The sequence below is a fragment of the Azolla caroliniana genome, unplaced genomic scaffold (assembly GCF_043228905.1).
Source record: "Azolla caroliniana isolate FFs.n. ecotype wild unplaced genomic scaffold, voAzoCaro1.0.p SCAF_8, whole genome shotgun sequence".
NCBI classification, from domain to species: domain Eukaryota; kingdom Viridiplantae; phylum Streptophyta; class Polypodiopsida; order Salviniales; family Salviniaceae; genus Azolla; species Azolla caroliniana.
In genome coordinates, this window is record NW_028230443.1 from 21,416,908 (window position 1) to 21,560,056 (window position 143,149).

General features: G+C 39.8%; 13 protein-coding genes, 1 non-coding gene and 1 pseudogene across 15 annotated transcripts; 10 read left to right on the top strand and 5 right to left on the bottom strand.

The window, feature by feature from the left end:
- Positions 1-24,690: 24,690 nt before the first annotated feature.
- Positions 24,691-29,311, top strand: LOC147861323 (cellulose synthase-like protein D3). Its single transcript, XM_087323303.1, has 3 exons — positions 24,691-25,631; positions 25,950-26,754; positions 26,964-29,311. The coding sequence occupies exons 1-3, from the start codon at positions 24,712-24,714 to the stop codon at positions 28,734-28,736; spliced, it is 3,498 nt and encodes a 1,165-aa protein (XP_087179429.1). The 5' UTR covers positions 24,691-24,711; the 3' UTR covers positions 28,737-29,311.
- A 935-nt stretch (positions 29,312-30,246) lies between these two features.
- LOC147861324 (pentatricopeptide repeat-containing protein DOT4, chloroplastic-like) lies at positions 30,247-32,896 on the bottom strand (annotated as a pseudogene).
- Positions 30,257-30,328, bottom strand: TRNAH-GUG (transfer RNA histidin (anticodon GUG)). Its single transcript has one exon. It is a non-coding gene; the product is annotated as a tRNA-His (tRNA).
- Positions 32,897-34,113: 1,217 nt separating the features above from the next.
- Positions 34,114-36,413, bottom strand: LOC147861326 (uncharacterized). The gene has a single exon (XM_087323304.1). The coding sequence runs from the start codon at positions 36,360-36,362 to the stop codon at positions 34,620-34,622; it is 1,743 nt and encodes a 580-aa protein (XP_087179430.1). The 5' UTR covers positions 36,363-36,413; the 3' UTR covers positions 34,114-34,619.
- A 3,912-nt stretch (positions 36,414-40,325) lies between these two features.
- On the top strand, positions 40,326-44,770 carry LOC147861327 (flagellar radial spoke protein 3-like). Its single transcript, XM_087323168.1, has 8 exons — positions 40,326-40,744; positions 41,784-41,909; positions 42,031-42,165; positions 42,414-42,548; positions 42,959-43,102; positions 43,287-43,391; positions 43,616-43,705; positions 44,490-44,770. The coding sequence occupies exons 1-8, from the start codon at positions 40,535-40,537 to the stop codon at positions 44,526-44,528; spliced, it is 984 nt and encodes a 327-aa protein (XP_087179294.1). The 5' UTR covers positions 40,326-40,534; the 3' UTR covers positions 44,529-44,770.
- A 2,139-nt stretch (positions 44,771-46,909) lies between these two features.
- Positions 46,910-55,024, top strand: LOC147861328 (endoglucanase 18-like). The gene is made up of 9 exons (XM_087323372.1): positions 46,910-46,945; positions 48,344-48,616; positions 50,142-50,357; positions 51,567-51,767; positions 51,863-51,940; positions 52,660-52,812; positions 53,511-53,619; positions 53,999-54,165; positions 54,336-55,024. Exons 1-9 carry the CDS (start codon positions 46,910-46,912, stop codon positions 54,672-54,674), a joined length of 1,572 nt encoding a protein of 523 aa, XP_087179498.1. The 3' UTR covers positions 54,675-55,024.
- A 3,316-nt stretch (positions 55,025-58,340) lies between these two features.
- Positions 58,341-60,581, top strand: LOC147861329 (uncharacterized). The gene is made up of 5 exons (XM_087324026.1): positions 58,341-58,423; positions 58,767-58,814; positions 59,158-59,250; positions 59,408-60,186; positions 60,297-60,581. Exons 4-5 carry the CDS (start codon positions 59,584-59,586, stop codon positions 60,348-60,350), a joined length of 657 nt encoding a protein of 218 aa, XP_087180152.1. The 5' UTR covers positions 58,341-58,423; positions 58,767-58,814; positions 59,158-59,250; positions 59,408-59,583; the 3' UTR covers positions 60,351-60,581.
- A 923-nt stretch (positions 60,582-61,504) lies between these two features.
- SR (serine racemase) lies at positions 61,505-65,085 on the top strand. 2 transcript variants are annotated; one of them, XM_087323941.1, is made up of 6 exons: positions 61,505-61,887; positions 62,648-62,734; positions 62,904-63,134; positions 63,309-63,382; positions 63,837-64,023; positions 64,275-65,085. In XM_087323941.1, exons 1-6 carry the CDS (start codon positions 61,727-61,729, stop codon positions 64,522-64,524), a joined length of 990 nt encoding a protein of 329 aa, XP_087180067.1. In that variant the 5' UTR covers positions 61,505-61,726; the 3' UTR covers positions 64,525-65,085. The 2 variants fall into 2 exon arrangements, with proteins under 2 accessions (XP_087180067.1, XP_087180068.1); XM_087323942.1 differs by having other exon boundaries at positions 61,728-61,887; positions 62,637-62,734.
- Positions 65,086-66,592: 1,507 nt separating this feature from the next.
- Positions 66,593-68,309, top strand: MTACP2 (mitochondrial acyl carrier protein 2). Its single transcript, XM_087324022.1, has 2 exons — positions 66,593-66,870; positions 67,876-68,309. Exons 1-2 carry the CDS (start codon positions 66,655-66,657, stop codon positions 68,050-68,052), a joined length of 393 nt encoding a protein of 130 aa, XP_087180148.1. The 5' UTR covers positions 66,593-66,654; the 3' UTR covers positions 68,053-68,309.
- A 1,551-nt stretch (positions 68,310-69,860) lies between these two features.
- On the top strand, positions 69,861-73,550 carry LOC147861332 (uncharacterized). The gene is made up of 7 exons (XM_087323974.1): positions 69,861-70,582; positions 71,115-71,195; positions 71,436-71,510; positions 71,953-71,997; positions 72,191-72,280; positions 72,508-72,609; positions 73,089-73,550. The coding sequence occupies exons 1-7, from the start codon at positions 70,016-70,018 to the stop codon at positions 73,332-73,334; spliced, it is 1,206 nt and encodes a 401-aa protein (XP_087180100.1). The 5' UTR covers positions 69,861-70,015; the 3' UTR covers positions 73,335-73,550.
- Positions 73,551-77,495: 3,945 nt separating this feature from the next.
- LOC147861333 (uncharacterized) lies at positions 77,496-82,130 on the bottom strand. Its single transcript, XM_087323454.1, has 9 exons — positions 81,856-82,130; positions 80,855-81,198; positions 79,997-80,368; positions 79,722-79,777; positions 79,473-79,556; positions 79,288-79,378; positions 79,129-79,200; positions 78,932-79,042; positions 77,496-78,795 (listed from the first exon to the last, which is right to left on the bottom strand). The coding sequence occupies exons 2-9, from the start codon at positions 81,173-81,175 to the stop codon at positions 78,004-78,006; spliced, it is 1,899 nt and encodes a 632-aa protein (XP_087179580.1). The 5' UTR covers positions 81,176-81,198; positions 81,856-82,130; the 3' UTR covers positions 77,496-78,003.
- A 9,254-nt stretch (positions 82,131-91,384) lies between these two features.
- LOC147861334 (CBS domain-containing protein CBSCBSPB2-like) lies at positions 91,385-91,865 on the bottom strand (the record flags this gene model as incomplete). The annotated part of the gene is made up of 3 exons (XM_087323373.1): positions 91,705-91,865; positions 91,519-91,624; positions 91,385-91,416 (listed from the first exon to the last, which is right to left on the bottom strand). Coding segments are annotated over exons 1-3 (189 nt in total), but the record flags the coding sequence as incomplete, so codon positions are not given.
- A 13,117-nt stretch (positions 91,866-104,982) lies between these two features.
- Positions 104,983-107,951, top strand: LOC147861335 (succinate dehydrogenase subunit 7B, mitochondrial-like). Its single transcript, XM_087324003.1, has 4 exons — positions 104,983-105,127; positions 106,501-106,646; positions 107,464-107,566; positions 107,665-107,951. Exons 2-4 carry the CDS (start codon positions 106,536-106,538, stop codon positions 107,733-107,735), a joined length of 285 nt encoding a protein of 94 aa, XP_087180129.1. The 5' UTR covers positions 104,983-105,127; positions 106,501-106,535; the 3' UTR covers positions 107,736-107,951.
- Positions 107,952-111,902: 3,951 nt separating this feature from the next.
- On the top strand, positions 111,903-114,954 carry LOC147861336 (pentatricopeptide repeat-containing protein At4g13650-like). The gene is made up of 2 exons (XM_087324021.1): positions 111,903-114,540; positions 114,635-114,954. Exon 1 carries the CDS (start codon positions 112,091-112,093, stop codon positions 114,302-114,304), a length of 2,214 nt encoding a protein of 737 aa, XP_087180147.1. The 5' UTR covers positions 111,903-112,090; the 3' UTR covers positions 114,305-114,540; positions 114,635-114,954.
- A 19,445-nt stretch (positions 114,955-134,399) lies between these two features.
- Positions 134,400-139,062, top strand: LOC147861337 (importin subunit alpha-like). The gene is made up of 10 exons (XM_087323471.1): positions 134,400-134,682; positions 136,323-136,419; positions 136,522-136,613; positions 136,741-136,872; positions 137,054-137,239; positions 137,359-137,522; positions 137,645-137,723; positions 137,920-138,048; positions 138,135-138,262; positions 138,381-139,062. Exons 1-10 carry the CDS (start codon positions 134,479-134,481, stop codon positions 138,751-138,753), a joined length of 1,584 nt encoding a protein of 527 aa, XP_087179597.1. The 5' UTR covers positions 134,400-134,478; the 3' UTR covers positions 138,754-139,062.
- The last annotated feature ends 4,087 nt before the right edge of the window (positions 139,063-143,149 follow it).

Consider the following 143,149-nt stretch of genomic DNA (forward strand, 5'->3'; position numbering starts at 1 on the left):
GGAGGAAAATCCTCCAAGGGTGAATGCGAACACCGTTTTAATGAACGACACCGAAGTGGAGGACGAAATTCCGAACTCCCACTATACAAGGCCACATTGGGCACGTGCGACTACGGAGACTCCGGTCCGAATCGGCAACATCAAAGAACCCATGCTAGCATTGATTGATCACGGATCGGAGGTCAACTTGATGTCCAAGGAGTTCTACCGGAAGGGGAAGTGGCCTATTAACACCAACCATGGATGGAAGATTCGGGCGGCCACCAAAGCAACGGAAGATCTATTTGCGGCTTGTCCGGATGTGACAGTGAAGATCGGGGATGTCGAGATCGAGCAAAATTTCTTCGTGCAAGATGAGGTTTCACATTCCGTCATCCTCGGCCAACCCTTTATCACGGCATCACAGATGGAGACGAAGGTGCTCGATAGCGGTGTGGCTTTTGCGCGAATTCGGAGCCAAAACGGTGGGAAATCCGTCCAATTCCTAACGGTGCCGGCAAATCACGAAAGGAACAAGAGGGAACTCTTGTCCCAAGTCAGAATGGATTTTTAAAGCGGACTGTTGCGGAGTGGGGAAGTGATAGTTCGAGAAGCCCTGATACCCCACATAGGAAGAAAACTCTCGGAGCAAAACATGTACGAATCGGTCCGGATGGGGCATCTACGTACATGACCGTAACCGGAGGATTGAAGAAAGGATACCGACAAGTCGAGGATAAGTTGCGGTCGGCATCAATAATAAAAGAAGATGAAGAAATCATGGGGATAGTCGAAGAAGTGTTCTATGGGAGCACGCTACAACGACTTGAAGAGCTTGCGGAAGATAAAAGCCAAGAGAACCGGGTAGTCCCGGTGGAATCGGTCGAGATGTATGAGATCATTGCGAAAATGGAGCCGGATACGCTCCGCAAAGAAGAAGCAATGGTAAGTACGAAATACAAGACCATGGAGAAGAAGGTGAAACCGGCCACGGGACCACTACCCGCCGATAGCGAACAAAAGAGGAAAGAAGTCTCAGGAGATCCAACACTTCGGAAGTCCGTGGATATCAGACATGCCTTCACGGATAAGACCCGGAAGAAACTTCGGATCGGTGGAGGTGGGTTCCTATTACAAAAAGAAGAAGAACGGTTTCGCGAGATGTTGGAGCAACACGGCAAAGCGTTTGCATTTACATCAAGGGAGATAGGGTGCGTTGATCCGAGAATAGTGGAGCCGATGGTGATCTTCACGATTGACCATGTACCGTGGAACCTGAAGCCGATTCCGGTGCCACGAGCGCATATTCCAAAAGTCATTGACTTGCTCAAGGAGAAGGTGGCGATGGGGATTCTAGAGCCATCAACTGCTCCGTACTCAAATCGATGGTTTACAGTTCCGAAGAAGAATGGGTCACTCTGATTTATCCAAGACTTGCAACCGGTGAATAAGGTCACGATCCGGAACTCGGGAGTCAGTCTGATAGTGGACGACTTTGCGGAAGCTTTTGCCGGTCGTGCGATATACTCCATCAGAGACCTATACTCGGGGTATGACCAATTCCAACTAGCCGTGGAGAGCCGAGACATCACAACCATGCGAACGCCGATAGGATTAGTCCGAATGTGCACACTACCACAAGGAGCGACAAACTCGGTTGCTCATATGATGAACGCGATGAATAAGGTGCTTCGAGACTGCATTCCGGAGATAACGATGCCGTTCCTCGATGACATTCCGATGAAAGGATGCGCGGTAGAAGAAAAAGATGAGACTATGGATGATCGGGGATGCCGAAAGTTCTTGGTCGACCATATTCATGATTGCGAGAAAGTGTTGTGAAAGCTAGAAGATGTGCACCTAACACTTTCCGGGGAGAAATCGGCATTCGGGCAAGAAGAAATATTGGTGGTCGGACATCTATGTGGGCCCTACGGCCGAAGACCGTCACCAACAAAGATCGATGCGATTCAAGCTATGGAGGAAATATGCGAGTCAACATCCGAAGTCCGAAGGTTTCTCGGTGCATGTGCATTCTATCACATATGGATTCCGCACTATGCACATATAGCGGACCCGCTCTACCACTTGTTGCGGAAAGGTAAGAAATTCGAATGGAAACCGGAACACACCAAAGCCATGAAGAAATTGAAGAAGACACTTCGGAGGGCGGAAGCACTTAAGAAGCCGAGCTATGACCGACCGATCATAGTAACGGTTGATACAAGTCCAACCGGTATCGGGTGGGTCATCAATCAAGCCGACTCGGATGGTTCGCGGTATCCGATCCGATTCGGAGCAAAGGTTCTCAACGAAAGGCAACGTGGATATGCACAAGTCAAAAGAGAACTGTGGGGAGTCGTGTCGGCGATAAAATCAGATCGGGATTATTTGATCGGAGCCGAAGTGGTGATCGAGACGGATTGTCTTCCGATACTCGGGATGATGCGGTGTTGTACGATACCAGATGTAGCTATGCTAAGGTGGGTTGCATATGTCAAGTCGCTTAATCCGGAGGTTCAACACATCTCGGGGAAGGACAACGCGGTAGCGGATATGTTATCAAGGGCTCGGTTTGGAGACGACATAACCGAATCGGATAATGAAGAAGTTTTCGAAGACTACTTCGCGTCAGAGCACATATGCCGAGTGAACGTAATCTGAGAATTCCGGGAAGAAGAATACGAGGGAGAAAGCTTGATGATCGGAAAGATGTTACAAGAGGCCGAGGATTCAACAAACGATAAAGGAAGAAGAGCCGAGATCCGAAGGAAGAAGAGGCAAGTCCAAAAGTTCTTCTTGGAAAACGGATTAATATGGAGGGCGCCAAAAAGACCGGATGGTATACCACTTCGAGTAGTCGGGACAAAAGAGCAACGAAACCGGATAATGTCCGAGTTTCACGAATCCGATTGGGCTGGACACCGAGGAACATGGGCAACATTTGTGAAGATCAAGCAAAAATATTGGTGGAAGAAAATGTACAAAGATGTCGCGAAGTTCACGGAAAGCTGCGAGAAATGTCAAGTCTACTCCGGGGTTCGACATCGAGATGAGTTACATCCGACATTCTGACCGACAATCAACTTCAAGTGGATGGTCGACATAGTGGCCATGCCGACCGGGATCGGACAAAAGAAATACTTGGTATTAGCTCGGGAAGATCTCACGAATCAAGTAGAAGGTCGAGCGCTTCAGAGGAAAACGTGTTCCACGGTATGCCAATTTCTTTTGGAGGAAGTATTTTGCAGGTACGGGTGCGTAGGACAAGTGATTACGGACCGGGGAGAACTCAACTCGGACAAAGCTAGGGGATTCTTCGCCAAACACGGAGTTTAGTTATCGCTGACAACGGCATACAATCCGGAGGTCAACGGGAAAATCGAACGAGGACATAGTCCGATCGTGAAAGCACTTGCGAAGGCATGCGATGGAAAGGTGAAGGACTGGCCGCAGATGCTTCCGTATGCACTATGGGCGGATCGGACGACACATAGCTCCGTAACCGGTTACATGCCGGCAGAACTCATGACCGGACAAGCACCGGTAATGCCGACGGAAACCGCAATCGCAACATGGACAGTGCTACCGTGGAAGGAAGAGATGAGCCGGGAAGAACTACTAGCGGTCCGGATACGACAACTAGAGGGAAGACCGGCAGACATAGCGGAAGCAATACGCCGACAACAAGAAGCACGATTCCGGAACAAAAGCCGGTTCGACACAAAGCACCGACTACGACCGAGGAGGATTGAAGAAGGAGATTGGGTGATCGTCTATGACAGTAGTTTGGACCATCAACATACAACGATGCGGAAATTCACGAAAAGGTGGTTCGGGCCATACGAGGTTCGGAAAGTCTTCGACAACGGAACATACCGACTGTCCGAGTTGGATGGAACAATACTACGAGTGCCTATAGCCGGGAAGCGGGTGAAGATTTTCAAGAAGCGGACCGACGACAAACCCTATGTGATCCAAGCCAAGGCTAACAACGAGGAGCAATCGGACGAAGACCACGGTGATGCGGGAAGCGAAGAAAGTGAATTACAACTCATAGTCGACATAAGGGGAGAATCGGTGGAAGCTTTGGGTGAAGACGGATATGAGGAATCGAGAACTTCGGCACATACCGGAGGATGTGCGGGTTCGGAGGGGGCGAGTGTCGTAGTGTATTCCACACACTACGTGTAAACCATAAAATAATATATCCGATTTTAGATACATATAAATAAATAAATAATATATCAAAATATTTATCACATGCATAGGTTAGGATTCAAACCCTACACCTCCACGTAGATAAACCTCAACTTTACCATTGTAATAACTTATCTTTAGTGTTATACATATAGATTTAATGTGTATAAGACCTTTATTTACACATACCTTTATTAAAAGGTAAAAATCATGTATTCTTTAGGATGTGAATATTTTATTTACACGTGACATTAAAAGTGACTCATGCACATCTAGCGTGCATGAGCCCTATACTTAGGAAATGACAAAGCATCACATGCACATTTAGTGTGCATGGACACTTTTGGTGAAAAAGCATGAAGCCATGCTTAGCCTCTTCCATCTTTATATAAGGAGGAGAGAAATATGTATAAGGTTGTTGATTAATATACAAGGATTGATCAATCTAATATATTCGTGGAATTCACGAATTTTGCCATCTAAATTACTCTTATAATCTAAATATTGTTTTAAATACACTAAACTCGTGGGATTCACGAGATTGCTATCTTACTTCTCTTTCTACTATTCATAACTAGCCTTAAGTTGTATTCCTCTTCCTCCTAGTCCAAAACCTCAGCGGTTCCCACCCGACTCACGCAACGATCCGGAGCCGAAACGCACGACAGCGTTAGAAAAACAGAGAAATTAGGGGAAAAACAGAGTACGCGGGAGAGACAGAGAGAGCAAAACATAAAAGCTATATTCAAAAACGATATATGCCTCTGTCCTTTACAATTGTGCTCAGTAGCACTATTTATACAAGTCCTCATGGGACTGACAGAAGTACCATGTACTTCAATGCTCACACGAGCTTCTGACACTTACTACGAGACTATAATTGCCTAGTAGTCTAAACTAATATTAGGCTTCCGGTTACCGATTGGACCCGGCTAACCGGCTCCCCAGCTCACCGGCTCTGTTGCTTGCCGGCTTACTGATCCGTCTCACTTGCTGGCTCAGGCTTATTCAGCCGATCCGGCTCGAGTTGAGCGTGCCACTTCAACAAGAGACAAGCTCAACATTTGTGCGTAATATGATGCGTAACTAGTGCGTAGACTGGGTGCGTAAACTCGGTACGCATAACATGGTCATAGTGGTGCATAAACCGTGAGGCCGTTAGAAAGATATTCCTCGTAAGGAATAGTTTTGGGAGTAAGTGTCGAGGCTCATTTATGAGCAGTCAAGTACTGTCAGTACTTGTGTCAGCTCGATTGTCAGGGCTTGTATAAAAGTGCTCACTGAGCACATCCTATGTACAGATTGAGTATTAGTTTTGAATTAAGTTCTTGTGCTTACTCTCTCTCTCTCTATCTCTCTCGTGCGTACTATGCAAACCTAAGCTTTCCATTAAACCTACGTCTTCTGTTGTTCTATCTCCTATATTGCTTCTGCATGACATTCTTTTCACATTATGTATTATATAAACCCCTTATGGGGCATGTAATGGAATATAGATTTTTCCCTCTCATTTCTATGTCATTTTTCTCTCTCCTCTCTCTCCCTCCCTCACTCGTAACCCCCTTGGGAGGGGGTTGGAGTTGTTTCATGGCTTCACCCCCCACCCATTAACACTTTCCATATGTGAACCTATACAAGATTCAAGAATATGCATGTACAAGACTCTCAAATGTACAAAGCAAAGAAACATGAACAACAAGAATGGACAAACAAGAACAAAAACATTTAACTTCATCAACAAGAATAGAAAATCATATCATCATAGCACCCTCTTTCCATATGTGAACATGTACAATATTCAAGCAAATGCAAAACATGCAACAAAGCCTAAAGTAGGAGGAGACCCAGATGTCGTACAGGTTGTCGATGTCATTGTAGAGGTCGTTCCAGAGGGGACACAACGACCACAAGTCGCAAGCAAGGGAACATACCGAGTAGAGGGAACACAGTGAGCACAAGTCATTGACAGAGGGAACACAACAAGCAGAGGTGGTTGTAGAGGGAACACAACAAGCAGACGGAACACAACCAACAAAGATCGATGCAGGGAGGACACGATGAGCAGAAAACGCCTTGAGGTTGCAGAGGGGTCACAACGAGGAGAGTGAGCAGAGAACGTGGGGAAACAACAAGTGAAAGGTCGTTGCAGAGAGGACATGACAAGCAGAGAACACTTGGAGGTTGTAGAGGGATCACAACGAGCAGAGTGAGCAGAGAACGTGGGGAAACAACAAGAGAAAGGTCATAGGAGAGAGAGAGAGAGATTGTGTGCGTGAGAGATTGACTGACTAACTGAATAAATGACTTACAACTCGAGATCTTATACAGTTAAGTACTCCGTACAACTTTATGGAGGACACCGCCAGGCCCAACATTCAACGAGCGACTCATTGAGTTTTTTGTCGACGCTCGACAATTGAACCATTGAGGATTCATCAATGTTAGACATGCCAAATGCTCCATGAGCGACTCCTCGAGCATTCGTCTACGTTCAACTTGTCGAACATTCGATGAGCAACTTGTCGAACATTCGTCAACGTTCGACGAGCTGAGAACTCAACGAGCAACTCGTCGAGTATTCGTCGACACTCATCGAGCGACTCATTGAGGATTCATTAACGTTTGATGAACCAAACGGTCAACAAGCAACGTTTTGAGCATTCATCAATGTTCAACGAGCCACTCGTCCAGGATTCGTCAACATTCAATCAACCAAACATTGGATGACATGAACGCTCGAGCATTCGTCAATATTTGACGAGATGAACGTTGAACACGCCGAACGCTTGACGAGCCAGGAACCGTCGGCCAAGAGCTAATATGTTGACGCCACTAAACCCGAAGCTGATAGGTCGAAGCTATAACCAAAAGCCAACCCGTATAGAGGTCGATGAACCAATCGTTGATGCGAAGCAAAACTCAACCCAGTGAGAGGCCAAAGGCCAACGAGGTCAGAAAACCGGAGTTCGGGACAACCGAAAGGTACAATCTCCCTCGCCTCCAACTCCCTAGTTCCAAAACCCCATCATTCCACCTAGTCGACTCGCATGCGCAAAAATAGCGTGACATCATTGGTGAACCCGACCTGAATGGGTAGGAAGGGAAATCATCATAAGGGGAGGAGAGCTTGCCGAAGCAATGTCGATAGCCATGGACTGCTTGGAAAATGCCCGAGAGAGTTTGATTGGCCTAGATCATGTCATAGGGACGGTGGTCGGCAGATCAGGCCAATTCAGTGGAAGAGATATCACGAACTACTTGGAGGCCTACAAGGCCGAGATGCTAATCCGCGACATCTCAAAAAAAAGGCAACTAACTAGGTTCACCAAAGTGGTGATGTTGAGCATCCACGTTGAGATGCTCAAGATACAAGGAGACTGTTACAATTTGGAGGAGTTCAAAGAGAAACTCCTCGAGAAGTACGACCTCGACAACTCTCTTCTATTTCAAAGAAAGACCTTATGGAGTGGGTTGAGCTTCCTGGCAAAGGAAGGAATACCACGATGCTTCTTCAAGAATTTGAGAAGCAATTCGCTTGACTCTTGGCATTGGACAAGAAGATCCTCGACACAAGCAAGGTTTTGTTGTTTATAAAGGTGGTTGATGCATGAGACCGGCAGAGGATGGGACTCCTCCTCGAGACAAACAACCAACTAACAACGGATTGTGCCATAATGAAGAGGGTTTGTAGTTGCTTCGACAAGAGGCGCAAATGGAACGACAAAGGGTCGTCGATCCGCCAAACCTTCACAAGGAAAGCAATGGTGGGGCTCACCAGGGCCAAAACAACGAGAGGGCCTGCCAACATGGGCCCCGCACCTGCAACAAACATAGTAGAAGGGTCGTCTAGAGGATCGACAATCGCGGAGCTTACAAAGATGGTAAGATCACTGAAGCAGGAGGAGACGAAGGGGGCCCTCCTCAAGACCGATGTTTCACACTTGCACAAAGGTGCATGTGGTGTGATAGCCCTGACCACCTAAAAAGAGATTGTTGGGACTTTCAAGATTCCTTGAGAAGGAACGTTGTCATAGTGTATTTCGTACACTACGTGAAAAACGTATAAAGTACCCGATTCAATAAATATGAAGAAAACGAAGAAAATATGAGAATACATGTTACATGCATAGGGCAAGATTAGAACCTTGTACCTCCATGTTAATAATGTAAATCTTTACCAATACACTAACATATCATTAGTGTTAAAAAAGTAGATGTCCCACATACAAAGGTATGTTCATGCTAAGATAAACTTTATTTAGAAGAAAAACGCATGATAAAAGAAAAAAACTACACATGCATGAACATTATATTCGATAAAAAAAATGTATGAGGTTAGAAAAAACATGTTAGAGAAAGCATATAGTCTATAGTTAGAGAAAAGCATGGATTGCTAAGACTCTCTCATCACTATATAAGGATGGGGAGCACAATGTAATAAGGGGGGGAAAACTTTGGAAATTGGATATATTTCTAAAAACACCAATTAATAAATTATATTCGTGGGATTCACGAAATAAACTATACTCGTGGGATTCACAAGGTTTCTATATTTTTCTCTTTAAATCTAAACTCATATTCTTATCTTAATATTGATTAATCTAATAAAATACATTATACTCGTGGGATTCACAAGGTTTTTATATCTCTTTCTTATAATCTATTCATATTCATACCTAGATTAGCCTCAAATTCTTCCACCTCCTAGTCCAAAACCCCGGCGGTTCCCACCCAACTCACGCAACGATCCGGCACCGAAAGGCACGACACAATTGGTGTACCTTTGAAACGACATGTCGTGAAGATTTTCGGCAACAGTGTGAAAATCGCGTGGAATGGAGAAAACCGAGAAGGTGCAATGTGCACATGTATCGTATGTTAACACTTGAGATGGGTTTTGAACCTTAACCTCCAAGATAAGAGACAATTGACATACCATTAGGCTAAGTTGTTTTCGTTATTGTGTCGTAGGCTTCTTAAGCACCCTCGTTATATGCTTCAACATCAGCTTCCACCACCAATCTAATTTTCTCCCTTCACACTATGAGCTCTATTGCTCCTTTAATTTTTTTGAGCTCCTCCCCCAAATAAAAATAGTGGTTCCTCTTTTAACATTGTCATAAAGATCGTGATCGTGTGTCACAACCACCAAGGTTTTGTGACTTGAGGATGATCGATATCACAAGCTATATTTGCGGATGGTGCGATGGCAAGAAGATGAGACAAATGTGAAGTTGTTGAAAAAAGAAAAGTAATTGATTCAAAAACACTAACAAGATTCATTTGCCAAGGGGGGATGCAACTTCAAGTTTTGCCACAGTAGTTTACCACAAAAGGCCCAAAGCGGGGATGCAACTTCAAGTTTTGCCAAAGTGTTGTTTTGGCAAAACTTGAAGTTGCATCCTCGCTTTGGGCCTTTTGTGGTAAACTACTTCAACATTTCATTTCTTTTTTTGTTTTCCTTCCCTTCCCTTTTCTATTTATTTCTTTGACCTCACAAAATTCATTTGCCAAAAAGATGTGCTTTAGGTGCTTTGGCAAAAGCCAAACTCGCAACTTCTCATTAAGGAGTGTGTGTTTGAGGTAAACCGCTTCAACAATCTTCTTAGCTTTTGATTTTTTCTGTGTGTTTGAGGTAAACTGTTTCAACAATCTTCTTAGCTTTTGATTTTTCTTTTACTATTTGTATTATTTTATGCAGGTTATATGTCTCTTACACAAACCATCTTCACTATGTTCCTTCTCTGAGAGCCTCCTTGAAGTCGATTTTCCTTCACGATTTTCTTCACGCTTGCAAGCTCCTCCTTTCCTTGCTTTTCATTCACTCATTTTCCATGCCTTCTCCCACCTTGGTAGAGGGCTTTTATGGGAGATGCAAACTTAGGCAAATTGCTCATCGTCGGTTGCATTTTTTTTTATTTTTTTTTTGTATAAACATAATTTGACCTTTAAAATAGTCAATCCCCACTTTTCAAAAATTACAAATTTGACCTTATTTTATCTCAACCCCCTTTTAATATAATTACAAATTTTTCCCTTACAATCTTGAACTTAACATTATCTTTTCGGAGGTTGTAGCATGGGCTTCCATAGGTCGATTCATGGCCCGTATCCTGAATGCTCTTTGCCACAAGTACTAGCTGGTGGGATTCGTTTTTTATCTTCTTGACATTGTTTCAAATTTCAATATCATGAAGCCTTAGCTTTATGATAACGTGCACCACTACTTCTTTTTCTTTTGCATGCCTCTATTCTTAGAATAGCAAGGACTCCTTATGCTAGAAGGATCAAACCCTTGACCTTACCATTCCAATCATTAGCTCATGCTAGTTGATTTTTGTTGCCATAACTGATAACAAAATTCAACTCACCCTTGTTTTTTATTTATCATAAATGCAATTCGAGACACTTTCCTTCATTGTACACACCACTCCACAACGGTTATGCTTGTAACATACTCCCCCTGTCTCTAAAAAAGTTCACTCTTGCAATGAAAAGTTAGGAAGTTGATATTGTTAAGAGAATCTTCTTGATCTTTATGTAGTACCTTCGATAGAACCATTCATCTATTTTATTTTAAACTCTGGAATAACTTACATTGTAAGTGTTTAGTTTTAGAATCGAGAATTCATTCTTGCCTATGAGGTCTATGTTGAGAAATCGTTGCGGAATAAATCACAATAATCGAACTACGAGCTAAAATACGAATCACACTACAATGCAAGAAAGACAAGATAAGCGACTATACACAGAGATTTACGTGGAAACCCTAAAACGGGGAAAACCACGGGAACAAATTCTTCATTATACAAATAGTGGATATACAATAGCGAGAGGAATACAACACTCTGTCGAGTGCATCAACCGCATAGGGCTCTTCGCGTCTGTTGTTACACACACAACTATGGCGCGGCTCTTGCTTCTTCTCTCACACTCTCTCTGCACACAGTTCTGTACATACAAACTTTTGTTCTGTTCTACACAGTTAAAGTTTGCCCTAGTTACATATATACTTATGCAACTTTTTTGGCTATTTACATACATAGCCCTCATGGAGCGCACACATTGACTATTTACAAATATAGTCTCCCGAGTTGGCTATTTCCACAATTCCAATTTTGGCCGAGGCCTATCAACTCAGCTCCTCAACTGTCAACTTTCCGAACGATTAGATCTTCCTCCCATATATTTTAACTTTACCCCTCCCCTTAACTTTTCTTTCTTTTAGTAGCTTTTTAATGCAACCTCGCTTTCCTTTTATTTGTAGTTTCTACCTTTACCCATGTTTTACCATTTTATTTTATTTTTTTTCCTACCCCTCCCTTTTTTCTCTCCATAACACTCTTCTCCTTTTTTATTCCCCTCTCTCTTTTTTTTTTTTTTCAAAGTAAAGCTACTTTCCCATTAGTTAGGAAGGATTATTACATAGAGTCTATAAGGAGATTTATACACACATCGGGGAGACTTCCTCCGATCAAGCCAAAGAAGATGAGCCACTTACATTGCCTTGCGGCCTAACTTAATGTAAGAAGCTACCTATATCCAAGGCAATGCCCTTCAATGTGGCCTCGTACGAGTCGGCTCTTGGGGCCTACACCGAAAAGAGGGTGGCAGGTGAATAGGAAACAACCAACGTGGGGGCTGGTAGTTCCACCTCGGGCCACTCCCGCCTTGCATCACCATAGGTGTGTTCCGCCATTTCTGCCAAAAGCGCAAACGGGCAGTGGTCACGTCGTTGGAGTGGCTGCAGATCTCTTCTAGTTGCCCTCGTAGGCAGCTGATAAGCGCGAACCATATGTCCATGATCACTTCCTCCGGGGGGCGTACCGTACCTTGGAAGACCTTGAGGCAACGCGCTTTCCATATATACCACAAGGTGAAACCTGCGATCAACATCCAGATTTCCGGAAACCTAGGGGATGCGGGCTGCAAGCCTCTTTCAAAACGGATCTTGACGATTTTGCCTCTCGTGCATACATAGCACCAACTATCCGCATTGACGGCGTCCGTCCACCCTTCGACCGAGTGATCAATCCATGCCGCAGCGCTCCACGAGGCTGTTCCTTCAACGTCACATGCCACAAGGAGGCGAGTCACTCTATCCCATATCTTTTGAGCTTGAGGGCAATCCCACAAACAATGTCTCAGAGACTCATTAGGTAGAGAGCACAGTGGGCAGCCTAACGGGCCGCCCCGTTTATCTAACCATTCGCCAACGGGCACCACATTATGACCGATCTGCCACCAAAAGAGCTTGATCTTTTCAGGCATGTGGAGACGCCAAAGACCCTTCCAAAAGGCAATGAGCGCCTCATCGGGGATGCCCAATGTTCGCCAGCCGTTGCGAAGGGGGCCGCCTCGCTGCAGTTGCAAAGTCCGACCCAATTTAGTGGTGTAATCGAAGAAGTGGTGGAGTCTATCGTCATGTTTCCATCTGAAATCCCCGGGGTCCCAATCCAGATCGACAAGGGGCCGGCAACCGTATACCCTTAACCTCCAATGGGGTTCCACCTTAGCAACATCCGGGTCTGTCTTCCAGATGTTATCAATCTGTGCCACCACTCGGATTGGGTGCCAAGAGCCGCTGCTCTGGCTGTCCCCAAAAACTGTATCACTCCCCGATCCGCTCATGCCCTTTAGCGCCTTGACCATTCCAGCCTCGTCAAAGAGACCGAACCATGCATGTTCTCTCGCCACCCCCATCGGAACCCTGTCAACTGCCTCAGCTATCAGTCTCCGCATTTTCGTAGCTCCCTTGAGGGGAGGGAAAAGGACCTCTTGGGCTCTTCCTGAATCAGCCATGCGTCTCCAATCGTCTATAGATAGGAGGCCTGTTTGTGCCAACTTTCCCCATGCTAGGCCCTTAAGTTGCCCTAGCATCGCGTTGTCATTCGTTCGCACATGAGGATTCCAGAATAGTGGCTGTCTAGTCCATTCGGTCAATGTTTCCGGGGTGTGCTTGACCAAATGTTGTCGTATATGGCACCATGCCCGCAAGATGGAGTTCGTGACCCTATCCTCCGGATGGCAAGCCAGCCTGGGTGGGACTCCACTCGTGCAGCACCGATTCAAGGAGTCGGGCCAAGGCCTACCATACTTGGGAGTCCCTACTTGCAGCCTGTTGCGAAGAAGTACCTTCCAGCACCCCTTACCTGGCAGGAGGCAGCGAACCACCATTTTAGCCAGCAATGCACGACTCTGCATTAAGGGGTCTATGAGGCCAAGCCCCCCTTTGGCCCGCGGTTGCGTTAACCAACACCATGAGACTCTGGCGGCAGCCCGTGGGTTGTCCTTACCTGACCATATAAACCCCCGAATGGCAGCCTTAATCGCGTGCAAACCTGCAGGGTCCATAATCCAGCATGAGACTGAGTGCCACATGGTAGCGAGCAGCACTTGGTTCGCCACAAGGACCCTACCAGCGAAGGACAATTTTGATCTACTCCACTGGTTCAGCTTCTTACTTATTTTGGCTTGTACGTGGGCCAATTGAGCTCCCTTGGGGATTGACCTCCCCATCGTAAATCCAAGGTACTTGAAAGTCGTCCCACTAGGGACCCACGTAAAATCGGCATGGGGTTGCCATCTTGGTGTCTCCTGTTCGCTGAACCATAGACCTTGGGTTTTATTCCAATTGATCTTGGCACCAGCCGCCTGACAAAAGTCCTCGACAAGATGTTCAGCCCGCTGTAAATTCTCCTCATCACCTTGCAAGAAAAGAACCGTATCGTCGGCATATTCAGATAACAGCAAATCTTCAGTCGCATTGGGGATGGGCAATCCCCGCAACCCGCTAGTTGGTGCTTGTAAGTAGGCGGAGAAAGCCTCGGTTATAAAGAGATAGAGATATGGGGCTAGGGGACAGCCTTGCCTCACTGAGCGTTGTAGTTGGAAGGCGGGTCCCCTAGATCCAGCCATCAGCACGCTACTCGTAGCTGTCCGATAGAGTGCAGAAGTGCAATTCCTCCATTTTTGAGGTAGGCCCAAAGCTCTCATCACATTTTCCAAGAAGGGCCATAACACCCTATCGTAGGCCTTCTCAAAGTCTAGCATCAGAATAGCCGAGCTCGATACGGAGCGACCGGCCAATGCCATAGCTTCCCAAAGAAGCAACACATTATCAAAGATACACCTGTTCTTGACAAACCCAGTTTGATTGTCATGTATGATGTCCGGTAAGAAGCTTGCTAATCGCTGAGCAAGGACTTTAGCGAGTATCTTGTATGTCGTGTTAAGGATCGTGATTGGACGCCATTGGCGCAACTCTAGGCTTCGCTCTTGGGATTTGGGGATGAGATATATCATCCCCTCAGCCAGACCAATCGGCATCTTTCCTGAGGACCAAATCTCTTGGAACCCGGCTTCCAAGGACGGGATAACACATTCCCAATGAATCTCGAAGAAATCTCGTGAGAGACCATCGGGACCGGGGCATGCACCCCTTCGCAATCCCCTAAGTGCCTCCGAGAGCTCTAAACGAGAGATGGGACTATCGAGCACAACTTCCATCTCTTGGGTTACCTTGAGGTGAATGCAAGACATCACTCGATCAGCCAGCTCCGAGTTTTGCCGCACATGCGTAGGTGCGAGGAGGTCACGATAGTATTGTGTTGCCATTTCCAGAACCTCAGTCTTGTCCTCCGTTATTGAGCCGTCTGGTTTTCGCAGCCCGTGTATACGTCCACCACCACCCTTGGGTGCCTTGTAGTGAAAGAAATGTCGGTTGACCTTGTCGTCTTTTCTAGCCCACCATGCTGCGTTTCTTCGAAACAGCATTCGGTTCTTCTCCAAAGTCCTTTCATGTACCTTCATCTTTGCTTCCTCTAGTTTAGCTCTAGACCATTTGCAACCAGGGTCTACCTGTAACAGCCGTTGCGCTGCCGCAACGGCCTTCCTTAATTTTGTTTCAATGGCTCTAACCTGTTGGAGGGCGCGCTTGGTCTCTTGTTGTAAAAAGGAGGACGAGCGGGCCAATTTTTTCTGCAGATCTTCGCTGGCTGATTTACTGCCCATGGTGTCCTGCCATATACTCTGTAAACCGGCCTTCACCTCTTCACTCTTCATGATCTTTATGGGGATCTTTACATTGAGACTGCCCTTGCTATCGTTGGGTGGGTTAAGGTCTAGTCTCACCGGCTGATGATCTGAAAAGGTAAGGCCTGCCAAGATAGCAAAGGAGCCCCCGAGCTCTTCGAGGGATGAGCTGATGTATATGCGGTCTAGCCGTGCAAGACTACCGCCCCTAGCATTCCCGTCGGCTCTAGAAAAGTGCAGCGAATGTGAGCTTCGCCTAAGGGAAGAGCCCCATGTATCCTTCACCCCGATTTTGCCAATTAGGAAAGCCCATGAATCTAGCTCCGCACCATAAATAGGCCTCTGGGTCCCTCCTTTCCTATCTCCCATGTGTTCAGTCATGTTGAAATCACCTACCATTACCCAAGCCTCGACATTAGGTAATGTTGTCGCGAGCATCCTCCAAAAGATTGCTCTCTCGGGGGCTGAGTTAGGGGCATAAATGTTTAGCACCCCAATCTGTAGGCGATTCCATTTCAGAAGCACGTATAAGGCCCGACCCTCCACCAGCGTGCCAGATGATGTTACTTCGTATCGGGCCTTATCGCTGATCGAGATGCAGACCCCTCCTCTTCGGTGGAGGTCACCCTGCGCAGCCGACCACCATGTGGTCCACCCACCCGACAAGGGGTTTACTAAGCTCTGAGTTCGCTCTTGCGAGAGGTGGTGTTCCTGCAAAAGCAATATGTCAATATGGCCCCCTATATTAAGGGGATTCAACTCCTCCTGAAGTCTTCTACACTCTTGGTGTTGTCGGCCTCCACCAAGGCCCTGTACATTCCACGTTAGGATCCTCATCCGAAAACGGTGACGTTGGCGCCCATGTTCGGGCCGATCTCCATGTCATGGGGCAAACTAACACCTGTTTCGGGGGGTATGGTCTCCACTGCAGGCTGCAAATCCCCTACAAGATTCTCAGCCGGTCGTTCTCGACCCGCTTCAAATAGATCCCGCGATACATTTGTGCTCCGAAGCGGTGGCACAACTTGCACCCCTCTATCTAACAGAGTCGTCGCCAAACTAGGTGTTGGTCTTCCTATCTTACCCTTTTCTTTGTCCTTGAGCTTGCCCGTCCGGATCCACGATTTCACTAATCTGAGGCCACTACCACATTCCCGCTCCACCGGGAGGGGGGGCTGTGCCAGCTTCTCTTCCGGGGTGGGCGGTACAAGTTGGGGTTGCATCTCCATCGGGGTGGAGAACACGAGTTCGGGCTCCCGCGGGGGAAGGCGTGAGGAGTCGCACGGGGATAGCATTGCTGCCAGCGCTGCTGGGTCGCCATCCCCTAACCCTTGAAGAAGTGTAAATCTGTTGGTAGCTCTCACCTGTAGGTCGGGTGCCTTGGCACTCCCGGAGAGGATCTTTACTCGTTTCAAGGGTTGCTCGTCCACGCTTGCTGGTGACAAGGTGGCAGGACTTCTTTCAAGGGGGTGGTCATGAAAGAGGGCGGGAGAGGAGGCACCTAGGCCTCCAAGTTTCCCCTTCTTCTTAACGGGTAGCCAAGGAGCTTCTTCACCCTTGGATGTCCCGACTTTGCCCGAGGGTCGTGGTCCCGAGCTTCCCTTTCCAATCTTACGAGGACACTCCTTAGCTAGGTGTCCTGTCTGTTTGCAAATGAAACACTGCCCCGGGAGTCCCTCAAAAACCACTTTTACCACTGTGAGGCCTAACTCCTCAGAGTAGAGTCTAATCCTTGATGGAAGTCCATGGAGGGAAGGCACCAAGATACGCAACTTGGGCACCTCTGCGACTGTGTCTGCCATTGACGCTTTTTGAGGGCATATCATTCCTACTTGTTCGCCAAAAAGAGGGAGCAGATGGTACAAATGTGGAGGGAGGCCAGGAAATGTTGCGGTGATCACCCTAGGGTTGTTGAGTTTCCGTAACTCTTCGATCGGATTGAACCCTGGTGACCATGGTTGGAGCAACACCTTGCCGTACTTCAGTTCGAGTACCTTGAGCTCGACCAATGGCTGCGCCAGCGAGTCATTACCTAATTCAATGTGGAAGAAGTTTTTCCCTAAACCCCTGACACTCTTGATTACCGGCATGTTCTCCAACACAGCCACCTGAAACATGTCCCGAACCATGCCCCGACTTGGTCTACCTGCCAGAAACCTACATACGAAGGAGGTACGCCGTAGGCGTTCGATTTCTTCCGCTAAGACACGGTTAGCCTCGGGGGACAGGGTAATGGCGAGATCTGATCCACCTTCTTCATCGAGCAAATTGGACGCTGGTGGAAGCTCGATTCCTCCCATCATAGCGAGTTATGTGTCTTGCGAGCCTAGGTTGTATGTGTTGTTCTTCCCTTCCCCCTTTGTTTTGTGTTTTTTTTAGTGTGTTACTTTGCGTTTTCTGGTTGGGGGAGGGAGGGAGGATTGTGTGTGAGAGTACCTGGACAGCAATTGGCGTTGTGCTCCTCCTCTTACTCTGTTGGACAGCGCGCGTGTTCCTCAGTGTGCACCTACTCCTGCTCCTGCACGCCTTTTCCTGCTGCTCCCACTCCGCGCTCTGCTGCGTTTGCTCCCGCCAACGCTCTGCTGCTTATTACCTGCAGTTCTCCAGTGTGACGGCTTGGACAGCAGTTGGCGCCTCTGGCTCTGTTGGGTAGCGCGCGCGTTCCTCAGCGTGCACCCGCTCCTGCTCCTTCTTTCATAGCTATGGTTCCCCTCTCTCTTTAAATTCTTGGTTGCCCCATATATTTCTTCTCTCTCTCTCTCTCTCTCTCTCTCTCTCTCTCTCTCTCTCTCTTACTTTCATATCCTCTTTTGTCACTCTCCATCTCTCTCTCTTCCTCTATCTTTCTTACTTTTATATCCTATTTTCTCTCTCTCTCTCTCTCTCTCCCCCCCCCCCTACCTCTACCCCTCCCTTTACTTTTGTATTTCCACCCTACCCCTAACCTTAACCCTCCCTAGCTCACACCAAGTGTATCAAACGGTTTAGGTGCGCTCAAATTGTTCTTGGTGAACCTTTCACTTCACCCCCACTTTGTCAATTTACCCCCCTACCCCTCCCTTACCTTCTTAAATTACCCTCCTACCCTTCCTCCTCACTTTTTCAAAATTACCTTTCTACCCCTCCCACTTTTTCTTATTACCACCCTACCCCTCCCCTAAACCCCCAACTCATTTCTTAAAAACTAAACACCCTACACCCACCCCTCCTCTCTCTATATCTTTTTCCTTTTTTTTCTCTCTCTCACACTTAAGCTATCACTTCTCCCTCTCTTAGTTTTTTCCTTTCCTCTCTCAAAATCTTTTCCTATCCTATTTTATCCACCTTTCTATTTTTGTTTTTCTACCCTCACCCATGTTTTACTTTTTCTTACCCTACCCCTCCCCATCCTCTTCCTAAATCTATAGCCTTCCCCCTTTTTCTTTTCTTCTTTCCCCACACTTGTCTCTCTCCTTTACCTCTCTCCTATTTCCTTTCTCTCTCTTACTTTGTCTAGTTTACACATGCATCTCTCTCCTCTCTCTACCCTCTTTCTCTCTCTTACTTTTATCTCGTTTTCCCACCCTTGATCCTCATAGCTTACTCACTCCCCTTATGTCTACTCATTCCTCTCTCTCTCTCTCTCTCTCTCTCTCTCTCTCTCTCTCCTCTTTCCTTCCTTTCTCATTATCTCACATACTTTCCTTATTTCCCCCTCAATCTTAACTTCCCTTTTAATATTTCCCCTCATTTTACATTTCATATCCTAACTCCCTCTTTTCTTCTTATCACTCCTTAACATTATAACCTCTTTTCCCTTATACCAAAACCTCCCCCTTGTCACATTAAAGCTCATAATATCCTTTTCTTTCTTCTCCAAATCTTCCCCTTTTTCAAATCATATCCATAAGCACACACCCCCACTCCCTATTGTCATTTCTCTAAACACTCTCCTAAAACTCCTTATATAAACCTATGCACCCCTAATGATCATTTTAGCACTGATGAGCCCCGCGGTGGGCGAAACTAGTTTGCTCTTGACCATATCCCAATGTAATTTCTTTTTCAATCTTAATGATAATTAGTAATAGCTTTGCTCTCTATCACTCTCTCTCTCTCTCTCTCTCTCTCTCAACATGTTAGTAACATTTGTTTTAGTCTTTTTAATTAATACTTAATGACTAGCCCTCTCTCCCTTTCTCATTATATGTTTAGATATTTTAGTTATATTTAAGTTTTAATCCCCATAATAATTTAAGTTATCAAGGTTTAATCTCTCTCTCTCTCTCTCTCTCTCTCAGACATGCACCGATGATACACCATTTGCACTCCTTGTCGACGATCGTATGATCAACAAAACTCATGAGTCCCTCATCAACTCGGCTCCTCGATTGTTGGCTTTCCCGACAGTCGGATCTTCCTCCCACTGGAGGGACATATTCCCAACAATCTAGATGCCAAATCCAAGTAACCAAATTTTTTTATAGAAACTAAATCATTGTTACAACCAAAATAGCTCTTCAAACGACTAACATGAATGCGAGTTGGAACATCGAGGCAATAGGCAAATGAACCAATACACTTGAGGATAGTGAAAGGTCCACAAAAGTGTGAGGCTATTAGCACAATCTTGCTTGTAGACAACTTTGTAGAGTCACAAGGCACATGTAAAAACACTTTCTATCCCAAGATAAAATGGGGTTATTGATGTTGTTGGTCAGCATAAAATCAGGCTTTTTTCGAAACTGTTGTTTTTATTGTCCCAAGCGGTATGCAACATGTCTTCCATATCCCTTAGAAAGTATTGTATAATTTGTAGCTCATCACAATAAATTTTGACATTGGTTAGGGCATGTGGATGGATACCATACATCAACATAAAAGGACTATGTTGAGTTGATGTATGTTTGGATCTATTATAAGCAAACTCCAAAATAGGAAGAAGATATTAATTGTAAGGAGTGAAGGGTAAGGATTAGGAACTACGATTATGATTATGTTTGTAACAACATAGAATTTGCATGCACAATCTAACCATGAATGAACATCTAGTAAGTTTGAGGTGTTACATGTAAAACTAACCCTACATGAAAGTAAATATTGTTCTAGGAACATTATGTAACATATCTTTCACTCATAAATGAATTGTGCCTATTTTGTCAATGTACATGTTAGCCAAAAAAACTTGATGAGAGTAACTTGTATTGTAAGGTAGAAGACAATATTAGATGTTTCATATGTTCCAAAAAGAGATAGCCTATCCTCGCCCTTAAAGACACTCAAAAGGTTCCAATGTTTGTAAGTTTCTTGCAAATAAGAGGGTTTCTAGTACCTACATATTGACTAGTATTTGTATGCTATAAATTTCTTTAACCAATTACACCTTTTTGAACATGTGGTCATTGGTAGAGTATCTCGTGCTTGATTTATGAATTCAAACTTGGCAAGGTTTGACATTAAAATGGCTAATCAATGTTCATGTGACATCTTTGGTTGGCATTTGCCCTCTAGTAATAAAATAGCATATATTGATTTTTTCCAAGTATGTGTACATTATGTTTATTTTGTTACACACACATAAATATATGCTACATATTGATTTTATTGCACACAAGACACACACGTGTGTTGGTGTTTCTTGAATCTATGTATATGATTTTATGTTTTCTTAATGGAATAGTTATATTATAGGAAGTATATGCTCAAAACAATACCGTTTTGATTGATGACAAAGAATACTTGCTCTTTAGATAATAAGAAAACATCATCGGTTTCCGGCGCTAAATGCTTGAAGGTTAAGAAAACAGATACCAAAGTGGAGCTCTCAGCAAAATTATGCCTAAGATCTTTTATGTTAAAGGACAAACCCATCACTCAAAACATGACCCTACAAACTAAATTTTGCGAAACACAAGCTTTCCCATTAAGTCCTCGCGTATAAATGATTAGATTGAGAATCATGATAAGAAATAATGCAATGCTTCCATATTTGTTTCAACATGTAATGTCATAGCATTAGTGCACTAATAGATGTGGAGAAAATGGCAATAATCAATTATGTGAAACGAGTGTATTCGGGTCAAACTAATAGTATGCCTAATGTCAAACTAAACTATGAAGAGTTTTATCAATGGAAGGGGCATTGCTCAAATTAATATTCCAAACCATGATCTTTAGTAGAATTTTAATAAAGTAACCTCACGAATGTCTAGCAATTATTTGGTGCATGCCTAAAGTTACCTATATATAAACACAATGGTCTAGCATTCTCTTTTTTTAGCCCTTGGGTTATGAAAAACATGACTCTTCCAAGCCATTTTAGAATCAAATGAATTGTGTGTATGACCTCAAGCATAAAATTATAAAGAGTTTTTGTAATGATTGCAATATCAAAGGGCCATTACTTAAGACTTCAACCCACAAGCTTTAAGTTGCCAAACACAAACCTTACTGCTTACCAACATGGTGATACATGTTGAAATTGTAGAAAAATAATTAAGGAGCCTCGAGAATCTAGAACTATAGTTTCAGTAGACATCTGGAATCTCATAGATATGAAGGCAATGGTTTCAGGCCATGATTAATTCTCATGTAGAGTCTTGTTTTTGTTGCTTCTAGTTTGCATGAAAGAGCTAGTAAATGATTCTACATAGTGGTCCTTTAACACCCAATGGTTTTCATTTGTTGCTTTTATTATTCATGCACATGGATGGGATAGATCCAAGTGTTGAGAAAATATTGCCATTGGATATAATAACGCTTATTTTGTAGTCGAAGCTTGGCGGTGGAAATGTTCACCAAGTCATGGATCGCCACTTCATACTAGGTTTATTGATAATGGTATGTCTTCGATAGTTTATTGCTTTTGTGGATTAGGTTGGATGTTTTGTGACATTCTTTTGTCACAAGCAAGTGCCCCAAATTGCGGATCTAACCTGAGTGGTGGAGATATTGGGCTTTAAATATCTTGATTGAATGCAAAATGCTCTAGATCGATTGCTTCTTTTTATTTAACAAGCAACCTTGGGAGCTTTATTTGTTCTTTTGTTTGAGATCATGGGTGAAAAGCAATGTATATATAGCATGCATGTGCCTTTTCAAAGTGCCTAAATCATGGACCTAAAGCGATAGTGGAGACATTGATCTTGAAATGCCTTCATTGGATGTTGTGACTCGTGAGCATCATCATAACTCATTATTTTTCGTGTGCAATTGTTATGAGTAACCCAATTATTTTTCCTTTGCAATCATTACCTTGATGCCACAACATAACTATTTACATTCAAGGACACAAAAGAAGTAGTTTGTGTCTAGTTACTTGATGTGCTACGGATGTAAAGCCTTGATAGATATACATATTACATAAGTAAGAGGTGGTAGGGTAGACCTAAAGATTAAATTGTCCATGATCCATCAATGTCTACCTTTCTTCACGGCGACCCTTGCTCAACAACTCTAAACTTTAGAAAAAGTAATGTTTCTTCTACTAAGCGTACACACTACAGCAAATCCGTGAATATTCCATATGCATGCATATGTGTGTGTACATATGTAAACTGTATATATATATATATATATATACAGAAGGATTCCAACACATTGTTTGGAAAAACATCATTCAAATGGCTTTGGATTGTTGTACAATTGTCTTCCTTCGCAAGGGAATCTTTCGATCACATGGTTCTTTGAGGCCAAATACATTTGCCCCACAAAAAAAGCTCAATAAGCCTACGAGGTAGCGAACATGCAAGTGTCGGTGCTCTCAATCTGGCTACAATTGCAGGATTATATAAAGCATCATACAACCATATACATACCATAGCACTTCTTAGACATAAAAGGTGCTCTATACATGGAGCATTTACTTTTTTCCTCGTGTACTTTCTAGGCATGAAAACGCGATCCCTCCATCCATGGGGTCAATTCCCTCTTCGGTAGTGTGTGTTCAAATCTCCTCGACGTAGAAACACCACATCGGTCCAAAGTGGGTGGCAAGGGGGGGGGATCGTCACACAATGGAACAGACACACAGGACTTGGGTTGTGAAAATGGATGGAAAAGTGGGATCAATAAGTCCTTGCTTGTTTTGGTTCATATGTGTGTTCATATGTGTGTGTGTGTGTGTGTCTCTCTCTCTCTCTCTATGTCAAAATGTGTGTGTGTGTCTCTCTCTATGTCAAAATGTGTGTGTGTCTCTCTATGTGTGTATAGATCGTCACACGATGGAACAAACTCAGGTTGTGAAAATGGATAGAAAAGTAGGGTCAATAAGTTCTTGCTTGTTTTAGTTGATGTGCGTGTCCATATGTGTGTGTGTCTCTATGTCTGTATGTGTGTGTCTCTCTCTATGTGTGTAGATCGTCACACAATGGAACAGACACACGGGACTCGGGTTGTGAAAATGGATGGAAAAGTGGGATCAATCAGTCCTTGCTTGTTTTGGTTGATGTGTGTGTGTGTGTCTCTCTCTATGTCTATATGTGTGTGTCTCTCTCTACGTCTGTATGTATGTATGTGTGTGTGTGTCTCTCTCTCTCTATGTGTGTATATGTGAGTGTGTGTCTCTCTGTCTATGTGTGTGTATGTGTGTGTTGTCTCTCCCTATGTTTATATGTGTGTGTGTGTGTGTCTCTATGTGTGTATGTGTGTGTGTATGTGTGTGTCTCTCTCTATGTGTGTATGTGTGTGTGTCTCTCTCTCTATGTGTGTGTGTTTGAGAGGATTCGAACCTTGAACCATTTATTCCTCCAATGGAAAAGGTCAAACACCCAAAATACATACATAGACCAAACCAAAAAGGAAGAAAGGACCAAATACATACATAAGAGAGAGAAACACAGAGAGACAGAGAGAGAGAGCGTTGAACAATCAGAAACAGGGGAGGCAAGAGTAGTAGAAAACAGAAGGAGAAACAGAGCAGAGAGAAAAGCACAACAAAACGCGCTTCTTCCTTAAATCATCTCTCTCTCTCTCTCTCTCTCTCTGTGTAAGTAACCCATTATGTACTTCTGTTGATCTGAAAAAGAGAAAACACAGGCAAAAAAACACCATAAACCCTAAAAACAGACAAAACAAAACAGACAGAGAAATAGATAGATAGTTAGATAGAGAGAGATAGAGAGAGAAAGCCATTAGAAGGAAGAAGAAGAAAAAGTCCCCATACATACCCTTTCTTCCTTCCCCTGTATTCTTGCTTCTCTCAGGCTATACTACTACTAGTATATTACCACGTCCTCTCCACTTCTAAAATTGTCTCATCTCTCTGTGTCTCTCTGTCTCTTCCATAACTTCTTTCCTTTTCCCCTTCACTCCCCTGTTTCTCCTAGTCTGCTACCTTACTCTGTTTCCTTCCTCCCCTGTTTCTCCTCCTTGTTGATTATTCCCTTCCCCCCCTCACCTTCATTTTTGGGTTGATTCCTCCCTAATTGTGGTCCATTTCTGTGCCCCCCCCCCCCCCCCTCCCCTGTCCAAAGATTTGTGTCTCCTTTTTGGGCCCCCGCCTCTTCCAATTTCCCACCTATGGCTTCTTCGATTCCTCCTCCCCGAGGAGGGGGAGGGGGAGGGGGAGCCGGGAGCCGATCGTTTCGAAGCCAATCCTCGGACAACAGCCCCATCCCCGAGGGCAGTTCCGCGAACGCGTTCTACCGCCGGATGGCTCGGGCCGATTCCTCCGACATGGACGCCAGCAGTGAGATCGGATCTGTCAACGGAGGCTACACTGTCGTCATCCCTCCCACCCCCGACAACAACCCCACCACCACCACCACCACCACCACCACCGAAAACCATGAGCCCGACCAGAAATTGGTGTCCAATAGCATCTTCACCGGTGGTTATAACAGCGTAATTCGAAGCCATCAGCTCGACAAAATGACCGATGGGGTAGCCCTGGACGACAATTCACACTTGGGCTTGGGCGGTGGCATCGGCCACACTTGTATGATGGATGGTTGCGACGCCCGAGCCATGCGGAATGAGCGAGGCGAAGAAATAAACCCATGCCAATGTAACTTCAAGATATGCAGAGATTGCTATATCGATGCAGTCAAGGCAGGAGGGAAATGCCCCGGTTGTAAAGAGCTTTATAAGGACGATGATCAAGACCCGTATTCGCCTACTCCTCTCTCATTGCCAGCGCCACCGCCTATTCAGCCTTATCTTGACCGACGGCTCTCAGTGGTCAAGTCAAAGAAGCAAACACATCAGCTATCTACGACAACAATGAATAAGAGGTCGAATCAAGGTTATGATTTCGACCACACGAATTGGCTCTACGAGACCAAAGGTACCTATGGATTTGGAAATGCAGTGTGGCCCAAGGAAACCGACCCTTACACGGGTATCATGGCCGGAGGGCCTATCCCTGACTTCAAAGATCGAGCCCGCCGCCCACTCTCTCGGAAAATCAAGGTCCCAGGCGGCATCCTCAGCCCTTACAGGTATGCGTGCTTGTTATATATACACTTTGTCTTATTCTTGATCCATAGGCTATTGAATCTCAAATGGAGTTGAGCCTTTTGTTTATCTAATGATTGTGAATCACTACTCTAGACACACTTGATTTTGTTGTTGTCAGTGCTTAGGTTGTAGATCATCATCTATAGGCTTGACCTTTATTCCTACACTTGATCATAGTGCCAATACACATAATCTTTGTTTCACTACCCATTGATCTTGTAGTACTTCATTTGTGTTCCCATTGATTTTTTTTATCATGGAAGATTCATTTGTGTTTCTTGTTACCACCCCTTTTGCAGGCTTCTTGTGGTGGTTAGATTTGTTGTTTTGATCCTCTTTTTGATATGGAGAGTGTCACATCCAAACACGGGTGCTATGTGGCTATGGGGAATGTCGATTGTTTGTGAGATTTGGTTTGCATTCTCATGGATATTAGATCAGTTGCCAAAGCTTTGCCCCGTGAACAGAGCGACAGACTTAGCTGTGCTCAAGGATAAATTCGAGCAACCTAGTCCAGGGAATACAAACGGAAGATCAGATCTTCCAGGGCTCGATATCTTTGTATCAACAGCAGATCCTGAGAAAGAGCCCCCGCTGGTGACGGCCAATACTATCCTCTCGATTCTGGCCGCCGATTACCCCGTGGAAAAGCTGTCATGTTACCTTTCTGATGATGGTGGTGCATTGCTAACTTTCGAGGCTATGGCTGAAGCAGCAAGCTTTTCTAGGGTTTGGATACCTTTTTGTCGAAAACATAACATTGAGCCACGTAACCCCGAGTCTTACTTCAATCTCAAAGGTGATCCTACCAAGAATAAGGTGCGACCGGATTTTGTTAAGGATCGCAGGAGGGTAAAGAGAGAATATGATGAATTCAAGGTGAGGATTAATGGGCTTCCGGAATCAATCCGAAGGAGGTCTGATGCTTATAATGTTCACGAGGAAGTGAAAGCGAAGAGAAATCAACATGAGAACGGGCTTGACTTAACCGAGCCTCTTAATGTCACCAAAGCTACATGGATGGCAGATGGTACTCATTGGCCAGGGTCATGGACAACACAAAGCACCGAGCACAAGAAGGGAGACCATGCCGGCATCATCCAGGTAAAAAGATTGGATTGGGCTCTTATGTTATAATAATAAAAGGCACTTATGTATTTTGGAACATTAATCAGTGAAAAATGAGGGGTAAATATTCCATTGAAAAACTAAACATGGCCAATAACATGTGCTTACTTTACTCTTCTATGAGTAAAAGAGCCATTCAGTTATATCCGTGCTTCTAATTTTGTCGGCATTTGCTGGTGTGTCAGGTCATGTTGTCTCCACCGAGGCCCGACCCTGTGTATGGTAATACGAATGAGGAGAATCTTATCGACACGACCGACGTTGATGTCCGCCTTCCGATGCTCGTCTATGTCTCCCGCGAGAAACGTCCGGGTTACGACCACAACAAGAAGGCAGGAGCCATGAACTCGTTAGTGCGTAGCTCGGCCATAATGTCGAACGGACCGTTCATCCTTAACCTCGATTGTGACCATTATGTGTATAACTCTCAGGCGTTCCGCGAGGGCATATGTTTCATGATGGACCGCGGAGGCGAGAACATTTGTTATGTGCAATTCCCTCAGAGATTCGAAGGTATAGACCCAAGTGATCGCTACGCGAATCACAACACCGTTTTCTTCGATGGAAACATGAGAGCGTTGGATGGTTTGCAAGGTCCGATGTATGTTGGGACTGGATGTATGTTTAGGAGAATTTCCCTTTATGCGGTCGACCCACCTAGATACAAGGATCGGGGTAGCTTTTGCTCTCGCGTTTTCTGTTGTGGAGGGAGCAAGCGGAAGAAGCAAAGGCAAGTGCATTCGAACATGCAGCAGAAGAAGAAGCTCGATATCGACTCGGTGTCTGTGATGGAGGACGACGATGAGGATCAAGAGATGCAGCTCGTGCCGAAGAAGTTTGGGGCATCGGGCACCTTCCTGATGTCGATACCGAAGGCCGAGTTTCAAGGCCGCCCGTTGGCGGACCACCCGGGCATCAAATTTGGCAGGCCACCAGGTGCTCTTACCGAGCCTCGTGAGCCGTTGGACCCCGCCACCGTGGCTGAGGCCATAAGTGTAATCTCATGCTGGTATGAGGATAAGACGGAGTGGGGCCGTAGTGTCGGGTGGATCTACGGTTCCGTGACTGAGGATGTCGTGACTGGGTACCGCATGCATAACCGCGGTTGGCGCTCGGTGTATTGTGTGACCAAAAGGGATGCCTTCCGAGGCACGGCACCAATCAACTTGACGGACCGGCTCCAACAGGTGCTGCGATGGGCGACCGGATCGGTCGAAATCTTCTTCTCTCGCAACAATGGCCTCCTTGCCGGGACCCGCATGAAGCTGTTGCAACGTATCGCATACCTCAACGTAGGTATTTATCCCTTCACCTCCATTTTCCTCATGGTCTATTGCTTCTTGCCCGCGCTCTCCCTCTTTACCGACCAATTCATCGTCGCCACGCTCGACGTGTTCTTCCTCATCTATCTCCTCGTCATCACGCTCACCCTATGCATGCTTGCGCTCCTGGAGGTGAAATGGGCGGGCATCACGCTCGAAGAATGGTGGCGGAATGAGCAGTTTTGGGTTATCGGGGGCACGAGTGCTCATATTGTGGCCGTGCTTCAAGGCTTGCTCAAAGTCATAGCGGGGGTGGACATTTCCTTCACGTTGACCTCGAAATCGTCTGGCGAAGATGAGAACGATGAGTTTGCGGAGCTTTATGAGGTCAGGTGGACATTTCTTATGATACCCCCACTCACCATCATGATGGTTAACATGATTGCGATTGCCGTAGCTGTGGCGAGGACCATATATAGTAGTGATCCATCGTGGAGCAAGTTGCTAGGGGGTGTCTTCTTCAGTCTCTGGGTGCTAGCACATCTGTACCCCTTTGCAAAGGGTCTTATGGGACGAAGAGGAAGAGTGCCGACCATTATCTGGGTCTGGTCAGGCCTTATTTCCATCACCATCTCTCTCCTATGGGTTGCCATTAGCAATCCGCAAAGTCAATTCTCGTCAAGCTTCTCGCTATGAGGAGTGGGGGGGAAGAACACGAACTAAAGACCTTTTTTCAACAAAATTGTGGTCACAGAAGTTTTGAAAAATGAGGTGGAAGGTATAGGGAACAACGGTCACGACAGAAAAGAGAGAAGACTCAAAAAAAAGGGGTGGGGTGAGGGGTGGGCAAGAAATAAAACAAAATGAGGATTTTCATTAACAGGAGATCCTCATTTGTGGAATGTATATAAAACTTGCAATAAATTCTTTGATTTTTTTTGTGTATTTTTTTTTTCGGGTTTTTCTTTCTTTTCGTTGAAGGTTTTGCCAAGCCAAAAGAAAAAACTAGTAAGGCTTTAAACCCTTTTATCATGATCCTTCTGTTCGAGCAATGGGCTGAGTAAACAAGAAGTTGGACCGGAAGAGACAAACAAGTTAACAAACATTGGCACGAGGAAGCCAGCCCTCTGTAAATAAATATATATGTATACTCTCTTTCTCTCTTCGGAATGGGCCTACATTTAGAATCTTCTTGTATCAATGTAGGGACAATATATGCCCCTTGATGTTTTATGACATGTTAATCAACAGTTCTTAAACATAAATTCTTTCATCTCTGGGTTTATGTTTATGCTTGGTACTCAATTTATTTAATTTACAAAAGATGCATTCTTTTTTTTCTTAACTTAAAAGTGGCACGTTAATATTAGCTGACAAGTGACAAGAATAACACGCTTTCTTTTCTTGTTCCAACATAAAGTTGTGCATGATTTTGTTGATTTGTAGATGTCATTGTCTTTTGTATTGGCATAGTTGTCGATCGAGAATCCTCATTGAATGGGTCGAACAAAATAATGAAGGATGCTTTTGCAAGGTCTTGGAGCAATCTTTTTCTACATAACTTGATACTTCTCACCAATTTATTAAATAATTCAGATTGTGTAGCTCAAGTTGAAGTTTTCAAAGCCATTGATCATGAATAAAAGATTACTTGGATCTTCCAAAATACATGAATGGTTTCTTGCCTAGCAAGTGTTGTTATGTTACTTTTTGTAGCTTTTGTTTGAGGCAGGAGGGGAGGTGTGCGACAATAAACAAATGCCTATAGTGCAACAGTTGCGCCACAATTGTCTCGTCTACACAACATTCAAAGTGTCGTTAAATTCTATAGAAGTCTTGAAAGGAGAAAATTAAAATTCACACAATGGCTTGAGCTTGAAGTCTCATAGTTTTCGTGTGCACAACATTCAAACTGTTGTAAGATTGCATGAGATCATTCAAAAGGAAAAATTACAAAATAAACACGATCTATGTGCGCCAATCCGAATCGCCAATGGATTGTTTAATAGTTTATGTATTGTGTTTTCCTAGAGGCCCTACATAAGGTTTTGTGCATAAAAGGCGAGGAAAAATAGGACATGTAAAAGCCCCCAAAAGCTCTTTTATGCTCTTCAATCTCTTTCTCTCTCTCTTTAATAAAACATTATAATATAAAAAGTGTAGACATAATAATAATATTATATAAAAAAAGAAGACTTTTTAACTGAATGGACAAATGTGGCTGCTGGGATTCGAGCCCAGGTCTCCACGGCCACAACGTGGAATTCTAACCACTAAACTACAGCCACTTTGATGACATGCAATTTAAATTTTAACATCTAACACGGTTTGATCCCATGTTTCTTTCTTACTCTATGCCTGCAATGTATATCCCTTCCACCTGAATTGTTCTCAATTTCCACATCATACTACCTGTTCTTGCCTCGGACACATGCCCACTGTCAATAATCTACAATAACAGAAATTCCTTCTGTTAATGGGTGCTCCCCATTGCTATTTTCAGATCATCACCGTGGATGAAATTGTCATAGAAAAGTTTCTTTACCCTTAATGTGGGGTACAGAAGTCATCATGGCTCACATTGTTTTGCGGCATCAATACCATGGCTCCATTGCCATTTTTCCGAGACCACAAATAATGCCAAGCTTTGATATCTTAACAAGCGATTTGCACATCCCCAATAGTCATATTTGCACACAGAAAATGAAGTAATGACTCCATTCATTCAAAATTGGGCTCACAAGTCATAACCTTAATCCATTCGACTCTATCATTGGCATGACATGTTTGTTTTCTTTGGCACCCATTTTCTTCCTCAACATATCCATCTCACTCACTGCCTCAAGCATGCCCACATTTACATAAATATTGTCCAATGTCACATATGGGGGTTAGCCTCTGAATTCATGTGAATAAATTGATCAAAGCATCTATATCCTACTTCAACTTCCCCATACATCTTACAAGCAGTAAGCATAGATGCCCACATTCCTTCGTCATATAATGGTCTTGGCACATTTTGTAATAAAAGCTTCTCGGCCTCTTTCACACCTCCAGACCGTGCCATGAGATCAATAATAGATGTGTAATGTCCAATGTTCGGCCTAATGTTGTACTTTTCTCTCATTGTTTCGAAATACTCCCAAGACTCAGTGACCATCCGAGCATGGCTGCATGCGGCAAGAAGACATGTAAAGGTTACTTTATCAGGCTTAACCTCTTGTTTTTGCATTTCATTGAAGCATTGTATCGCTAGTTTACCCTCATGGTTCATGGCATATGCATTTATGATCGAGTTCCATGCATATATATCTCGAATAGACAACATCCTGAACACTTCATGTGCCTCTAAAAGTAAGCCACTTTTTGCATACATCTTTATCAAAGAATTTACTATGAAGAGATCAGTATCATATCCCTTACATATGATCTCAACATATAATTCTTGCCCCTTTTCAATGGCCCCAACCTCACTACATGCCTTTAAAACACTTGCAAAAGTGACAACATCAGGGAAGAGTCTGTGCAATAGCATATCTTCAAATAATTTAAGTGCTTCATGATAAGGTCCATGTTCAGCAAAGCCGGCAATCAAAGAAGTCCATGATGTGGCATCCGCACAGATACCCTCCAGATGCATTTGTCCAAAACACTTAAATGCTGCCCAAACAAAACCATGCTCTGCATACCCTTGAATCAACACATTCCAAGACACAACATTTCGAACGATGAGATTATCAAAAACTTCTTGTGCCTCTAGAAGCGCACCACATTTAGCATACATGTCAACCAATGTGTTTCCAAGCACTATATTTCCCCTCAATTTCTCTACGGGAATCTCCTTGCTTATTTCTCGGCCTTTGTCAATGGCTCTTATACTACCACATGCTTTCAGCACACAAACTAGTGTGAGATCATTCGGAGACACTCCCTCTTCTTGCATTTGTTTGAAGCATCGCAGTGCCTCTTCACCGGGCCCATATTCGGCATATCCCGAAATTAATGCCGTCCATGAAACCACATCCCGAACCACAAGATGCTCAAAAACCTCTCTTGCCTTCAAAACTGAACCACACTTCACATACATATCGATTAAGGTATTGTCCATGTAAAGATCTCTTATTTTAAACTTCATTATCTCAGCGTGCAACTTTCCCCCTAATTCGACACTTCTGGACCTTGAACAACCGCGCAAAAGTGCCATAAAAGTGTACATACTGGGATCGACTCCGTGCAATTTCATAGTTCTGTAGAGATCGAATGCCAGCATTACCTGTCCAGTATCGACATATGCACATATGAGTGCTGTCCATGAGTGCTCGTTTCGGTACGAAAGTTTCATCATAGCTTGCTCAGCCGAATGCATACATTCACATTCCACAAACATTTGCACTACATGGTTCCCTACTGATGAATGTGAATCCATTCCATAGCTACAAGCCATGACATATATGGCCTTAGAGGAACTGACATTCTTCAACTTCTTACATTTTTGTAAGTTAAGGATCAAAGTTTCAACAGAAGGCACATCGTTTCCTTGTTTGAGAGTCTTGTACCCAAGAAAACCCATGTCCGAGGAGAAATATCTTCTAGGATTACAACTTCTTATGCATACCTTTCATCAGATTTCCTCAACTTTTAGAGCAAAAGGAGCAATGGTGTGATCATTGATCTATCTCTCCAGGGTTGTTTTATAAAGAAACCAGACGATCATCCATCCATACCTGCGTTGAAGAAAGAGATCAAGTGATAGGGCTTGCCCATGAGTTGGATGTGATTCGGGGGAGCATCAGATTACGGTGCATATCTTGCATATTCCTGAGATCATCATCCATGGCCAGAGCTTAGCGAAAAGAGCAGAGTGGCAAAGGTCTGGGGAAATTACAAAAATAGCCCCCTACTAATTTTTGGTATATTTGCAAGGATGACCCTCTAGTTCCTCAAAACTACAAATGAAGAACACATTTTCACACTTAAAAAAAAAGAGTCCTTCAAATAAAGTTCTTCACATTCGGAAAAGGTCGGGGGGTCAATGCGGGTCTCTAAACTAAGAGTCACGCTTGTATTATTGACCTCGTCAAAAAAACTAATGCACCAAAGCCATGGAATCTCAAAGAATATGGAATCTCGAAGAATATTAACATGCTTGCTTGTTAGCCACAACTCAATGAATGAATGGTGCAGAGTTCGAGTCCCCAACCATGAGAATCGCCCCCCAATGTTGATTGGGCTGGGGTCCATTAGATCACAAGATAAAGTAGATAAGGTCCACTTGCCAGCAACCATGACCTTATACAACATACCAAGCTTGTAGTACCTCCACTTGTTTCACACCTCGATCCATAGACACGCACAAATGGCATTCTTTGTTGCAACTTGGGCAGCAAATGGTCCCGCTCCTACTTTGTTGTGTCTTGATGTGTTTATCCTATTGTGTGTTCACATTTTAAATCCCCCAAACCCTAGGCTTGATAAACCTTCACGACCGGTATCTTTCCAACATTTTAAGGGTTTGAAACTCATATCACTTTGGTGAAGCTCCATTGAAAGCAAATTGTATTGTAATGTTCCAGCTATGACCTTACACAACATACCGTGCACATAGTCTTGCCCCTACTTTTGTCTATGTCGTGACGTGTTTATCCTATTGTGTGTACACATCTAAAGTTCCCTGAACCCTAGGGTTGATGGAATTTCACAACATGTATCGCTCCAACCATGTCACTTTGGGGTAAAGTTCCATTGAAAGCAAATGATTTGTAACGTTCCTCGTTTTTCATATAACTCACAACGTTTCATACTTGGCATTAAGTTGCTACATGGAAATGAAATAAATGATCCTCAATATAAAAGGAGTGTTAAAGTGTCATAATTCTTCCATCAAGTTTGTATGCTTGTTTGAAATATATAATAATACCTGAAAATTCAATATAAATATTCTAATAGTACACCTAAGTGAAGTATATATATGTCTCTCACTTATGTGTGCAAGGCATGGGAGATATTCGCATGGGAGATATTCTTTGTGACACGCACCATACATAGTCAATTTAGTGATTGAAAGACATGATAAAAGAATTCATGGGAAGTAACATTTAGGGTATGATGATCGCTTACCAACATTACAAACTTTCATGATGCTTGTTAACCATGTTGAGGTATATAATAGTTGAAAAGGTAATTTACATAGTCTACTCTACTTACTACACTTGGTCAAAGAGCCAATTGGGAAGTAATATGTCACATGTGTGTCCAACAATGGATATGGTATCTTACTCAAAGCCTTGTGTACAATATGCTGAACTAATTGGTGATTTACAGAAGAAAATTTGCCATGTTACATATAAATGAAGTTGATGTAAGAGGTTTGAAATATGAGTGCTAAGACTACAAAGAATGTGTTGGACTTGTTTGAAAAGTTCTTGTGATGCCTATATTTTAGGATGAAAAAAATAGCTGTCCCAATCATTCTTTTGTCTAAATAATTGTGCGTGTTTTGTAAGAGTGGTTGAGCTTTTTCAAGAACAGACCACTAGGCCATAGGGCCACAAGTATATCACTTTGAGCCATTCAAGCGATTCATGCACCAGCGAGAACATTGTGATTGCAATGTGAAAGTGACCAGACTTTGATGGTTTCATCAATGCTCCTAGTGTAGATGATACAACTTGAGTCCATGTCTAAGATTTGAGGGTGAGTATGTTGGTTGGAAGAGACAAAGATGGACTTCACGGGACCATCATGTCCCTCAAGCATGCCAATGCGGCGTAAATGCGCCCGGGTGTGAACAAACAATCCTCTCTTGCCGTTGTGATGGAAATCCAAACTCGAAACTCCATTTCCACAACTTGAGCTTCTTTCTTGCAACTTTCTTTGTAGATACAGGGTGCGAGGAGGTGTGGCATTAACACAACTTTTCATCATGCAAGCATCATGAGAATAGCCAAGACAATGACTTTTTGGCATGGAATCAAGAGGAGTGGCATCATCATTACTCTTTGATGTGGTATCGAGATTGGTAACAAGTGCATCGTTGTCATGATAGTGACATGTGGAAGCATCGTCATTATTGGCACCAAGGATATTGAGCTTCCATATGCTACTCTTTGACACTTTAGTGACATCTCCATCAATACCATCAACATGGGTATCGACTTTCCATACGCGCACCGTCTTGTCTGCGGAGCCGCTTAAGAGGACTTCTCCGTAGATCGTAGAGGCAACAATGCACAAGCACAGGATGGGCAACCGATGTGCACGTCGGGACTCACGAAGCTCTCCGATGTAATCCCGGCCCTCGCCTTTCCCCCATATGCATATAACTCCATCGGAGCCCCCGGAGAAGAGAAGCTCACCATCGTTACTAAGGGCTAGGGAATTCACCGATGTCGACGTGGCATGGCCCCGGCCCCCGCAAAGTGTGGTGATACAAACATGTTTCTTCTTCTTCTCCTTCTTCTTTGACAACCACACGGACAAGTGGCTACTGTCCGATTCATCGTCTCCTTCTCTTCTCCACACTTTGATGGTCCCATCCGAGGAGCTCGTGTATAGAAACCCATCGGGACTCGCGACCATGGCTTGTACCGCATCGTGATGGGCTGGGAAACCTTCTAGACACTTGAGGTCCTTGAGTCTCCAAACTTTGATGGTTTTGTCCCAAGACCCAGAGTAAAGGACTGGTGATGAATCAAGAGAGCCTAGGGCAAGGCATGAGATGGTATCAGAATGCTCAATCCATAGCCTCTTCTCATGTCTCCTAACTTGCACATAATTCCTTTGTGAGAGGCCCTTTATGAAGCAATCCTTTCTCCTAGGCATTGAACCAATTTGCTTGTGCTTTGGAATGAATGGCTCTGAGCCCTTCCTCCTCCTTCCTTCATCTTCTCTACTCCTCTTGTTGGTCTTCATCCAAACCCTAATTCTGGGCTCTCCGCCGTGTGCCGAGAAGATGCGGCCGCCCGCCGACACCATAGCTTTGATGCTTGGGCCTCCTAGCATAATCCCCTCATGTTGTTGTTGTTGTTGTGAGAGAGCAGAGATGCTTGTGGGAGCAGCAGTGGATATGGTCTCTAACAAGCAATGAGAAAGCTGTGGCTCATCTGTCTTGGTGAGTGAGGAGGATCCATGGAAGCTTCCATGATGAGTAGGGGAGGAAGTAAGAGAGGAAAACAAAGAAGAATCGGATTGATCACAAGAAGAAGAGGATTGATCAGAAGAAGAAAGGAGGAGGTGTAGGCAAGGGTCAGACTTGGATTGATCGATGGAGATCTTCATCTCCATAGCTTCTTCTTCTTCTTTGTGGATTGGGTCAAATTCCATGGATTATACTCTGTTTTTTTTCCTTTTGGGCAAAATGCTCTGTTTCTATGGTGAGTGAGAGGAACAGAGTCACTTCCTGTTTTTATATAACACACATCACACCTAAAAGTTTATTCTTTTCTTTCCCTTCAATTCCAACGTTTCTTCTTACTTTCTTTGGTTGTCTATCCCTTTTGATTCTTCACCAAACGGTCATATACATAGTATACATACATACATACATACATACATACATACATACATACATACATACATACATACATACATACCATACATACTATACATACTATACATACATACATACATACATACATACATACATACATGCATGCATACTATACATACATACATACATGTGTGTGTTTGTATGGGCTTTGCTTGAATGTTGACATTGTCTGGACCTAGAGCCTCGACCAACCACAATGTTCGTCGATCATTGCTAGTCTTTTTCCATGTTGAGTTTCACAATGCTCCATCGCAAAACAAATGTTACCAAACCTTAGTAGAAATCTGATGGTTGTATGTGGTATCGGCTTCTCCGACCAAAACCCTCCCATTTACGAGCATGTCATGCATTTATGGAGTCCATATGCTCATAGATCAAACCATTACCTCGAATTTTCTGAACTTCTTTGAACGTATTGAGGCCTCTGGTTTTGCGATAGTACGAAGGTTCTAATTTGGATATGGATGCAAAGGATTAAATGGCATAAAATAGTCATACAACACATTATGTACCTCTTCCTTCATGTTTCATATGAAGAGCTCCTTATAGCAATAATAGTGACCTTTTACAATTGCAATACCGCTTTTCCAAGGTATCAATACCTCTTCCTTCATGTTTTGTATGAAGAGCTCTTTATAGCAATAATAGTGACCTTTTACAATGTGCAACACCGCTTTTCCAAGGTATCAGTGTGTTGCTTCTCTCTTTCTTGACATGGATCATGTAGCATAAAGATCAAGGACATTCCACAACATTTGATTGTGTAGATCCGTAGAATACTAATAAAGTGATTTGTAGTTGAATTATGGATACATTGAGTTAATTTGTGGATTGAGTTCTAGAGGTTAATCCCCACACGTTATGTCCGGGTTTCCAGTAACTTGCATGTGCTCAATTAAGTTCATGGATTTTATTGCCCATGTGCACTTGTGCACCACAGAGTTGTTATGGTGTTCTCCATTTCATGAAGGTAGTAAATCATTTAACTTTATGGAAAAATGATTTGCTTGGACCATGGTGGATGTAGAAAATATTCTCAAAGATAACATCTAGACTTGCATACCACGCAATTTGGGTGGGTCTTGAGAGACCCATATGGTTGTTTTTGCTTGATGTTTTGCCCCTTTACCAACTCCTTCGGATGATGTTTCGTTGAAGCAACTTGCTCAATACATATTAGGTTGCACTCGAATGTCTCTAGATGTTGATGATTGAACCACTTATAATAATGAAGCTTTTGTAGCTGGGTTTTTCAATGTCTCTTCAAATGTGGTCAAATTTATGTCAAACTAAAAAGTCTATCTTGAAGACTATTTGTACATATACAACTAGCACTTTTTGAAAACTATATCCTATTGTGTTAATGTGCAAAAGACCTTCACTTCCCAAACATGGTTCACACGAATCTTGAATACCACGAATAGAGTTGTATTGTTGCCTTATAAGCTACAATGCATCGCACAACCCAAATAATAAAAGAACATCTATGCACAATAAAATACAAATGGTGAAACACCAATATATGTACATCAACTCATTGTTAAGCACTCAACACCATATATTGTAGATCATGAGAAAGTTTCCATGGTTCCATAGTAGTAGATTGAACTTGTGGATGAGATGTATGGTTTATATGAGCGTCTAACACGTATATGGGAGTTCTAACTTTCATTTGTGTTGCGTATACACATTCCTTCTCTTGTTATGCATTAGGTTGCTAAATTAAGAACTTAAGTATGAAGTAAAGCCTCTGTCCACAGTGTAAAAATGTCCATAAATGCATAAAAGACAACTCAATGGTCATGAGGAAGTCCTTGTATTCTAGGATCCGTTCTTGGAAGGTAACCAAAAGTTGTAAAGAGGAAAAGGCACACCAACTTTCCAAAAGTTCCAACGTTTTAAAATTGAAAGGTAATATTCACTCAATCTTAATGTTTACTTTCTCTTCTTCCTTCATGGCGGAGTGGAATGTTGGATTTTCATCATTATTGAGTCGCTTATGAGTTGTCCTAATATCCGTGTGATTTGTGACACCCATTATCTTATCCTTTCAAATTATTTTGTAAATGTTTGGAGCAGTAGCATTCAGATGGGCCATTGCACTTTACTATGTTGTAGATCTAATCACAAAGGCCGCCCTTAACCATGGAATGGGTATTTGAATCTTGTAAACAACTCAAACAAATACTTAAAAAAGTTTATCTCAAAGACAACATCTAGATTGCAAACCTTGCTTCATGATGCACTTGTCACTTCGAGTTAGGTGTTATCTGATATCGTTATCGCCTCCTTACGAATCCACGACTTGATCTTGTATTCAATAAAGAAACAACAGTAATAAAATCATTGCATGCCCACTTGTAAAACCTATTTGCAACACATTAACAGTTAGTGAAGCGTCGTGACATAATAATGATGGTTGTTAAAACTCCATATTGTTTCCTTCTTCTGGAATACAATATAATAACTTATTAGAGTTTCTTTTTTGTTGTTAGGGAATCCATTTTCTCTAGAAGGTTGTATTCACCAAATAGTGTCTTCATAAATAAACTAAAATTTGCCGGAGCACATAGTTGCATTGGCTTTTACAAGACCATCTTATTGTTTTTAACCCTTCTGTATCTATAAGGCCATTCTTTTTAAGGGCTAACTATTAGGAATTTGTAAAGTCATTCTTTTTGGTTCATAAAAAGGAACTCATTGTTGTGGAAAGGCAAATTGTAAGGCCATTTTTATAAGAGTAGACTATCAAGAATCCATAAAGCCATTCTTTGGCTACGAGAAAAGAAAATAGCGAAGGCCATTTCTTTATACCTTCGTAAAGTTGTTTTTTGGATCAACAAAAGATATATTCGTTTGGACGGATATGTGTTTCCATTAGGATATGTCTTCTAAAGGCAAATTTCAAGAGCAATGTCCTAAACACCTTATCTCAATCTAGAAACAAGGAAATATGTGTATAATAAAAGCTTGGCATTAAGGTGCCCATTCATCAAGAAAGGTGGCAAATCATAACCTTTACTAGCCAATATGTCATCAGAGCATGGTAGTGATTGATAAAGAGACACTCGACCAAGTAAAATTAGGAAATCAAGTCCAACAAACACCAACACCACCACTATTTCTCCATATCCCTTGATGCTTTCGCTCACGAGCAAAAACAAACCAGAAATTTGATAGAAGAATTACAACTTTTGTCGCGTGTTAGCTCTCCTACATGGCACCCTAGCAAACATATATGGTAAAAGTACGTCTGTATGAGAGACCAAAAAACTCCCCCTTGTTGCTAACAACGTTAATGTGCAGAACTGTGAGATCGAAAGGTGCGAATCGACCAAAACTACTCCTATATAACATTGGCCAGGAAAAACGTTGGGAAAAATGATCGAATTACCCTTCATCACCCACTAGCAGGAACCTCAGAACCCCGAAGCAAACCGATGTTTTAGTGATCGAGTGCAACCACTTGTTTTCTTCCGCAAAACATCGACCAGTTTAGCCGGAGAAAGAAAGAAAGACAAATTAACGTCTTCTAAGACCAAAATTGGTCCATGAGACAATTGGTTTACAACAAATAGAGAGAGAGAGAGAGAGAGAGAGAGAGAGAGAGAGAGAGAGAGAGAGAGAGAGAGAGAGAGAGAATGGGGTCTTGTGTGGAAAGGTAGATAAAGACATGGTGTGAAAGCAGTTGTTTTTTTTTCAGTTTCTTTGATTGTTTTGGGTATGATTTTGCTTTCTTATTTGCATTTTTGTGGAACAGGGGATCTGTGATCCGACTCGCCATATCCAACCTTTTGTTTCTTTGCTTCCTTCTTCCTTGTCAGAGAGACAGAGACAGAGACAGAGATAGACAGAAGGACATATAGATATACATACATACATACATACATATATAGAGAGAGATAAGTTTGGAGAGAGTGTGCTCTGTTTCTTGTCATCAAGGGACATGGTTTCTTCTAAAGGAGGAGGAGGAGGTGAAATCCATACCAGCCATCCTCCACACATTCCTCCTCCTCATATTCCTGCTCCTCCTCATGAACATGGTGATCACATTGCAAGAAATAGCAAGAAGTATCGGGGCCGCATGCTCAACCTCATGTTCGACCCCCGCGTTGTCCGAGGCTCCACTCAATCGGCCCACCATCGAAGCCTTACGGTTAGTCCCTTCTGACTTTTCTCTGTTGTTTTCGGCTACATTTGTCTCTAATTTTTTTCGCTATGTGTTTTCCTATTTATTGTAGAGATGGGTAGATAGATACATATCATTCATGTCCACAGGAGATTACTTTATGACCAATGAGATGGGGTCCGAATCCATCGCAAGGGTTGAACCCTAAAGGATTGCACCAGAAATGATTGAACCCCACCCTAAAAGATTGAACCCAAAAGGATTGAACCCTAAAGGATTGTATCCTAAAGAATTGAACCCTAAATGATTGAACTCTAAATGATTGTACCCTAAAGGATTGAACTTGGGTTCGCTCAAATTTATGGCTTTGATGTTACGGTATAAACCAGCAAACCAGCACCCACAGATAGAGAGAGAGGGAGACCGAACAAGGGATTTTACATCGGCAATCGCTTTCTCATCATAGAATGTCTTTATGTTATTGTCCTCGGAGGTCAAATATATGATGTATGGAACCAATTCATATAACGTGGGCAGCGAGCATTCTGCATTGTGCAGTTGACACTGTACATTGGCGTTTTAAGGATACATCAGGGTTGACAATGTGGGGGAATGTGATCAACGATGGAGCATTGCAGTAAAAGATAATTGCCTGATTGATTGATAAACCCTGTTAGTTTGGGTATTGGAGAGAAGGCATTAAATAAAAAGAGGTTTAACATCTACCAGATGAGTATGTTGGTCTATGAGACAAATCGCCAATTACAATCGCAAATGAATTGAGCATTTAATATATAGAGAGATTCTTATCTGGATTTGTGTTTTGGGTTATTGAGTAACTAAGTTTGAAATCAAGTTTCTGGCGACAGCAATCCTCTAAGTATCAACGAAAAGGATAAAAATTGTTAATGTATGTATGCATATCATTCTCTCTGTCCCATGTGACCTATGGAGAAAGGGATGTCTTCTTTTACCACCAAAGGAATCCTTGTTTTCTTTATCCATCCAAGAACCTTTCTCGGATATAATTGAGATTTAACTTTATAATTTTTTTTCCTCGTTTTAGCCGGAAAAAACGCTTAATGAAGTATCTACAGTAAAAAAGCCAAATAAATCAATCCCAAAGCCTAGAAAAAATCCACGAGTGGCGGCTAGTGAACCAACCACAACAAGAAAGCATTTGGATATACAGGTACTCTTTCTTGGTCATCTGAAAGGTTTTATTCGTATCAATCGAATGATTAGTCAAGGTTAATGAATTTTTTGAAGCAAAATTCTATTCTTAAGATTCGTTATATATACAAATATTTCAGACAGATGCATACCTAGAGGAATTTGTTGAGAAACTAGTCGAATATGAAGCAAATACGCAAACAGATGCATTTCTCGATAGGCCACCCACACCGCTTTTTATTCCTCAGAAATCTGGTCCTGATGCTGGAACTCAGGTATAATGACTAAATCAAATCTAGAATCGATACTGACAGGGAGGTTGTTCTTTTATACATATAATATACAAACACATGTTGAATGTTATAAACTCACTAATGTGACAACTATGTCATTATATCCATAACTGTTAGGTAAGGATAAATCCCCAACACTTATAAGGCATAATGTGAAAAGTTGCATTGAGGAGTCATGATTGAGGCATTTGGTCAATGTGATTATTCCTCTGCCTATTGTTCATCTTTAGATAGAAGAAGGAGATCTTTTCAATTTTGACGAGGAAGTGGAACCAGTGATAGAAGTGTTGGTAGGAAGGACATTGGAACAATCGATCATGGAAGTGATGGAGGAAAAACAAATAGCTAATCTTCACGCGTATCAGGTATTGTTCTTTTCCATTCAAATTTATGTCTTCCTCCAATTAAGAAAACCTTCTAAATCACTATGTGAAATATTGATTAGTGTATAAAGAAACATAAATGTTACTCTAGGTTAATGTGTAGACCAGATGATTGTATAACTCAAAAGATTTTCTGGTGGAGACGGGAAGATCATGTGTTCCATCCCCCCTACATTCCGCATAAATTTGCACATAGTGCACATAGTGCACATAGTGAGATTTGATCCTGGGTGCTTTTAAAAAAAACCTCTCGATTTGCCGTTATGTTACATCCCTAATGAACAGTAAAAAGGCATATGGAACAGAAGTAATGTAAAAGCATAAAACAATGTTCATGTTCTCACTTTCGAATTACGTATAAAGAAAGAACATTTGGTTTGTGTGTGTTTTAGGAACATTTTGAACAAATCAGAGCTGCAGAGCTTGTTGCTACTCAAAGAATGGAAGCCGCAGAGAGGAGGATAATCGAAGAGAAAAAGAAGCGCGTGGAAGAAGAAACGAAGAGGCTAGCAGAAGAGCAAAAAACCAAAGAAAAGGTTAATATTCATCCAAATTCTCTTACATGCATATAGTTTTTCAGTATCTTTACGTAATATCACACACAATCTTACGTAGAATGGTGTCAATCTTTGATGCCGAATTTATGATATGTCAGCTTATGCGAATTATGCTTTTTTTGGATGAATTATACATGTTTTGATGCTGAGACTGTGATTGTAGGTTGAGGTGCAAATGTATGTAAGGAGATATCTCAAAAACATGACTGATTCAATATTCCATACACTTCAAAACCTCGATTATTTCTATGATCCTGTCGAACGTGAGGTAAACAGTGCAAAAAAGCAACAAAAAAAATTGTCTATGCACAAAGTTAATTATTTCTTCTAGCAAAGTTGCAATCTATTTCAATGAGAAATTAGTTGTGCACATAATTAACTATGTGCTCATAAAAGAGAAATTCGTTGTGCACATAGTTAATTACTTTTCTTGCAAATTCATTGTCGATTTAATCAATGAGTTTCGATTTCTATTTTCAATCGAAATACCAGGTCGACGAATTATTCCTTCCGGCTTTTATGAACGATGTACATAGAGAATTGAACGCTATTGAAGTTGCACGATGCGCCTTGAAGCACATGGTATGATGTTTTTTCTTTGAAAGCATAAAATTTTGATAATCATGTAACTTCAAATATTTGTAAATATGTTTGTAAAAAAGATGTGAAAGTGTCAATTTGATGATGATTTCTTGGAAAATGCATTCGCAAAACATTCGGTTGATGAAAAGCATGTCATATCATACATGTTGATGTATGCTTTTTTAGTTAAGGAATATATGTTATATCATACGTGTCTTATTTGTCTCCTTCTCCACCCATGCAAATCCCAAAAACACTCAATTCATCTCATGTTCAGCTGTCCTATAATCATCGAAGCTCCATGACACCAAATATCAAAACAAAAAGTTACAACTTTATGAACAAATGATATATGTTTGTGAGGCACATTTTGGTTGATTCGTATGCCTTCATCTCACGTGGCAATGGATGTCTCTAAACATCAATCTCTGAATTGATTGTGCCTTTAGGATGCCGTACTTTGTTGTGCTTGAATTTGCATGTAAGAGTGGTATAAATTAATCCATAGTATGAACCATATGTACCTTACGCGCATTTGCATTCGTGCAAGAAAAACACCCTCAAAGAATGATAAATACCATACATTTGGATTAACTATTTATTATGAGGTAAATAAGTCTAAAAATGAAAAAAAAACCATTAAAAAATGGGAAAAAACAAAAAAAAACAAGAATGTTTGAATAACATTTGCATTTGTTTTCCAACGTAGGAAAACGAATGTTATATGCTAGACAAACACGAATTTTACGCACTATGAATTAATCAATCAAGCATTTGTATATAGGTTGAACAAGCAAACGTTGTCACATATATTGAGGAGTGAATACAAGTGCATCTTGTGAAGACTTGTAATTGGCGTTTGCTTGAAGTTGATGGAAGACTAAATACAGAAAGTGCGTCAAATGTTATGAGGAGTTGTTGCCAGCATGATTAGAAAACATCTCCTCTTTTTGAGTATCTTGGCAAATAAGCTTTAAAGAAAATAGAATAATATGTGGTTGATAAGAAGGTACAATAGTCTTTCAACTTCACTATGCTTCAATGAATCAATAAAACATTTTTGCTAACTAGTTTCTTTCATGTGTTATGTTACATGTGTTTCATAACAAACAAATTGCATTTCATAAAACATCCTAATCTTAAAATGTATTGGAAATTGTTCTCTCTTGCAACATGATGTATATGGAATGTTGGTATTTGTATCCATGACAAAGATTATAACCAATTATTTGGGCATTTGCATGATAGAATGAACCATTTGGACATTGTTCATACATATTCCTTGGGGCTTTGTGGGATGAATCCAATACATTTAGTATAAAGAGTCGAAATTCAATCAATATACCTACCCTTGATATTCATCATTAGTGAGTTGCTCTACAGAGGTGGATATGTCACCTACATTTGTGGTAGATTTATTAATGTGATAACTCACCATCTATCAATGATGTGAAATTGTGAAACATTTCAAAAATAAGGATTCTCGTACCTAAATACTTGTAGGTTTCTTTCAAATACTTTTGGACTTGTGAATGCAACATTCATATAGTCCATTATGATCATCAAAGTGTTGCGATCCCTCTATGTTTTGTTCGAGGCTTTAGGTTGCAATTGTTTGAATTCTTGTGCCCAACTTCGATAGATGTTCTTTCAAAGGTAGAGCATCTATATGCTTTAAAGGGTTGTTCAAATAGAAATAGGAACATAAATTGCATCTTCATTTTCATAGGAACTACATACAAGCAAGGATTCGTGAATGGGTTCCATATAAAAGCCTTGCACTTGATTTATCACTTCGTGTCCATTTCGTTAAAATAATCTTAATTACTTCTAGGACAAATTCCTACTCATGAAGTATGAAGTGAAATGCCCACAAGATCAAATATTTTAGGTTTGATTAGCCATGACCTATCCTTACACATAATTGTGAGACAAAAGTTATTGTGTTTGTGTATTAGACTAAAGCCCTAGTTTGAACAATCTCATGCACTATTGAGGCCAGATGTATTTTATGCAATACAACATATCTTTGAACAATTTAGCATTGTGATATGCGAAAACCAATTGGACAAGATTTCTATTGTTGCTTATGAACAAGGTATGAATTTATAGAAGTTATAAATTAGTAACCATGAAAATAGATGTCAATTGTTAGTCGCTATAAATCTCAATGACATAGAAACTTCGCATAACAAGCCAAAGCTCTTTAATGCTAACATTGACACTACATTGTAATATTACATATTGTGCAATGAACTCCTCTAGTTGATATGAAATCCATGTTTTCTTTGTTGATATGTAGGATGTTATAACTTATAAGTGATGAAGATATTATGAATACTTTGATCCTCTTAACTTGACCCATTCAACTAATTTCTAAACATGTGTAAGAGTAGCATGGCCTCATACATGCACAACGAGTTTGAAATTTACATTCACAAGTTCGTAAAACAAGTTTCTCTAAAATGTCTTTTAGCAAAATTTGGGTTTCGTTGTAAGTCTAGTATTTAGCTATGATACTCTATTACCTCCGGCATCAAGGCATGGAGAGAACCATATGTAGTACTCAACACACCCATACATGTTTACTACAAAATACAAAGCTAGATTAACTTGCTAAACCTTAATGCCCACACGGTTAATTTTTTGTGTTGATCGATGAGCATTTCATACTACAACAACACAATAGAACTACGAAGTTAGGAATTTCAGGAATTTCTAAACGTCAAAACATTTCATTAGTTTAATGATCATTCACATTAGTGATATCTCCTAACCAAATGCAAACAAATATGAAAATGGAGGACATTTGGAGAGCTTTGGAAATATAGAGGGCAATTAGGAATTGGTTAAAAGTTAGGGTTATTTTGATCAATTTCCCTAAATTTGTGTGCGGTACATAAACATGAAAGGGGTATGTCCAATGTGAAGAAATGCAAATGAAAGAGTGTGCGTATATAAGTGTTTCAATCCAAAGTATCTTTCCCATGCAAAACGAGGGTTCGCTAAGCGCTTGCAAAATGTAGACCTCTCCATGGAGGTTAATTACACAACACGTGCTAAGATGGTTCCTCGTTAAGGATTATTAATGCATTCTCTTCGGGTTCCAATTTACATAATGCTCTGAGCCCTAATAACATGTATGTGCTTGTTAGGTTCACACATGTAGCAATGTGAGTAAGGCATATTACATGGATTGATACTATGAAGCAATCACAAAAGGATCTTTTCGCCTACATGGTATGTATGTGGATAAGATTTTCATGATTATGAAGGATATGAATGTGCATCCCTCTTCTTGTTCTTGGTTATATATTTGTCCCACTTGTTTTTAGTCCTACTTCCACTTTGTAATATATCTTTTCTAGAGGTCACGTTAATGTATTGTGTTTGAGCACAAATCACAATACATTGTGTGATATGCCTTGCACAAACTTGTGACGATAGGGTCTCAGATTCTCCTCGATCTCCCCGCATTCATAGGTAACAACACACCATAGTCCATGTGATAGATAGCCCCCTTTCAGATCAACTTTATGATGATATCGTGACTTTATGAAGAGATTGCATCAAAAGCTCAGATGACACGCATGGGATCGACGGAGTGATTACAAATGGGTTGGGGGGGGCTAATGGTTAAACCTCGATCTGTTCGAGGTTGGTATAGCGTACTAAAAACAAACAGATTCTTGGTAGTATCACGTATTTATCATCGCTCAATGATACGAATCGATCGGCCATCATGGTATACATCATTGGAACTTGATACTAATCCCTAGATGGTCAATGCATGCATGACATGCATGGACAAAACTGGAGATTGATGTAACGTGTTTGGGGTCAGGGTTCAATGATACTTCAGAGGCACGCGGACGACAGGGTTGACATGCTAAGAAGACGAGTCTTGGCTTGTATTTTTGCTTAAATTCTCTACTTTAATGAATTTGTCTGTACCAAGTAGCACTCCATGAGTACACACACACATTATACATCTTGGCCTTTTCATCTTCTTCCATTATTTGCAATATTTGCATATTTGGCCTCTTATTTCAATTTCTATTTTTTTAATATCTTTATCTTAATTTTAATTTTTATCTCATTTTTTATTTTTTGTCTTATCTTTTTTTATTTTTTGTTTACTGTTTATTTTTTATCTTTATCTTTATTATTTTATCTTCATCTTTATGTTTTTCTTTTTATCTTTATGGTCTTTTTTTATCTTTATGTTTTTTTTTTAATCTTTATGTTAAATTATTTTTTATCTTTATGTTTTTTTTTTAATCTTTATTTTAAACTTTGTTATTTATTTATTTTTATTTGATCTATATATTTTTATTTAAACATAATTCTCACTCTGTTTTTTTAGCTTCCCCCTGCTCCTTCTAAATCTTACTCTATTAGCTATTCATCAACATTTACTACCTAAATTAATAGCTAAAATATAGCTATTAGTCTCTGCAGATTAGTATTATTAGCTCTGGTTTATTAGATTAACGACAGTAATGATTGTCATAATTAGCAGTTACCATTAACCAATCAATTTATATTCAGATTTTGCGAGTTAACAAAAAAAATATATGAATCATCGATAGTAATTATAAATGATTTTAAATAAATAAAATTTGCTACCCTTTACAGAATCGAAATAATTCGATGGGATTGATACTGTTATTTATTATTACGAATCTATTCTTATTACTTCCCTGCGATAGCGCAGACAATAACATTAATTCTAGTTTCTCCGATAATAATAGCAGTAATGCTAATAATTGGAGTGGTGATTTTGACTATGGCGATGCTCTGTCCAAATCCATCCTGTTTCTGGAGGTCCAGAGATCCGGGAGGCTTCCGCCCAACCAGAGGATCAGATGGAGGGGAGATTCAGGCCTCAGCGATGGCGCAGATCAGAATGTAAGCCTGATTTATGCTTTTGATTCGTGCATGTATGGATGCCTAATCTCTACCTGATTTTGATTATGGTCTTCCCATTCCTGTAATTAACGCATTGTTTAATTATGTAATCAACATTAGCTCATTGTAATCCGAACATTAATTAAAATGCCTCTCTTCTTCTGTTTTTTATTTCCTTTTAATTGTAAAACAAAAAACAAATTCGGGAATTTCCTTTTAGTTTTGATTGATTTTGTTTGTTCTCATTTAAATTTAGGGTTTCGTTAATTATAGTCAATTGACATCCTGATAATAAAAAATGAGTTTAGCATTTCATTAATCATTTGAAAATCAATTAAAATCATTTGTTAATTAAAACCAGAGTTAGAGTTTCATTGGGATTTTATTGAACATGAAAAACAAAATCAACCGAAATCATAGTGATTTGCCTAATTAATTATAAACAAATTTAGGGTTTCATAGATTCTAAAATAAAAAAGATTGAGATCCTTACAACCATTTGCATAGCTAAAAACAAAGTTAGGGTTTCATAAATTCTAACAGAAAAATAATATGATTGAACTCCTTGCAACGATTTGGCATCTAATTGAGAACAAAAGTTAGGGTTTGCTTAGGGTTGCATTAATTTTAAGATAAAATCATTTGGATTGAGATCCTTGCAATCATTTGTCTGATTGAGAACACAAAGATAGGGTTTTATAAGGGATTCATTAATTCTAAGAAAAGGTAATTTTGGATTGAGACTCTTGCAACCATTTGCCTAATCGAGAACAAAAGTTAGGGTTTGCTTAGGGTTGCATTAATTCTAAGAAAAACAATTTAAATTCGGATTGAGATCCTTACAACCGATTTGCCTAATTGAGAACAAAATTTAGGGTTTCATAAGGGATTCATTAATTCTAAGATAAAATAATTTTGGATTGAGATCCTTGCATCCCATTGCCTAAATTGAGAACCCTAAAAGTTAGGGTTGGATTAGGGTTGCATTAACTCTTAAGAAAAAATTAATCGGATTGAGATCCTAACAACCCATGGCCTAAATTGAGAACAAAAGTTAGGGTTTGATTAGGGTTGCATTAATGACAAGATGGAAGTTGGGATTGTGTGGGTACCTCGTGCAAAAATTAATGAACAAGAATCTGAAGAAGAAAAGGTGGCATAAACAACACAAAGAAACATAAAGTGAAGTTATGTTCTTTTTCACGTGACTCACAAGAGAATATGGTGTGAAACCAATGGCATCACAACATATATATATTATTAGGTGAACAAATATCCACCCTCACGTGACCATTCACTACAAACTCACTGTGTATGTGAATGTGTATGTGTATGTGTATGTGTATGTGTATGTGTAGGTGTATGTGTATGTGTATGTGTCTATGTTTGTGTCTCTATCTATGTCTATGTCTATGTCTATGTCTATGTCTATGTCTATGTCTATGTCTATGTCTTTGTTTGTGTTTGTGCACGTGTGCACACACACATTTGTGTCTATGTGTGTATGATGATGCTAGTACTATAGGTGGACCTCGTCGGAGGGTACTATGATGCTGGCGACAACATAAAGTTCGGCTTCCCCATGGCCTTCACCATCACCATCCTCTCGTGGGGGGCCCTCGAGAATGCCGACTCGCTCGCTGCCCTGGGAGAGCTCAACAATGTCCGGGGTGCCATCCGTTGGGGCACTGACTACCTCCTCAAGGCCACCATCGATGTCCCGCTTCGAATGTGGGTGCAGGTGCAACCACTTAGTACTCGTGAAACATTATACTTGATGATCTCAACATGCCTGTTCATCAACATCCTTGCTGGTTGTTTAAGTCTCTACGTGAATAATTCAAGATTCTTTATTAAGCACACAGTGAGTTTCACAGACATCTCCTTTTTAATGCATTGAAACAAACATGTAATGTTTTTATGAACACTTGATTCGGGTTAGAAGGGTGAATTCTAGGATGCTCACATTTTGCAGCTTGAACCAATTTCCCATGCATGGTAGGGGCCAATAGCAATATAGACAACTAAAACATAGTCATGCCCAAAATTATCACAACAAACTTCACAAGCATCATGTCCACTCCCTTCATGCTTGCTTCTTGTACGTGGCAAGAGTACAAGAGGACCATGCCAATGTGAGAAATTTAGCATTGTGTACTAAGGCAAATGGACTTCAAATCTTATCATTTATGGTGGTAGGCAAGCCTTAATAGGGTTGGGTGCAATATTGTAACACCTTTTGCATCAACAATTGTAATTTAAGCTCAAACTTGTCACCGCAACTATAGTGTGTCATGTGTGTCACTAGAATTTGTGATCTAGTTGTGACATCATCACTAACAAGTTAGTGTACACTTGAGTGGAGAGAAGCCCTCATGATTTTCCTTTTCACGAGAAACTACTACGACTATATTATATGACATTCATTTATATACTCTAGAATTGTAGTTGACTTTCTGCCATGTTCTACATTGTTCAACCTTACGACCTAACTTGACGCATGTGAGATGTCTCCACAAACCATGGTGTACGGTAATCCTCTAAAAAACTTAAATCACTTTCGTTGATGTTTAAATGCAACAACGTTTGACATTATGAGGTTCGACTTAGGCTATGTGCATTACTATTGGGGAAGACTCCAAGGTGACCCCACTTATTTCCCATCTAAATGTCAACAATATAAGTGATGAGCTTATGTATGCAGACATTGTATACAATGGACTTTCCATTGATAAACTCGTAAAAGCTAGGTTTTAATATGCTTTATTGAGACTCTCCTAGATATTTGTGGTCTAAAACTTTTTGTCATGGTTTATAATGGTAGATACTAGATACCACTTTAGACATGTAAATCTACCATTATGTACTAACTACTATGCACACACTGTTGTGTATGCGTGTGTATAGCATGTGTCATATTTAATGTTAAAATATTATTTGTTCATTGTAGGTTGGTGATGCTTTAGCCGATCACAACTGTTGGGAGAGACCAGAGATCATGGACACCCCTAGGACCTCATCCCAAGTGAATGCCTCCTATCCAGGAACAGAAGTGGCCGCTGAGACTGCGGCAGCACTCGCCTCTGCTGCCCTTGTCTTCAAAGACATTGACACAGAATACCATGCTCTCTTGCTAGATAGAGCTATCAAGGTGTATATTACATCATTAATCTAGTTAGGGTTCAAATTTTCACATTTGATCCACCTAATCTAATCACGTTTGTATGAATTTAATATGTATGATAGGTCTTTGATTTCGCCAACGAATTTCGCAACTCCTTCACACATGAATGTCCTTTCTATTGCACATTCTCGGGCTATGATGTAAGTCAATCCGTATAACAAGTTATTCCAACATATAGTAAAGTAATACTTTTAATTTTGCTAAATTAATCCATATGGTTAGATCCGTTCTCTTTGTCTAAATGACAAATTATATTCAACAAGGATACGATCACATATCATTTTTACTAATGATAATGTCGTTACTAATTGTAAAGTGATCATGCAATATACTATATATGTATGTAACTTTATTATCATTACCATTCAAAGGGAAATGTTATTGCGTTCACCCTAATTTGAATTCTAGGAAAAGCGATCACAATATTTTGAAGCTGTTCTTTTTTGTAGGAGCAAACTATATTAGTATGCATTGTCTCAAGCTAAATTTTATCGGCTTTTTAGAATTTCAATAAGTTATTAGCCCAATGAATCTATTGGTGATCTTTTATGGGAGGGGTCTCAAGTTTCATAAAAAATCATTCTATGTAATATTGTGTTGTCGCACATAATATATGGTTATATTATCATGTAATTTAAGAAGCTTATTGTGTAAAATGACTATGTGTTCATGTCAAGGGGCCAACTATAGTTGATGTTAATGAGATTCATCCCAAAGAGTTGTTAAGAAACTTTCTTCCTTTTTTCAAAAAAGTTGTTAAGAAACTTTCACTTTTAATCAAGTTATACTAGCAATTTGACTATGAGCCAAAAGTTTTTTCATAGTTATCCATTAATCAAGTTGTTTATTATTGATGTAGGATGAGCTCTTATGGGCTATGTCTTGGCTTTATAAGGCTACAGGTAATCCCACTTACCTAAACTACATTAGAGATAGTTTGGAGACGGGTTTCCAAGTGATGGAGTTCAGTTGGGATAACAAATTTGCAGGTTTTGCTGTCCTTATGTCCAAGGTAAGGAATTAAAAAGTTGGTTCAAATGCCTAAGTATAGATGCCCAATACTTATCACAATGGTTTAATTTGGAGTTGGTGTAGGTGTCATATACGAGGAAATAAAAACAAATATCAATGCAAACATTATTTCCTTCAATTAGGTTCACAACGTATAGGTAGGGTAATTGTGTGTCCCCAAACATATGGATGGGTGCAACGTAATGTCCAATGAAATGTGTCAGCATCGTTTCGGTAAAAAGGATTGATGGTGAAAACGTTATTCGTGTGAAAAGTGTTGCCCGAGCTTTTAGATGTACGAAATTGCACGACGACATTCCTTTCCTGCAAAAGAAACATTTATGACTAGATGCATCCCTAGATGTTTGGTGAAACTAAAGAGAAACATACATAAGCTACATGTTAGAAATGCTTTGCATTTCACGAGTGAACGAAGGTGTTATTTAACCAATGCCCTTATGAAGATGAACATGAGAACCATTCTGAACAAAAAAAAACACAAACATCTGAAAAGAAAATTGAGGACGCTATTGATTCAGAGAATTGTCCAATACTATCCAAACAACAACCATTATTTCGAAAACCAGTTGTTAATTATAAGTTTTGTATTTTTAAATGAATAAAAGATATCTATCGACATTCTTAATGAACGACTTGAGTTGTATATATTTTTATGTAGTTTGCTCTTGTTGATTATAGCTCTACTTTGAAGGAGATCAAACCCTTGAAGTTCTAAAATCTAGGGCCGATTTCTTCATGTGCTCAAATTTTCCTAACAATTCCATGACCCGGGTGCTTAGGACTCAAGGTATATTCTAATACCCAATAGTGTTATAAGATCGTTCCATTTTCTTTTGAAAGTATGTAGGGTGTTGTTGTAGGTTTAATATAAAACATTTTATTGAAAAATGCATAGGTCATGTCACAATGCACAAAAAAAATGAGTCAATTTGTTTGCCTAATGTATACATCAAAAGTGTTATTGGCCTTTCTTGTGCTTTATCCAATAATCTAGAAACACAATAGTTATGTCTTTTTTTAGTACAAACAAATGAAGACTTTAAAAATAAACCATGCTCAACACAAGCTTTCGTTGATGAGATGAAATAGGATTGCGAAAGACATATGTTTTAGAAAGATGTTTATATTACCTTTTAAATAATTATGATCCCTTACCTTGGAAGCAGGAGGGTTAGTCTACAGAAGGCAAGGTGCGAACACGCAATATGCTGCAGGAGCATCATTCTTGGCAACAATGTATTCCAAGTACTTATTCGAAAGTTATGACGCCAAGGTGATATGTGCAGAAAAGACATACTCCTTTAGAGATGTATTGAGATTTGCCCAAGATCAGGTAATTAATCAAACTAGCTCTAGTTGTTAACAAGATTAAGAATCATTGGAGACCATACAATGGAATTCAATGATGTGTATGAGATGCAATGAATCATAATGCTTATGATATATATACATTTTATTTATTGATGGTGTTACTTCTTACCTAAAACATCATACATTTTGTAGGTGGATTATATTCTAGGGAGAAATCCATTGGGTATCTCATACATGGTGGGGTTTGGAGGAAAATACCCACAACAAGCACACCATAGAGGAGCATCAATATTGGCATCTGCAACTTCATCGGATGTGGATCAAAAGTGGCAGTGTGTGGACGGCTTTCGACTTTGGTTCAGTCGAGGGGCACCCAACCCAAACTTAGCCTTGGGTGCCATTGTAGGTGGCCCAGACATCAATGATTATTTTGATGATGTTCGCTCTAACTCTGCTCAACTGGAGCCCACCACATACACAAATGCTCTCTTTACAGGTGCACTTGCAAGGCTTCTTGCAACAACTCGTTAGCGATATTTATCAGATTCAATAGTATGTAGATTACGCGTAAGGATAGTTTCATATGTAAATCACCGACCCACGAACCATTTGTCAGGAAGACTCTCCAAGTGGCCCTTACATTTCAACCCCATCTTACTTAAGGGACACATATATGTATGAAAAGGGGAATCCTTCCCTTGTATTATGCACATATGCTACTATAACCGCATTGAAAACTACTCACGTATAAAGTTATGTAAAAAAATGTGAATTATCAATTCGATAATCCATAAGGACGTCTTGTGAAGTATGCAAAAACATGCAAATGTGGTGGATTGTTTCACCCAAGCATATGTAAAAAGATAATGATCTCCTCAAGGTTCTCAAATTTAGAATCAATGCAATCACAACTTATGTAGATGAAATATTTTATAATAAGCATGGATTTATGCAAAGTGCCCTATTTGGTGTTGATTGATTATTCAAGAAAAAGTAGTTGTCCTTGAAATGCTTCGCTTTCAATAGTCCAAGGCATAACTTAGTATTTTTGTTTCCAAATGTGCTTATGAGTATTGTTTTAACTTATAAGTATATACATTTGTGTGCTAGATGATTACATATGTATTTACATACAATATGAAGTCTTTATGTTTGACAATCACATTAGAGACATTGGATCCACGAGACCATGACCACATTCTACACATGACCTTTTGAGGGAATGTTTTTGAAATGCAAATATAAAAGTTAATGGATTTTATGAAGCCCAAATCTTAACAAAAAGAGGTACTTGGTGATTTTAACATTATATTTGACAACACCATGTCATAAAAGAATAAAAGCATGGCATCCATGCACTGCCCATGTAAAGCCCATCTTGAGAATTAAATATCATGGAAATTACATTGCTTTTTATATTATTATACAATTATGTACTATGTACGTTGCATAATTATAACATGACATCTTTAACAATTGCAACAACAAATCAATTTGAAGTAACTTGTGGAGCTCTAGTATTATGGTTATATATTCAAGCAATCATGATCCAATGTAATGATTTAGACGTTTTTGTTGAACTTAAAACAATCAATGTGTTGAAAAAAGGATTGCCAAAGTGGTCTACCATTTCTATTGTGAGCTTAACCATTAGATTTTGTGAATAAAGCATGCAATCCAAAGCCCAAAGCTTGTTATTAATATCCAATCATGTAATAGTCTTTGTAATTCTAACAATCTGTTAGTTTAAGAAATTGTGAATGATGAAATGGAAGAGTTGAGGGATAAACAATATCATAAGGCGATGCTCTTCTATGAAGATGACATGTTCGTGTTTGTGTGCATGACAAAATCAAGAACTACATAGTTTGCGGAAGATGGCACAAGCTGTCAACACCAAACACAAGACATTTACATACTAATTGTAACGATATCAAACAAGGTTTTAGATGGAAGGAATGATTGCATTGATGCTTGGCCGAGAGAGGCATTACCACTCCTTTATTCACTTGAGTAAAGTCCCCGTGCAATACCATTTAGGACTCAAATGCCTAATTGTCGGAATGGAACATGCCATGATCATGCTCATGCTCATGTACATCACCCCGAAGTTCTTTGTATGCTTTCATCCACACATAATTTCCTAAAATTTGAGGACTAGATGATCACCAAAGTATATCCAAGTCAAAATTCTATGATTCTACCTGTGTGTCTGGAAAGTAACATTTCGCAATAGTTACCCAACCAAACTTGACCATACGATTTAATTTAGATGTGGCATTTCCTTTTCCATGCCAATGCAAAAGTCATAAGTTTGTGAGAATCTCAATTTGTAGAGACAAACTAGTCCTTTGCAATTTTACCTCGATGAATGCAAAATGTTTCACCTACCTCAACCTTTATTAGCATGAGACTAGTAAGTGTTGAAGCATAACAAACTACGGATTTGATTGATAAAGTACATTTATACGACGCCATCAAGGGGTTTCAATCCTAATTTTACCAAGCTAGATACCAAACATTTTTTGCAAATATCATCATTTCTATGGACCAAAACATCAGATTAAAACCAAGATTGATTCTGCATGTTCTCACAACTGAGTGCCGCTATGCAAGATTCTTGCCCCTAGAGGAGTTAACTTTATGTGAACTGTTCTTGAAACCTTTTATCTTGTCATAAAGATACCCGTTATATTAGTAGGGTCCACAATGGATTTTGGTTTAATATAACGATACATGCATTGTGAAAGAAAGTAAAGAAAAAAGAAAATCCGATTGATTCTCTATTCTCCATTTCATGAGGAAATCAAGGAATCGCTTTTTCGACTACAGATGTAGAGGTGTGCTGATTTGGAAGAGATCATCAAGCATACACTTTCTAATCTTCGAGTAGTCAAATAAAATCAGAAACGTGTAATTGCAAATTTCTTGAAAAGACATACTAGCATTCGTCTCCCAATCGATCAAAAACATGTTACATACGTACGTACATACATACATACATACATACATACATACATACATACATACATACATACATACATACATACATACATACATACATACATACATACATACATACATACATACATACATACATACATACATACACACACACACACACACACACACACACATACATACATACACACACACACACACACACACACACACATACATACATACACACATGCACACACACACACACACACACACACATACATACATACATACATACATACATACATACATACATACATACATACATACATACATACATACATACATTATTACATACATACACACACACACACACACACATACATAAGTCTATTATGAAATGCCCCCAAACATGCATGCTATCATTGATCATCGAGAAGACAATCATTGAGAAACATGTCAATGGAAAGCGTCCGAAATTAAATGCAGGCCAGTCGGAGTTGGTAGGGAAGAAGGAGAAGCCGGTGGATATTTCTCTGCCAATTTGTGGATTATATCATCTTTGGCAAAGATAGCTAGGGATGACCATCCATTCCTCTAAAGAGCAAGGGGCTACTTTTGTAAATTACTCTAAAAATAGAGTGGAAAGAGCAAACCAAACACACAAGCAAAAACAGAGCATCTCTAAAACACATACATGTACAAGGAAATGAATGACAAAGAAAAAACAGAGCATCTCTAAAATACATACATATACAAGAAATGAATAACAAAGAAAAAACAGAGAAGAAAAAAAAAAACAGAGTATCTCCTCCTCTTAAAAGGACAGAAAGGGGGAAAAAAAAAAGCAAACAACCAAAACAAACATGTGTATCTAAATTTCTTCTACCTTTTTGTTCTCCTTGGATCTGTTGATTTCTTCTCTTTTTCTTCTTTTTCTTCAATATATTCATGTGTTGAACCTATGTTTCAATCTGCTCTGTGTTTTCCTATTATGTATATGAATGCCTTTTGTTTTGTTTAACTCACAATCCATCCCCTGTTTTTGTTTTGGCTCTCAATAGTATGGAACCTGGAGATACAACCCCCATACAAGGTACTCATATTTTCTTTTCCAATCTATTTCTCACCCTTCTTATCTTCTTCTGATCTTTCAACTCAAATGATCATTTACCCTTATGTTGCAACCTCATTTATAGATTTTGTGCTGTGTTTGATGCCATATTATGCTGAGATCTGATTGAATTTTTCATTTCCCGAATTTCAACAAGATGGCCGTCGTAGGCGATCAAGTATCGGCTTGGAGCGCGGCCTTGGATGCCTTTCATTGCTCCATGGAGGTTATAAATTTCTCTTTTTTCTTTTAATCTTTGATTGTCTTATTCTTTTCAAATTTTAGCATCCCAGAGCTTAACCTCTAATTGCAATATGTTTTCTTAATCTCTTGGATTGAATCCAAAAACATATGAGTTACTCTGGTAACTATCATTTCAAGAACTGTCATTTGTGGATTTTGTTCTAAATTATGAATGAAATACACATTTGTTTGATTTGATATGTTTACCCTCCCCTTCCTTTAAACAGTAGATCTTTTTATCCATAAAACATAAATGAGTGAAAAGAAAACCCCATTGCCATGGTTTCATATCTATGATACTAATAGTGCTCAATCTTATGATGCAGATGAACAACATCTAGAAATCAGGTCTCGTGGATCACGGAGATTGGCAGGTTTTGATTGAAATCTCTATTCTAAATCTTCTTTTGCTTCTAACTATTTGCACATGTGATTGCTTGTAAAGTCACCCAGGAACTTGCATTTCCTGACATTATAGCAATTTTGCATGGAAATAATATGTGTGTGCTGTCTAGGGCTTATTTTCAAAGTCTCGAAAAGATACAAATTTCTGGTCTTGAAAGATTCTCCCTGTATATGCATGGGTAATATGAGATCATAAATTTGGGTTTTCACGTGCAGGATTGACCAGTGAACCCTCAACAACATTTTTTCATCTATAATGAACTCAATACATGGGTTTAATATGAGACCATAAATTTGGGTTTTCACATGCAGGATTGACCAGTGAAGCCTCAACAACATTTCCTAGTGTGCAACCAAAGCCTGTGATTCAACCACATAGGCCACGCGCTATTCTATCAAGTCCTGGTATGTATGTAGTCATCATAGACCATGTCAGTGGAAAGTATAGCAGTTTGTTTTAGCTATTTCTTCATCTTTTGTTGTAAAAGATTGCATATGTATCTCATGGTCTCTTTGAATGCTTGTCATATGAATTTATATTTTCGGTCTCTTTACACTTCAGAGAATGACGAATTAAGTCCCGAGAGAGAAGACGAGAGAGTGAAATTTCCATCGAAGAGTATTGTACAAAAGGCTTTGTCATCTAAAGCCTGGAGCTTTTCTTCTCTTAGAGAGGATCTTTCAAAGTCCCCGCAACCCCCCCGAGAGAAGAATGTTACACCCCGATCGGCACTCTCAATGGAAGTCGAGAAGACGCCTTATTTCCCGCTAGAAGAGGTCTGGAAAGGTCCATCATTCCGTATGGAACTTGAAAAGATCACGCTTTTGTCTTTGGAGAAAGCTCCAAAAGCTCCGAAAGCTCCGCCTTCACCTTTTGAAAGTCCAGATGCTTCCATCTCGGAAGAATTTGAGCGTCCATTTGCATCCATTTCAGATGAATGCAAGCGTCCATTCGCATCCATTTCGGATGAAGAATGTGAGCATCCATTTGTTTCGGTCTTGGATGAAGAGGCAAGAAGTATGATCAATGCTTCTTCTTGTTCCCGGAATAATGAGGCAACATCCGACAATTCATTTTACGATTGCCGTAATAGAGAAATAATACTCCAAGAAGGATATGCACCTTCAATCGAGGTAACAAAGGATATTGAAGAGAGCAAAAAAACACTCACTATAAATGTAAAGAAACAAGAACCCCTGGATCAGAACACATCTGTGATCAACAGTCGCAGGAGAAGCGAAGCTGATGAGAACCGAACAAATATGAAAGCGGCGAATGGAATCATCGGGAAAAAGCTAAATAGCTTACCTTCAAGTCCTTTCAATAGAGGTGCAAAACAGGTGAGATCTAAGTGTTCATAGTAGTCCATAAAAAAAAATAAAAAAATTTCAACAGATTGATTGGATTTCTATCCTTCTTACATCATGTTTTTTCGTCTGTCTTTCTGTAGCATACACCAACAACCAAGACGACGTCTGGCAAGGTTGTTAGGCCCTGGTACTAACATTCATATAATCTTATATCGATTTATTGTAACCTATATTTATCTGTATGTATGTATGTATTCAAATAGTGTGATCCTTGTGATTTTTGTATCATAAGTCACCCACTGAGAGAAGGTACATAATTGTAAGTGGTAAAGCTTCCTAGATTCACACGATGTAATCGACAGAAAAATAATCTGCCGTTAACCTTTTTTTTTGTAACTTATTTTGCTACTAGTTATTCGATGAAAGACTGCGGTGTGCAATAATATGTTTATGGAAAGAATTTTTATTATGATTCTGGATTCATTTTTGGTTCTTCATTTGAGTTCAAGCTTTTTCTTATGTGTGTGTGATCACTACATTCATTTGGTGGTGCATTGAGCAAATTCCGAAAGCAATTGAATTGGGATTAATTTACAAGCTCTAATCTAAATCCTTGTCACTTTTGAAGCAAATGAATAGAATTTCAGTTCCCCACTTGATCAATATTTCAAAGTTAACAAAATTAGATATAACAGTGTGTATAATAAGGCTTTTTTATTTGAGGGTAGACACGTAATCTTAATCTTAAAACTCATTGCACTACTCGTGAACTGGCTGTGAATTAGTAGTGATCATTGCCAAAGATTCGATGAAGACGACAAATTGATTGTATATTGATTGGTATAAGTTAAAACGGAGAATTTGCAATGCTACCTCAAGAACTTCCAAAAACTATTGGATTGCTAACAGTTATGAAGGAGATTCTATTGTGCTATTCTTGGTGAATAACCAATCCGTAAAAAAGCATAAGTACAAGATTGCCTTATCGTTCACCAAATGGAAATATTTGAAGGAAAATGTCAATTATAATACCCCATTGTTATCAAAAGTATCCACTAAATATACGCTTCATCAATAAGTGTTGCCTTGTTGTAGACTAATTTCAAAGTATACCCCTAGGCCCTTGTTACAAGGGGGCAATATCAGAAGTGTTGCCCCTCGATAGTTTTGAAAGCGTCCTTGAATGCGCTCGCATCGACGAAAAGAAGGAAAATAGATCACATGATTGGCATATACTTAATACGATTATTACACAATCAACACATGCTTAGTGAAGTCCTTACACGATTGATAATGTACGTGATAAAAGTGATGACATGATCGAAGAATACCGGCTAAAGTTGCGATGCTAGTCTGAATCAGGAAAGCCACTCAAATTTTCATTCCACTGAAGATCATTAGACTCAAAACCTAGGAGGAAGGGTAGTTTTTTGGTGGGTTTTCAGGAGAAGTATGAGAAGGGTATGATTGGAATTTTGAGAAACAGAGTAATGATGGTAGGTAGGTAGATCCAAGGATTAGAATGTAGTCTGCTTCAAAGTTCTGAGGGAAGGAAAGACAGAGGAGAGGTATGGAGAAAACAGAGGAGTATGCAGCATCCTTGCAATCTATAGAAGAAGCCCAAGAAAGGATTCGCCCTTTTGCCCACATCACGCCATTGCTCACTTCCTCCTCCCTCGATGGCCTCTCAGGAAGAAACCTCTACTTCAAATGCGAAACCTTCCAGAAAGGGTATGTATATGTGACATCTATTTAATGTCTCCTTGTTGAGTTTCAATTCAACTGTTACGTATGTGTGTATGTGTTTATGTATGTATGAATGTTTGAATGTATGAATGTATGAATGCATGCATGCATGTATGAATTTTACGTTATGTTATGTATGAATGTGTGAATGTGTGAATGTATGAATGTATGAGTGCATGAGTGCATGCATGTATGTATGTATCTTATATTTTGTTATATTATGTTATGTTATGTATGAATGTGTGAATGTATGAATGTATGAATGTATGAATGTATGAATGTATGAGTGCATGCATGTATGTATGTATGTTATATTTTGTTATATTATGTTATGTATGTATGTTATGTTATGTGATGTTATGTGATGTTATGTTATGTTATGTATGTTATGTTATGTTATGTTATGTTATGTTATGTATGTTATGTTATGTTATGTATGTTATGTATGTATGTATGTGATGTGATGTGATGTTATGTTATGTTATGTTATGTATGTATGTATGTATTTTATGTTATGTTATGTTATGTTATGTATGTATGTATGTATGTATGTATGTATGTATGTATGTATGTATGTATGTATGTATGTTATGTTATGTTATGTTATGTTATGTTATGTTATGTATGTATGTATGTAGGTAGGTAGGTAGGTATATACGTATGTTAGTATATATTCACGTGTAAATGGTGCTCCTCCTTTTCTTCATGATTGTCTTCTTCTGTCAAACCTTCAGTGTTTTTGCAGTGGAGCTTTCAAGTTCAGGGGAGCATCTAATGCAATCTTTTCTCTGTCGGAAGGAGAAGCAAGAAATGGTGTCCTCACTCACAGCAGGTTAGAAATTTTTTAATTCTTTCTTTAAGTCTGCATACATTATTACAATGGTTTAACATGTGATCAACCTTTTACTCTTTGCGTAAATTCTATATTTGTGCTCTAAATCTAAGAGATATCAACTTTCTTTTCTATTTCGAGTAATCAATCGACATCAATGCTTTTGTAGTGGGAACCATGCTGCCGCAGTGGCTTTGGCCGCAAAGATGAGAAATATTCCTGCATATATTGTGATGCCTAATAATGCGCCTAAATGCAAGATCGAAAATGTGAAACGGTACGGAGGAAAGATCTTCTTTTGTGAACCAACTCTCGAATCGAGAGAACATGAGGCGCGTAATGTGCAAGAACAAACTGGTGCTACTATGGTCCATCCTTACAATGATGGTCATATCATAAGGCAAGGGACTTAATGTTTTTATCTAATCTTTCCCAGAATGACATTTTTATGTAACCTATTTTTGTAAATTTGAATGGCACTTTTGGGAACTATGGAAAACTAGAGCAGCATTTTGAATATTTTCCGCTTCTTTTCTTCTTTTTCTCACTTTGTTGTGTGTATTGTCATTTGAAGTGGTCAGGGTACTATTGCTTTGGAATTACTTCAGCAGGTACCGCAACTTGATGCCATCATTGTTCCAATAAGTGGTAAAAAAATCACTGAATAATCAAAATATGCATGAATTTGATGTGAATATTCATTGTTCCAAGTTAATGGTAAAAGACCACGCATAATCAAAACATACATGAGTCTGAATCGAATTTTCATCCTCTTGAGTTTAATATGCCTAGAACATGTACTTTGTTAGTGTAAAGTCCTTCTTTTCTTCTCTTAGTGGGGGCTCGATGGCCATACGTAGAGCATAGTAGCCAGGATTTCTGCATCGTAAAAAATGTATAAAATACTTTAGCTTTATGATGCAATTCGACTTGGCTGCATCGTTGTAGTTAAAAAAACAAGCATGAGTGTAAAGAAATATTTCATTGAAGTATAAGAAAAGTGATGATGGAATGTCATTACACATTCGCTTCATTTCATTTCAGGTTTTAACGTTTGGATGTTCTCTCGCTGAATTCGTTTCACATTTGAATATGTGAGCAGGCGGTGGCCTGATATCAGGCATTACTGTTGCGGCAAAAGCACTGAAGCCCAGTATCCAGGTGTTTGCCGCTGAACCTAAAGGTGCCGATGATGCCGCGCAGTCCAAAGCCGCTGGGAAATTCATAACCTTGGCTCATACCAATACAATTGCAGATGGTTTAAGGTCATGGATGGGCTCTCTTACATGGTATGTAATGTAAGGATCTCAGGGTGGTTTAAAGATTTACAATTAGATTTTAGTTTCGACAATCCCTGATAATATAATGGTATAGCTAGTTTAGGTTGGTTTATAGCCATTTTTTGTATAATGGTATAACTAGTTTATTCCAAACCATCCGTGGTATGTAATGTAACGTGAGGGTTTAGGGTTTTATAGCTTCTTTGTATATTTAGGCAATGCATAATAACATGTATAGGGTTTCTTTGCTTTTTTATCAGGCCAATCTTCCGTGATATGGTAGATGCTGTGATAACTGTTGAAGAGGAAGAGATCGTGAATGCCATGCGGATGTGTTATGAAAGGCTAAAAGTGGTAGTAGAGCCAAGTGGGGCCGTGGGATTAGCTGCAGTTCTGTCGGAACAGTTTGAAATGGAAGCATCCAAAGGAACCCTTCAACATGTTGGAATCGTGCTTTCAGGGGGTAATGTAGATCTCTCCGCGCTTGGCATCTTCTTCCAAGACATTTGAAGTGAAAGTAATCTCAAGATCGAATGTGAACTTCCCATCGATTGAATGGATTAACATCTCAATTAACTTCCCATCAATCGACTATTGTTTTTCATATCTCAAGAGGTAAACTGGTGCGACAAGTTAATGGATTATATCATTTTTTTCACGGAAGTATCTTGCTTCTAAGCTCTACATTCTTTATCATTGGCAATCCATTGGATTGTGAGCATCTATACGAACTACAATACTTTAACACAATCTTCTCCCTAGAACTCTTGCAATCTGAGGTACAAACAACACAATGATGAGCTAAGAAACTCTGATGATGATGACATCTTATGATTCAAGTGATGCTATGGCCATTCGAGTGAAGGATGCATGCCTACAATTACTGTGAACTTTTGAATGACTACCAATTAGCGAGGACTTATGTTAATCATGAATTTCTTCCTAGTGTCCATTCTCCTAGGCATATGACATGGTTATGAATGGTCGATGAAATTTAAGTTTAGATTGCATTTGATATAAGGTTATGCATGGTCTAATGGCTTTCAAAGATATATGAATGTAATTTCATTATGAACTTGGTTTGCAACTTGATCAAATGTCGGCTTTATGTAAGTGTACAAAAGGTCCTAAATGTTTCTTGGTTTGGCTTACTTCTAAGGATAATATCGAAACAAAGAAATGGCATTTACAAACACTCGGTGCTATTAAGTGGTTGTTGGAGCATTGTGAATAACCATTCATATAAAAGAAACCATCAAGACAATGTTCCATATAAGGTCGTTGAGATTGATTTACATCAAAGTAAAGGCGAGAATGAGCCCCCAGTGATGTGGAATGAATCTTTCATTTCTTCATTTGTAGATGAAAGAAAGCGTCCCATTTGACTCCCAAGGGTGTGGTTCACCTTACTTCGTACAATAGATAAGGCATGTCTCACGCCCAAATAATGAGACCATAGATTCTTTTTGACATTCCACAATGTGATTCTAAGGTAGATAGATTCTTCTTAACATTCCACAATTGCCATGTGGAGGTAACAATGATGGATCACTAGCCTCGAGCTCTCTAAAAGGCATTGAGTGTGCATTAGAATACCTATGAGAATGGTTTATGATAACTCCCCATCATATGGTTAAATGAACATGCATCACATGTATCAATCGAAGTGTTCTTTACCAAGAAAAGAAGCATCTGTGGCAGGTTCGAGCACGAAACCAACGCATGCATAGTAAGTTCGATGTTGGCACACAGTTGATCGATCACATGCAGTACAATGTGGGGATCGAATCAAGGGGTAGTGAAACCTTCAGAGAGACAAAAAAAACTATATGTCTGAAGGTTTAACTAATGAACCACTAGGATGAACAACTTGGGAGATCGAGAGGGGAGTTTTTGCATGCATGGCACATGCCTCTTACTCTTCTTCTTCTTCTTCTTCTTCTTCTGGTAGGAGGGCAATTTGTGTAATTATCAGACACTTGAGTTAATTTTCTTCTTCTAGTAAGAGGGCAGTTTGTGTAATTACCAAACACTTTGAGTTAATTTTCTTCTTCTTCTTTTGGCAAGAGGAGGGCAGTATGTGTAATTAACAAAAACTTTAGTTAATTTTCTTCTTCTTCTTCTAGCAAGAGGAGGGCAGTTTGCATAATAATCAGACACTTGAGTTAATTTTCTTCTTCTTCTTCTTCTGGCAAGAGGAGGGCAGTTTGTGTAATTAACAGAAACATGAGTTCATTTTCATCTTCTTCTTCTGGCAAGAGGAGGGCAGTATGTGTAATTAACAAAAACGTTAGTTAATTTTCTTCTTCTTCTTCTTCTTCTTCTTCTTCTTTTGGTAAGAGTAGGGCAGTTTGTGTAATTAACAGAAACTTGAGTTCATTTTCTTCTTCTTCTTCTTCTTCTTCTTTTGGTAAGAGGAGGGCAGTTTGTGTAATTATCAGAAACTTGAGCTCATTTTCCCTGTGTCAAAAAATAAACCCCTGTTTTTTGGCCTCTGTATTTTTTAGGGTTTCTGTGGGCCTGCTCAGAGAAGAAGAACAGAGGAACCCCGCAGAGAGAGAGAGAGAGAGAAGAAGAAGAGCAGAGAACAATCAGACAAGAAGAGCAGAGGACGATCCTCCCCCTTCGAGAACCGAGACAATGCAGTCTGTTCGATCCCTCCTCCTTCGCCGCCTGAGGGTCCCTGTTTCTCACCCCCTCCGCCATGGCCATGGCAATGGCAATGGCAATGCTGGAAGCTCCATTCTCCTCCTCCTCCGCCCTTTCGCCGCCGAGGCTTCTTTCTTGGACAAGAAAGACGTGACCGATCGTGTCCTCGGCGTCTTGAAGAAGTTTCAGAAAGTCGATCCTTCCAAGGTATGATGATTTTTCTCATTTCTCTCTGTCGCTAGGTCCGGAGCTTATCTAGGGTTTTGTATTTGCTCAGATTTCTTTCTGCCTTGATACCCTGTCATTTCTTTTCTTGGCTTTTGAGACTTTCAGAGTCATAGCCATAGCCAAAGCCAATGAGAGATTTTTGTTTGTTTTTAACATGTGATTGTATTCGGAGATTATCTAGGGTTTTGTATTTGTTCGGATTTCTTTTTGCCTTGATACCCTGTCATTTCTTTTCTTGGCTTTTGAGACTTTCATAGTCATAGCCATATCCATAACCATTGCCAAAGTCAATGAGAGATTTTTGTTTGTTTTTAACATGTAATTGTATCTGGAAACACATCTAAAATGGGTTGTTAGAGCTTTTCTCTATAGATGTAAACATTTCCTTCAAACGACAATTTGCAACTTACTTCAATAAGACATGTAAATCTACTCTACAGCCATAGCCGTGGGCTCAAAAGATTCTTTACACATGCATGAAATCATGTCTTCTAACCTAAGATATAGCCAATTGCCATGGCCTTTGGAGATTCTTTCAACAAGTACATTTACGTGGAGACGCCTTATGGAATAGGGAGTTCTTTGAACATGTATTCTAAAGTAAGCCATATCTGTTCTACTCCTGAGGCTTCGTGATCACAAGACGATCTAATGTTGAAGTTAATATTTCAGTATGCATGTTGCATGTATTGCATTTGAATGCCCCATTATCACTTCTCAAGGGTGGTTGACCAAGGTTATATGAGGAAATTACAAACATTTAGGGGCATTTAGGGTAATAAAGAGTTTTCCCAGATATCTACATGTGTGTGTGTTGACATAGTGTTGTACATTTTGCAATGGAATTCCGTTTATCCCAAGGAAACTAGTATGTCCACAAATTTTCTATCTTCTTATGGTACTTAACTTTTAATGATCTGGTTTATCTGAAATCTTACCGATGAATCTTAATGAATCTAAATGTTCTCTTTTTAAAATCTACAGATTTCACCAGTTGCTCATTTTCAGAAGGATCTTGGTCTCGATAGTCTAGATTCAGTCGAATTAGTTATGGCATTTGAAGAGGAGTTTTCTGTAGAGATTCCTGACAGCGAGGCAGATAAGATCGACTCATGCAAAGCGGCCATCGACTATATAGCTGCCCTCCCCAAAGCGAAGTAAAAAAAAGTACATATGGTTTATCCGAACAACAATCGATATATGTATTGTTGGTTAAAAAAGACCAAATTTTTCCTGAGAATTGAGAATGAAGCTGTCTGCTAGATATGGGCATAGGATCGAAATACTTTAGGAAAGAATAAGTGTCTAAAAATGAATCGTTCTTTTTATTTTGTATTTTCATTCATGGCACATTCTATTTTATGTCCCAAAGCTGATCTTTATAACCTTTCTGCAAGGCTTTTTGTCTTTTTATACAAGCTGCAGTAGCAAATGAATGCAATGCTTACTAAGAATTTCGTTGAACAAACAAATCGAATGTGAACTAATTTTGCTACGTACATGTATGGTCGAATGCATCATGACATGTATGTGATAGATGATGCTGCCTCATATTGTAAGGTGTATTTTAAGACTTTGGCGCAACCACATACTGGTAAGGTGTTGTATGTCTAGTTCTTAATACTATGTTGTTGCGAGCTTCAAGAAAGCCTATATTGGTCTTTATATCATGGATATCTTGTTATGGACAACTTTTTTTCGCAAAGACTAGAATATGTGACCTTGAATTGATGTTAAGCTGTGAAATAAGATTTATATGCTTATGAATTAGGTATTTATATAATTCCTTTTAGGCTTTCTTGTCAATATCATTATTGTTATTAAAGAGTTTCTATTATCTTTTTAGCTAGCATTAACTTGTTTCTGTTATAACGTCAGTGTATTTAGATACTATAACTAGGCAGTCATTTGGTGTAAAGAATTTCCACAAATTCATTTCGAAAGAGAGAATTTCAACATCTCCACTGGTGTTTCGAGTTTGGTTGGGAATCCTTTTTGTTGCCTTTGGGTCTGTGCTTCAGGTCTAGGGATTATGAGTACATGAAGAAGGTCTTGCATTTTTATGTGCTTCTGTTACATGCTTACTATTATGTTACCACCATCACATGCTTAATTACACTATCAGAAGTAAATCAAGTCTATGCTCTGTCAATTTATATGTTATAGTGCAGCTGTGCATATTTCTGAAGTAGTTTCATGCTAGAGAAAAGATTAATTCGGTATACGTGAAATGAGCTTGCAACAATAAAGACTTAATCTCAAGCTTGATGACAAGCTGCAATATACTTAAAAGTGTTGGGCTATGAACACTATATGATTGAACCTCGTTCTTGAAACCAGAAGAGTTAGTTGAGTACAATGCAAAACATAATTGCTATCATGAATGACAAACAACTAGCTATCAAGAGTTAGTCGAGTACTTGAATTGCACCCTCAAGCGAGTGAATTAGGGGTGATGCACCTTCATTGTAAGGTAGTACATATGGTATGCAACAAAATAATGTGTATAGGCAATCAAAACAAAAGCTCAATGGGATGATGCTTCATAATTCTTTTCACGAAACAACAAAGTTGTGCTTATGAAGATCAAAGTACAATGGTGTTTGCAAGTGATTAGCTTGTAGTAGACTTAGTCTTATTGACACCCGATCATCCAGACTATGCATAGGAATGTAGTGCATGTCCACAAGAACCTAAAGTGAAGCAAAATAAGGCGATCCGCACAACAAACGATGAACCGATTTACAAACACATTGTCTAGGGCTAAGAATCGGCAACGGTTCGGTTTCGCCTTAACCAGTTTGGTCCATAACGGTTTGGTTCAGCTTGAGCCATCCTAAACCCAGCTCAAACCTGAACCGAACTGAACCTCCAACGGTTTAACAGCTCGGATCAGGCTTGAGCCTAGCCATTGCCTACTCCTATAGACCAGAGCCTGAACTGAATTATGTAGTCCCCAATACAATAGTCTGTCTGTTGAATGTGTTGCTCTAAACCAGAGTAATATACATACTCTATCTGTTGTGCAGAATACAATTTAGGCCAATGAATGAATCCACTCATTTAATTCAGAAATACATACATATATGTGAAGAGTTTTCCATGTAAGATTGAAGCGCAAACAATGGAGCATCTTCTAGGGTGTGTTTCTTCTTCATCATCTCTGTCAGTGCACGCAAATGCATCAGGAATCACCACCCATCTTTGTATCCATGGAAACAGGGGATGTTGGTCTCAACACAAGAACGCTTTCATTAAGCAAAGCTTCATATTGGAGAAGAAGAAGAAGAAGAAGGGAAACTTCATCACTGCTAGGAGTCGTCATGGTCAGGAAGAAGATAGAGATGAAGAAAGATCCGATTCGCCTGTGTCTAGAAGTGGTATAAATCATGATGCTCTGCCCCCCCTAGAAACAGAGAAGATTTCAGAAACCCTAAAACGTGAAGAAAGGATAGAATCAAAATTCGGTAATTCTGGTGGGAAAGATGGTTCTCAGAAGAGTATTGAAGACACACTTGGGTTGTTGAAGGAGCAAATGGTAGAAGACAGGAAGAAAAGTATAGAAAGGAACAAGGAAGAGGATGATCGAAAGCTATTGAAGAGGTCTAAAGTACTTGCAAAGCAACTCATCAGTCGATCTTCGGCCAATGCAATTGGTTTCATCTCGCAATTGTGGGTCAGTGCTGGACTCGTAAGTGTGTGATTTCTGAATCCCAACCTGTAATGTTAATGGACAATTTGAGATCAACAGATTGAGGAATTTTTTAAACTATATTGAGAATGTAGAAAAGATAACTATAGGATTTTTCATGCTGTGATGGTAATGACCATAACTGAAGTCATAGTCATGTGTGACATGATGTGGTAAGGAATGTTACCAGAAAAGTGAGAATAGTAAAGTATATGTAGATTTTGCCCAAACCAGAGGGCGCTTGTAGTATGGTAAAGGATGTGTAGATTCATGACATGCCACCAAACCACTCACCCATATAGCAGAAAAGTAGATGTAGATTATCATGGTATATGCATATTCACCAAAGGTCTATATGGCAGAAAAATTAGGTGTCGATTAATTATAGGCTTGTATAGCCCAAGCGTAAATGTACATTTACCATAGGCATATATAGCAGAAACGTCTGCATAGATTCACCATGGCCCTTTATTTCATCTATCATGGAAGAGATGATTGTACTAACTTATACATCTCTTTGTTCATGTGTTAGTTTAAAGTGGTGGCATTGGAAGTAAGACCGAGTCTACTTTCTGGAGAGGCGGATGGAGTTCTACTTGATGATGTGTGCCAGGTTTGTGGAAATAAAATATCCCCTGATAGAATATGATGCATCATTTTAACTCAGATTTCTTAGCCACAGCTTCATTCGATAAAGTCTTTTATGAAGCATTGGCTGAAGTGATGTTGGTGATGTTTTATATGCCTGATTTGGGCAAAATGGTTCTTTTTTCTATTGATTTTTTGGGCATCGGACTCTATTTTAGTGTTAATTTAATTCTCGAATGTGTTTATTGATTTATGTTTTTGACAGGTTGGAGATGTTGTACTAGTAGGTGATGAAAGTGTTCTAGAGAGTGAGATGACTTTCCGAGAATCAGAAACTCTAGTAAGTAGAAAAATCTTCTTTTGGTGATGATCCAACAAAACTTCATATGAATGAAGATTAAAAACATCATGAGCTAAGCTTTTCTCACTGAAAAGCAAATAAAATAATGGTACAAGCAAATAATCTGCCAGGAGGGAATTCTACAGAAAAGAAATAATAAATCAGAAATGTCTAAAATAACCTTATGTTAGAATATGTCACTTTAGCTTTTTATTTTTGTTAAAACTCTAGCATTAAATTTTTACGTTTACGATCCTTTAATGAGTGTGTGTGTGTTGTTCATAGATATATACACACATATATAGATAGATAGATAGATAGATAGATATACTCTAGAGTATTAATATTGATAGCATTTTTTGTTCTGATTGCTTTCCAATTGCTATGGTTTTTAGCTTTATATCGATAATGTGGTAAATCAACGGCATATTGTTGTTTATAGGTTGGTTATGATCTCGTTGATGAAGATGGAAACTACCTAGGGAAGGTAAACATTACGATGCTTTGTGGTTTGCTAAAAGATAGGTTTAACATTTGCATTTAGTGGGAGAATAATTCTATAGTTGGTTTTTGTTCCCTTGAGTAAATGCTTTTGATGAATATTTTCATATTAATAGTTTTCAGTTTAAATGAAAAGCGTACATTGTATTGAATTCTAAACAAAGTTTGATGTGTGCAAGGTTCGTGATTTCAGCTTCAATCTTCATGATGGGAAAGTCACTTCGTTGGAGTTTGATTCCCTAGGATCCTCCTTGATTCCATCAAGCCTTGTAAGAACTACCTCCAAAAATTAGAAGTTCTTCATATGATGTATATTACGAGATGAAGTTGTTTAATCTAGAAAAGCAATTGAATTCGTTGTTTTATTGTAAATTTGGGTTAATCTTTTAAAATACTGTTATATAAACATCTTGAGTGTGATTTTGTTTTTTGTGTGTAGCAACAACAGTTTATATGTATGCCCTTACTCAACTGTGAATTGGATGAATCTGTGCAGATTAGTACGTATTGGTTGGATGCTGAAGAAGTAATAGAAATATTTTCAGATTGCATTATGATCAGACAAGGAGCCGAGGCACGAATCAGGAGGCTTAGCAAGGTTTGTTCTATCATGATTTATGAGTAAACATATTTTGAACTTTTAGGAAAGTATCAACTGTTAGGGGTCCATCATAGTTTACCACCTGTTAAGGATCCATCATGATTTACTCATACGTCACAGGGTTAGAATGAGGATCAACATGCCCAAGGTGCCAATTAGATTAGGTAATTTTAGCTGAGTTAGAATAGTTAATCAAGTTTAGAGTCTATACTTTATGTAAACACATGATTATAATGTGAAAATCATATCGAACTCATGCATGGTTACTCCAAAGGAAGAAATGAATCTAGAGTTCTTCCTGTATAGGATGAGAAAAAAGAGTCAGATAACTAACTGATAGTTATAGCTCAGCTGAACCACTGAACTTACTCTTATGGTCTTATCAAGCCTATTTCATATAAAAATTAGTGGAGCTTACGGAATATTATTACCTATATTCCAACCACCCTTAAAAGGTCTAACGTATGCAATTACAGGGATTATGGCAGCTCCCGACTGTAAGACAGGGAAAAACACGAAATATAAAGATGATAAGGAGAAGAGCATCAAGGAGAGAGTCTTCTGAAAGTGAGACTGAGGAGAGTAACTCGAGGCAATTGCCACTAAATCAATCCTCAAGTTTTCTCGGAGCAAACGAATTTGATAGTCTCGGTATGGAATCAGAATCAAAAGACCGTTATCAAATTCCGGTGGACTACAGCGCATCGCGTTATAGAAGATGAAACTGCACAACCATTGTGTATATACATAAGTATGCATCATAAACATATAATTGAGAAGTAAACATCATATTAAGGATCCAGGAAGTATTCATACATATCAATCCTGCATTTAGTATCAATTTGCATGGATCCTTTTAGAGAATTTGTATGTGGCTGTGACTCCCTTAAGATGAGTTTTCTACACACACGCACACAAAGGGAACGGAAAGGGGAGAGAGAGAGAGAGAGAGATGACAATGTATTATTATCGTCTAACAAGGAGTTATGAGTTATTTTATTTGTTGTTTAGTAACCCATAGCTCCTAAGATCTTCTCAATTCTTGTGCAACATATGTGGACCTCATGTTTTCAGATAGTAAACACGTGTTTCTCCCCTTGTTGAGAGGTTAAAGGTAAGTACGTGTAGGGCTGCTTTTGGTGGGATCCAATGTTGTGCAGCCTTCATAGATTTGGTCTATATTTTTGGGTGCTAATCATCTATCATCTGTTTACTTATGAATGGAAGGAGGCCAAGAAACTTCTGAATAGGATCTTTGGCTCTTATCCTCATTATTGAATGATCACCACACTTCTGAGTCTGTTCTTGTAGGAATTGGCAACAGTTCAGTTTTGGCTTAACTGGATTGGGCAGGGTGAGCCTTGCCAAACCAAGCTCAAATTGGTTAAGGAAGCTCAAGCCTTATCTGAAGCCAAACAGAACCACCAAACCATTTAAAAATGGTTTAATGGTTGGGTTCAAGCTTGAGCCGAGCTGTTACCGACTTTTAGGTATAAGACCTTGCAATTAGGGTTTACGTAAGGTCGTCAATCCACTCATTATTAGCTCCCAAGCTAGAAAATGAGGTCATATTGGCTAAATAGTTGGGAGTTGTTGCCATGGTCAAGAGAGTAGAATAGAATTGAATGGAAATTTTATTGTCCATGATGAAGCGAATTTTGATTTATGAGACCAAATCAACATATCTTGTAAATGACTCCTTTCTAAGAAGGGGGGTTACCACTCCAATGTAAAACCTCTTGATGTGAAAATAATGCACACATGTAATCACCATTCTCAGTGGAAATTTGAGTATGACGCTTGAATTATCATGCTTGTTTACTAATTGGTTTAATTCAATTCATTAGCCAATATTCTAGGAAACCTTGCTTGATAACTTGAACCATGATAGTTGCTATCCATTGATGAGTTTGTGGTCTCGTCCATTCCAAGAGCTCACTTGTCATTGAAGTTGTCTACTACTTTACAATAGACGCATGCCATATATGGTGTTTCTATACTCAATGTTATAGGCATTATTGCATCATGCATATTAAGCTTACATACATATTGTTCCATCTCTTCATTAGTGAATTCAGCAATTATAGCTTATTTTTTGCCATTGAGTTGTCTCCATGCTAACTTTGTTTGGAGTTTAAACATTTGCATTTTCTTCTTCCTTGGCATTTGACAATATTGCCCCTTCTTCCCCATCACCATTCTTTGATATTGATATAATGTCAAGGCGTTCTCATTTTTATTTTTTTTGAGCTTGAACATTTCGAGATGAGCCTTGCATTCTTCATCAAACCAAGCATTGCATGGGGAAACTAAGAATTTGATGTCCACCTACACATGCACAAAAATATGAATACCCTACCTTGAGAATGACAACCTTCAATTGCGCTCAATTTATTTTCACATCTTTACTAAGGGAGAGGTGTGAAACATAACCCCCAACCTCATTTGCATATAGATTAGCTTTTCCATAGTAAAGTCACATAATGTACCTCTTTTCCTTTTGTACTCTGATTCATTGGTCAATGTGTGTGTTTCTTTTGTTGCAATTTGCAAGTATAGGGCTTGTGGTCTGAGTCTGATGACAATGGGCCAATACTAAATGTATTCACTATGGATACATCACATTCTTTTACCAATACATTGTCAACTATACTTCTTCCTTTGGAGGCTAGATGACATGTCTAAGAGTTTCATTTCGTTCTATGGTTCAAGCATGCGAGTATCTAGGATTTGCAATGCTATTTTCTTCATGGCAAGTGACACCTCTTTCAAATATTTAATCGTCATTGCTTGCAAATCCATCGTGTGTTGAAGTATCATTTCTCTCTGATTCCCTCTCGTTATGAACATGTACTTCATTTTGCAATTTTATTAGTTTGTCTTGTAAATACATGCATATGGTTCAAATTATTTCAATGGACAAGGAATGTGAGCTTCCACCATAATGTTCTCACACCTCATCAACAACCTTTGATGCCCTTTGAGCCATGTTGGATGTTATATCAAATTTTTGTAAGCAATGCCTAGTTTAGTGTCTAAATTCTACTTTAGCTCGTCATGCTCATATATTTTATCTTACGTGTCTGATTTAAGCATCCAAGTACTCAAAATGACCATCTTGTCTTCTAGTTTTAGAATGCAAAAATAGCCATACTAGCATGTTGTTGGAGTGATTTGTTCCTTCAACATTGATAAACGCAAAAAGTAAGATAGATAGGGACTCTTGATGTTCACAAACTTTATTAACGAAGTACATGTGAAAGTGAGTAGGGACTCTTGAAGTACATCTGAAAGGGAGTAACATGTCTTGATATTCAAGACCTTTACGAATGAATGTCACAATCAAGAGCTCACACTATAATTGTGAGAGAAATTTGTGCAAACATTGGGTTTGGTCAAAAAAGTGTGGAAAGCATAGTTGGATGTGATCAAAGGCAAAGGATTGTATCAACGTGTGATACTCACTCTTGAACTTGTTTAGGGAAAATTCTGCATATTCAATTACTCCCATCACTTGTGCCTCAACGCCTTGTCTCATATCATATTGAGTGTGAGTTAAGTCATGTGGAAGCAATGGTTTGAATGGTAGACAACAATATGGGTTCTTACATGAATTGATGTGCATGGTTTCCTCGTTCAGCAAAGAACATGGTTTTGTAGTTAGGTGCAACATATGTAGTATATTGTGTGACGTGCAACCCTCCATATTTTTTCCATGTTATGATACATTGGCATTGCAAAAAGGCCTCATTCACAAAAGCATTTATTAATGCATCATGAAGCAAGTACATTGCATCCCATTTTCCAAACCATTTTTCCATATCTTGCATCCAACTTGAACACAAAATTTAGCTTTAATTTGTATTTTGGATCTTTTCGTTTGCTTCCCACGCGATTCTAGGAAGCAACATATAAAGCTATTTTGCGAAGAAGCAGATGAGAAGGTTTCAGAATGAAAAATGAACACATTGTGAAATGTTTCCAATTCAATATATTAATGTGTCATTGATGAGCTAATGACGTGTTACTCAACATTTTTGGCCCCTTACTCTTTTAGGATTTGACCATGTAAAATTTGTTAGCATTGTCTTGTGATTGTTATGACCCCTTGGGTTGTGGAAAGTGAAATTGTCTTTCAAAACAAGATATGCATCCAAATGTTCTCAAACTTAAAAGCAAAAGCAAAATCATAGTGATTCCTAAGACTTCCAACATACAACCTTGCTTTTAGTGATCCACAAATAAAGAATAAAGCTTCTACTTTAAATATTAATACTTCAAAGTCTAAAAAAAATACCTAGCGATTTGAAAGTTTTGCTACCTACATCAACTATGATTAGACTAATGTGAATTGAAGCCTTTTGAATATTTTCATGTTCCTTAATACTCTAGGTGATGAGCATAGCTATTTCTTCACTCGATTTACTCCTTCATAACAGTGTTAAAAGAAAACTTTTGAGTTTTGTTTGATCCAACATGTATGTGCTTTTGATTGAAGTTGCCAATTTTGAGATAACACACCTCAAATTCTGTAAACAATTTTACTGAGTTTTACCTGGGTTTCTTTTTGACAAAAACCATTATGACATGTTGCTTGATGGGACAGACTGAATTTTTTATTATATCCTAGCTACATCAGTTTTCAAGGCATAATATAATGCACAAGATGAGACATATCCATTTGATTCATTTGTTCACGACAATCTAGAAGCATATATGATATAGTTGGAGAGTTTTAAATTGGTGTCCAGAATCTATGACAATCACCTCATTATAGAAAAAACTATCTCCCAAGTTTAGTCGAGAGAGAACATTAGAGAGTAAAATCATAATGCACAATCACCTCAATCTGTGACCATCACCTCAATACATCAGAAGTAGAGGAACAAGTAAATTCTATGTCATTTATAATCTCAATTATAAGAGGCAAACAAACACTTCATTTACACTACATTTTTTGAAGATAAAGACCGCTCCAAAAAGAGCTTCGCATCACTTCCTTAGACAGGCATTTACATATGAATCTCCCCTTCAATAACAACTACTCCCAAATAATATTTCATACATCCTTTCTTCTTTATTTCTGGTGCAGATGATAAGTAACACATACTCCTACTCTCATTCAAACCAACCTGATTGATTGACACAAGCCAAACAAGTATCTGTTTGCCTAGCCCCGATTTTTATGTGTTATGATGTTATCATTATAAACTGTAGGATTGTTTTGTTTTGGCTGTGTCATTTAACCACCAAATAAGCCCATGATATCAAAAGCTCATGCATGAGTTTATCCAAGCAAATGCAGTCATTTTGAAATCTTGCAAGATATAATAATCAATCTTGCAAGATATAATAATCTAAGGAATAAAGCGCCAGTGATAACATCCTGATTCATGATTGTACCACTACATCTTTAGCAACATGTGCTGCATTGCCCTCAGTTTTCACACTATGCTTGGAAGTTTGGTGCATCAAGTCTGCTTTTTTTACTCTAAATGTTGGTGTCGATGCCTTAAGTCGTTCTCTCTTCACGGCTTTATTTACCTTGGACTCATGATTACCTTCTTTTGACACTTGCTGCGATGATTTCCCTGTCTTATTATTGATTCCATTAGAGACCATATGCCTAGTTAATGTTGTTGAGTCACTCTTCTCAGCATTTCTGCTCCTAGTTTCCTTCAGGCTATTAGAATCAGGTTTCTCGATATTATTTTGACCATTTTGGTTATTTTCATTGGACTCATTGACATGAATAATTTTGATGGCTTCACTTCCATTAAGTGCTACATCTCTAGATTCTCCATCCTCATTGTTGAGATCCACGCCACAATCAAGTTTGTCTGCATTTTCATGGCTTTCTTTGATGCTGTTATTGTCAATAAAATGCTGAGGTGCCGATATCACTTCTTCAGGTATTTCTTCTCTTTTTGTATCAAGTGTCACTGTTTCTACATTATCTTTCATGACTTCATTGCTAACTGAATTCCTTTCCTTTCTTAACTTGTTGTTATCTTTGGACAACGAGCTTCTTAGAGCTTTTTTTGAAGAATCAAGACTATGTTTTACCGATACACTCTCACTGTTTTCATTTGATACATTCAGTGAGCTCCCATTCGCCCCTTCAGAAGATATGGAACTATTCTGCCTCCCAAGCTTAGGTGACTTGGCTCGCGTTGTTGGAATCTAGAGCAGAGTAAACAGACATCAATGAACTCTCAATATGAATAAAAAAACAATTAAAAAAATAGGCTCAGCCTCTGCCTAAGCAGTAGTTTGGCAGGTTAAACCTAATTGTTGGGAGTTAAAAGTTTATACACACTTTTTTCAGCTCGGCTTTGGGAGGGACACCTTCGCTGTAGAAGGTAGGCATAGGTGTTGCCTTGAATGTCAAACTTCTTCTTAATTGTTTGATCTCTGCATCCGTCTCTTCCTGTAAGAGAAGCATGTTACTGAATAGTCACACTTCGCAAGTGACTCGAGTTCTCCTTTGATGCACATTTGAGGTCAAGAGAATACCTTTGATTTTGCTTGAATCTGTTTCCTTTCTTCTTGTTTAGCAATCTGTAGCTCTTCCAATTTTGTGTAGAACTAATGCAGATAAGATCAAGGTGAGGTTTATTAATAGTCCATCCTATTTTAGATCTTAATGTGATGGCAGGGCTTCCAAATAACTACCTCTTTCCGCTTCTCTGCTCGCTCATCACTCTTAAAACTGAAACCACTCGCAGCAGCAGCAGCAGCTTTTGCCTTCACTGTTCTGGATGTTCTGCCAATAGTTAAGAAATCATGATTTGTACCAAGAAACCTTATGATTTGTGACAAGAAACCTTCTTCATTTTTGCATATTCTACGAAGGATACGCTGAGGAGATAGACTGAATGTCATCATCGTCCACTTTATAATCCGTAAGAGCATCATTGCTGAGGCTAACCTCCTCCATGGACCTTTTGAAGAAGAAAAATTATAATAATGTGAAGATGGGTGTGGATGAAACCAAATGTAATACTGAAACATCGTAAAAATGGTAAAATATGAAAAATGCTAAAAGAAGAAACTAAAAACTTCTTGAAAATAGTCCGACACAGAAGTCTATGAATGTTTGGTCTCACTTTGTGTTCTCTTCATGCATGGATTTGATTGAGCTTGAATTCGTCTTTTTGTGCACCTATTATAAGCCAAACAAAATACAGCATCCTCGTCAGATGACAAGATTGCATATGTAAAGAGCACGGATTTCACATAGAAGTAACAATAATTAGAACCTTAATTTAACAAGTTACCAGGATAGAGACATACCCTTCTCTCAAATACAAATTAAAAGGAGCACATATTGTAAACAAAGTTAAAATATCCTCATAGAGGTGGCAACCTCAAGTAATCATACCGGTCCATCTTTGGTGACTGAATCCAAGACACTACGATGAGATTGGCGAGATTGCACAGATGTTTCCCCAACATTCAATCGTCCACCTGCAGATGCCCTCTTATCGGTCGCAAGAGCGAATGGCTGAGGAACAGTGACATTGTGACGTGAGAGACTGCCACTAAACGAACGCCGAGTTGCTGGAGAAATCGTCTCCGCTTCAGATTCTACAACTAGATCCGAGTGATTGTGTTGTGCTTCTGCTCCACCATTGGACTTTGTAGGAATTCTTGAAAAAGATGACGCTTTAGAGATCTTGGCTCTATTAACTGGCCCTACACTCTTCTTTACATCACTTTTTTGCCCACTAGCTTGATCTTTCTTTATTTGAGCCTGTAATGTGAGACACAAGAATTAAGTTTCCATGGTATATATAAAAGATCAGATGGTCCATACATACCCTGCATTAATACCTATAGAGTGCACAAGTACTTCAATACGAAGGGAAAATTTTGGATTAGAATGTGTCAAGCATGGTGATGTAGTCACAACCCATTTGGACCCAAACACAGAGTTAAGATCAAATTAAATTCTTGTTAACCTTAATTAGACTCCATCGGTTAGAACTATTTTAATAACATCTTATCGGAACATGTGGACACAATGTAGAAAACAGATGACATTTTCTTATCTTCCACACTTTGTTCTTTCCATTGTGGACTTTGGAACTAACCTGACATCCAAGATCTACCTTGGTCCTTCAACACAAAGACTATCCTTAATTTGGGTCATTAATCTCGCTTATTCATGTGTTAATATCACATATCTCTCCAAATGACAAGAAGGAGCAATGTCAAGAATAGACATAATTATCCTTACCTTTGGATTCGGTCCCTTTGCTTGCGAAGAAGATAGAGGTGCAGCACCTTTGGATTTCTTATCAATGGTGATACCTTGTGGTTCATCTTTCAGCTCTCCCTTTTGGCTACTTTCAGTGGAATCCACAACCTCCTTAATAACTGCATCATCCACCTTCTCTGACCCATTACTGTCATTAATTCCACCGATACTATTGTCTGGATACTCAGCTGTGACATTCTCTTCAGGATTTTCTCCGGAATGCACTTCAAGATCCTGTTCCAGATTCTCTGTGATTTTCGCATCCTGAAGAGATCCATTGCGATCACCCAGAATTGACATTTGTTCGGAGTATGATCAAGGTTCTGTGGGGACAACCAGAAGAAATGGATTATTCAGGGAAGCAAGATACCATGAGTTTTGATTTCAGATTGGGTAACATTGCAGCAATGATGAAATACAGAGAATCTAAAGATCAGATTAAATCAAATACATAAACTCCCAACTTTTTACATACGATACCAAATCTGTACGTTTAGCTCTTAGATGGGAAATATCTGTTTAAGGATGTACAAAACTTCAGAAAACTAATCAAAAGCTGAACAGAGTATCCCTCATAGGGCTAATAAAGAACATTAACAGGATAAAAGTTCAAAGGTTAGGTTTTGGATCAAAGACCTTAACTAAGACATTATAACAAGGGAAATTTATTCCAAGGATCTACAAAAACTCAAAGAAAAAATCCTAAAGAGAACTGATTCAGATTCATACAGTATGAAATTTTCATATTTAGATCTACATTCCCCGGGGACGGGGGAGGAAATCTAATGGAAAATAGTATTAATGAAGAAAACAGAAATGCAAGAGAGAAAAACACATGAAAATATTCATAACAACGAATCAAACGTTCATGTTTAGATCTGCATTTGCGGGAGAGCGTTAGGAAAAACCGATTGAAAATCGAGAAATTTGGGGAAAATGAGAGGGTTGGACACATGAATCAAGTGAAGAAAAGAACCAACCTGAGTAGAAGAAACGGAGATGAAACAATGTATCCACAGAGAGAGAGAGAGAGAATCTCTCAGACCTTTTATAACCCTAAATGAGGTCTCAAAAAATTACAACTCCCAAACAGACTAAATAAACGTGGGAATGGAGATCTTTACGACTTAGATGGGAGGATATTCAAAGAACCCAATGAGGCAAAGGTCCAGATTCTCGCATTCTCAGACTTGGAAAGGCTCAATCTGGGGGGGTACAGAGATCAAGGAAAGGAATCTTCTAGATTCTGATGAGCAAAATCGGAAGGAGGAGGAGGAGGAGGAGGTGGGTATGAAGCTTTAGCTATGGTGCCTTCTCTGGTGTGTGTGTGTGTGTGTGTGTGTGTGTGTGTGTGTGTGTGTGTGTGTGTGTGTGAGGTGGGTCTGAAGCTTTTGGCTATGGTGTCTTCTCTGATGTGTGTGTAAAGAGGTTTACCCAACAAAAGGATGAACAAAGGTTGTGAACCCAAAAATAAATAAAGTATTAACTAATTAGTTCACACAAGAGAGAGAGAGAGAGCTTTCATCAGAGAAACTTTGGGCCATGGCTAGGTGTGAGAAAAGAAGACCTGGACTGGAGTCTGGCAGAGAGACCTTCTCGGACTCCTGGCTCGAGTCTGGCAAAGAGACCTTCTCGGACTCCTGGACCCGAGTTGTTGTTCCTGCGCAAGAGCTTGGCAATGGACAGTGTGTTGAGCTTAACACTCAGTCGGCAACACTGAGACTCGAGGGGTTCTTTACGAATCGAGGAAAGCGAACGTGGATGGACTATGTCAAGTGTCTATTCCATAGGCATAGCTCGCCTGTTCCAAAAGTAGTTTTATACAAAAGGATTAAAGAAATAGACCATAGAGGAGGATGGACAAGGACACATATGATTTCGTGTGTATGTTTAATGGAGAGATGGTCATGTGATCAGTCATTGTTTGATATATATTGAAATTGCATGCCATTAGGAATGGATTAGGTCGCACCGGCTTTTTCCACCATGGATCGGTTTGTTTGATAGAGAGAAAAAGGGGGGGTGGGGGAGCCTGGAAGGGTTTTTTGAAGCACTAGATGGATGTCACGTTACTTACCACCCCATGTTAGAAGGTCATCTTATGCGATGATTGACTCATACTATGTACATGCATGTCTCTTTCGATGGGAATGGAGATAAAATGTCTTTTCACATACATTTCCATGTCATTGTGTGGTCACAATAAGCTCAATAGCCATGTCCACCCATATGATTATGAGTCCTAGTGGAGTGGAGGGAGTGAGAGCGGAGAAGATAGGGGTTGGGGAAAAATGTCACTTCTCCATCGCTTGGGGGAACAGGTGTCTAGTGTCATGTTGTGATACTCAAACTTAAGTGGAGAACTACATGGAGCATGTTTCCATTGGGGGGGGGGGGGGAATGAATTTTACTTGATTAATGTGGTTTGGAAATCGGTCCTTTCATTTGTTATCGATTGCTTAGTCAGCCGAGGCCTTAACGATTTGGTCAAGATATCGAAAGATATATATGTATACACACACATACACACAATGTTCATCGGTACATTGAGCCCAATCACATTTACACAATGTTCGAGAAAAATTTGTTTGGTGATTTGTTCATTTGCCCTTTTCATGAATGAAATAAATTGATGCATTAGAAACACCATGAATTTGTATATATAGGCAGTTTATATATATATTATATATCATGTTTCCAACCGTAAAAGGCCAAAAACTCAATGGGTATTTCATTGAATGACAGTAGATTCTTAGTCGTTTACACATGGACGTGGTGGCCATAATTCCCCCTTCATTAAACCAAGTTTGACCACACATAGCATTCATGAAATCTAAAGAACAACAATATGAACTAGGCCTCGTCACATTCCATACTCGTTTAAATGAGTTTGAAGGTTGTGATTGAGAATAACAATTGAACCCCATTCAATGGTTCAATATGCTAAGACAACCTAGGAAGTTTACACTCCTTGGGCCCATGTTAAGTTTGTAATACTTTGTATAAGGGGTCCAACATGTGAGAAATATGACTTCAGACTCTAGTCATTAGGCCTGAATTTCAATGTGCTTATTTAGAAACCTTACATGAACCAATTTAAGGTCAATTTTGAGCTTATTGATACAATATGAAATTGTAAGAGTTCAATCGTACGAATGCAAATTCTATGCTAATGAACGTATTTACTTTGTCTAAGCAAATGTTACATAGGACTAACTAGGAAATGGTGTCAAGGGTTTAAAAAACCTTGTGCAAAACCTCGAGGAACATGTACAAGTTCACGAAGGTCAATAAATTAAAATAGGAATTATCATTTTTGTCTGAAGTTTGGTACGTACCTTAAACTTTGGCCTTATTTAGAATATTTGTTTGGTCAGCTAGGGAACAAACTTATGGTAGACCACATTACCCACAAAAAAGGCCAATATCGGTTGTTTTGATGGACCACTTAACTCATCTCAAATCATATCCATATTTACACAAGAGGTGTTCAATTCAGAGCCTAATGATTCATTGGCCCCAAATTTTTATTATTGTGGTAGGTGAAGGCGACATTTCTCTATCGATCCCTCGATCGTTCTCGTCCTTCTCTTTCGATGTCAAGTTTTTCGAACATGTGCAAAAAGCAAACCTATGTATATTTTATTGGATGAGGTTGTATTTTTGTTTCTTCAGTCCGAGTGTTGACCGGAAAAATGCATGAAGAAAGTTCATCATTAACCATTGTTAAAATGTAGTCCACGTGTTTTGGGCTTACTAAATAATCCACGAAATAACACAAACTTTTGATGAATATTTTGATTTCTACTTATGTGTACAGCTTTCATGGTTGGAAAACACGAGCACAAAAATGGTGGTGCAAGGGCTTACGCCACGAGTAGATTTGACAATGACTATAAAATCAATAAATGAATTGTACGCTCCGTTTTATGAGGACTAGGTGATGTCAATACTCTTGATCTGCTTATCCGATAACATCACTCTTCCATTGACAATATTTAAATATGGTGAGTGTTTCTCCCCAAAACTAGAAGCCCACTTTACAAATAAGTTGGCGCATGTGATGCATGTTAGAATGGTTATTTTATAGTTGTTAACGATTTCTTTCAAATTAGTTTAGGATAGCTCGATATAATATTGCATATGATACATGCTTCAAACTGGTTCATAATGCCTAGAGAAGAGAAGAACATACATTAAATATAAAGTAGAAACTTGTAGAGCCAATGGTTTTCCCTCCAAATAGAAAGAGAGGGAAATGCATTGAGTAGTTTCTTTCGTGATTTGTTTCAAGACCCTCTGGCGAATGTGGAAACTCAAGACTAACACAGTTAGCTCTAAACGGTACTAACCTTTCGTGAAGTAATGTCTTGGGAGATGAAGCTTAAAACAATGCATTCTAAACTCATCATATAGAACTTGTGTTGATGTTTCTAAGCATTGAAAGAAAATTAGATTTATAATTTGTGGCAATGGCATTTATTTTGTCCACATATAATGAATGTGAAATATAAAGGAGCCTCAAGATATGTCATGATTGAGTGTTATAGTGTTGACTATTATTTGGTAACATCTGGTGCCATCAAAGCGAAATTGTTTTCGTATGTGATCATCGGAGTCGTTCATAAATATGAAAGCATATATAACAACAAGTTTTAAAAGAGAATTCATACAACCGACCTGTTTGATGTTCAAAAAGGTACAACTTAAAGGGTGTGTATTCATTTATTGATAGGAGAAGTGGACCGATCAGAGATGGACTATCCATTCAAACTTCTACCAATCCCCCTCTGTTTACGATATTGTCAATCTTGCTTTCTAGCATGGCACTGAATAATAGATTGGAGTGAAATTACGATTTTTCAAAATGGAAAACACGATAATATTGCATGGTCAAAACCAAGAAATCAAACATGGTAGTTTGAAAATGACCACACATGTTTTTTTTTCCTTTTCCCTTTCTAAGTTTTTTCATCTGAAAAAAATCCACACACCTAATGCAAGTCACTGGGGAGCACCTCCCAAAACAATAAGTCTTCGACCCAACAATGGAGGCATCAATGTGTAATGGTCAAGAATAATTGTGGCCAACGTGAATGGAAGAGCAAGCTCTTGGGATCCTTCTCCAATGACCCATCAGAATAACCCGTCCTCCCATGTTGTACGAACGAAATTTAACCTTGACCACTTGAACATCTATGTGAACACAATATCTCCTTCTCTCATTATATCCAATCTTTGTACTTTTAGACACATTCATTTGAGACTTAAATATGCATCTCAACGACTTACAAAAAGGCATCACTAAGTTGCATCCAATAGCTCCAAGGAAGTAAGCGTGGATGTCGATTTTTGGATGATGATCGGGTCGATAATCAATAATGAGACAGGAGTCAAGCAAGATGGCATGCAATGAGGATAAACATCAGTCGCGATACGAGACAATCTTGTATTTTCTTTCACCTATCATGTGATGGTCCAAACATTTGGGTTCATTTTGTCTAAACCAAAACTTTGTTTTCACCCTATTTATGTTTGCGACTTTTTAAACCATGTTGCTTCCCACCTTTATCTTCATGTTTTCCGACCTTCAACTCACCAATGCTATTCTTTTAACATTAACTTTTATTGGCCAACAATTGCATTCTTAGATTTTATGTGGAAAAGCATATCGATAGTAGACCATAGATTTTTTGTTGATATTCTTTCATACTAAAATATCATTCCTCACCTCCAATAACTATGCCAACTATTCTTTTAAATATATGCATTGGTTTTGTCACTTGTGGTATTTTGGTTATTCTATATCAAAAGAGCCTTTGTATAAACATTTGCATGTATTTGGCTTTTTTTGCTCATATAAAGGTAGAGATGTGCACTACATGTCATTGTTGTATCGTCCTTTGACACACTTTTTATAAGTTTTCCACACTACATATAGATGCCAAATTCTATAGCATCAAGAAATTATCCCACTATACAAGATTACATGGCAACGTCATGCATACATTGAAAAAAAATATTAAATCATGATCAAGGGGAGGCCCTCAAAAGCAATTTCTAATGGCAACCTACAAGGCCTATGATAATCGAAATGATCACAAGGCAGTCGGTTGATCACACCAAAGACAAGTGTGTATTCTAAACAAGCACTTAAAGCATGATCTTAAAAACAATAAGCTTACAAGTCCATGTATCATTCAAGTGAGCAAAACTTAACACGCATAGATTCAAGTCATTTTATAATATAGTGATGACAAAATGGATCATTCAAGTGACTTTGTAATAAAGCCATGATAAATGGAACCACAATGGTCATTGACAATGACCTTAATTATGGCAATTGGAACACATCAAAATGTTCCCTCGAGCACACAAATACACAAAATTAATGCCCTAAAAAGGATTGTTGATCACTCCCTCTTGTTGAATGGATGATAGTGGAAGTTGGAGCTTGTACTGGGGCTAATAGTGAAATAACCCACACTACAAATCAAACACCTAGTTTAATTGAATTGGCTTAATTTAGTGATGTAACTTCATGGCTAGTAATATATAGTTTCTTGATTGATTAATGGTTTTGTTTGTTGCTTCACAACAAAAATAGGTGGAGTGGTATGTTTTTATAGCCTCGCTAAGTCAATTCCCAAAAAGAGGGCATAAATGTCTATGTCAATGTCATGGGAGACATAACAAACATATGATGATTGCCATAACGAGCTCTAGAAAAGTTGATAAAGATCATACATCGATTGACAAATTTGTAGTTTTATTATGATGTGAAACTAATTGTCGAAAAACTCTAGACAAGTACTTGCGCAAAGGAAGTTGCAAATAGTTTGAGGTCATATGGTCGATGCCGAAAGGACAAAAGGACTTTTGAAAATAAAAATGAGATGCATAACTGTAAGCAATAATGCAATAATATTATTGTATAACGATGACCCTCTATATAACGTATGTGACAAAGTTTCCATGGCGTGGTTGCTTCTTGTGCAAGTGGCTAGTGCAAAGTTTTATTATTGTGGAAGGACACTAAGAGGTAATATTGTAAATAAACATCATTGAGCCCATTCTAAACAGAACCTATTTTTCCCACAACGTTATTGATTATGTGTATAACAATCGGCAATGGTTCGGTTCGGTTCGAGAGTGTCAAAACCGAACTGTTTAAAACTTTCGAAACTTGAACCGAGTTGAACCACGAAAATGTTAAACTAAACAATTTAAAAAATCAAACCGTTAAAACCGTGGTTTCGGTTTTCAACTTAGGTCAAAATTTAAATTTAAAAATTTAAAAATTTTCCTAAAATGTGAGAATAAGGCTTGAAAATACAAAGATTGTTTTCAAAAGAAATTGTTAAACCGTTTAAACCGTGGTTTCTATCCGTTGAAACCAAACGGAAATCGAACCAAACTGTTTAAAAAAACCTGAACTTCAACATAATAAAATCGATCCGTTTTTAGTCTCACATTTCAACTCATGATTGAATTGAACCACCTCAATGTGATGTTTCCACAAATGCAAAGGTTTTGGAAGTCTTTTTGTTTTCACACTCAAGACTTCAATTGCACCACACCACCTCAACATGTCATTTCCATCATGCAAAGAAGTCGTGAGCAGTGTTTGGCAAAGTCTCTAGCCCCTACCGGAAATTTTCCTGCTTCTTATGAACGTAACTGGAATTTAAAAAATTTACCCGGCCACTTTCCTACAAGCGATAATGTCAATGGGAACATATTGAATTATTTTTTTGACGCATACAAAATCAAATAATTTTTCTTTTGCACAATACCGAATCAAATATATCACAAAAACAATAACGCTTTCCTATTTTTTTTGTGGGCCATAATGTAGAGTACATTAGACTAGAATAATCTAGTGATTCCATTTACAACCTATTTGGGGGTACTAATTTGAGATCTCTATCCCCCGAATTGATAGAAGACTCACATAGCACCAAAAACATAAAGAGGTTACTTTTTTGGGGGATTGGGGGGGGGGGGGGTGACACAAAGAAGAAGACGACACAACAGAAAAGCCATCACTCTTGGCTCATTTGACAATTACAACATTGTCAAAATCTGTAGGATGAATCTTATCCAAGACAACAACAATACTATCTTTGCATGCACAAAACATCATTTACAACAATTGTAAATATAATACATACTCTTAGATCACATTAGAAACTCATCATTTGTGATTTGATTGTCATTTCAACTCTTATGAAATATTCTCAACAAGGGTTGTGACAAATCGGATGGATTTTGTGTAGCGGAAGAATTATGTGTGTGTGCGTGGAGAGAGAGAACTCAAGGTTACAGAAAAACAGAAAATTGTTTTACAAGGAAACAAGAGTGACCAACATTACAAAAGAGACAGAGAAGGTGCTTATGTAGTCACCTTCTCTCTAGGTTCTCTCACTAGAGTCGCCTCTTGGGAAGGAGGTCGAGTCTTAACTACTTAAAGAATATGTGTCATAGGATATTAACTTCTATGACACGCTAATTATTATAGAAGGAGGTGGGGTGGTCACACACTTGAGTATTTGAGAGTGTGTTCCCACACACGGGAAGTTGAGTTTGATTCTGAACAAGGGTATGACAGAATCACCAAGTACGTAATCCAAGGGTTATCAAGGTTTTCTTTGACAACCCTAACATGAATTTCTAGAATTTTCCCCGAGAGGTGCACTTTAAGATGCATAAATCCATGGATGGTACACTGATGTGTTTGATCGTTTTAAGGGAGAAAGCATGCTTATCCCAACCACGACCGCAACTCCAACTACAACAGTAGTGTATGCTATCGATCCTCGGTTTTGTTGGCTTTGTATGTTTACTCTCGTTCTTCCATGTTGGAACTCGGCATCACTCTAGGATTCTCGAGGAATACTTTTCTTTGCCACTCCTTGACAATAGTTTAAATGAAGCATTAAAACTTGAACAAAATGTGTTCTAATACACTATTGAATGACTTCTTGAATAAATAAACTTTGAATATTGCCAAAACTTGAGCTACACCATAAAATATATCTTAACATGGAGTTATCTTGACTGACATGCAAGTATATATTTTGCTTAGAGCTAACCTAACATGATTAAAACCTCAAACCATTAAAATAATCAGCTTCCCTAATTTTAAGATAATTTAGGAAACAAATTGTCAATTATGTTGGCCAAAAGGCATGATAAATAATGGAACCAACAATGAGCATAATACCTTGGCACATGACAATCTTGCATAAGTTATGGCATTCATAAGTGTGAATGTTAACGAGCGGAAGCGTTAGACAGAACCGGCTCAACTGGATAACAACAGAGAATAAGAAGAAGGTTTAATGGAGAAGCTTAATGCACAAAGAGTATACGCGGGAGAGACAGAGAGAGCAGAACGTAAACGTAGATTAAAAAAATAAAAACACTCTGTAAAACTCTGTACATACAACATGCTAAACAACACTATTTTTACAAGTCCTCAAAAGGACTGACAGAAGTACTATGTACTTCAATGCTCATACGCGCGAGTGACACTAAATACGAGACAATGATTACTTAGTATTCTAGGCTACTACTAGGCTTCCGGTTCGTGCTCGAATCCGGCTCTCTGATCCGTCTCCCTGATCCGGCCGGTTGTTTCTGCATACCATCCGGATACTGATCTGGTTCTTGGTTCTGGATGCCGATCTGGCTCAGGCTTATCCAACCGATCCGGATCCGGTTGAGCTTGCTCGCTCAACAATAAGATCATCATCAATAGCGAGGATTACACGGTCACCTTCATCATCTTCATATTGCACGCCAAGATCAATGTGACACAATTAATCACTTAAAACTAATTAGCAACCTACAGTTTGGAGCAAAACAAAAAAACCATTATATGTGGTGATTTATTGACATCAAAATCATCACCAAGTCTTTGTGTTATTGTAGAAATTAGTTTTGTCAAGCTCTCAATTCCGAAACATTCAACATTCACGTAACTTCAATTCCAAGTCAAGGGCTCTAAAACCATAACCCATTTAGCATGTAAACTTTAAAATGAAAGTACCACAATTGAAACGATGAACATTGCCTTTGGAATCCTCTAGCTTAAAAGAGAAGGATGTTTCTAAACCTAATGTTGGATATTTCAAGTGATCAAGTATGATGCTTTCAACATAGGACTTTGTTACAAAATATCATTGTTTGGAGAAGGCCATGTAAAAATAAGTCAATCATATGAATGACATTCATCAATTGTTTAAACTCGAGAAAAACTCAAACCTATGATTGTCATCCTCATCTTCTAGAAGTTCCGATGCAATGGTTGAATCCCAAAACCTCTATATCATTATTCTTGACATATCAGTATTCCCCCTCAACACTGACAACCTACATCATCAATAATACACAAGAAGTTCTCTTAGTGAGAATACATCTCATGTATTCTTAAGAGTGGGTAGATGTAAAATGAAGTTTAAAACATGACAAATCTTCTATACCATAGGAACAATGGCATGGGCATCCAGAGTCCAGACAAGCCACAATGCAACCCTCAACCACAATCCACAAGAGAAACTCAAAAACACACACGGAACACAAGAATGATTTGGTTTCTTTTGTGTGATCATAACTCGTAAATCATTTGGTCTTTTTACCTCGATCTATGACAGGTAAATGAAGGAATTTTCCATCATGCATGACATGCAAAGCATTTACAATGCTCGTATCAATTGGGATACACTCTGGATTTGGAGTAAGAACCTAGAACAAGAGCATTGTCAAGACTCTTCATACATAATTGGAGACAAATATTTTACATGAAAATACCAATAAAAGGATACCTTCTCAACAAGTGTGAACTCTGGTGAAAGGTTCTGCACAATCACTCGCATTAAAACATCTTTTGACCTGAGACCATACCCTATTATTCAAATTTGATGACATATATGTCCACAAATTCAAGCTACAAATTACGCAAACACTTTTTGGATCAAGCCAGTAGAAAATAAAAAGTAGAAATCCCTTGAGGCTTATTACTATTACTTGTGATGATTACTGAGCTGACCTGCAGTTCTCGCAACTACTTACTACTATTGTTATTGCTACTCAGAGAGGTAGCAAGATTTACATTTAGAAAAACCTATAACTTGTAGGACTCCACTCGAGAAGATCAAAAGGGGAAACACATTATTATTAGTTTTTTGCCAATCGATTCACTCTTCAATGATGTTCTGAACAATATTGTTGACACAATCTACATTTGATATGCTATGGACAAGGACTTAGGGTTTATACAATCACTTACTTCTTGATTTTGCCTGATTCCTCAATCAAGTATGAACTTTGGACTCTGAATTTGAAGCGCCACACACAACAACGAGTAGAGTACAAAGCCCCCACACACAATCGTTGAGTTTAGAGTCAACATAGAGGCAATCACTGAGCACAGAGGAATGAGCAGAAGAGGGAAATGTCGAGAGTCGAGACATAGGCAATAGGTTATAGAAGAGGGAAAGGAGAGAAAAGAGGAGGGAAAGAGGGAGAAAATATCAAAAGAGTTCAATTTTTTATATTTTCCCAAAACTATATAAATAGTTGGTTCAAAAAATATGAACAAGCTAGATTTTGGTTTTTGGGAAATTCTAGTTGGAATCAGTTCTGGCTCTCCCCCACCTTCGCCGACAAAAGTCCCAACCCAACTAGAACACTAACACTGTTCCTGGGACTTTGCCCAACATTGGTCGTGAGTGCCATGCCTCATTGCAAAGTGTATATAAAACTAAAAAGGATAGTCAACATATACCTTTCTACTTTGTAGCGTATGTAATAGTTTCGGAGGGAAAATTGCAATGGGTCTCTATGGAGGATGACCTTCTCAATTTAGTGGAGTGGAAACCTATTAGGGTGGTTGCAAAAATAGGGAAGGTATGTATTATTGATCCCTATCCTAAAAATGTAAACCCTCTATGGGATATTTGGGTTTGTGGTAGCAACCAACAAAATGGTGGTGGAGACATGCTAATGGTAAGATGGTTTCTTTATTTGACTACTTGGTAAATTTAGGTAGAAATTCCAACGAAGGAGGAATTGAGTTATGCTGGTTGCAACTAAGGTATGGTTAAGTAATAGTATTCCTATGCATTCAGTATTGGCGTTTTGGAAATGGTTGTGGGCTTTGCAAATTCCTTGCAAAATCATTACATTTAGATGGTTATGTGTCCACTATGCACTTCAAGTTCTGGAATGGATGCATAGGGAATCAAAACTTATTCTTTTAGTGGGTTTCATTTGGAATCAATGCAACATGCCTTATGGAACTGTATGGCTGCATGTTCTGTTTGGAAACGTATGTTGTGCCTCATTGATGTTGCGCATGGACCTAATGTGATTACATGGGGAAATGTCTTTTGGATGGATGTAAATGTGGATAAGCATAATTCTACCCCTCACACTAGGGAAAGGCAAGTTAAAGGCATACCATGTTCAAGCTCAAATCAGTTGAATGTGGATGCCAAAGTATGGGCTACGGTATCATCGGTGGTTCTGTGGAATATTTGGATAGATCGATGCAAAAATATGTTTCAACAAATAAAGCAAAATCCGGCACATTGTGTGAAGGAAATTTGGTCGATGCTTATCTCAATTTTAAAAGGTCAATATGACGCCTTCAATGGTAATGAAGATACCAATTTTTTGAAACAACAATCCTTCAAAGGCAAGTGGAAGGATTTGTTTGTTTTTGTGGAGAGAAATGACGAAATGGTTTGACAATATGCACCCCCTTGATGGTTGTTTCCTCCATAGGTGGAGTTTGGTTTCAATTATGACATAGTGGGGGATATACCTTTTCTCTCCTATCTCACCCTCCACTAGATTGTATCATTACATGCTTTGTATACGCTTATTGGATTGGTAATGGAAACTATGATGTAGTTTTGTTTTTTTATTTAAAACCTATACCTTTCTATACACTAGTGAAAGGGAGATAGTGTATATATGTAATGTTCAACCCTAGAGACGTTACTTCCTCTATAAATGGAGGCATGTGTATATGGAAATGCATCATGTTGATCTCATACTATATAGGCCAATCATGCATATGATGTTAATATTATTGTACCTTTTAGCTATTGGGACGATCGTTATCAACATTGACCACATTTGACATAGTATTAATGTCTTTTTAAGGAAATAAGTATACCTACCAAGGTTGTAGTTTGATAACACTCAATTGTATGCTTCCAACTCCAGATAATTACTAATTAAATTTACCATAAACAAAACTCTAAAATTGCCAACATAATGTGGGTCATACTTGTGAAAGAAAGCAAGTTGTCCAACAAAGACATGTTATATAAACAAATTATGTTAAGAATCTTTTGCAATATGAGCCTATACGACAACATCAACATACCCATCTCCCATTTGGGACTTGACACATACTTGATTTCTAAAATTATGTGTCACGATAGATGGTGTGGCCTTGCATGTATTATTCTGTTATTGGATATATGCAATAAATGCCCGGTAAAGACATGCTTTGTGGTCTTGATTTCCTATTGAAAAATTGACAAATACTTTTTGGAGAGAAGGTGTCTCTACAATTTTCATTTATTTCAGATGCTACAAGATTTAATCATGTCAACAAAGCAACTACTAAACCTTCCTTACGTTGATTTGACTTTGGTTTGATTGTGTGATCAACAACTTTTCAATATTGAAATCTCAACAATATATTGGTGAGGGGTATATGTTACAAATGGAAACTTATTCGAAATTTTCATGGATGAAATGGATTGATAATCATCTCACATCTAACTTCATTAATGGGACCCATTTTGCCGATTAGGCCAATATTGATGAAATTTAAGAGAATTGAAACCATTATCCTACTAGCATGGCTAGTTTAGAGACTTTGATTCATTATTATCGATTCTCAAGCATAGCTTAATAACGTTGAGAACATAAAGATATAAACATGTCAGTGTAGCTTTTTATGATTGTTCTCTACCATCATTGTTGTTTTTGGACGTGTATGTCGAAATGCCTCGTTGATGCTTATTATGTTATTTGTATATTGCACAAACAAACTAGCAAACCCACATTATTATTATATTAAAAGGTTATCTCAACTTATAATATTCAAAGGTTACGAAACGATGTGGATGCACTTTTCGTGTGGATGTTAAAAGATCAATTGGAGAACTAACACAAGTGTCCATCTCTATATATGCCCAACATAGAGGTTGCGATCCAAATGCACCACATGAGGTATATCATTTAAAGGTGCATCTAAATGTCATAAAAATGTTGTATGGAGGATCTTTTTTACGTTGGATATGTGTGACACATAACAAGGATAAGCATGAGAACAACTATTATCCATAAGGGCAAAGTTACATTGGTTGAGAGAGCCATGTATAGGTTCTTTATACTCATAAAGGAAGGTTATAACATGGCTAACAAGTTGATTGTTAAAAAATCTATAGTCGAAGATGATTGAGCTACAACGATACAAGAAGTGTATGCATTGAAGTTAGACGATAAAGTAGTTTATGTTCAACCATATATTCCTACAAGGTTAAGTATGGAAACACTTGATGTGTATTAGATTATTAATCGAACAACACATGGCTGACTCACAAAAGGAGTTACCTTTGATTGATGATGTAGTAGGAACGCAAGGTCAAGGGAATTTAGTTGGTGCAACTGCCGACTTTGATGGTGATAAGGATGAATCAATATTTGCAACTATTTCCCTTCTTAAAGAAACTTCAAGTAATTTTGAAGAAGCCCTAGATTTTGTTACTATAGCCAATGTTTCTATTTGTAAGGGAAGAATGCTTGCATTATGTCATCAATTGAGGTAAGTTATTTCTCCTCCAATGATAAATCTACCTCAAAAAGGGAGTATTGGCAATTTGCAACAAATGTAACTTTAAAATCAGTTTGGTAACAAAAGGTCTAGTGCATGCTCTGCAATACCTTTTAAAGATATAGGTTGTGCTCCAATCAATAAGGATAAATCCATAGGAAGGCTTGTGTGGGGTATGCAAGGATCTAGAAAGAGGGATCATCTACTTAGACTTGTCAAACGTCGATGTCTGCATTGTGATTGCATTGGGTAAAAACCAAACATCACATTGTAGTCACTATGATAGTATGTTGCCCTTAAATGACAATTCATTGTGATATCTCGATTGTTATCAGAACTTTGAAAGGCCCAACGGCATTGTTTGACAATGGGGTAGAGTGCATACAAGATGCTATAGTAGTTGATGTTCATTACCCAAATAGTGTGGGAGTACAATGGTTCACAATAATAAATAGCACAAGAGTACCACTCAGTAATGCTTATGTGTCAAAAGTTAGAATCCATGCCACATAGAATTATTGTCATAACAGTTTTGATCATTCATGAGATAATCCCATTTTTCAGATTAGATTCTCATTCCTATGTACATATTTTGACGCATTCTTCACACTATGACTATATAGTGATGAATGATAACATTGTTTGGTGCCTTTGTAGAGTCCATTGCCTCGAGAAGAGGAGGTTTTGTAACTAGCATGGTGCAAACTTTTATCTTTTGCAAAAAGTATCCGAGTGAAACACTCTGTAATATATATTCTTTTATAACTATACAAGCTATGTACACTTGAATATTGTATAAATATTCATTGAGAACATTATAACTTTTATAAATATATGAAAGTTAAGGAGATTTCTTTCAAACTTGAAGAGAAATATGTATAGAGGAAGATGAAGTTGATTATGTATGTCTATGTGGTTTGTTTATATTAAAAGATATGGGCAAGACTTAGGTTCATTTGATTATACCAAGTATACAAACCTCGGGATAACACCCTGTTGAATATGGTGTTTTTCCATAACGGGGTAGCAACACTAACTTAAGTCTGTCATGTGGATTGCACAACAACAATGCGTTATCTTTTATTGCCTTTCTAGATTTAAAGATGTAATACCCCTATGGAGACTTGGAATGAGAGTACAATAGAAGAATGTGATTGAAATGCCATTTCGATTGTAATATGATGCAAGCAATGAGTTGAATGGGAGCACAATTCGATTGTAACAAGGGAGCATTTAATTATATTTACCTTAAGAGATATATCTAGTGAGCAACGAGTTGAATGGGAGCATTTCAATAGAAACACATCGTGTCCTGCCTCACCTTCAAATGACACTCACATAATAGTTGCAAAATGATTTTACAGTACTGGAGGTGAGAACAAATTCAAACTTACGAGGCTGAATCAAGATACTACACCAGCAGGTTGGAATTAATTACGTTATGACAACACCTCTACAATTATCCAAAATTTTTCCTTTCCCAAACTTTCATATTGACAATAGTTAAACAACTTCTTAAGTAGAAACTCCATTTGAGTGTAAAAAACATCATCGATATAAAAACTCTAAACCCATGCATTCATTCATTCTTTGTATCCATTAGCTTCCTGTATTCTTCCATAGTAATTGGCACTCAGCATTTGTTAAACCAGTTTGTTAAGCGGCTTATATGTCATGGACAATTTATGGGAGGAGTTTTAGCCATAGATGCTCCTTTAATAGTTTTGTAAAATATTTTGGTGTACCTATAAATAATTTGGAAGGATGTGATGAAAACTATAACTTTTAAGTGAGATATTGAGAAACATAGCTCAAATGAAGGTGGTCACTGGTGATTATTTGCAATGAATAAAACAAGGGTGACCTTGCCCACATATGTATTAGTATTTACGTAGAAAACTAGACTATTAGATAAGAAACGTGAGTTATGCAATGGTACATTGGAGTACAAAATACAATGTGTCTGGCACAATAAAGCTTATTTCGTCCATGTCCCTCCAATGGATGAGGCATATTTTGTGAGGTTGAAGATTACTTCTCTTGATTATACATACATAGGAGATGAAGGCATCACAATCTGGCAGAATAAAGTTTATTATGTTCATGCATCTACAATGAATGGGGCATATTTTGTGAGGTTGAAGATTACTTCTCTTGATTATACATTCATAGGAGATGAAGGCATCACAGTCTAGCACGATAAAGTCTATTATGTCCATGCATCTACAATGAATGGGGCATATATTTGTGAGGGTTGAAGGTTATTTCTCTTGATTATACCTACATAGTAGATTCATCACTATAGTTTCTCAAGTATCGTGTGTGTTTCTCTTCATTCGAAATTGCAGGAGTGCGATTACGTAGGTGTGGAAATAGATTGGGCTCACACATACACGAGATGTGGATATGAACACTACTACACATTGCCATCTAATGTTGTTGTTTTTTAAACAAATATTGTCAAAGAAATCCATTCAACTTCTTGGTCAGTTGACACCCGCCTCTTCGAACCCATTCTTGGACGGCCAATCTTTGTGGCACAACAACATATTAATGTTTGTATGGGGACATGAAATCCATACAACTTCTTAGCCAATTGACAATCTTCAAACTCATTCTTGGTTGGCCAATCTTTGTGGCACGACAACATATTCATGTCTGCAGATAATTTCTACTACTCGTTGCCATAACTTTGCATCTTTTTTGCAAATCTGTCCCAACAATGACGAAGTAGCTATGGGCCTAGTTTGTTTCGGTTTCTTTGTCTTTAAACCAAACCAAATCATATATGAAACAAAACCAAACCAAACCACGATGAACTCCAAAGCCACTTAAACCAAACCATTTAAGAAAAGATAAACCAAACCATTTAGGGAAAAGTTGAAAACGAATTGAACAATTTAATTACAAATTAAAACCTAGCAATTTAACCTAAATTAATTAAAAATAAATAAATTAACAAGAATACGTTAAATAAAATAAACATTTTAGTCAAATTAATATAAGTTAAACTAATTAAATTTATAAAAAACATTACCTAAACCATTACATTAATAAACTATTAAGAAAATAAAAATAGCTAACCATTAAGTCGAAACCACTTAAACAACTAAACCCAAGTTTTAGAACCAAATTGAACTAAAACAAAATCGTTTAATACATAGTTGTTAAAAAAAGCGTATTCTACGCTTGGAGTACATTTTAGAATACTCTGAAGTATTCTACACCTACTCTATGTTTTAGAACTGCTGTTTTTTTAAATTTGACGTATTCTATGCATTCTAAAAACTTGACGTATTCTAGGTATTTAACAAGTATTTATCATTTCAAAAAAATAAAATTTTATTAATAATTAATCATTTTTAATTTTTTAAAAGAAACTTTAGATTTTAAGAAGTATTTAACGCATTTTACAAGTATTCTACACGTATTCTAAGTATTCTACACGTATTTTAAGTATTCTAAACGTATTCTAAGTATTCTACACATATTCTACGTATTTAACGTATTTTATCTATAAAATACGTATTCTAAGTAATGTGAAATGCACATAAAATGAAACCAAACTAGCTTGCCTAACTTCTTACTTATCGTTCAATTTATAGAAGATACAAAGGTACCCATTTTGGGCAGGCCTAGCTACATGCGTCCCAAAAGGGTGTGCTAAAAGGGTGGGCTAAAACCAGTGGTGTGCTAAAAGGGTGGTGTGTTAAGAGGCATGCACTCGCATGAAAGGGACACCACATTTCCCCCCTGAGAAAAACAAGGAGTTTTACGACATGGGGAAAGGAGGGGTTCTAGAAGATAGGCTTAGGGTAGTATAAGGCTTGATACCGGCAACATGGGCGGAGGTGAATCGGCCATTGGAATTACGTCGGAGCAAGTAAGTAGTGGATTTGATGGCGCGAACTACGGTGAACAACCCGATCCATCAGTGCATGAGGGATTCGTTGAGACCGCACCGCCGAACCGGGAAGTAAACAAAGACTTTGGTTCCATCAGCATAAGTCGGGGTAATTTGACCCATGTCGTAGTGCCGCTTATGATGTTGTTGTGCGACTTGTAGATTTCGGGAGTTGGCTTGTCGAAGGAGGGGGAGCATTTTTTGCAGATAGAGCCCCCAAGTGGCACTATCCATGTTGGCCGGTTTGGAATGGACGTCAATGGACGATTCTGGTGGGAGCCGAGGGTTGCACCAATAGTGCTGGAAAAGGGTTGATCCATGTTGACGCATGTACGGATGTATTGTAGGCATGTGTGACAAAAGGCAAGATTTGATCGTAGGTTTTGTGGCATGGATCGATGTAAGTGGCAATCTCTTGCTTGAGGTCTTGTTGAGGCATTCGATGAGGCCATTTGTTTGCGGATGGTACGAGGATGTAAACACTTGTTGGGCACCTAGTTGAGTTGCGACAACATTGAGGACATCGTTGTGGAACTGGGGGCCCTGATTAGATAAGAGTTGGACTGGGCAACCATGCTGAAAAATTACCTTCTGCAAGAGTTGAGAGGCAATTGTTGGCGTAGTGACGTCAGGGATGGCAATTGTTTTAGCCCACCTGGTGAGGTATTCTGTTATGACTAGGATATACCTGTTGCCCCTCGAGGTTTCGGGAAAAGGTCCTATGAAATCCCATCCGACTAGCTCGAAACGTGACGTGACGGTGATGGGCTGAAGCGTTCCAACTAGCTTGCTCGCAGGTTTGATGTGTTGACACAAAGCACATTGTTTAATGTAGGTGGAGACAAAATGTCGCATGTTGGGCCAGTAATACTTGAGGCGTAATTTTTCGAGGACCTTGTGGAAACCCAGATGGCCCGACAATGGGTGGTCGTGATAAAATTGGAGATATAAAAATGAGCTTAAATGTTGTATTTAATAATATTTGAGAGACTTGAACCCACATCCTTATATGCGAAATACAATGTACATACCACTAGGCTAGGCTATTTATTTGTAAAAGTTTGTAACAAATGTGCTTCATGATATAAGAATGAAGCTATATATTGTATTAAGTAAAATTGAGAGACTTGAACTCTCAACCTTGTATGCCAAACACAAAATATACACCACTAAGCTAGGTTAGTTATTTTAGAATACATTTTCATCATTATACTTATCCCATATCTATTTTCATACATGGGAGCTCAAGTGAGCATGATGGCTACCATGCATCACGTGCAATACATGTGCGCCAAATGGCGATCATGCATTACATGTAACTCATGCATTGCATGCATGCCATGCTCCCATACATTATCATATGCATGCCAACACTTATATAAAGAGGGGCAAGGAAAACAAGAAGGGATCAATCAAGAGAGAGTGAGAAAATAATACAATAAACTAAAGAAGACTAGCTCATTGGGTGGAGAACCTCTCGTTTCGAAGTTGAGGTCGTGGGTTTAAATCAAGGGTCGATAGAGAATGTGTTCAGTTTGCGATCGAGGATTGTAAAGTTGGTAAACTATTATATTTTTAATATACATCATGTTTATATCATATACTCTTGTTCCTTGAATCATACTTTGTCTCAATCTTCTTTCTAGAATCATACTTTGTCTCAATCTTCCTTCTTGAAGCATACATTGTCTCTATCTTCTATCTGTGCTCATCTCTCTCTCTCGCACACACACACTCATTACTCGTAACTCTTCTTCTTACTATCCTTAACCACTCTATCATCACCATACAAGCCTTATTAAAAGTTAAGTTTCTTCAACTCCCCTTAACCTTAGTCCCCGCGACTTCGTCGCACGAACCACAACTACCCCGACATCGCAACTGATGGGTTATCTCTTGGATGGCGGGGTCGTGTTGCTGAATTGTAGCGGAAGGTCTGATGTCTCAGGGAGAAATTGGATAGCCTGGAAGTCGGTGCGAGAGAGACTATCAGTAACCAAATTGGTTGCACCTTTCCGATAGGAGAGGGTAAACTGATAATCTTGGAGTGCCAGCGTCCATCACAACAAGCGGCCCGGGGGGTGAGATCGATGGATAAGAGAAAGCAAGGGCTGGTGGTTAGTCTCAATTGTAACTTGTCCACCATGAAGGCATGGGTGAAGACGTTGGAAAGACCAGACGATTACAAGTAGCTCCTTCTCGGTGGTTGAGTAGTTGCCTTCAACCAGTGTGAGAGTGCGGCTGATGAAGGCGACCGCCTTTTCTTGCCCGTGGCAATTGGCTTGCAAGAGGACGGCTCCTAACCCATGGTTTGATGTGTCTGTCTGCAACGTGAACGGCTGGTCAAAGTTAGGATGGGCGAGCAACCCCGATTCTTGGACCATGGTTTTGAGGCGACGAAAGCTATCTTCACAAGCAGGATCCCAAATGAATAACACACCTTTCTTCAAGAGTTGGCGAAGGGGAAAAACTGACCAAGGCGAGGTTTGGGATGACGCGATGGGAAAAGGTGATCATGCCCAAAAAACGTTGCAATGATTTTATTGAGGTGGGGCGGGGGTAGTCGGTGATGGTTGCCACCTTTACAGGGTCCATACGGATTCCGTTGCCAGAGATGATGAAGCCGAGAAAACGGAGGTTGGTGCTTCCCCATCGACACTTCTTCCATTGGAGTTGCAAGTTATGCTTAGTTATGCAAGCGAGGACTTCAGCAAGAGTTTGTAGATGGTCCTCCCAAGTGGTTGTGTGGATAAGGATGTCATTGAGATAAATGAGGTGGACACCTTTGCTAATAAGGGCGGTGAAGATGGAGTTTGCCATGCGTTGGAATGTGCTGCCGACATCCGACAGGCCAAACGGCATGCACGTGAATTGGAATAGCCCGCGGCGTGTGCGGAATGCGGTCTTGTGGGCGTCAGAAGGCTTTAGGGGGATCTACCAATATCCCGAGGCTAAGTCCAGGGAGGTGAAATAACAGGAGCCACCGATTTGATCCAAGAGGTCGTCCACGCGAGGGAGCGGGTAGAGGTCATGGATCGTCACTTTGTTGAGAGGCCTGAAGTCGATGCAAAAGCGGAAGGTGCCATCATCCTTCTTGACTAGGTGGGGTTCCGAAACCCAATCGCTGATGGAAGGAATGATAATATCTTTGGTGATCATGTCAGTGGTGGCAACATCAATGCGATCATGGTCGAGGAGGGAATGTCGGCGGGTAGCCATGCGGATCGGAGTGGCTTCCCCGGTACGAATGACATGTTGTATCGGGAAAGAGACAATAGGAGCATGTGTGGGTTGGAGGGTTAGTGACGGAAAACGACCAATTGCTCCTAAGGACTAAGGGCCACCTAGACTTGGCTAAGGTGGCAGACATGGGAGCTATCGTGTAGAAGGGGGAGAGGGGGAGCATGTGGGACAAAAAGTTTATGGGCATCAAAATCAATCACAGCGCGACGCTTGAAGAACCAATCACAACCTAAGGTGAGGGGGGAAAGTTGGTGGGGCAAGACATAAAAGTGGTGTGAGAAGGTGAGAGTGCCTAAAGTGAAGGTGCAGTGGACTTGCGTGCGAGAGTGGTAAAGATGTTGGTGATCGCAAAAAAGGACTTGGATGGAAGGAGTAATGGATGTGGGGAGACCTAATTGGTGAACTAAGGCAGTGCTAATGGAAGAGATACTACTACCAGAGTCTAACAAGTTGGTGTGGGTGCAGTGATTAATGGTGGCGAGCGTGGTGTATACTTGCGAACTGGAAGAGGCAGACGCTCGAATGTGGAGAGCTGACTCTTCCATCAACATCCCGGAAGTCAGTTTCTCGGAAGCTCAGCCAACGATGCCGCATTAGCCATAGTTATCTGGACTTGTTGCTTGTGAGACTGTTGTTGCAATTTCTGGCAGTGACGTCGGACGTGTCCATAAATGTTGCAATAGAAACACTTCGGGCACCCTTGGCCATCACGATTGGGAAGGTTGCGGCGAGCCTGCAGTTGCATGTTTTGGACATCAATGTCCATGGGGGCCACGCCTTGGTATTAGGCGCGCAAGTTGGTCGATGATGGATGGGGCCAACGTGGTTGGGAGTCAGATGACGTACAAGCTTCGATGCGTTGGGCAATGAGGATGGTGTCGTTGAATGTCTTGGGACCTTGGTCCCGAGCGCAACGATTGATGTCATGGCACAAACGGGACCATAAGAAGAAAAGCTTCACATGCTCGAGCATGGTAGGGTCGGCACGAACAAGGAGTTGATTGAGGTGAACACCAAATTGGCCCACGGGTTCGTGTGTTTGTTGTTGCAACGTTTCGAGTTGTTGTAACATCGTTTGGGCCGAATTTTGATGGACGAAGTTTTGCACGAGGAGATCCTGGAGGATCACCCAGTTCTCTATTACATCGTTTGATTGTTGGACGTACCAGGTGGCGACGACATTTTCGAGCAAGGTATGAACTTCCGAAGCTTTGCGCTCGTCAGACCATCGATGGTAACTAGAGATCATCTCAAAGTGGTCCAACCAAGCTAAGACATCCTTGGAAGGCAAGTTGGAGAAGGACTTTGGGCGGACCTTGGAATCTGGCCGATCTTGAGTGCGATCGTTGTTAGCGGAGAGGAAGGAGAGCATAGCTTGATTTGTGTGGTTGATTTGAAGCATGGCGTTGGAAAGGAGTTGGAGGAGTTGCTCCATTTGGAAAGGGGATGGTCGTTCGTGAGGTTGCGAGAACTCGGGCTCCATCGGGGTATCGGCCTTTGATGCGATGGGAGGGAATTGGGATGCCATGAACGAGGTGGTAATGACTAAAATTTTTACCCCGCTTCTCCACCAATTATGTGAAATGCACATAAAAGGAAACCAAACCAGCTTGCGTAGCTTCTTACTTATCGTTCAATTTATAGAAGATACAAAAGTACCCATTTTGGGCCAGCCTAGCTACATGCGTCCCAAAAGGGTGTGCTAAAACCGGTGGTGTGCTAAAAGGGCGGTGTGTTAAGAGGCATGCACTCGCATGAAAGGGACACCACAATATTTTTAAAAAAAGTTAGAATACTTAGAATACGTATTCTACACGTATTTTATGCTAAGTATTTTACCACAAATTTAATAAATAGTAAACCAAACCAAACCAATTAAGTATATTGGAACCGATAAACCATTAAACGAAGGCTTAACGATATGGTTCGGTTTGAGCCGGAACCGGGAGCATAGCTATTTTTTACCATAATTTTTTTTATAAATAGAAGCCAATCTATACATAATGTGATCTAAATGAAGGCCAAAATATTCCAAATTACCAAAATAGCCTTTTTGGGAGCCTTCCTGGGCCCCTACTCTGTTCCTGCACAGCCAAAAAATACACAGAGGAAGCAACGCACAGAGAGGGCGACAGATAGAAACAGAAACACAGAAGAACAGATCTCCATCTTCATCATCATCACCATCATCTCCTTCTTCTTCTTCTTCAAGGAAATACCTTTCGACACGCTCACATCTCAGGTAAGCATTTCCTTCCATCCCCTTTGCAGGACATATAGAGAAAGCCATAAAAATTGCAAGAAAAGATTTCATGCCCTCCTGGAACTCATGTATGGCATACAATATTGGGGTGACAATAGAAATTAGGGTATCTTTGCTAAGGCTTGAAATCAGTATAACAGGGAGTAATGAGTTGATTTGTTGTTTTGATGGTGACATTCTTTTGATGATGATAGAAGCTCCTTGTAGTTTGGTATGAGAGCAGGGATTGGTTTCTATGGTTGGATGGACATCATTGGTTGCAAGGATATGCCAAATTTGAGCATTATATGGAGGCCATATGCTTTTTAGAAGAAATACAGCAAGATGTTATCTGTTCTGATGCAATTATATTTGTCTTTGGCCTTTAAGCTTTTATTATTTCCTAAACTCTCCTAATTGGCGCAATTCTTATGTCACGTCATTTGGGTAATTGCATGGTCAATTCACCCTCTTTTCTCGATTAAAATTTGCTATTTCCTTAAAGCAGTGTGATGAAAAAATGAAACATTGTTAGACTTATTCAAAGGGACAGGATTACCTCTGCTATCCACAATTCAGTTCGAGATACTAGAAGTTTAGCCAAAGTTTACGAGGAGAAGTTGTGTTATTTCTTTATTCCATTTCAATAGCTCATTTCTTTAATGTTTTGGAAAAAAGCATACATATAATGAATTAGTCATGTTGCGTACAAATGGACTCGATAGTGGATGAATGTGCAACAATGGAAGCATTTTGAAAAGTTGTAATCCTCTCGAAATATTAATGGTCCATGTGTAATGTGGAAAGAGAAACCATGTGAAAGGGAGTGAAAAAGCCCAATATATAGGAGAGGTATCAACTCCATGTCATTAATAGGAGAACATGCTAACCATCTCTAAATCTGTGTTGTACACTTTTGAATGTAACTTAACTTAAATTTTGACGAACAGTTGCGTTTTTTGCTTTTGTAAGTATAAATTTGACATTTTTTTGTAATATTTTTGCTTATGAAATTAGTACGCATATTTCATTATTCATGCATAGTGGTTGCCACACCGAAATTCATCATTGAGTAGTTTTACTATGAAAAATTCATTATCTTCCACTCATTATCTCATGCATGGATTCATAATTTTATCTATGCATTCCCAAGTCTATGAGGCAGTGTACCATGTTTGTGCTATACATCTAATTTCTTCATAAGCCTGATCATATTTTTGTATATTAGAAACCAAAAACATATAGGTGCTCATGTTTATATGAAATTTTGTTCTTGATTTGTTTTTCTTATACATAACATGAATTATTTGTTATGTTTGTGATGTTTAAATAGAGCATCTAACCTTGTTTGTTTGTATAATATATAAATATAGCGGCTTTCGTATTTCTTGACGAAGTGGACAGAGATATGGCCCATGGATTGCAATCGCTATCTGGTTTATTTGCATCTACTGGACGCTCTTCACGCATGCTCCAAAGAAGAAGCATTTCCATACCCCCTGGGGAACGAGAGAAAGCGGTTTGTTCCAAGTCAAAACTTTGGATCCTCCATTATTGTTTATGATAATTAGTAGCAATAAAAATAAACAAGAGTACCAGTAACACTTGTTTGGTATTGGCTAGAGCATCCATCCCTAAAGTTCTCACAAAATCACTAAATATCTCTTTGTAGTACAAAATGCAGCACCACTACTTTCTGAAAATTTACAGATTTTGGTATTTTTTTCCCCTGATTAATATCAGGCCTCATTCTACTCACTGGTTTATCTTTGGTTGTCTCCTGACAAAGGTCAACGATCATACTGATCAAGACTACAAAACATAGTCTCCCACCATGAGCCTTTCCACATTTTAGTACTATACGTCACACTAAACATGTGGTTATCATTCTAATGATGAAGTGGAAAATAGGGAATGCATAGACCTAAATTCAATCTCGAGTATCAATGGAGAAGATAGATTACAACAGAAGAGTTTGATACAATGAGAACTTCTTGTGTGATTCTTAATAGGTAGACATCATAACCACTCAATGGTGGAAGTGAATAACAAGGAACTCTCTAAGGTTCCGTAAATACAATATGTTCCTTGCCTATCTCTTACTTCAAATGCTCCACTCATTCTGTTGATCACATGCAATAGTATAGACTGCGCTTATTGACACCAACAGTGTACTATAAACAGTTTCCATAAGAGTATAGATCATGTATGACTAACGTTTATTACACATAAACACTAATGATATAGTTTCTTTTGAGACATTGATCTAGTTTCTTTCGCTTTCTCTAGAGAAAAATGTTTATACATTTATGAAGTTTGTTTTTTGTTCTCACTAGCTTCTAGAGGAGGATTCAGCTCTTAAACATTTCAAATCAAGCAAGGAGACGGCACGTCGTGTGAAGAGGTTGGGCGATGTTCTTGTCATTCTTGTCAGTGCAGGTAAGAATCTCACAATGGGGAAAGAAAATAAAACAAAAAATCCTGTTTTTTCTATACAATTTTCTCTGAGTTCAATGATTACTGAATTTTTTGTTTAGGTTGTATTTACCAAATATATGACGTAACTCAGCAGCGGAGAGCGGAAAGATTAGAAACGAGCCAGAAGTAGATGAGGCTGAATGTTGCCGAACAATTTGGTTAATATACATCTTGTGGGAAGAAAGATTGTTAATATATATCTCTAATAACGAGAAATCATCTTTGATGAAAGAGTTTGATTATGACACATCAAATAATGAGGCATGTTTATCTTGATTGATAAGCGGTATTTATAAAAAGGATAAAAGGTTGTACTCATTTTTTTATGATGGTTTTAGAAGAAAAACACACTGAGCTTCACAAATGATGGTGCAAGTTATTGCTCTTATTGAACGTTTTTTTGAACACAAGGAGTCGCCTCTCAATTAAAGTAGTGAATTTGGTAGTTTGTGAAAAACCACAATTTCTAACTTCTTTCTTGTCTCAGAAGAAAGTAGGAAATTTTGAATTTCTTTATTTTCTTCATTCAAGATACCCTTGTAATGATTTATGGTCATTTTAAATGGATTGGTTTGTCTTTCCACAAAGGTCCCCTTTGATTTTTTCTTGGATACCCTTTATTAGGTAGTGATTAATGTTTGCTAGAATTTAATGAGGAATATATAACTCGATCTTGTAACAATGACCATGTCTTGTGTTAGTATGCATTTTGTTTACAATATGATGTTATCTAGTTTGAGATATGACATTTTATAAATTGTGTTTATAACTTGAGTGGTGTATTTTCCATCCTAGACCATGTATTTCCAAAGCAAAGGAATGATTGAACATAATTGTCCTTGGTCCAAGATACATTTGATAAGAGTATATATTATTTGGGAATTATAATATATACCTCATTCTTCACAAATACGATGAAGTTAAAGAAGGATAAACAGAATAAAAAACATGTGGTGACACTGTATTTTTAAGAAGACATACAATAAGTTTTAGAGAATAATGAAAAATAACTGCAACTTTAAGTAAGAGCAGTGAACATTATTTTAATTGGGCTCATGATTGATGGTAGTACCCATGAAGAAGATATATATATTATATACATGTAAATTTCTTATGTTGTTCTTAATAAGTGACATAACAAAATCATATCTACGAAAATATGGCATCAGATGCCATGGAATAGCTTAGGGTGAGGAGAAGTTCCTTAAGATGCCATATGCTAAGCTTCTCAAGAGCAAGTTGCAATATAAATGGCTTTTGTATATCTCGCATAGACAGAATATACATAAGTTCGGAACTGGAAAAATATGGCAGCAATGTTGAAATCATCGCAGCTTCGGTTTACTCTGATCATATGCCGGTTAAGATTACGTTGGTCAATTAGAGGAGGCAAAAAAGGGATTGCAACCTAAGGATCAGCAGTAAACTTTTTGAGGATGCGGAGGTGGGAAGGAAGATAAGGAGCATATGGGAAAGTAATCCAGCTAGTTGTGGTGCACTTGATAAACTTCGAGGAAAGATTATTGAAACTTCAATGTATTTGCATGAAGAGACTAAAAATAAAATTGTGAGGTCTAAGGAAAGAGAAGTGAAATTAAGAAGATCGATAGCGGTTGCCCAAAGAATGCTTCTGAAAAATCACAAGTGTCACTAGTCGGAAGAAACACTTCAACGGTTAATTGTGTCTAGAAACAAGATGTTATTCAGGAGTTCAACAACATGGTGGAGCACGAATGGGGATAAGGTGAACCAACAATTTTTTAAGTATAAAAAGCCGTGAACAAACGGTAGCGTCAGTCCTAAGTTGATTAAGGAGGATGGTTCACTATCGGAGGATGTATAGGATATCATGGAGGTGATCACAACTCACTATAGTGGGCTTCTCTCATCTAGTCATAGTATCCTTGAACAACCTTCACTGGTAGAACTTGTACTGGAGGGAATGCAACAAAGAATTTCAGAGGTTGCACAAGTTAATTTGTCAAGGCCACTCTTGGGTGTTAGACGCTTTGGCAGGTATATGTAGAACGTCTTGTCCAGGCGTCGACGAATTATCAAGAGATTTTTTTGAAATTTTTTGGGAAGTGATTAAGGTTGACTTGGTCGATGGTCTAAATGAGGCATGAGATGTTGGGTGCTTACCTGAGCATTTTAAAGAGGGGTTGATATTTCTAATTCTGAAGGTACATGGTATAATAACTACCCTCAAAATGGAGATCAACTACGTTGGCCTTTTACAAAGGAAGCTTGAGTAGGGTGTTGGTGTTAGGGCATCGGGGCCCACCAATTCCATTATGCAGGTTTGTCAGGTAGGGGTGCCCATTGGTCCCCTACCTTTATTTATTTATTTCAGAGGCATTCTCTTTCTTTTTAAATAGATTGGATGCAGGAATAAGGAGATTGGTTGTCCCACATGCGTGCAAGGATTTGTTGGACTCAATGTATGCAGATGACACTATGCTCCTATGGTGGTCAGATCATCATGAGGACCTAAATGGAACTACCAAGCACCTAGATGGATGTTTTTGCCAATGGCTTCCATTAGCGACCAGGAACTGTAAACATGTATAGTTGTGGTACAAGTTAATTACTATGTTAAAAGAGTTGATGGGATACTTTGGTTGTAAATGAGGGGGTGGGGACAATGATCACTTTGGTGAGAAGGCCAGAGTGAGGTTTGCTGAAATTTGTTGGTCTTTGATGTACTTTGCTTGCTAGCTAATGCAAAGTATTGATTTTTTAAATAAATAAATAAAAACAATGAAGCATCACATAGAGCTTTTCATTATTAAAATTTGTATGTCAAATGACATGTTAATTTTTGCACTCTCATGTCATATGACATACATCTTTAAAAAATGCCCGTCGAAAAACTTTAATACTAACCCGTCAAATTCAAGCCCTAATGGTGATGATGTCCCATAGATCCACATGATTTCATATGCAAAGAAAAGTAGGGGATTGATGATAATGTTTGACGCAAATAATGATGGTTGCATCCCTTTATATTAACCACTTCTAGATGGATGCATCTTTAATATCAAATATCCCTTCCTTTGATGTCAAAAACATGAAGTAAACATTTAAAAGATTACAAACATCAACAAACATGATGAATAAAGCATTGACTATCTTATGTTTTGTCAATACTAACGTGTAATTTGTCTTTGTGGTGAAATGTATTTTGGAATGCATTAAGACAAGGGGGATCAATGAAATTTCCTCCATGCAAATGGTGGTTTTTGTTGTTTCTAATTTGTATATTTCATGATTGAAACTTGAAAGAGTATCAATTGAAGGATTACTTTGTTGTTACTCTTTCAATCATGAAATATACAAATTAGAAACAACCAAAACCACCATTTGCATGGAGGAAATTTCATTGATCCTCCTTGTCTTAAAGTATTCTAGAATACATTTCATAACACCAAATGTTGATTGAATATCAATTTCATTAGCAACAAATGTTCTACACTTCATTGTTTCTCCGACATAGCATAAGCATGATGATTCCTTCGATATAGCATGGAATGATGATCCCTTCAATATAGCATGGGCATGACGATTCTTTCATGCTAGACATAACATGGACATGACGATTCCTTCGACATAGCATGGACACGCCGATTCCTTCGAGATAGCATGGACATGATCTCTCCTTTGGGTATGCTTGTGCCCTAGAAGGGCTTCACATCCTAGTTAACAAGTATCACACTCATCTCAGAGTGTCAAGATTCTTGTCGTTGTTACATGTAGCAATCGACAATAGTTTCATTTGGTTCGAGAGTGTCAAATTCAAACCGTTAAAAAAATGAAACTTTAACCAAACCGAATTGAACCACGTAACTGTTTAAACCAAACCTTTACAAAAAAATCAAGCTCAAACCAAACGGTTTTAGAGACTTTCAAACCCTTAAACCGTTAAAACCATGGTTTCGCGGTTCGGTTTTGGTTTTCAAGTTAGGCCAAAATTCAAAATTTCAAATTTAATTTTAAAAGTTTTAAATTTTAAATTTTCAAAAGTTAAAGTTTTTTTCTTAAAATATCAAAATTAGGCATAAAATGTTCAAAAAAATACTTAAGAAAATGATCAAATGTCAATCCTAAACCGTCAAACCGATGAAGGCTCAAACTGAACCGAACCGTTTACAAAAACCTAAACCTAAACCAAACCAAACCAAACTGAACCAAACCTGTAGCTGATTGTTAGTTACATCAACTTACATCCATCAATCAGTGGATCTCTAATTATTTCTTCACTAATTACATACTTGTTCCATTATATGTTTGGGTGAAAGTGAATCTGATTTTGTAAATTGTACTCAATAATGGTTAGTATATTATCTCCTCTCTTTTGCTCTCTCATTGTAAACATTGAGGAACAGAGAGAAACAGAGTGCATCAGAGAGACACCTAGTAGGCCTTTCTTGGCCATGAAATCCTTCAGAAAGATGATATTGTGCCTACACAAGGCACTACTCTCTCATGCCTCCCATGGCTTCACCTCAGAAGCTTACATTAGTGGTGCGAGAAAATTGCAAGAGAGAAAGAAGAGCTTCTTTGGCCCAAGCTATGGAAATGCATATCCATATCTGCAAGAGTGGCCTGCAAAGCCATGGATTAGTAGGGAACTATTTGGTCCCAATGTTGGCCAGTTATGGATCCATGTCTCATGCTCAAAAAGCTTTTGATTTGCTTGTATACAAGAACGAACTCACATTGAGCTCTCTCATTATTGGCTATGCCAAGCATTCTGATGACCCACAACATGCTTTTCTCCTGTACAAGAAAATGCAAGATAATGATGACATCCATGCCAATGCACAACTGTATTTGGCTTTGATCAAGGCTTGTACTAAGTGGAAATATGTGGAAAAAGGGCATGAAATATATGATGAGATTTCTCGATGTGGTATGTTGGATACGAATGTTTATGTTAGTAGTGCCTTGGTTACTATGTTTGTGAGGTGTGGATGTCTTGACAAAGCACGAGAAGTGTTTGACAAACAACCTTCCGTTGTTAGGGACGTTGTCTCATGGAATGCTTTGCTGTCAGGTTATGTCGAGCATCAATGTGAGGAAGAAGTGCTCTGTTGCTTCAATAACATGCTGTCCGACAATGTCTACCCTGATGAAGTCACCTTCCTTTGTGTGTTAAGGGCTTGTTGTAACACTGGAGACGTTATGAAAGGGAAAGAAATCCATATTGAGACCGTAAAACGAGGCTTCGAAGGAGAGGTTCTTCTTGGAAACACATTGATTGATATGTATGCGAAATTCGGTTTCCTTGCCGAAACACAACAGATATTTTCACAACTTGTGGTTCAAGATGTGGTTGGATGGACCTCGTTGATTGCAGGATATGCCGAAGACCATGGGTTGGATGCTCTACGCTTTCTTGAACAGATGCAACAAGAAGGTGTCTCTCCTGATGCAATTACATATGTCTTTGGCCTTAAAGCTTGTGGTGACATAAGAGCTTTGTTCAAAGGTGAAGAATTGCATTCAAGAATTTCAAGAGAGATGTTGTTTCAGAAAGATATTTTTGTAGGTAGTACTTTACTTGATATGTACATGAAATGTGGTTGTCTTGTTGAAGCAAGGGAAGTCTTTGAAAAGCTTCCAGTGAGAGATGTGGTCTCGTGGAATGCTTTGATTTCCGGATACATAGAGCATGGATGTACTGATGAGGCACTAGATTGTTTCGAGAAGTTACAAAATGAGGGTTACTCTCCAGATATTGTTACATTTATCTTTATCTTGAAAGCTTGTTGTAGCATCAGAATGATAGCCAACGGACAATTGAAGCATGCTGAGATAGTTAAGAAAGGACTGGAAAAGGAGGATATCATTGGAAACACTTTAATTGACATGTATGCAAAATGTGGCTTGCTTGTTGAAGCTCAGGAAGTATTTGGCAAAGTTGACGTGCAAAGTGTTGTATCTTGGACCGCACTTATTTCAGGATATGCGGAATATGAACATGACGAGGAGGCGCTTCATCATTTTGAACAAATGCAACACAAAGGAGTCCCTCCTGGAGATGGCACGTTTCTTGGAAGCTTAAAGGCGTGTGGAAACTTGGGAGCAACTATCAAAGGGCAAGAAATACATATTTCGATTGCTATAAAAGGGCTTGAAGAGTGTCTCCTTATTGGAAATACTCTAGTAGATGTGTACGCTAAATGTGGGTCCCTTACAGAAGCACAAGATTGTTTTGACAAGCTCCAACTCCGAACTGTCATCTCTTGGACAGCATTGCTCATGGGGTACGCCCAAATCGGGAAGACTGAAAATGTTTTGGCTGTCTTTGAACAAATGCTTGATGAAGGAATGAAACCTAATTTTATCACATTCATGACCCTTCTTACTGCATGTAGTCACACAGGTTTAGTAGAAAAAGGGCATATGTATTTTGAAGTCATGTGTAGTAATAACTATGGTTTTGTCCCAACTCCTGAGCATTATGCTTGCATGATCGATCTTTTGGGTCGCGCAGGACATATAGAAAAGGCGGTCAAAATTGTAGAAAAGATGCCATATCATCCCGGGACCCTTGTATGGCGTACGATATTGGGAGCTTGTCAAAAATGGGGTGATGTAGAATATGGGTATCACGCATTCAAACATGCAATACAAATAGACAAAAGTGATGCCGCAACTTATGTTGGTATGGCTAACATCCTTGCTGAGGCTTGAAAATCGACATTATAGGGTCTAATGAATGATTTGTTATTTGGGTAGTCGGGGTTCTAATGCCAATACAAGCTCCATATAGTTTGGCATGAGAATAGCTTGTTGTGTATATGTACCTCATTTGATCCTCGTGAACTCAAATGGATTGTCCGACAAGATGATATAGAAACCGGCAAAAATGTGCAGAGAGGCTGATGCAATTATATGTATTTGCCTTTTGAAATTCGATAGCAACGATTGTTCGGCCACCAAATTGATAGCTAACAATTGTTCTGCCACAAATATGCAAGAGCAATATTTTAAGTATAGGAACCATTGAAGTTCAACAGAGAGGTTTTTAAAAGTTATCACAGGCAAGAAACACTGAATTGATAGCTAACAATTGTTCTGCCACAAATATGCAAGAGCAATATTTGAAGTATAGGAAGAATGAAACATTTGTGTAAATCTCTGCTAGAGACTAGCCCTCAAAGTAGCATGATGAATTCATTGAATGACCAACCAACCATCCATCTATGATGAAGACCAAATATATATCCTTTCAAGATTTTTAGCATGATCATGTATCGTCTTGCAAACATACAATGTTGAGATTGTGGACTTCAACATGCTTGCAAAATATTTTCTTTTTGTATACATGATTTCCAATTATCCCTCATGTGTTGTGATTTCATTACTTTTTGGCATTCCTAAGAATACTATATTTGAAAGTCTTAACCCTCGGTCCCATGTTTTGGCTTCACCCATTTTCATTTACATTTGTATGGTTTAGAATCGTCTTTCCTCTCTCCTTTTTTATATCTTGTTATGAGTGAAAACTTGATGCGCACACAAGGGAAGTGAAAACATGATAAATCAAACTCAAGAACAAGGGGTTTGGTTTGTCTCAATGATCTATATCAACATCCATTAACATTGGGACAAAGGAATCTGAGAAAGATATAGATTGGACACACAAGTTGGGAAGTCTTTGCAAGCATCTATAAATCAAAAGGCCTCTCTAAACTTACCATAAGGTATGTATAATGAGCTCATTGAATACTACTGCCACCGCTGCCACCAAAATCTCCACTATCAAAATCTCACTATCATTGCCATGCTACATATCAATGATACCTCTATAGCTAATACTACAAGTATAGTCTTTATAACAATATACAACAATGAGAACTCTACCCAAAATTTGCAACATAATATTAATAAGGTAAGAGCGAGAACCAACAACACCAAGAACTCTTTAGTTGATAAGAGAATGTGCATCGTTTAGGGTTCACTAGTATCAATATCTAATAGAGAGCATGAAATATATATATTGACGAACATGCCCTATGTATTGCATTTCAATTAAATATTTAAGTGGTAGACAAGGCCCAATGTTGGTTAATAGTAACACCATTTGTAGGACTTACATGACCAAGTAGAGCTCTCCAATTAGCAATCAACAAAAAGGCCACTCTAGCCATGGGTCATTATTGGAATCAACTGACACTTGGTGGGGCTTCTTTAGGTTGCACCACCAAGGCATTAATTTTTACAATTACTGATACCAATATTCTTCGCAATGACATCGAAGGTACCAATAGTCCATTTAGATTCTAGCTAGAGAACAACTCCCAACTTACATACTGTACATACAAACATACATAGCATACATATAAACATACATAGCACACTTACAAAAATACATAGCATACTTACAAACATACATAACATACATGACATACATACAAACATAACATACATGCATAACAAATATAAGGTAGCAAACACATTGTACTTGGATTGATGAGAAACTTGGGTCAACAAAACAAGAACTTGTTGTACTATTAGAAAAGTGTGCATAATTTCAATATCATCGTAGGATAGCTAATTGGACCCAATTGGGTGATAAATGCATTGTTGAATTTTTCCATGCAATGAGACCCAACCATATTGCCGTTTCACTCAAACAACTACAACATGAGAATGGGACCATCTCATTTGACCCCCAAGTGATGAGAGAGATAGCCACACGATACTATTCCAATCTATTATCAGTTGTTTCCTTTTCCAATGAGGATTTAACAAGTCGCTCATGTGTATGGAATAAGTTGAATCCAAGAAAAACACAAGATATGAATATGCGTCTTCGTGACATTCTTACTTGTGTTTTTCTTGGATTCAACTTATTTGAGTCGGATGAATAACTTTAGGCATTATAGTACTAAGTCGTATACTAATTGCTTTAGCTACGATTTTATACACCGTATTCAGTAGTGTAATCGGACACCATTTCTTGATGTCCAGTGAAGGACCATCTGATTTAGGGATAAGGTAAATTAGTCCTTTTGTAAAATGTGAAGGCATACTACCCTTTCGAAGAATTTGTTGGAATGCGTACATAAATTTGCTTTGAACAAGTCCCAATATTTAATGAAGAATGTTAGGGTTAGACCATCCATACTTGGACAACAATTTTTAGGCAAAGCTTGGAGTGCTTCACTGAATTTGCAGATGACACTGCCATATACTTAAAAGGTGATTCGGAAAATCTCCAAAAAACAAAATTGTCCATATCCACATTCTGTAAGGCTTCAGGTGCATTGGTCAATTGGAACAAGTCCTTTGCATTTTGGGTGGTTGATATAGATCCTCCTTTATGGAATCCACAAATTCCGCAATTTCGATGGTTACCATCAGGCTTCGCAATTCGGTACCTAGGATGTACAATAGGTATTGATCTTTCAGTGAAAAATCAAGGGGCACCCCTCCTATTGTAATTGCGGAAAAAATTGTTATTATGGAGTTAAACCAAGTTGTCTTTTGCTTGTCGGATTGTGTCACGATACAATGACATAAAATATATAGTTGATGAGGATTCAACTTTCAACCTCACATCATGCTCAACCATCTTGATATGAGCATTGTATAAGATATATTTGATCTACATATCATTGTATACGATGTACATGATCTAGGTATACTCTCTAGACATCTAGAAAGTTCTAGAAAGTTCCAAGGTTCTAGAAGGTTCTAGAATATTCTTCAAAATATTCTAATGCATGTACTTCAACTTAGAGTATAAATACTTGTAACCATCTTGGTCCATTTCAAGGGATTCAACGCCAGTCATTGACACATCAATCTAGTATTCTTGTTTAGCCCCATCTTCTCTCCTTGATTTACATATCTGTCTTTATGCTCTTGTATTGTTCCTAGCGTTTTAAGTTCCTCATCTTATCGCTCCCAACTTCCCAAGTTTCTATCGTCATCATGTCGAGTTCCACATTCGTAACCTTATTGTCGTAGCCTCGTCATATGTGCTTTGTCGTAGTGTAGGGTTGATGTGTCCGTGACGGTTTGAATCCCTTCCAATTGGAAGCATCCCTAGTCTTTGTCATCGCCCTTGCTTTTATAGTTACTATCGTCACTGTCGTTGCTTCGAGAGTTACCATCATCAACATCCTTTCGTTTCCTATCTTCCTCGACATCTCTATCTCTTAGTTTCTTCCCATCATTGTCTTTGTCTTTTAGTTTCTTCTCATCCTCCATATATCTATCTCTGTGTTTCTTATCATCATCATCCCTATCTTTGCACTTCTTATCATCTTCCACATCCCTATCTCTGCATTTTTTGTCATTGTCATCCTTCTCCTTGTGTTTCCTGCCGTTTTCATCTCCATCTATGTGTTTCTTATCATCATCATCCCTATCTATGTGTTTCTTATCATCTTCGTCCCTGTCACTATGTTTTCTATCATCCTCTATATCTCTGTCTTTGTGTTTCTTTTTATCCTCAATGTCTCGATCGTTGTGTTTCTTATCCTCTTCATCTATTTATTTGTTTCCATCATTGCCATAGTCACAGTCATTGCTTCCAGAGATGCTTCCTCAACATCATTGTCTTCATTACTTCGACTTCGACATCATCATCTTCAACACCTCTTGGGGTCGTTATCAAAACTATTTTGCCTAGCTTTCATCGACGTCAAGTGTTCTAGTTCCCAATGAGGACCGCACATGGTCGCTCATGCCCGTTCGTGTTCCGATTCCCGGTGAGGACTGCACATGGTCACTCACGTCCATTGGTGTTCCTGTCTTCATTGAGGACCACACATGGTCGCTCATGCCCGTTGGTGTTCTGATTCTCGGTGAGGAACGCGCATGGTCGCTCACGCCCTTTGGTGTTCGTGTTCACGGTGAGGACCACACAAGGTTGCTCATGCCCGTTGGTGTTCCAGTTCCCCGATGAGGACCGTACATGGTCGCTCACGTCCGTTCGTGTTCGTGTCTCTGGTGAGGACTGCACATGGTCGCTCACGGCCGTTGGTGTTCCAATTCCCGGTGAGGACCGCACATGGTCGCTCATGCCCGTTGGTGTTCCAGTTCCCGGTGAGGACCGTACATGGTCACTCACATCCGTTGGTGTTCGTGTCTTCGGTGAGGATTGCACATGGTCTCTCATGCTCGTTGGTGTTCTAGTTCCCAGTGAGGACCGTACACGGTCGCTCAAGTTTATTGGTGTTCCAATTCCTGGTGAGGACTGCACATGGTCGCTCACGTCCGTTGGTGTTCCAGTCTTCGCTCACCCCTACACGCTTTCGTAAAGGGGAGGATAATGTGACGATACAATGACATAAAATATATAGTTGATGATGTTAGGAATCGACCAGCCACAACTGGTTACGCATTCATATTCGGGTGCACAAAACAAGAGAGCTAATACACAGCTAGAAAAACATGAAGACAGAAAACAAGTACAGAGAGACACCGGATGTGTAACGTGGAAACCCGAACTGGAAAAATCATGTGGAGTCAACAAACTCCAAAAAGATCACTATGGTAGGGAAGAAGTACAATGAGGAACTCGGAGGCAACGACCTCGAGTTCTCCTTCGTTTGACAGACGGCTACAGAGTTGCACTCTCACACTCACACTCTTCCTCTGATAGTTACAAAGGTAACTACATCCACTAACTCTATGACAACTAATGATCAACACACACTTCTATAAAGTTTGCCCTAGTTGTTTTTATACCAAAACAACTTTCAGGTTATTTACAAGTATGGCCCGCAAGGGGCATTTTAGACTATTTACAATTATTGTCTTCTGAATCGATTTCGGTTCTCAATTTTGACCTCGGCCTTGGCCGAATTACCCTTGTGTCCTCGATTTCGGTTTCGGCCTCGACCTTCTCTTCCCATCCGGAGGGACCTGTTTCCCAACAGATGAGGATTGAACTTGCAATCTCCACATCAACAATACATCATGCTCAACCATCTTGATATGAGCATTGTATAAGATATATTTGATCTACATATCATTATATAAAATGTACATGATCTAGGTATACTCTCTAGACATCTAGAAAGTTCTAGAAAGTTCCAAGGTTCTAGAAGGTTCTAGAATATTCTTCAAAATATTCTTATGCATGCACTTCAACTTAGAGTATAAATACTTGTAACCATCTTGGTCCCTTTCAAGGGATTCAATGCCAGTCATTGACATATCAATGTAGTTTTCCTCATTTCATGCCATATTGTCTCCTTGATCTTCATATTTGTCTTCATGCTCTCTAATTACTCACCGCTTCTAGAGTTCCTAGCCTCGTCACTTCCAATTCCACGTTTGTAGCCTTATTAATTGTAGCCTCGTGTCATCCGTGCTTCATTCTCTTATGTCATTCCTAGCTTCTTAAGTTCCTCGTAGCCTTTGTTAACTCTTCAGGCCGGACAATGGCCTAACACAGGGTGTCTACGGGAGACACTTCACCAAAGGATGTTACGGCAACCGGATTAGACTTCAACGCTTAATCCGACTTAATTAAGTTACTTATTAGGATCGTCTTTCATAACACGCGTAAGATATAACAATTACGACAGAATGGCAATTAACACAGAGAGATAACAACGCTTAAGCTTTCATTAATTAACCGCTAACTATTACATTGTATCTGGGCCTTTAAATAGGTTTCCGGTCTGTATTACAAAATGGTGCCATCCGCACCTGTTCGGGATCGGTCCGGATCCGGAACGGCATACCGTTTCCGGTCCGTCCATCCACACTCATAGCTTAATTACAACCACATTCCTACTACTTAATTAGCTCTCTATTTCCCACTCTGGACTCCTTTGCCGGCCGGTAACACATGGCACGCCCGTGGGACAGTACCTTGTATGTCGAATCCACAACCGACCCTTGCTATTCTTCGTCCAAAATGTCCAGAATGCTTTGTTCGAGAGGCTCCAATGGTTCATCTGGAAGTGGTTTTTGTTGTTGTTGCTCTGTTGCTGTCTGTTGCGGCGGGTCCGTTGGTGGTTGCTGCGGCTGCTCCTCCATTTGTGGCTCTGACACCGGCGTCTCCGTCGTTGCTCCCTGCGTCATAGTGGTCTCCGGTTGACTGGTTCCCGGCTGGCCCTCAGCCGGCGACAGTTCCTCATCACTAAGGTTAACCGTTGTCGCTTCCCGTGCTTTTTCTTCCCGAACCCAGGACCGCTCGTAGCGTTCAAACTGGATTTGAGTGTCCAGCCTATCATCGTCCAGCTGAGCTACGAGCTGCCTGACCTGCGCCAGCTGTTCATCTGCCAGGACTTGGAAGTCGTCAGCCAGCTCGTCCCGTATGGCGGTGAAGTCCTCGGAAGTCAACGTATAACAGTCATCTCCTTCCTTCCGTCGGTTTGCCACATCCGCCCGTAGCAACTGGAGTTCCGCCGCGTTTTGTGCCCACATTGTCCACCATTTTACGGAGCTTTCATCAATCAAGTGTTTTGTCTGATTCAGCCATGCTCGGAGGATGGACTGAATCCGGCTCGTTCCCAATTGCGATTTGGTTTCCGCCGCTTGCCGTTCCTCCTTCAGTTGTTTGATGATTTTGACGTTGTCCTCCGCCTGCGCCTTGTAATGCGTCAATTGCCTTTGATATGTGCTTTGTAATTTCTACAATACTGTTGACGCTCTCTCTTTGTCTTCCTGCTGCTGCCTCTGGAGCTCCATCCGGACCTTCTCCGCCTTGTCCAAGCGTCTTATATTTTCCGCCCGTTCGTCGGCGATTGCCATCACGGCCCGATCAACTGCCTGCTGGAGCTCGGCCATCCGTTCTTTATGCTCCGTTTCCAGCCGTTTGTAGTCCCGGTGCAGGTGCTCAAAATCATCCGTCTTTTGCTTGAGTCGTGCGTTGATCTGACGACGGGCCCGGTCCTCACGGTCCTTCTGCTAGCAGAGCTCTTCCTTTAGCCGTTCAATCTCTGTTTCCGTCGTTTTCCGCAGCTTGTCCTTTTCCTGCAGCACTTTGTCTTTCTCCTCCTTTAGCCAGTCATACGCTTGATGGCCTTTCCGGAGGCTCTCCTCTGCCCGGCGGAGGTTCTCAGCAGTCTTCTTTAATTCGGCTTCGGTCGCCGTCTTCAATTCTCGTTCACGGCTCCTTAGCGCTTCTTGTGCGGCAAGTTCATCTCTCAATTCCGCAAGCTCCTAAGTTTGCGCCGCATCTCTCGCCGGAACGGTTTCCGTTGTCGGGGTCTTATTGCTATGTACAAGTCGTTCCGTTTCTTTATTCTGTACACTTATCGGAGTCACCGGTGATTGGATCCGTATTTTGGCCATCTCTGTCATGACCTGATCCAAGTCTTTTTCAAGGCACCGAATTCTGGACCGGGCCGTCTCTAGTTGTTTGGTTGTGACGAGCAACCGTTCGCTTTGCGCTCTTTCTTCCGCCTCAATATACCCCACTGCTCCGGCTATCTGTTCGCCTATCCACCGGAGCCACAGGCTACCGGTGCCTTGTTGTGCTTGCACGGAGGTTTGACAGATGGGCTCACTTGTAGAGGGGTGGTTCCGCCTGGTTGCGCCGAGTTGCAGTTCCGTTTCTGCCTGTGGACCACCCTGCTGTCCTGGTTCCCCTTACGCTTCTTCTTAGCTGACCAAGGGAGGTTGCATTGACCTTTCCGGCTCTGGCGGGATGGGACTTGTCGGTGTTGCCGGTGGTGCCGGGGCTTCTGTTTCCGGTTCCATATGCACCGGTTCCGGTTCCTTCCTTGGTGTGGGAGTCTCAGTATGGGGAGCCGGTGTTCCCTCCGTCTGAGGGTCCGAATGTTTCCCGGCTGCCTCAACGGTCCTTGCCGACGACCGTCGCTGGAGGTGCTCCGTAGGCTCCTCCTCTATTTCCTCCTCCTGAGCTCCGGCATTGAGTTTTGCCGCCAAGGGGTCCGCTTCTCTATTCACCGGTCGGCGGAGTGTGACCTTTACGGGTCGTACCGGTGGTTCCTCCTGCGCCTCCGTTGGGCGCTTCCGGCTGCCGCTTCCTGCTGCCGCCTGTTCTGCATCCGTCGCCTTTCCCTTAGTGGCCTTAGAGGCCAACAGCTGTTGCCGTTTGGAAGCCGTCCTTGGGGTGCCGTCCGCCACTCTTCCTCGCTTCTTGGGCTGGACGGTCTGGACGGGTGGCACAAGCAAAGTGAGCCACTGCGTTACGGCGTGCCATATCCTCCGTCCGTCTCGGCCTTCTTTGCCGTCTTTGCCTCTGACGATCTCGATCGCCGCACACAACCCGTCTGCGATCAATACCGGCCAATCCACCTTGATCCCTTCATAGGTGGCGATGATCATCCCTGCCCGGTTCTGCGGCATGACAGGGGGTCTAGGGTACATGTGGCCGTATTCATGGAGCACACGAGCAATTTCGGGGAACAACATATCTCCGCCGCCCTGTGTCCGGTAGCCCTTGCTGGCTAGAGAGTATTCACCAAAATACCTGATGAGTTGCTCCGGGGTTGGATTGTCGATCGTGAGTATGCCTCCCTCCGGAAGGCCTGTTAACGCTCGAATTGCCTCTGCCGTTATGACCTCTGTATCGATTTCCTTGATCACTTTGTCGACTTCTTTGTGTGGCGGTACTTCCATCATCCACAAGAAGCCCTCGAGCCCATGTTGCTTCAGCCATGTCTTGGCGGTTTCCGACAGTGTTTGCGGGTCCATGTCTGTGTCGAGGTCGGATGGCGATGGCGAGGTTGGATGGTGATGAGAGTGAGGTTGAGAAAGAGAGAGTTCAGAAGGCGGGGGTTCTCTATGCGCAGGTTCTCGTCTGATGATCTTGCAACGTCTTGGTGCTTCTGTGCTCCTAGGTTCGCGAAAGTAGAGGGTCTCTACGCGCAGTGGTTTTTGTCTGTGCATTCTGGCGTCTTTTTCGAGTGTGTGCATGTCGCGTACTTAAAATAGCATTATGTCCTGTGGTGGTGCTTAAAATGCCCACTACGTACCTTTTCGCTCCTCGCTCTTTCATCCATTCATTCCTCGCTTTTGCATGATTGTTTTTTTTTTTTTTCCAGTTATTATTATTATTAGTGTGACGTCACTTGTCTGTTGGTCCTCTCGGACCCTTACCGGCCTCATTCTCCCCAGTTACCGGCTCGCCTTCTCTGCCGTCTTGGTGGTTGCCGTTTCCCTCGCTGGTGTCGGTCCTTCGCTCAAATGGGTTCTTAGGCATCGGTCCTCTATATGCCTTTAACCGGAATCTGTTGACCCATTTGCCTAGCACTTCGCCGCAAGTGTCCCTAACTAGTAGGACCCATTATACTCCCGTGTTAGCCAATATGGTCCTGTCCATCTAAACCGTAGCTTACCTGGCATCTTGCCAATCCGGGTTTGGAATACTAACACCGGTTTGCCGATTGCGAACATTTTTTCGTTACCTTTCCTGTGTCGGTCGACAAATGCTTTCCGTCGCCGTTGCTCCAATTCTAAATGTAGGATGTTGGCCAGTCATTGTTCCTCGAGCTCACACAGCGCTGTCAACCTTATTGCCTCCGACTCCTTCTCGTTCAGCCGTTCCCGTAGCTGGATCCGTAAGCTAGGTACTTGGAATTCTACCGGCATGACCGCCTCTAGTCCGAACGCTAACCGGAACGGTGTTGTTCGGATGCTCGTTTTGTATGCCGTCCGGTATGCCCAAAGCGCGCTATGTAGCTTTGTGTCCCAATCCGTCCGGTTTTCGTTGACGATCTTTCGGAGGATATTCTGGAGCGTCTTGTTTGTTGATTCCGCTAAACTGTTCGCCTGTGGGTAGTAAGGTGTGCTCCGTTTGTGTACAATGGCATAGAAGGTCGTCAGGCTTTCCACTACTTGGCCGAGAAAGTGCCCCCCTTGGTCACTTATCAATTCAATGGGGCATCCGTAACGGCACCAGATGTACTCATATAGAAACTTTGTCGTTGACGCAGCGGTGTTATCCCGTAAAGCTTTGGCCTCCACCCATTTCGTGCAGTAATCCGTAGCAACAATAATGTACCGATTACCCGTTCTCATTGCCGGTGGCTTGAACGGTCCTACAAAGTCCAGCCCCCACTTTTGGAATGGCTCGAGTGGTAGTACCGGCTGGTGTGGCATACGAGCCTGCTCCGTTGGCTGGCCCATTCTCTGGCATAGGTCACATTCTTTTGCGTACCGTACCGCATCTCTTAATGTCGTTGGTCACCATAGGCCACTTTGCCATATTTTTTTGGCCGTCGCATCTCCGGCATAGTGACCTCCAACAACTCCGCAGTGGGCTTCCCTCAGTATTAGTTCCTTTTCATCGCTGTGACCGCCCGTCTCCATATGCCGTCCGTGCCCTTGTGGTACAGTGTGTCTTGTAGTAAGCAGAAATGTCGGCTTTGCACCGCCAGGCGTTTCCGTTCGTCCCGGTTCGGCTCTTCCGGAGGCAGTCCTATGCTCAGAAACTGGTGCATATTTGTGAGCCACTTGTCTTCCTGGGCCACCGTCTCATTTGCTGTCGTCTCCGTAGTGACTCGAAACAGCTCCGCATCCGGAAACTCATCCGGTACTCCGTCACCCGTCTCTCCGGACTCCAATCGGCTTAAGTAATCCGCTACGGCATGCTGTATACCGGGTCGGTGGAATATTTCAAACTCGAACTCCTGTAACAATAAGGTCCACCGGGCCAATTTGCCGGTGAGTGACGCCTTGGACACCAGGTAAAGGAGTGCCGAATGATCTACATGGAAGGAAAACTTCCTTCCCAATAAATAGTGCCAAAACTTTGTCACACTGTAGATCATCCCTAGAGCTTCCCGTTCTGTGGTAGAGTAGTTTCGTTCTGCTTGGGATAGCTTTCGGCTGGCATAGTACACTGGCCGGTACCACTTTGGCTCCGTAAGCTACATAAGTACGCTTTCGATTGCGATGTCGGAGGCATCCACGAAGACGTGAAATTCTTTACTCCAATCCGGAGGTTGTACTACCGGTGCCTACGACAATAGTACCTTGAGGGCCTTATACGCCCTATCCTTAGTGTCGGTCCACTGGTATGGTGCCCGATGTACGGCGGCATGCAACAGTGTAGCCAGGTCGGCCAAGTATCGGAGCATCCGGCTGTGCCACCGGATCTGGCCTAAGAACCGGCTTAATGTCGTTGCCGTTGCCGGCACCGGTGCTTCTAATATGGCTTTCACTTTGTCCGGGTCGACTGCAATACCTTCCTGGCTCACAATATGTCCTAATAAAGTTCCACTGGACACGCCAAATACACACTTTGCCGGATTCAAGCTTAGCCGGTATGCTCTACACTTTTCTAGACAAAGACGGAGGTGCTAAAAATGGTCCTCCTCCCGGCTATAGACGGCGAAATCGTCAAGGAAAACCTGCATAAAAGCCGGTATATATTCACCAAAGATTTCCATGATGATTCGTTGAAATGTTGCCGGTGCCGTTTTGAGTCCGAACATCATCACCACGGCCACAAACACCCCCCATTCGGTGACGAATGTCGTTTTCTCTTGGTCATCGGGGTGCATCCGGATCTGATTATACCCGCCGAATCCGTCTAGGAAGCTATAGACCTCATGGCCGGCGACGACATCCAACACTCCATCTGTGAACGGAAGTGGAAACGCATCTGTTACCGTAGCCGCATTGATTTTCCGGTAGTCCACGCAAACTCGAATTTTTCCGTTCTTCTTCGGTACGACTACGATCGGGCTCAGCCATGTCGCTTTCTTTACCGGACGGATAAAGCCAACTCTTAGCAGTTTGTCGATTTCCTCCTTGACCTTGGCGGCATAATTGGGATTCATCTGGTACCGTCTTTGTGCCACTGGTTTTGCGTCCTTGCTCAAGTGCACTTGATGTTGGTATAACTGAGGGTCGAGTCCTCGCATGTCTTCGTATGACCAGGCAAACACATCGCGAAATTCCGTTAGAAGTGTTATCATCGCCGTTTTATCTTCGGACTTCATCTCCTTGGCGATGTGCACCAGTTTTGCTTCGTCCGTGGTGCCTAGGTTCACCTCTTCCAGTTGCGACGCTTTCACGCGCTGTGAAACGGCCATTTCCCGTTCCAACGCTTCCTGCGCTTGCCGTAACTCCCGGATTGCGTCTTTATCCGGTTCTGCTTCAGCCTCTTTCGGTTGCGGTAAGTATGGTGCTATTGCTTCGGCAATGTCAATTTCAAAGAGGGGTATGATCTTCGGGTTTTCCTGCAGGTATTGAGCTTCTTCTTCGTCTGCTAACCCTTCTAGCATGTTGACGCATTCCGCATACAACGGTGTACATTCCTTGCCAGTGCTCGTCCTTGGCTGTGTTGGTACCCGTACCTTGGCTTTTCCTTGCCGGAAGGTAATTATATTTTTTCGCCAATTCTGTTTGATATGTGCCGTTTTCAACCATGGCCGCCCCAGCAATAGCGGGTATGTGCCTTGTGCTTGTAATTGTAGCACTACGGCCGAGATGTGAAATGTATGACCGCCGACGGTGACTTCTAATTTCCGTATTAATCCTGTCGGCCGCACTGAGCTTGTATCGGCCATCCGCAACCAGAACAGACACGGCTCCCACTCGTGGATTCCTACGTCATCACACGTCTAGAGGCTTATTACATTCACCCAGAGCCTCCGTCTATAACTGTGTCGGGGAGTTCTTTCCCTTTCACAATGGCAGTGATTACCGGACTGCTGGTGTCCACCACCGTTGGTCCCTCCTCCGGATTTGAGAAGAGTACCGGTGCCGGTGATGGTTCTCCTGCCGTCATGGCCGTCTTCAGTCCTTCCGTGAATCTTGGCACGAGTTGTAGGAGTCTTCCTAGTGGTAACGTAATCTGGCATTCTTGCAACGCCTGCCATGTCTCGTTCTCGGAGTGACTACCGCCGGCAAGCCCTGCGATGTTCTCCTTTTGTTGTTGTAAGTCTATGACATTCTGCTCGTTTGCTTTCTTTACCCATTCCGTTGCTTGTTTCCGGATGGTCTCCTGTGTCTCCCATTCTTTGGCCATGCCCTTCGACCCTGTGGTCACCTACTGCAAATCCGCCACCTCAGGGACTACCATATTTACCGTCGGTCGTTTTTCATAGCTCTTCACCGGGCATTGGTTACTATAATGGCCTTCCTGTCGGCAGTAGTAGCAGTCGGCCTTCCGGGTATTGCTAGATTCGGCATTGTCTGTTGTACCCGGGGCAGGTCCTACGGTACGCGTGGGGTTTTGTACCGGTTGGCTACTTGGAGCTCCTTGTTCCGGATCCCGGGGGTAGCTGCCTTTTTTAAAATGTCGTTTTTTGTTATAGCTCTTCTTATTACGGTACTCTTGACGGGGTTGCCCATTATATCTGCCGTATTCCTCCCGTTGCTGACGATACCCGGGGGAGTGCTCCCGGTCGTAATGTTCGTATCGTCTATTGTAATCCTGGTACCGATCATGCCGGTCATAGTTATCCCGCCGATCACCGTACCGGACATCATTTTCCCGTCGATCGCCATACCGGACATCATTTTCCCGTCGCTCGCCATACCGGACATCCTGTGCCGGTCGGTCACGGTCACGGTCCATTCGCCGCCAGCGTTCGTCTTCATCCCGGCTGCTGCGTGGCTCAATTTGTCAGACGGGCGGTGCTTGCCGATTCAACAGATTATACTCGCACCTATCCGTTGTATGGCTCTTGGATTGACAGATTACACATTGCGTCCTCATAGTGCATTCTAGAGCCGAGTGTCCGGAATTCAAGCAGGTTGTGCACTGTATTGCTTGCCGAAACCGGAGGTCTTCATCGGACGGTAACGCCCGTTGAAGTGCTCCCAATGTGAGCCAGGAGCTTGTCTTTTCCATCTCTCTCACCCGGCCAATGACCTGGTCGATGGTACTTGTGGGGAAGTCGATTACCGTGCGTACGGGTTCCCGGAGCGCGTTTAGGAATATAGTCCGTAATTCCTCTTCCGGAGGTGCGCGGGCAAGCTGACTATGCATCCGTTGAAACCGGATGACAAATTTTCTCCGGCGTCGATGGTCTTTCCCGATTTGTTTCCGGCGTCGGTTGTTTTTCCTCTTCCTTTGGTGACGGAGGCCTCTCCTCTTCGACTTCCAGTGTCGGAGGTCGTTCTTCCTCTGCTGGTTCCGAGGGTTCCAGCGTTAGCACTTCCGGTTCCGGTGTCAGTAAAGTATCTGATCCTTCGTTCTCCGGTCCGCCCGGGGTTTCGTTGCTGCTACGGTAGTTCGTGTGCACGTTGTATTCCCCTTCGGAGTCCGATTCATATGCTGAAAAGGCTTCTGCTTCGCCTTCTCTGTTTGCCAACGCGTGGAGAAGGGATTCGGTTTCCCGGAGGCTGCTTAGGTTGCTGCCGTCGTCCGGGTGCGATGTTTGCTGTAACCAGAGGGAGTCCTCCGCTACTCTCTGGATTACGTTGGAAAACGAGCGATCCGCTCTAATTTCCTGCGCCGCTTGCTAGAAAGCCTCGCGTCTCCTTTGCCTTTCGGCAAGGCATCGAGTTCGATCTATAACCAGGTCGTGCGTTGATCTAGACATCCATCCGTGCCGTCGTTCGCTGCAAAAACAGGAATCGTGGTCGCCAAAAACTGTGTTAACTCTTCGGGCCGGACAATGGCCTAACACAGGGTGTCTACGGGAGACACTTCACCAAAGGGTGTTACGGCAACCGGATTAGACTTCAACGCTTAATCTGACTTAATTAAGTTACTTATTAGGATCGTCTTTCATAACACGCGTAAGATATAACAATTACGACAGAACGGCAATTGACACAGAGAGATAACAACGCTTAAGCTTTCATTAATTAACCGCTAACTATTACATTGTATCCGGGCCTTTAAATAGGTTTCCGGTCTGTATTACAAAACGGTGCCATCCGCACCTGTTCGGGATCGGTCCGGATCCGGAACGGCATACCGTTTCCGGTCCATCCGTCCACACTCATAGCTTAATTACAACCACATTCCTACTACTTAATTAACTCTCCGTTTCCCACTCTGGACTCCTTTGCCGGCCGGTAACAGCCTTGTCATCCGTGTTCCATCTGAGTCTGTGGTTGGTGTGTCCGTGACCGATTGTAGTTGCCAATCAGGTCTTATTGGCTTTAACATGGTATGTTCTGACCGTTGGATATTCTCCAAGTCGTGTATTCTGAAAATATGGAGACTAATTCGTAATTTCTTGTGGTTCGGTAAAACGGAAGACAATGCTCAGTTTAAAGTGAAATGGAATGTTATTACCTTACCTCATTCTAAAGGAGGATTAGGTATTATTGATCCAGTAGACCAATCAAGAGCATTGTTAAGTAAGATGCTCATTAGAGGATATACTATGGAGCAAGAGATATGGAAAGTATTATTACTTGACCGTTGTTCAAATTGCTCTCCTCGTTTAGGTGCCCCTCGATGAAGGATGTAAACTAGATATTTAGGGAAATTTTTTGAGTACCTTCAGCCAATAGATGGGAAGACAAATTTGTTAGGACACTATTTTCAACATGGAAACAAGTATTACCTGGTTTGCTTCGCAATAAACCCAACCCCAAACATTATCTTGAGTATCTCAGACAAAGGATAATTTGGAACCCACAGTTTACAACATCAGATGGTTTATTGTTAGGTTCTAGACAATGGTTATCGTGGGAAAAAATGACAGAAGGTCCTACGAAATCAGTTAGAACTTAGCAAGAATTTTTATCGTGTTCATGGGAAGAGCAAAAAGAAATCCTAGGTAATATGCAGGGCGGTCAAATAATGTATCAACAAATTCAGGAAGCTACGAGTAGACTCACCATACCACCCAATAACTCTAACCACAAATGAGTTGGGGTTTTTTCAAGATTGGAAGTACTCTTGATTGTTAAGGGGTATTTAGAGGATAAGACCTACTAGTTTTTTGAGGTGGATGAAACAAATCAATCGTCTTGGTTGAGGGAAATGGTGATATATTACCCTTATGCTATTGAACACAAGATAAGGGTCATCAGATATGCCGATCGTAAATGGTATATTGATCCACTAATAGAGGAAATAAGGGCACATTAGGAGTTGTGGGTGTTGGCTAGATTGGGACCCAATTGATTATCAATGGACAAATCCTTTTATGGGTAACAAGTTCAATTTCTTCCAATATTCTGTACAGTTGGGAAGACATGTGCTTTCAGATACACGAGATGTGTTACCGGCAACATTTCAATATTGGAATCAACAAGGTATTACTCCCCAATTCCTTGCAAACTTCTGGGTTATCATATGGGCAAGAAAACAACCACACCAAATATTGCATGTACAATGGTTACTTGTACATTGAGCCTTGCCGGTTGGCACATGGTTGCATAGGATGGGTGTATCTTTTGGTTGTGCTCGATGCCATTACAAACAGAAACTCAAAAACATTGTTTATGGGAATGCATTGAGTCTTAGTGGATATGCCAATGTCTCCTTAGAGTTTTTGCTAACTATTTTCTCCCATTGGTTTTCGCTTGGAGCATGGTGGTTTGGGCATCACTTGCCCGTGATGCGTTCCATTATGACGTTGAATCTATGGACCATGGATTTTACACTAAATTTGGAAGTGTTCATGCATTACCATTGTTGTCATTATAGTTTTTAGGAATACGGAAGGAAGTCCAACTAGTATGGGAGATATTGAGTAGTACGACTGTATATCACATTTAGAAGGCTCGACGCTCTCTCGTTTTCCATCAACTTAAAACAACACAGCTGAATTGGTTTCAAATATTTGGTTACACATAGTTCATACTTTAAAGGGTCAATGGGATGGTATAGTTGGAGATTCTGATGCTAAAATTGCTCGACGACTTGAGTTTCTTATCATCTGGACAACTACTACATTCATGACATCCAATTACGACACTCCTTATTGGCATTTTCAACCTCCGAAATGGTTATTTCCGCCGCCGCCAATCACATAGAGTTTAAAATATTGTAAAATGTGTACACTAATGACAGGATCTTCTTTAAAAAAAAAAGATGCATACATAACATACATAACATACATGCATACCATACATACATAGATACATAGCTACATCCATCCATCCATCCATACATACATACATACATACATACATACATTAATGACATGATATCTATTATCTTCTTTAAAAAAGAAAAAGAAAAACATATGCATACATAACATACATAACATACATGCCCTATACTTGAAAGGTGATTTGGAAATTTTGCTAAAAACAGAAATGGCCATATCTACATTATGTAAGGCTTCAAGTGCATTGGTTAATTGGAACAAGTCCTATGCATTTTGGGTGGGAGATGTAAATCCTCCGTAATGGAATCCACATACGCAATTTCGATGGATACCATCAGGTTGCCCAGTTCGATACCTAGGATGTACTATAGGTATTGATCTTTCGATGGAAAATCAAGCGGCTCCCCTCTTAGTGTCTTTGAGGCAAAAATTGTTATTATGGAGTTCAACCAAGTTGTCTTTTGTTGGTCAGATTGTAGTTGCCAATTAGGTTTTATTGGCTTCAACATGGTATGTTTTGTCGTGTTGAATATTCTCCAAGTCATGTATTCTAAAAATATGCAGATTGATTCGTAATTTTCTATGGTCTGGCAAATCAGAAGGCAATGCTCGGTCTAAAGTAAAATGGGATGTTATTACCTTACCTCGCTCTAAAGGGGGACTAGGCATTATTGATCCAGTAGACCAATCAAGAGCATTATTAAGTAAGTTGCTCATTAGAGGATTTATGACGGGGAAAGAGATATGGAAAGTACTATTGCTTGACCATTGTTCAGATTGCTCTCCTCGATTAGGTGCCCCTTGGTCTAAGGATGTAAATTGGATATTTAGGGAAAATTTCATAGTACCTACAACCAACAAGTGGGAAGACAAGTTTATTAGAACATTATTTTCAGCATGGAAACAAGTATTACCTGGTTTGCTTTGCAATAAACCTAAACCCAAACATTATCTTGAGTATCTTAGACAAATGATAGTTTGGAATATGTTGTTTACAACATCAGATGGTTCACTGTTGGGTTCTAGACAATGGTTATCGTGGGGAAAAATGGCAGAAGGTCCTGCAAAAACTGTTCAGACATGGCAACGTTTTTTATCACGGTCATGAGAAGAACAAAAAGAAATCCTAGGTAGTATGCATGGTGGCCAAATAATGTATCAATAAATTCAAGATGCTATGAGTAGATTCCCCATTCCACCCAATAACTCTAGCCACATATGGGTTGGGATTTATTCAAGATTGGAAGTACTCTTGGCTGTTAAGGGATATTCAGATGATAAGACCTACCGATCTTTTGAGGTGGATGAAGCAAACCAATTGACACAGTCCGGGGGAATGAGGATAGATTACCCTTATGCTCTGGAGCACAAGATAAGAGTCATCGGATATGCTGACCGGAAATGGTACATTGATCCAATGATTGAGGAAATAAAGACACATTGGAAGTTGTGGGTGTTGGCTAAAAAACTGGTATTCAAATTAGAATGGGATCCAATGGATTATCAGTGGACAGATCCTTTTACGGGTAACAAGTTCAATTTCTTCCAATATTCTGTACAGTTAGGAAGACATGTGCTTTTAGATACACGAGATGTGATACCGGCCGCATTTCAATATTGGAATCAACAAGGTATTACTCCCCAATTCCTTGCAAATTTCTGGGTGGTATTATGGGCAAGAAAACAACCGCATCAAATATTGCATGTATAATGGTTACTTGTACATCGAGCCTTGCCGGTTGGCACATGGATGCATAGGATGGGAGTAGATTCTACTTGTGCACGATGCCATTTACAAATGGAAACTCAAAAACATTGCTTATGGGAATGTACTGAGTCTCAACTGATATGGCAACGTCTCCTTAGAATTTTTGCTAACTATTTCTCCCCATTGGTTTTCACTTGGGGCATGGTGGTTTGGACATCTCTTGTTCGTGATGCATTTCATTATGACACCGAATCTATGGACCATGGATTTTGCACTAAATTTGGAAGAGTTCATAAAGTGCCATTGTTGTCATTACAGTTTATAGGAATACGAAAGGAAGTCCAACCAGTATGGGAGATATTGAGTAGTACCACTATATATCATATTTGGAAGGTTAGGTGCTCTCTTATTTTCCATTAGCTGAAAACACCACCGACCGAATTGGTTTCAAATATTTGGTTAGACATAGTTCATACTTTGAAGGGACAATGGGATGGTATTATTAGAGATTCTGATGCTAAAATTGCTCAATGGCATGAGTTTATCACTATATGGGAAGCTACTCCATTCATGAGACAGCCAACTGTGGTACTCCTTATTGGCATTTTCAAACTCTGAAATGGTTGTCCCCCCCCCCCCCTCCCCCAATCACATAGAATTTTAATTTTGTAAAATGATTACACTAATGACAGGATGTCTTTAATAATAAAAAAAAGAAAAAGAAAAAAAGCTACATGCATACCATACATAAATAGATACATAGCTACATCCATCCATCCATCCATCCATAGATACATAACTACATACATGCATACCATACCTACATAGCTACATACATGCATACCATAAATACATACATACATACATACATACATACATAGCTACATACATGCATACCATACATACATACATACATACATACATATATACATACATACATACATACATACATAGCTACATACATGCATACCATACATACATACATACATACATACATACATATATACATACATACATACATACATACATAGCTTCCTCCCAAAAATTTGAAAGAACGAATATACACACACATTTCCACAGAACAATGGCTAGGGTTTTGTGAATCCTCAGAACTGGAATTGCTTCTTCTTCTTCAGAACTGGAATTGCTTCTTCTTCTTCTTCTCCTTCTGCAGCAGCTGCTACGACTGCTGCTAGGGTTCTCCCGTAACTCCTCTCTGGTTCTCGCTCACCTCTTTCGCCATGTCTCTCCGTCCCAACTTCCGCGCAGAGGTCCGCAAGAAGGCCTACAAGGTCTCTGTCGATGCCGACGAAGCTCGCCGCAAGAGGGAAGACAACCTTGTCGAGATCCGCAAGAGCAAGCGCGAGGAGAGCCTCCTGAAGAAGCGCAAGGAAGGTATGCCTCCTCAGCAAGCTGTCTCTGGCGCCGTTCCGACCGAGAAGAAGGTATGAATGGCCTCCTTTCATGTAGGTGTTTCACTTTTTGTCGGATCAGTATAACTTTCTCTTTGATTTCATGGTTACATGTTAATATACGGTCATCTTTGGATGTCTATGATATCATATCCATTGAAATGGCGAGCGTTTGTAGATGTTCATGATGCTATATGTATGTGATATAGTGCGATTTGGATATCTGAGATGACATATCATGGTGAGCCTCTTGCGATATCTGTAAAGGCATGCATTTGTAAACTACCGAGTCCTGGATGTCTGTGATGACATATATATGTGAAATGGTGTGCGTTGGATGTCTATCAGGCCATTACTATATAATGTGGTGATTTTTGGATGCCTATAATGCCATATCAATGCGAATGGTAGCACTTCTATGTAAAGTGGCTAGCTTTGGATATCTGTGATGCCATAGCTATGTAAATGGCGTGCCTTGGATATCTATGTAAAATAGCGAGATATGGAGGTCTATGATGACATATCTATGTTAGTTGACGAGCCACGGATACATATCCATGTAAAAGGTTTGAGCTTTGGATATTTATGACGCCAAAGAGAAGAAGTAATGAGCTCCTTTTGTTGTGATCTATGATTCCATATTGGACTTGTAGTGGTCACCTATCATCTACAGGAAATGTTGTGAGTTCCATCCTTTTCTAGTTTCTGTTTGTAGATTCTTCATAGATATTGGTTCTATTTGTGTGAATCTTTGATCTATGGTGGCCGGATATCTGATGTCATGTGAAGATATAAATGTGAGCTTTTTATATCCATTATATCATATTTGTGCCATAACTTATATGGGAAATTTTCTATATATCTGTGATTTCGTGCGATGGTAGCCATCCATTGATGTTCCCATGTCATTTCTATCCCATTTGTTCATCTTTGGATGTTTTTGATGCCATCTCTATGTGTATGATATTTTTGTGTTCAACAATGATGCCATATCTATATTATATTGTGATATATAGAGGCTGTGTCATATGTTCATCATTGGATCTTTCTGATACCATATCTATGTGCTACGATGGTTTTTTTGTTTCTCTATGATAACATATCACATATCTATGTTTTCTGGTAATATGTAGATGTTGTGAGGCCATACCTATACAATAATGATGATGCTGTCTTGTGGTTATAGTGATCTAATTCTTCTTTTATTTATTTTAAATGGTATCTTTAAAGATACAGCTAGGATTTCTGCCATTTTTTTATGTTGTTCTGAATGTCTGTGATTCTATATCTACGGATCTCTTTATCTAATTCTGAAACTCTGATTTTTGATTGGATAAGAATTTGAACTGTTTATAATCTAAATCAATGATTTTTTTATTGATGTTTTCCAATGATTTTGAACTACGTTGGAGCTCTGTTTCCCTCTATATATGTTCCCTCTTGGTTCTGAAATCAGAATCTTGCGACTATCCAATACTCCACTCTTTACGAATTGTTCAGATTGTGCTGAAAACATAAGTCTTTATTGACCTTTATATGGTTCAGATTGTTATGCTGTGAAAAAAAACATTTTTGTCCATTAGAAAATTCTTTTGTTAACAATTACACGGTCCCAAGAATCAGTTTCCAAATGCTTGGTTTGCCTCACAATCGTTGTTTTTATTATTTTGTAGCTGGAAAGCTTGCCTGCGATGGTGAATGGTGTATGGTTAGATGATCCAGCGTTTCAGGTTGAAGCCACTTACCAATTCAGAAAGCTCCTATCAATAGGTAAGACCATTAAAAGGTTAAGTTGCCTGTAATGTTTGCTCCCTGACACAAATCATGATTATGCACAGATACTAATAATTATAACTCTTTGCTATTATTTAGAACACAATCCTCCAATACAAGAAGTTATCGATGCTGGGGTTGTTCCCCGATTTGTTGAGTTTCTTGTCCGCTATGAATTTCCTCAGTTGCAGGTATGTCAAAATTATAGGATACATGGATTGGTTTTGGATACCACTACTGAATGATGTATCAACTGCTGAAATCCAGAGATCAATCTAATGACCTTAAACCTTTTTATACTTGGTGTTTTGGCTGCAGTTTGAAGCAGCTTGGGCATTAACCAATATAGCCTCAGGAACCTCTGAACATACCAAAGTTGTCATAGATCATGGTGCTGTTCCCATCTTTGTTCAACTACTTAGTGCACCTGGAGATGATGTTAGAGAGCAGGTATTATTATCCTCATTCTTTGTTTGTAATGCACGTCCTTTGTGATGGTAAAATCATGTTCATCTTCACTATCTTTTCATTGATTTTAATGACATCATGCAAACTTTGTGGTTTTGCATGTCTGCATGTTGTGTGAATATTCACATCTTGTAATTTAAGGTTTTTCTTGGGATTTGTGTAGGCTGTATGGGCATTGGGAAACATAGCCGGAGATTCACCGAAATGCAGAGATTTAGTGTTAAGTCACAATGCAATGATGCCTTTGCTAGCTCAACTGAATGAGAATGCAAAACTATCGATGCTTAGAAATGCAACTTGGACTTTATCCAACTTTTGCAGAGGAAAACCTCCCCCCAAATTTGAGCTGGTATATCTTCAAGAAAAATTGTGTTATGATGAACTCTTCAACTTTATTGCTCAAGTATGTAGTTATAATGTGAGTGGACTTTGGAGACTGATTAATGTTGCTTTGTTATGCTATAACAGACTAAAGTTGCACTTCCAGCGCTGGCACAACTAATTCATTCTTCGGATGATGATGTACTTATAGATGCTTGTTGGGCACTATCATATCTTTCTGATGGCCCAAATGAAAAGATTCAGGCTGTGATAGAATCTGGTGTTTGTCCAAGGCTTGTAGAATTACTATTGTAAGATTATAGAATCTTCATTGGAGTTCATCAATAATTCATATGTTTTTGCTACTTTCATACTTGTGAATTGTTTTCTACCTTCATATGTTCTCTCCTTAAAAACGATAAAATTATTTCAGGCACCATTCTCCCTCTGTTCTTGTTCCTGCATTAAGAACTGTTGGAAATATAGTAACTGGAGATGATACACAAACACAGGTAATTTCACTTTGTTTGGGATAAAGAGAAACCAATAGAGATATTTTACTGTCTATATATTTGTTCATCAGCAATTTTTGCTTTCTTATTTGATCTCTTGTTAACTTTGACAATGAATCTATGGGTTTTATAAGTAGACTTGCATCTGAATAGTTTGTGATGTTCTATCACTGACACACACCCATGTTGTTTACAGTATATGATTAATAATCAAGTGCTTCCATGCCTTTTGAATTTGCTGACACAAAATTATAAGAAAAGCATTAAGAAGGAAGCTTGTTGGACCATATCTAATATAACAGCTGGAAATAAGGAGCAAATCCAGGTCTGACTCATAATTTTGGCTTGAGATATTTGAAATTGATATGGTTATCAATTCCTCCTCAATTGTTTTTACTATGAATAATATAGGCTGTGATTGATGCAAATATCATTCCGCCCCTACTAGCATTGCTTGCAAATGCAGAGTTTGAAATAAAAAAAGAGGCTGCTTGGGCAATTTCAAACACAACATCTGGTGGAACACATGATCAAATAAAGTAATTTTCTACACCTTCCATGTGGATGTTTATAGGAAATTCATTGATAGTTTTCTTATAATTTATATGTTTACACGATGGATACTGGATTTCTGACAAATTGAAACTTCTTGAATAGGTATCTTGTGAATCAAGGATGCATCAAACCTATATGTGATCTTTTAACATGTTCGGATGCACGCATAATCACTGTTTGCTTAGAAGGGCTTGAAAATATACTGAAAGTTGGCGAAGCTGAGAAGGATCTTGGAAACACAGGTGGCATTAATTTATATGCCCAATATGTCGACGAGGCGGAAGGACTTGAAAAGATTGAGAATTTACAAGTACATGATAATAGTGACATATATGATAAGGCAGTTAAGCTTTTGGAAACATATTGGGCCGAAGAGGAAGATCAGAGTACTGCTAATACTGGTGACGGTACCAGTAAGCCAGCATTCAACTTTAGCAATCAGAATGTTCCAAGTGGTGGATTCAACTTTGCTTAAATGATATGTTTCTTTATCTTATATTCCATATTGTTATTCATATTTGGCATAGCGTTACTGGCCCCTCAAGAAGCTTGTTGAGGTTGATGCTAGTAACTGGTTACTCATGATGGAAACTAAAGCTCCTTTTAAGATGATCCATCGTGATGCATATATAATTACTAGATAGTGGCTTGTAATGAACGTCCTCAACTTTCTCATTGCCATTATGAGGCATCAAAAGAGTATTTCAGTTTTTTAACATTTACAAACCTTACATGCCCTCATTTTGGGTCATTAATTAAAGCTGAATCCTATATTTTAACCAAATTGTTGTGTTTTGAGGATATGTTTGAACATGAGTATAGTTTTGATTTGCAGTGTTCTGGCAATAATTATAAAGCTTAACTGTGTTTTAATATGTAATACAAAACCACTTCTTTGGTAGTGCTTATTTTCTATGTGCTATTTTATCTTGCTTGCTTCTAGTTTAGGAAAATTATTTATACCAGTTGGCCTCATTCAAATGGAGAACACTGAAATGGAAATGCTAGGATCCAAAACATAGCATGTTTGTCTTATGATCCCTTCCATTTTGATTACTTTGACATGGGAATGCTCTACTCTGCACTCTAAATATATCAATTTCTTTTTCTTTTAATCTAGTGGGGTCTATACCTGGTGTTATCATTGCTGTGGTATTCCATTAATTGAAGATGAATTTACTCCTAGAAAGTCTTTGATTAGCACAAAGCACTGATGGGTACTTACTACTTGTACCCTATTATTCTTAGAAAACCGACCTATTCATGAATGCAAAGATCGGATAATTGATGAACAGTATTTTTTGGATTCTATTCAAACAATGGATTTTTTATGCTGAAGATGGGCGAGATACGTGGTCTTATTCAAGATAACCAATTGGTCAACGATATAACCTACACAAATATGGCAATCTTTTTTATCATAGATGACTTATGTTGAAGCAATTGCATGACCTAACTAGCGCTTTCTTGCTTAATTGTCAAGGTGCAAATCAATGTCAATAACACTACGATGTATTGTGGCATGGAATGTTGATGTTACATACTTTTAAGTATGTTTTATGGTCAAGATCAAATCATTATGAATCTCTCTTCTTAGACTATTGATACATCATCTAATTACAATTTGTTCATATGCTCAACACCTAAATTAGTCTAGGAAAATCAATTTTCTTGTTCTTCCTCATATTTTGTCCTTGTAGATATTGCGAGTGTCATCAAAATACATTAATGTCTAACCTCATTACGAGATGTTTCAATGAATGCTACATAATGGGCCAATTCAAGTCTAGAACTACATTGTTGTGGCACTCCTTTTCTTCTCGATGGGCTAATATATGTAAAATATTCCATGGATTCTCAATATTAAGATTATAGTATCTAGAAGCTTCACCAAAGTCTAGAATACTTATAGCTCATATTCATTTACATTCCTCTAAATGTTTTCCATTGTTATCATAATGATGACACATTTTAAGTATTGAGCTTAAAACTTATATTTGTTTTCATAATTTGGCTACGAAACCATGGCCATGGTTCATGGTAGAAGCTCTAATATAGCTATATTAATAATGGAAAACATTTAGAGGAATGTACATGAATCTATGTTGGTTAAACACAAAATCCCTCATACGACATAATAATGAGGAGGATGAGGAGAAGAAAGTCAAGGAACACTTGGGCTCACTAGTGTCATAGAAATATGTACATGCATGTGAAATACAGACAAAACCATTGGGGAAGGGAAGATAAATTTGAGAATTTCTCCTTTGAAGTTGCCTATGCTTCTCTCAATAATTTCCCACTCAATATGTGGATCACTTGAAGTTTTGCATTTTGTAGAATCTAGGTGCAAAAAGGTGCATGTGAATGACAACCCTTTGTAGATACTAGTATGTGAATGTGCACTTGGTAAGGAGTCCACAAGTTGAAGATTTGTTCATACAACTAATTAGGTGTGTGCTTTGTGTGTGATTGTGCATGTGTTTGCTGAATTTTCTGTTTTTTGTATATGTGCCCATGCGTGGGCGTAGAGTTTTACATGTAAATAAACAATGGTTTAATTTGTTAGTGTATAGTTGTGAGTGCATACGTGCCTTTGTGTTTACGGGTAAATTTGTTTGGGTATATAGGCGTGTAGGTGGAGGGCATATGTGTACATAATTTAAACTTATGTAAATAATTGCATATTTTTGTAGGGTGTATACTTTAGGAATTGGATAATTTAAATATATTATAAATTTTGTGGGAAAGGAGGGGTATTTGGCGAACATAAAGTCTCGTGCCCTCTTTTCCTTTGGGCCCAAGTTTTCAAGGGGAAAATAAGTGAGTAGAAGAATTTTACTACCTGATGCTAGGATTCTTGAGCAGAAAATCCTTGTTTAAACGCAAACCGCAATAAGGACAAAATTCAACAATTTATCATTCAAAAATAGATGTAGATTAGAATAATAAAGCAATTATAATTCTAGATTTCTTCGAGTAGGATTCTTCCATATTTCTCGATGTTCAATCATTGTCCAACAGGGATGATATCCTATGTTTGTAAAGAATGGAGTATATCTTGTTGAGGAATGAACCAAATTACTGTATGCAAACCTGCAAAGTGCAAAAAATCTACCTAATCATCCTGTTGGTAATTGATGAAACACCGAAGATATTGTTCTAGTGTCTAATTTGTGCACTCGGTTTGACTATCACTTTGTGGATGATAGCTTGAAGAAATTTTACAAGTGACTTTGAGCATCTCAAGCAAGTGTTTCCAGAATTTTGAGATGAATTGCGGGCCGCGATCACTAACGATGTCATTTGGAAGACCATGAAGTCGAAATACTTCTTTCATAACCATGCCTACAATTTCTTCACTATATGATAGTTTTCGTGCATTAAAGAAAATGCACCATCTTAGTGAATTGATCTACTACAGTGAGAATGACATCAAAACTCTTAGAAATCGAAAGATCCGTAATAAAATCCAAAGAGACAGATTTCCACGAACTAATTGGAATTGGCAATGGCTGTATAACCCATATGGTCAATGTTGTGGAATCTTTGACCGACAACACACGTCACAACTACGAACATAATCCTCAACAAATTCATGAAGATGGGGACACCAATAATTTTGAGAAACTAGCTCCAAAGTTGTGGATTCCAAAGTGCCCAACTATTGGGTTGTCATGACAATATTACATTACTTGGAGTTGAGACGAACCATTGGGGATGTACAAAAGAGTGTTACGAAAGAGTAGACCATTACGCCATCTAAATTGGATATAACCTTTATGAGGATGCTTGGAGCTTGAACAAGAAACATGATCTGAAATGATATGATTCAATACATCTTGAGCAATTTCATTAGAAATGTATACGTTCAGATTGAATCAAGAAGCCTTGAATCTTCAGGACTTGCTTTGGAGGCATTTACAGTTAATAGTCGTAATCGATCAAGCCCCAAGATTACTTGCTTTTGATGATCAAATGTGGGCTCTCTTGTTCGTGGTGCCAAAGTATCTGCCTTTCCTTGTTGTACTCCTAGGAAATATCTGATGAGGAAGTCAAAACACGTAAGAAATTGTGCCCAACGAGTTTGGCCTCGACTCAAGACTCTAGCATTTTGAAAGTATGTGAGGTTTTTATGATCATGGTAAACAATGATTTGGCGGCAAGAACCTTCTAAGAGATGTCTCCATTGTTTGAATGAGTCTATAATGGCTAGAAGCTCTTTGTCGCGAATCTCATAATCGATCTCCATGGCTTCGAATTTGCGTGAATTAAAGCAATTGGATGCAGCTTCCCATTACCTCCAATATGTGACAAGATACTTCTTACTGCAAAATCAAACGCATCTGCGTTGATGATGAAGGATTTTTCTAGGTCGGCATGAACTAGAATAAGAGCAGAAGTGCATGCTCTCTTTAGGTTTTCAAAAGTTGTCCACACTAGAACTCCATGTGAATGACTTGTTCTTTTGTGTAAGTTCCATGAGAGGCATCAAAATGTTTGAATAATTCTTGATAAATTTGCGGTAAGAAATTGCAAATCCTAAGAATCACTAAACATCACGCAATGAATAAGGTGTTTGCCAGTTCAGAACTGGTAGACCTTATATGGATCCTTAGATATAGCTTGTTCTGAAACCACATAACCTAGAAATTCCGCGTGGTTACGATCAAAGCTACATTTCTTGAGTTTGGCATAGAGCTCATATTCGTGCAAGCGTTGGAGGACCTGGTGGTCGTGTATGCCATGCTCTTCTTGAGTTTTGGTGTAGATCAAGATGTTGTCAGGGTATACTATGGTAAATGTATCCAAGAAGTCGTGGAAAACATCATTTTCCACATGCTAGAAAACTATGGACGCATTCGTGAAGC

Coding starts and splice junctions, on each gene's coding strand:
- MTACP2 (XM_087324022.1), top strand. CDS start 66,655: ATGCAGTCTGTTCGATCCCTCCTCCTTCGCCGCCTGAGGGTCCCTGTT. Junction 66,871..67,875: donor AGAAAGTCGATCCTTCCAAG/GTATGATGATTT, acceptor TAAAATCTACAG/ATTTCACCAGTTGCTCATTT.
- LOC147861332 (XM_087323974.1), top strand. CDS start 70,016: ATGGAGCATCTTCTAGGGTGTGTTTCTTCTTCATCATCTCTGTCAGTG. Junction 71,511..71,952: donor TCCGAGAATCAGAAACTCTA/GTAAGTAGAAAA, acceptor TGTTGTTTATAG/GTTGGTTATGATCTCGTTGA. Junction 72,281..72,507: donor CCTTGATTCCATCAAGCCTT/GTAAGAACTACC, acceptor GAATCTGTGCAG/ATTAGTACGTATTGGTTGGA.
- LOC147861323 (XM_087323303.1), top strand. CDS start 24,712: ATGGCTTCTTCGATTCCTCCTCCCCGAGGAGGGGGAGGGGGAGGGGGA. Junction 25,632..25,949: donor GGCATCCTCAGCCCTTACAG/GTATGCGTGCTT, acceptor CCCCTTTTGCAG/GCTTCTTGTGGTGGTTAGAT. Junction 26,755..26,963: donor ACCATGCCGGCATCATCCAG/GTAAAAAGATTG, acceptor CTGGTGTGTCAG/GTCATGTTGTCTCCACCGAG.
- LOC147861328 (XM_087323372.1), top strand. CDS start 46,910: ATGAAGCAATCACAAAAGGATCTTTTCGCCTACATG. Junction 51,941..52,659: donor GCACATTCTCGGGCTATGAT/GTAAGTCAATCC, acceptor TTATTGATGTAG/GATGAGCTCTTATGGGCTAT. Junction 53,620..53,998: donor CCGGGTGCTTAGGACTCAAG/GTATATTCTAAT, acceptor CCTTGGAAGCAG/GAGGGTTAGTCTACAGAAGG.
- SR (XM_087323941.1), top strand. CDS start 61,727: ATGGAGAAAACAGAGGAGTATGCAGCATCCTTGCAATCTATAGAAGAA. Junction 62,735..62,903: donor GGTGTCCTCACTCACAGCAG/GTTAGAAATTTT, acceptor ATGCTTTTGTAG/TGGGAACCATGCTGCCGCAG. Junction 64,024..64,274: donor TGGATGGGCTCTCTTACATG/GTATGTAATGTA, acceptor CTTTTTTATCAG/GCCAATCTTCCGTGATATGG.
- LOC147861329 (XM_087324026.1), top strand. CDS start 59,584: ATGGAAGTCGAGAAGACGCCTTATTTCCCGCTAGAAGAGGTCTGGAAA. Junction 60,187..60,296: donor TCAATAGAGGTGCAAAACAG/GTGAGATCTAAG, acceptor GTCTTTCTGTAG/CATACACCAACAACCAAGAC.
- LOC147861336 (XM_087324021.1), top strand. CDS start 112,091: ATGCCTCCCATGGCTTCACCTCAGAAGCTTACATTAGTGGTGCGAGAA.
- LOC147861327 (XM_087323168.1), top strand. CDS start 40,535: ATGGTTTCTTCTAAAGGAGGAGGAGGAGGTGAAATCCATACCAGCCAT. Junction 40,745..41,783: donor CCCACCATCGAAGCCTTACG/GTTAGTCCCTTC, acceptor TCCTCGTTTTAG/CCGGAAAAAACGCTTAATGA. Junction 43,103..43,286: donor AGCAAAAAACCAAAGAAAAG/GTTAATATTCAT, acceptor CTGTGATTGTAG/GTTGAGGTGCAAATGTATGT.
- LOC147861337 (XM_087323471.1), top strand. CDS start 134,479: ATGTCTCTCCGTCCCAACTTCCGCGCAGAGGTCCGCAAGAAGGCCTAC. Junction 136,420..136,521: donor CAGAAAGCTCCTATCAATAG/GTAAGACCATTA, acceptor GCTATTATTTAG/AACACAATCCTCCAATACAA. Junction 137,724..137,919: donor GAGATGATACACAAACACAG/GTAATTTCACTT, acceptor TGTTGTTTACAG/TATATGATTAATAATCAAGT.
- LOC147861326 (XM_087323304.1), bottom strand. CDS start 36,362: ATGGAATTTGACCCAATCCACAAAGAAGAAGAAGAAGCTATGGAGATG.
- LOC147861333 (XM_087323454.1), bottom strand. CDS start 81,175: ATGTCAATTCTGGGTGATCGCAATGGATCTCTTCAGGATGCGAAAATC. Junction 79,201..79,287: donor GAGCAGAGAAGCGGAAAGAG/GTAGTTATTTGG, acceptor TATCTGCATTAG/TTCTACACAAAATTGGAAGA. Junction 79,043..79,128: donor AGATTCAAGCAAAATCAAAG/GTATTCTCTTGA, acceptor CTTCTCTTACAG/GAAGAGACGGATGCAGAGAT.
- LOC147861335 (XM_087324003.1), top strand. CDS start 106,536: ATGGCCCATGGATTGCAATCGCTATCTGGTTTATTTGCATCTACTGGA. Junction 106,647..107,463: donor CTGGGGAACGAGAGAAAGCG/GTTTGTTCCAAG, acceptor TGTTCTCACTAG/CTTCTAGAGGAGGATTCAGC. Junction 107,567..107,664: donor TGTCATTCTTGTCAGTGCAG/GTAAGAATCTCA, acceptor TTTTTTGTTTAG/GTTGTATTTACCAAATATAT.